At 43.8% G+C, this 144,179-nt stretch overlaps 3 protein-coding genes across 10 annotated transcripts in view; 2 read left to right on the plus strand and 1 right to left on the minus strand.

Annotated features, from left to right (window-relative positions):
- The first annotated feature begins 9,829 nt into the window (after positions 1-9,829).
- samd11 (sterile alpha motif domain containing 11) lies at positions 9,830-91,374 on the plus strand. 4 transcript variants are annotated; one of them, XM_071371749.1, is made up of 13 exons: positions 9,831-11,071; positions 12,262-12,302; positions 25,358-25,533; positions 38,679-38,788; positions 58,491-58,583; positions 63,772-63,927; positions 74,901-75,045; positions 82,254-82,369; positions 83,000-83,078; positions 83,255-84,021; positions 85,553-85,683; positions 86,216-86,326; positions 86,800-91,374. In XM_071371749.1, exons 1-13 carry the CDS (start codon positions 10,618-10,620, stop codon positions 87,055-87,057), a joined length of 2,637 nt encoding a protein of 878 aa, XP_071227850.1. In that variant the 5' UTR covers positions 9,831-10,617; the 3' UTR covers positions 87,058-91,374. The 4 variants fall into 4 exon arrangements, with proteins under 4 accessions (XP_071227851.1, XP_071227850.1, XP_071227848.1 ...); XM_071371747.1 differs by having other exon boundaries at positions 9,832-11,071; positions 12,262-12,353; XM_071371751.1 differs by lacking the exon at positions 9,831-11,071 and adding an exon at positions 11,138-11,333 and having other exon boundaries at positions 12,262-12,353.
- A 6,185-nt stretch (positions 91,375-97,559) lies between these two features.
- Positions 97,560-126,841, minus strand: noc2l (NOC2-like nucleolar associated transcriptional repressor). The gene is made up of 19 exons (XM_071371752.1): positions 126,727-126,841; positions 125,290-125,430; positions 124,976-125,162; positions 124,551-124,667; positions 124,053-124,167; positions 123,855-123,945; positions 123,574-123,652; positions 123,228-123,338; positions 122,630-122,743; positions 122,132-122,320; positions 118,339-118,478; positions 117,703-117,814; positions 113,199-113,312; positions 108,558-108,659; positions 107,687-107,830; positions 104,241-104,354; positions 103,664-103,796; positions 98,661-98,771; positions 97,560-97,952 (listed from the first exon to the last, which is right to left on the minus strand). The coding sequence occupies exons 1-19, from the start codon at positions 126,750-126,752 to the stop codon at positions 97,801-97,803; spliced, it is 2,292 nt and encodes a 763-aa protein (XP_071227853.1). The 5' UTR covers positions 126,753-126,841; the 3' UTR covers positions 97,560-97,800.
- Positions 126,842-132,050: 5,209 nt separating this feature from the next.
- The window catches only part of klhl17 (kelch-like family member 17), a 34,166-nt gene continuing 22,037 nt past the window's right edge, over positions 132,051-144,179 (plus strand). The window contains exons 1-5 of one of the 5 annotated variants that reach the window (XM_071371753.1): positions 132,051-132,498; positions 141,523-141,686; positions 142,427-142,691; positions 143,135-143,203; positions 143,758-143,879. In XM_071371753.1, the coding sequence (XP_071227854.1) occupies positions 141,621-141,686; positions 142,427-142,691; positions 143,135-143,203; positions 143,758-143,879 (522 nt within the window). In that variant the 5' untranslated portion in view covers positions 132,051-132,498; positions 141,523-141,620. The remainder of the gene's footprint in view (positions 132,499-141,522; positions 141,687-142,426; positions 142,692-143,134; positions 143,204-143,757; positions 143,880-144,179) is intronic. The other 4 variants (XM_071371754.1, XM_071371755.1, XM_071371757.1 and 1 more) reach the window with 4 other exon arrangements.

Consider the following 144,179-nt stretch of genomic DNA (forward strand, 5'->3'; position numbering starts at 1 on the left):
AAGAAGCGCAAGGATGTCTATTTCCTTGTTGGTTGGCTATCTTGGCAACCATTCATAGGCTATTTGAAACAAGTGAGACAATGCATGTTTGTTTGTCATAACCTTATTTTGGTTTTATTGGCCGTTGAATAGACCTAAGGACTGACCATTTTAATTAGGGTTATTCCAATATTTGAAAAATAATTTCATTTCAAATCTGTAAATGGATTCTCTTGAAGGCTAGCCTAGTATTATCTGAGGTTGGCTGATGGCGCTGCTACCTTTCAAATATGGTGAATCCTTTGAAAAATGGATTGCCGAAGAGATAAGAAATAATTTATGTTCCTATCACTGCCTCGCACAAATATGGAGGGGAATAACAGGAGGCTACTGAGGGGAGGACGGCTCATAAAAATGTCCGGAAAGAAGCGAAGGGAATGGCATCAAACACATAGTTGTATTTGATACCATTCCACTAATTCCGCTCCAGCCATTACCACGAGCCAGTCCTCCCTAATTAAGGTGCCACCAACCTCCTGTGTGGGGAATATTGTGCCAATAACTCCCACAAACTTAGAGAGGCACGCTATATTTTACTGCACAAATTATTAACAGAGCTTCTACTGAGGTGGAAAGGGAACACATTGTGATTTATACCAATAGGGGCTGGTTGGAGGACACATGAGGCCATGGTAATTTTTGCTTGATAAAGACTGGAAAGGTCAAATTTTCGAATCATAGAACAAACTATTGACATTTTGATCATTGATTAAAATATCTACAAAGATTTCACTTACCTCCTTACATGTTTGTTTTTCTCTAAGCTTCCTTGTTTAATTCTATGGTTGCTTTTCATACGATACATTTGGTGTGTGTTCTTGCAGGCATGCTTGAGTGTGTGTGCTTGCGCAGGGCCAGACTACCGTATTTGGGGCCCCACGGCACCATACTCCAGGGGGCCCCGTCATGGCAAATTGTTTAGAATTGCAGGAAATTAGCTATAAAACTGCAACAACAACAAAATAATTGGGGGGAGGGAAACTGATTTTGCCATGGTGCAAAGAGTAACATGTGCAGTTTTATAATGCTATTTCTTCACATTTTGTCATAAGGCGAAGAGAAACATTTGCACTTTTAGAGCGAATTTCCTGCAATTCTAAACATTTTTGCCATGAGGCTGAGAGAAAATTTTGCAGTTTTAAAGCTAATTTCCTGCAATTCTACACATTTTGCTATCATATGCTATCTGACATTTTCAACCTCTCCCTGACCCAGTCTGTAATACCTACATATTTCAATCAGACCATGGGGGGGCTGGTAGCCTAGTGGTTAGAGCGTTGGGCCAGTAACTGGAAGGTTGCTGGATCGAATCCTTCAAGCTGATAAAGGTAAAAATCTGTCGTTCTGCCCCTGAGCAAGAACTGTTCTGAAAGAGCTGGAAAACCTGGACCCATACAAATCAGCTGGGCTTGACAATCTGGACCCCCTATTTCTGAAACTGTCCGCCGCCATTGTCGCACCCCCTATTACCAGCCTGTTCAACCTCTCCTTCGTATCATCTGAGATCCCCAAGGATTGGAAAGCTGCCGCGGTCATCCCCCTCTTCAAAGGGGGAGACACCCTGGACCCAAACTGTTACAGACCTATATCCATCCTGCCCTGCCTATCTAAGGTCTTCGAAAGCCAAGTCAACAAACAGATCACTGACCATCTCGAATCCCACCGTACCTTCTCCGCTGTGCAATCCGGTTTCCGAGCCGGTCACGGGTGCACCTCAGCCACGCTCAAGGTACTAAACGATATCATAACCGCCATCGATAAAAGACATTACTGTGCAGCCGTCTTCATCGACCTGGCCAAGGCTTTCGACTCTGTCAATCACCATATTCTTATCGGCAGACTCAGTAGCCTCGGTTTTTCTAATGACTGCCTTGCCTGGTTCACCAACTACTTTGCAGACAGAGTTCAGTGTGTCAAATCGGAGGGCATGTTGTCCGGTCCTCTGGCAGTCTCTATGGGGGTACCACAGGGTTCAATTCTCGGGCCGACTCTTTTCTCTGTATACATCAATGATGTTGCTCTTGCTGCGGGCGATTCCCTGATCCACCTCTACGCAGACGACACCATTCTATATACTTCCGGCCCTTCCTTGGACACTGTGCTATCTAACCTCCAAACGAGCTTCAATGCCATACAACACTCCTTCCGTGGCCTCCAACTGCTCTTAAACGCTAGTAAAACCAAATGCATGCTTTTCAACCGTTCGCTGCCTGCACCCGCACGCCCGACTAGCATCACCACCCTGGACGGTTCCGACCTAGAATATGTGGACATCTATAAGTACCTAGGTGTCTGGCTAGACTGCAAACTCTCCTTCCAGACTCATATCAAACATCTCCAATCCAAAATCAAATCAAGAATCGGCTTTCTATTCCGCAACAAAGCCTCCTTCACTCACGCCGCCAAACTTACCCTAGTAAAACTGACTATCCTACCGATCCTCGACTTCGGCGATGTCATCTACAAAATAGCTTCCAACACTCTACTCAGCAAACTGGATGCAGTTTATCACAGTGCCATTCGTTTTGTTACTAAAGCACCTTATACGACCCACCACTGCGACCTGTATGCCCTAGTCGGCTGGCCCTCGCTACATGTTCGTCGTCAGACCCACTGGCTCCAGGTCATCTACAAGGCTATGCTAGGTAAAGTGCCGCCTTATCTCAGTTCACTGGTCACGATGGCTACACCCACCCGCAGCACGCGCTCCAGCAGGTGTATCTCACTGATCATCCCTAAAGCTAAAACCTCACTTGGACGCCTTTCCTTCCAGTTCTCTGCTGCCTGCGACTGGAACGAATTGCAAAAATCTCTGAAGTTGGAGACTTTTATCTCCCTCAACAACTTTAAAAATCTGCTATCCGAGCAGCTAACCGATCGCTGCAGCTGTACATAGTCCATCTGTAAACTACCCACCCAATTTACCTACCTCACCCCCCATACTGCTTTTATTTATTTACTTTTCTGCTCTTTTGCACACCAGTATCTCTTCTTGCACATGATCATCTGATGATTTATCACTCCAGTGTTAATCTGCTAAATTGTAATTATTCGATTTATTGCCTACCTCATGCCTTTTGCACACATTGTATATAGATTCTCTTTTTTTCTACCATGTTATTGACTTGTTTATTGTTTACTCCATGTGTAACTCTGTGTTGTCTGTTCACACTGCTATGCTTTATCTTGGCCAGGTCGCAGTTGCAAATGAGAACTTGTTCTCAACTAGCCTACCTGGTTAAATAAAGGTGAAATAAAAAAATACAAATAAAAAAGAAAGTTAACCCACTGTTACCCGGGCGCCGTGGATGTCGATTAAGGCAGCCCCACCTCTCTGATTCAGAGGGGTTGGGTTAAATGCGGAAAATACATTTCAGTTGGTCAACTGACTAGGTATCCCCCTTTCCGTAGTCCCTGTGCCCAAGAACACCACAGTAACCTGTCTAAATGACTATCGCCCCATAGCACTTACATGAAATGCTTTGAAAGGCTGGTCATAACTCACATCCACACCATCATCCCAGACACCATGGACCAACTCCAATTATACAGATCCACAGATGATGCAATCTCTATTGCACTCAACACTGCCCTTTCCCACCTGGACAAGAGGAACACCTATGTGAGAATGCTGTTCATTGACTACAGCTCAGTGTTCAACACCATAGTACCCTCAAAGTTCATCACTAAGCTAAGGACCCTGGGACTGAACACCTCCCTCTGCAACTGGATCCTGGATTTCCTGAGGGGCCGCCCCCAGGTGGTGAGGGTAGGGAACAACACATCCTCCACCATGACCCTCAACATGGGGGCCCCTCGGGCGTGCGTTATTCGTCCCCTCCTGTTCTCCCTATTCACCCACAACTGCATGGCTGCTCACAACACCATCATTAAGTTTGCTGACGACATGACTGTGGTAGGCCTGGTCACCGACGACAATGAGCCTATAGGGAGGAGGTCAGACAGTATAGTGCAAGGAGGACAACCTCTCAATGTTGGCAGGACAAAGGAGCTGATTGTGGATTACACCCAAGGAGGGCAGAGCACGCCCCCATTAACATCGACAGGGCTGTAGTGGAGCGGGTGGAGAGCTTCAAGTTCCTCGGTGTCCACATCACTGAGGATCTATTATGGTCCACTCCACACACGTCAACACAGTCTTGAAGAGGGCACGACAACGCGTCTTCCCCCTCAGGAGGCTGAAAAGATTTGGCATGGGCCATCAGTTCCTCAAAAAGTTATACAGTTGCGCCATTGAGAGCATCTTGACTGGCTGCATCACCGCTTGGTATGGCAACTGCTTGGCATCCAACCGCAAGGCACTACAGAGGGTAGTGCGTACGGCCCAGTCCATCACTGGGGCTGAGCTCCTTGCCATCCAGAACCTCTATACCAGTCAGAGTCAGAGGAAGGCCCTAAAAATGGTCAAAGATGCCAGCCACCCCAGTCATAGAATGTTTTCTCTGCTACCGCACAGGAAGTGGTACTGATGCACCAAGTCTGGAACCAACAGGATCCTGAACAGCTTCTAACTCCAAGCCATAAGACTGCTAAATAGTTAGTTAAATAGTTACGAAATAGATACCCGGACTATCTACATTGACCCTTTTTGCACTAACTTTTTTTGACTCATCACATACGCTGCTGCTACTGTATATTATCTATCCTGTTGCCTAATCACTTTATTCCTAGTTATATGTACATTTCTTGGTACTGGTACCCCCTCTATATAGCTGAGCTATTTTTACTCATTGTGTATTTATTATTATTTGTATTGTTATGTGCTATTACTTTTCTATTATTTCTCTATTTTCTTTCTCTCTGTGTTGTTGGGAAGGGCTGTAAGTAAGCATTTCACTGTTAGTCTACACCTGCTGTTTATGAAGCATGTGACAATTAAAATTGAATTTGATTTGTGTGTGTGTGTTCTTGCAGGAGGAAGGGGGGTTCCACGGGAAAAAGGTTGGGTGTCCTTACCTCTGTTTGCGTTGACAGCTACAGACGCTGGTCTAAAATGAGTATCCTCCTGGGCTGCTTGCCTGCCTGGCCGTCCAGAAAGGAAATAAATCCATTTGGAAGAGCAGCCGTGTGGGATCACACAGACAGCATCCTGACCCTTTAGATCCTGCGAGAGAGACGAAAGGCGCCGGCACGACAGCAAAAACTCTATGAGCCTCTGCGGGTCCTGTTACAGCGTCCGCTCGCTGTGCTGAAATATTGGAAGTCAAAGAGCTCTCTTGGTGCCACTGTCAGTTTAATCTGAAACCACATTTTGGATGTCTTTGGAAGAGCAAATCAGTGAGCTTTCAGGCAAAGGCGGTAGAAATGTATGTTTTATAAGGACAGCCAGGAAACACACACAGAAAACATTCTACCTATTTTTGTACTAATGGTTTACCTTGTGGGGACACTTATGACCTTGCCTATTTGAACCAGGACAAGAACATATCAAGCTCAAATTGGTGCCAAAGTCTGGGGGACACATTTATTTGGTGGGGGCAATAAGATAAGAGGCTTATAAAATTGTGCAAGCAAGAAATTCAAAACAGTTCTCTAAATAGTTAATTACTGACGCCGTGTCTCAGACAGTGTCTGGCTATCGATTGGGGAGAGAGATGGAGGGAGAGACGCCGCTTTTTCCAATAGGGGTAGGCCTATATTGCAGCTCATGTCTGAAAGGCTGGCTCTAAGCACTAGGGGTGGGCTCTCACTCTGTGATGGTTTTCCAGTGAGTATTTGTCAGGTCAGACTGTGCACCGCCCGGGGGTCTCCGCTCCTCTCCCCGGGTTATTTATTGCCTCTCTCCCCCGCCGGCAGCGCAGCGGCTCTGGGGCCGCTGCCAACAACCGCGCAGAGGCAGGGGCGTCATTAGGGGGGATCTGTATGGCCGACGTGGAGTGAATAAACAAAACGCCATTCACTGAATATTTTATTGAGAAAACACAGAATTTTATTGTCATTTATATTTGAACAAAACTATAATTGAATCCCATTTTTTTCTGTGAAAAAAGATGGTGTCCCAGTAGCACATGCGATCAAAAGTGATGTTTTAATTATGTCCACACATGGATATAGAATGAAAGAGAAAGAACAAGAGGGTGGTGGTGGTCGAACAATTATGAAATCATACGCCCAATAACAGCCAACCCTCTTCAGAGAACTACTGGAGGCCACGATCTTGCCATGTCAGGCGGAGTTTGGGGGAACCCCTCCATGGTGGGTGTCTGGGTGCAGTAATGCAATGGAGCCAATGAGTCACAGGCTGGGAGTGGGTGTGAGGGGGCATGGGTATCCCCGATATGACAGTGATGACAGGGTTCCCCAGGGCTCTCCTAAAGGTCCGCCCCAGCACCCTTATCGAGACCGGAGCCCACATTTCCACAGAGGTGTTTCTGAGGTGACGGGGGCGAAAAGAGAGAATTAAAATAAAACGTTCACCTACTAAGTCGCCTTCCTAGAAACAGTTGTTCATTCTACCTTGAAGGTCCGTTGCTTATGCAAGGTTTTGTTCCTGCCTGTTACTATAATACCCTGGTTGATTAGATGTAGTCTACATTTAGAGACACTGGAGAAATTAGCATACCACACCATTTTGTAATATTGCTATGAACCAAGGCATGATATCTACAGTCTTTACAGATCAGATATTATCATCACCGTCATCTATGGTTCAGATTAGTTAAAAGGCACTTTTGATTTAGGCCGGGATTCAATCCGATCGCGCTTTGACTATTTAGGCCTACTTTTTAAAGGCAATGCTCCCACGTTCGCAGAGACCGCATTCACGGAAAGGCTGCATTTATTTCAAGTTTCAACGTTTATTCACCACATGCACAAAATACGACAGGTGTAAAACAGTACAGTGAAATGAGAGAGCTCTTTCCCAGAAATGCTGTGATTGTGAGTGGGTAGAGACCTGTGGATGGGCATAGAGTCCGTGTGGATAGTCTGTGGGAGAGGGAGAGCAGTAGTTGTTAGCCATTTAACAGTGTTATGACCAGGGGATAGAAGTTGTTTATGAGTCTGTTGGTCTGAGCCTTGATGCACCGGTACCGCCTGTCGGGCTGGAATACGGCGAACAGTCCATGTGGCTTAGGTTGGCTCAAAGATACCTTTAAATGTCAAGAGCGCAATAACGCAGATCTACCGCTGATCAGATTGAATCCCGGCTTTATAACTTGACCCACTAACAGAAGACACACACTACACGACCAAAAGTATGTGGACACCTGCTCGTCAAACATCTCATTCCAAAATCATGGGCATTAATGTAGAGTTGGTCCTCCTTTGCTGCTATAACAGCCTCCACTCTTCTGGGAAGGCTTTCCGCTAGATATTAGAACATTGCTGCGGGGACTTACGCCCATTCAGCCACAAGAGCATTAGTGAGATGGGCGATAAGGCCTTGCCTTATGGGCGTTCCAATTCATCCCAAAGGTGTTTGATGGGGTTGAGGTCATAGCTCTGTGCGGGCCAGTCAAGTTCTTCCACAACAATCGAGACAAACCATTTCTGTGTGGACCTCGCTTTGGCACAGGGGCATTGTCATGCTGAAATAGGAAAGGGCCTTCCCCAAACTGTTGCCAAAAAGTTGGAAGCACAGAATTGTCTAGAATGTCATTGATGGATGTAGCGTTAATATTTCCCTTCACTGGAACTAAGGGGCCTAGCCCGAACCATGAAAAACAGCCCCAGACCATTATTCCTCCTCCACCAAACTTTACAATTGGCACTATGCATTGGGGCAGGTAGCGTTCTCCTGGCATCCGCCAAATCCAGATTCGTCCGTCGACTGCCAGATGGTGAAGCGTAATTCATCACTCCAGAGAAAGCGTTTCCACTGCTCTAGAGTCCAATGACAGCGAGCTTTACACCACTCCAGACAACGCTTGGCATTGCGCATGTTGACATTAGGCTTGTGTGTTGCTGCTCGGCCATGGAAACTCATTTCGTTAAGCTCCTGACGAACAGTTCTTGTGCAGACGTTGCTACCACAGGCAGTTTGGAACTCGCTAGTGAGTGCTGTAACCGAGGACAGACGGTTTTTACGCGCTACGCCCTTCAGCACTCGGCAGTCCTGTTCTGTGAGCTTCCACAGAAATTTGATGAACGGACTTGTTGGAAAGGTGGCATCTTATGACGGTGCCACGTTGGAAGTCACTGAACTCTTCAATAAGGCCAATCTACTGCCAATGTTTGTCTATGCAGATTGCATGGCTGTGTGCTCAATTTTATACACGTGTCAGCAATGGGTGTGGCTGAAATAGCCGAATCCACTCATTTGAAGGAGTGTCCACATACTGTGTGTGTGTGTGTGTGTGTGTGTGTGTGTGTGTGTGTGTGTGTGTGTGTGTGTGTGTGTGTGTGTGTGTGTGTGTGTGTGTGTGTACAGTATATGGGTATGTATGTGTGCATGCATGTTTTTGCTTATAGGTGTATAACCCAAGCAGTAGAGCTATCCAGCAATGCTTTATCTATGGCCCTCTGCGCCCGGGCCCCTTTGCAGTGCATAGCTCCTTCCTGTGCGTGACAGGGGGCATTCGGTGTGATTTATATGCGTCTGACACACAGGACTTTGGGCCCAACCTCTGCTGTGGAATGGCTATTCCATGTGGTGGTGTGGAGAATGGATAAACCTGGGTGGTGATAAGTTGACGGGTCAGGGCCTGGAGTGCTGATCCGGGATCAGTTTTGCCTTTCAGATCATAATGAATAAGAATATATGTATCAATAAGAATATATGTATCAGCGGGACCTGATTCTAGATCAGCTTTGAGTACCGTTCCTACCGTACTCTGATTTTTCTTTAGGTCCATTGGATCATGCCCTTGCCCTCTTCAATGGAAGATATTACCACTATGGGACTATGTGAAGGCAAACAGCACGTACAGGTCTTTCTATCCATTATCTAATTGCACTCACGCCTTTGTTCATTTCACAACAACCTGTGTGGGATTAGATTTGTATGTGATTGGTATTTGTAGGTAATATATGTTTGGTAAGGTCAAACACACAACATTTAGTCTGGTGTGTTTGATTTGAAGCTTCACAAATGCAGGCAGATTCGGAGAAATTGCTGATATTTTGACTTAACAAATGTGATGAATAAAATCTTCTATTCTTTATGATATCCTTTCCAGATATTTCAAATGGCCATAGTTTTCTCAAAGGAGAGTGACCATTACAGTAGTGGGAAGATGATTACAAAGAGTACAAGAAGAATATTGACTTCAAGCACTGAGGGCACAACAGAGAACACCCACCACATTCTGAACCTCAGAGGTTGTGAGGGTAGAACTATGAGCAAAGACCAATTAAAGAGAATGAACATATATGTGTTCAAAGCTGTTGTTGAATTGAATGGGATATAATCTATAGGCCTGTACGTGTTTGCTTGTTGTTGCGAGACAATGGGGCCTACTTCTATGTTAGCATAGCCTATCAAAAAATGTATCCCTACCTTGGTAGGCCTAACCATCAACTGACATTGAATTTTATTGTTTCAATATGTATTGTTGTTGTAGGCTATATGTACCTGCTGATATATGAACATGAATATTATAATCATTTAAGAATAGGGAAATATTATAATCCGTAGGCTACAGTATGTGTCAGGAATATGTGACTGTGTTTAGGCTATATTTTGCGCAATAATGACGTCCGTCGCGCACCCCCCTTCAAGTTTTCGCGCTCGCAAAACCTCGGCTGTTTAAATGGGCCAAGTTTAGAAGCGGCGGAGAGTGCAAATCTTGTTTGGTCTGGGTCTGTGAACTTCACCGTGACTTTAACGATATAGCCTACACAGGGTTAAAAAAACAACTATTTCAAAGGTCCCATCAGTTGAATTTGTTCCACGCAAATACTTTGAAATAATTCGAAAAATAGGGAAGTTTGCAATGTTCAGATAGCCAGAGGCTCTAGTTTTATGGCATATGGAAAGTATGTAGCAAAGGAGCCTATACCTGCATCTTTTTGTACTACTTCTAATACATCAAATAAGACGTTGTATAGCCTAGTATTGTTTATTATTCAGGTAGACACCGTCTTGCGTAATACCAGCATATTGGAAGGCACAATGACTGTAAACTTGTTAATTGCAATAAATAAAGGCCGGTAAAATAAGAGAAACCAACATCATAACAATAGGCTTACTGTTTAGAAAATACTAAACTGAAGAGACATGTGGGGAAGTGTCAATGATCATTGTGGATAACGTGATGTCCATGGCTAAGGTATGACCACTCCAACGTGTCAGGTATTAGTAGCGCAAGTCCGATTAAAAGTGGTAGGCAGAAGCGCGGGTGGTAGGCAGGAGCGCGGCGAGAACCGTCATGCGAGTGGTGAGTGGTGGAGTGTGGCGGCAGAGAGCGCGGCGACTACAGAGAGCTGGAAACTAGTGAATGGCAATCTGTCGGGGAAGTTCAACAGACCGCTGTCACAGAGCGACACCGGAGCCCTGCCTAAAACAAAGTGTCTCGTCTTCAAGTCTGGGGCGGCTGACCAACTCCGAAAAGAGGACACACAAGTTGGTCGGACTAGCTGCTAATCACTTGTTACCGGCGCTTCGCTCCCAGTAACATGCCTGCCATTAAAAAGGAGAGACTGGATGGGGACGTATTGGCATTGGCTGCCTTCAACCAGTCCGAATACCTGGCCCCTTTAAATGACACCGCTATCACTGTGGTGACCCCGCACCCACCGCAGTACGACCATATTTTCGGCCATCACCGCTTGTACTTGGGGCTCCACGACTCCGCACTGCATCACCAGCACCTTCACCATCACCCGGACGACTTAATGCTGGAGAGGTTTTCCTCCATCCCCGACTTTCAGCCGTTTTTTGAGAACGGGGAACCATGCATCGAGGTGGAGTGCGGGGAGAACAAGGCTTTACTATACATTAACAAACTGTGCCAAGGTAGTAAGGGACCCTCAATCAAATACCGGGGCGAGTGGCTCACCCCGAATGAGTTCCAGTTTGTCAGTGGAAGGGAGACCGCCAAAGATTGGAAACGAAGTATAAGGCACAAAGGTAGGCAACATAAAACATTATGTATACCTTTTTTTACGTATGTTCATTTTGAGGAGGATACCCAATTTAAGGTTTTTGTCATTGTTTGGTGAGTGGAAATTCGTTTTCCCTGGTTTGGTTCTGCGTTTCGTAGTTAAAGGGTTACTCAGCAGTACACCAACTACAGCGCGTAAGAAGAGAGATGAGAAAAGCACATACCCTCACTGTATCTTCACAGGCAGCGACCATTCGCAAAACGGGGCGTAAGGAGTCGTGGACTAAGGTGAAAAACGTTAATATTTGGGTACAGAATTGTTTAAACATTATATGGCAGTTGATAGACGTTGCGGGTATCATTCCGTTGAGTGTTGGGTATATCAGAAGGATAAATGGGTGTTGACACCTCAAAAGACCAGAATGATGTTGGAGACAGGGAACGAAATTATTTGACTTGAAGTTGTAGGCTATTCCTTACTCTTTTGGTTATTTTGGGTAGATTATGTTTGCGTTGCAACTATCCAAAATAATGATGTTATTGGCCGGCTACTATTTTGGTTTCAAAAGTTATACATTGGCTCAGACAAAACAAACGTACCAGAAGATGTTTATTAATTGATTTATTATTAGAACAATGAATATTATTGACTAACTTCGGGACTATTTTAATAATTACCCATTATTGCGCTGGCCACGTGCGCACTTATTTTAGAACCTCACCTCACCCCAAGTTCTGTTGGGAGAGGGTGTTGCCCTCAGGCAAAACATGCTAGCCTGATAAAAGATAGTTTCATATCTGAGTTTAGATACAATGACAATAGCCTACTGTCATGTATCTTAACACACGGGGCTCAACTAGAACTCATCGGTGAAACTAGGTCATTTAGTTTGAAAAACTGGCAATTCCAAATTTAATGTTTATGTTTTAGTTTTGGATTCGTGATTATTCAACAATTATCCACATTTTGTGTTGCACAAACTGTTTTATTGATGTTTATGTGTAGACTCTGTTAACATAGTCTTATGTTCGCTAGACAAATATATCGGCCTATATAAGGCTCTTGAAGGTCCTGTCATTTGTAATCACCTCCATGTGTAGGTTATTACATGCCATTGATTTAAAGTTGCTGATATCAATGGGTCCTGTATAAGTATGGTTTATTTTTGTATTATAACTCGTTCTAACTCTCTCTCTCACTCTTTCTCTCTCTCAGGGAAAAGTTTAAAGACCCTTATGTCCAAAGGAATCTTACAGGTACATCCTCCAATCTGTGATTGCCCTGGGTGTCGAATTTCGTCTCCAGTGGTAAGATTATGGTTTCATCAGCATTTCAATTCTTACATCTGTTTTCCTTGCTTTATCATTGGTTTAAAACTGTATGTTGCATTGCTGATTCCAATTGTCTGTGATGACGACTGGGCTAAAAGCTTGCTCTAAACTACATTTTATTTTTATTGAGACACAGAGTAAGCAGCATTGGTCTTAAGCAATCTGCCTTTTGTGACAGAATTTATTCAGAATAATATTGGTCTATAATGCTCAATGCTTGGGTGATTACAACTGTGAGTCTTTCTGGGTAAGTCTCTAAGAGCTTTGTACACCTGGATTGTACAATTTTAACACATTATTATTTTTTTAATTCTTCAAGCTCTGTCAAATTGGTTGTTGATCATTTTCAAGTCTTGCCATAGATTCTCAAGCCAAAAGTCAAAACTGTAACTTGGACACTCAGGAACATTCAATGTCGTCTTAGTTAGTAACTCCAGTGTATATTTGACCTTTTGTTTTAGGTTATTGTCCTGCTTAAAGGGGAATTTGTATCCCAGTATCTGGTGGAAAGCAAACTGAACCAGGTTATCCCCTAGGATTTTGCCTGTGCTTAGCTCTATTCTGTTTCTTTTTATCCTAAAAAACTCCCTAGTCCTTGTCAATGACAAGCATATCCATAACATGATTCAGCCACCACCATGCTTGAAAATATGAAGAGTGGTACTCAGTGATGTGTTGTGTTGGATTCGCCTCAAACATAATACTTTGCATTCAGGACATAAAGTTAATTTCTTTGCCACATTATTAGCAGTTTTAATTTAGTGCCTTATTGCAAACAGGACGCATGTTTTGGAATATTTTTATTCTGTACAGGCTTCTTTTTTTTCACTCTATTTAGGTTAGTATTGTGGAGTAACTACAATGTTGTTGAACTATCCTCAGTAATCTCCTATCACAGCCATTAAACTCGGTAACTGTTTTATTAAAATCACCATTGGTCTAATGGTGAAATCCCTGAGTGGTTTCCTTCCTCTCCGGCAACTGACTTAGGAAGGACACCTGTATCTTTGTATGAATCTGTGTTTGAAATTAACTGCACGATTGAGGGACATTACAGGAAATTGTATGTGTGTGGGGTACAGAGATGAGGTAATCATTCAAAAATCATGTTAAACACTATTATTGCACATATTTAAAGATATTTTGCCAAATTTTCATATTTCAATACAATATTTCAGAAGAATTGTAATACAAAAAATTATTATATGTGTGTTTACGTTCAACTGGTAAAAGTTGATTGCGATATTATTAAGGGGGAAAAACACCATATGAGGGTATGGTACCTGGCCTGAAGTTTTCGTTCTGTTGGTTGAGTATGCACTTCTTTATGTCATTATTCACAGATATATACACAACATTGAAATCAACACTGGCTCAAACCACAACATGAAGCCGAGATTGAATGGCCCAATTCTAGTCCAAGTTAATAAGTACCGTAATATGAATGGGCGACTAGTCAGGCTCCCTTTTGCTAGATTGGTCTCATTCTCATGGCTCTTCTGTCCATTGCTGCGTTTCCTCTCCTAGCTGTTTCACTGGGCTGTGTTCGCCAACCCGTCCCCGTTCAGCTGAGTTAATGGCATTATGCCATGCAGGTTGTGAGGCGTCACAGGTGTGGTGTCTGTGCCAGTGTGCTGGCTTTGAGCGAGCACGTTGCCGACTCACGGTCGCCAAATCTGTTCACACAGGTGCAGTGTGTGTGTGTTTTTTTTATCACTACGGAGTGCATCTGTCATCGCTCCAAAGCTCTAATCTTGAGGGCGTAAGAGGCTTAGCGAGCTACTGAGCGTGGCTACTGCTGATTTTTGTTTGTGAGGCACGCAAGGCAAAAGCGGTTTAGATAAGCTGGAGGTGTTTGAGTGATACAGGTAAACTGGTGACGTTTTCTTCACAGCCAAGAATACAGATACACGCTACTACCACATAGGGTTCATGGAAAACAAAATGACAAATGGAATGCATTGGCTAAAAAGAGAGTTCTGGGAGAATACATAAGTAGATTCGTTTTGGGGGGAATTTAACATCAAATGTTATACTGCAGCTGAACAGTGGCACAATACATTTTGTCGGGTTGTCTGCAAATTGTCTTTCTTTAAAAAAAATGTTTGTCATTTCTACTGACAGTAAATTAACAGTCATAGAGTGACATGACTCAAGTAACTTGCCAGGAGTTGGCTTTCTGAGTCCTGACACAAAAGCCTATTGTAATCGTACTGTTTATAGCAGTGTGCACACCTCTTTGTTGTCAGTGCCTGTTCTTTGCTTAGCCAGAAATGGCAGGCTTTTCCCTACAGATGTGCTTGTCTGATGGCTTGTGATGGTGCCTCATTCTATCTATTGTTTATGAGCAGTGCGGGTTCCTGTGAATTGTTTTCACAAACCAAAGATGGGATTTCAACAGATTTGAAATTACTGCTGAAAAACACATTGTAGGCTTACCTGTATCTCACAAATGAACATCTTATCATCTTATTTATGGCATCCTTGGCACAGCAGAAGGTAATACATTGTAGACAGCCTCTTGTTTGGCAATCAAGTATCTGAAAGTGGCACGGGTTGAAAAGCCATGATAATGTTGGATGACAGTATGGTACTGTTGTGCTGAGTGTGTCCAAACCTATAGTTTTCCCCAGTTTCGCTTTCGCTTTCGCTCGCTCTCTCTCGCTCTCTCGGGAGGTAGAGCTACAGAGGCTACCCTAGTGAATAACAAACGCAAGCGCACAGCACATAGTGTCGGCGGGTTCACGAGAGGTGTGGAGGAGAAGGGAAGGCAGCGGGGCTTGTCTCGCCTGTCTCGGTGTCTTCCTCCCCCGTGCCGCCCTCCGCCGAATGGTACACACTAGCACTCTCTCTGTGATGAGAGTGTGGCAACGACCCAGTCGCCTGGCATAGAAAATGATCTCACACACATGCGGGTATGCGCGCACACACCACACTAATACAGAGCTACTGAACATATTCACACTGTAACAATTGAGCAATTTTGAGCCATTTTCATTGTTTTGTGTTATGCTCTACCATACTAGGCCTATAATACAGTATACTGTTTTGTTAACAGTTACTGTCACCATTGAGATATATACCGTTTTTGCATGGAAACACTGTGTGTACTGTAGATGAGACAAAAGTGTATGTTGATAAAGTGATGATGCCCGAGAAGCCGGTGTTTGGAGGATATATTGGCACGGGTGGTCGAGGTCCGGCAAACCATGTCAATAAATCCTCCAAACACCGGCTTCGAGTGCATTATCACTTTTATACAACGGGTTACCAACATACTCAAATAATGATTGACACATTATCATAAATGTTTTTTATTTTGATGAATTTATTCATACTATTTCATCCTTCCACGAGATATAGTCCCGACACAAATCTGGGGTTGCTACCCAAGCCAGCTGATCGTTCGTTCTATCGGTTTGGTTGCTAGAGACTCGACCTAGTCTTTCAGTCTTTTTGTTCTGTATCTATGGACGTGACCCAGTCGTTCGTTGTAAATGTTCCATTGCCATACTGGCTGGCAACGTTTTTATCCCTTGCTTGCTAGCTAGCCAACTACGGCTAACTTACAGTAATGTCAAACAGTGCAGCCAGAATAACAGCAAAGTAGCTGCACTTGCATTTGTTTAAACTGTTTTCTAGAGACATTTATTTGGATACATCCATAACAATGAGCTAATGAGGTGCGATTTTGCCTGGCATAGAAAATGTGCTCACTCGTCAGGACACTGTTGTTCAGAGGAGCTAGCCAACAACACCGCTAACACAATCACTTCAAACTGACCTTTTTTCAATTGACATTTCTTTGTATATGTCCATAAAAATGATGGCAGTTGATTCATGATTCGGACTGGCTGAGAAACGCTGCCTGTCTGTCTGTCTCATCCCAACACGTTCATTACTATGGGACAGACAAAGATCCAATTTGAATATTGAAACAATGTTGCAAATGTCGTAGAGACAGACAGCAAGGTTTATATAAATCTCCACTGTTGAAAACGAAATGTTAGTCAAAAAAAATGTGAGATAATGTCTTATCAAGTTTATAAATTGCTTGGCTGGACTGATGAGACAGTGGATTGCACAGTCAGATGGAACAGAGTAAATAGGCAGTTTAACGTCATAGATTTAGCCAGCGGTAACTTGTGGAAAAGACACAGGCTGGAATGCGGTTTTAACCAATCAGTATTCAGGATTAGACCCACTCATTGTATAATTGACAAATGCCTGGTTTGTCTGCTTGTATTTCATATACTGAGGTTATAATGTTGAGGTATGACATACATGAATAAAATAGAACATGTTAATAAAGCCATGTTTTGCTTGTAGCTCCCTCGTTTAACTGCTCTGTAGATTTGTGCTCTTCATGTACCCGGTGTGTGTGGTCGCTGTTTGAGAGAGGGTTAAGTGGTATGTGTGTGCGTGTGTGTGCTCCAGGGAGAACCGGGCCTTCTGCGCTCTGTTATTCCAGCGGAACCGGCGGAGGCCAGGAGGAAAGTACACTCTCTACCTCCGGCTCGTAAAGAGCTCCTCCAATCAGGGGCCTCCCCCTCTCCTGCATCCTGACCACAGAGCAAGAAAGAACAAAACACATGCACACATATACGCACATATACGCACGCACATACATACAGTGCTTTCAGAAAGTATTCAAACCCCTTGACTTATTCCACATTTTGTTGTGTTACAGCCTGAATTCAAATTTGATTTAATTGATTGTTGTCTCTCACCCATCTACCCACAATACTCCCTAATGATAAAGTGAAAACTTGTTTTTAGAAATTGTAACAAAGGTATTAAAAATAAAATACAGAAATATCTCATTTACACAAGTATTCACACCCCTGAGTCAACACTTTGTAGAAATACCTTTGGCAGCAATTACAGCTGCGAGTCTTTCTGGGTAAGTCTCTAAGAGCTTTCCACACCTGGATTGTGCAACATATGCCCATTATTATTTTCATAATTCTTCAAGTTGTGTCAAATTGGTTGTTGATCATTGCTAGACAACCATTTTCAGGTCTTGCCATAGATGTTCAAGTAGATTTTTGTCAAAACTGTAACTAGGCCATTCAGGAACATTCACTGTCTTCTTGGTAAGCAACTCCCGTGTAGATTTGGCCTTGTATTTTAGGCTATTGTACTGCTGAAAGGTGAATTCATCTCCCAGTGTCTGGTGGAAAGCAGACTGAACCAGGTTTTCCTGTGCTTAGCTCCATTCGGTTTCTTTTTTATCCAAAAAAATTCCCCAGTCCTTAACCATTACAAGCATACCCATAACATGATGCAGCCTCCACTATGCTTGAAAATATGTAGAGTGGTACTCAGTAATGTGTTGTATTGGATTTGCCACAAACAAAGCACTTCATATTTAGGACCAAAATGTAATCGCTTTGCCATATTCTTTGCACTATTACTTCAGTGCCTTGTTGCAAACATGATGCATGTTTTGGAAATGTTTTATTCTGTACAGGCTTCCTTTTTTCACTCTGTCAATTAGGCTAGTATTGTGGAGTAACTACAATGTTGTTGATCCATCCTCAGTTTTCTCCTATCACAGCCATAAGTCACCATTGGCCTCATGGTGAAATCCCTGAGAGGTTTCCTTCCTCTCCGGCAACTGAGTTAGGATGGACACCTGTATCTTTGTAGTGACTGGGTGTATTAATACACCATCTAAAGTGTAATTTATAACTTCACCATGCTCTAAGGGATAGTCAATGTCTGCTTTTATTTGTATTTTTACACATCTACCAATAGGTGCCCTTCTTTGCGAGTTATTGGAAAACCTCCCTGGTCTTTGTGGTTGAATCTGTGTTTGAAATTCACTGATCGACTGAGGTACCTTACAGATAATTGTATGTGTGGGGTACAGAGATGAGGTAGTCATTCAAAAATAATATTAAATACTATTACTGCACACAGAGTGCTTTCATGCAAATTATTATGTGATTTGTTAAGCAAATGTTTACTCCTGAACTTATTTAGGCTTGCCATAACAAAGGGGTTGACTACTTATTGACTCAAGACATTTCAGCTTTTCATTTTTTATTAACATAATTCCACTTTGACATTCTGGGGTATTGTGTGTAGGCCAGTGACAAATAAATCTAAATGTAATCAATTATAAACTCAGGCTGTAACACAACAAAATGTGGGAAAGTATGTGCACAGATGCATACACAAACGCTAGCACACACACACGCACACGTAAACACACGCACATGTAAACACACACACATCCATGTTAGGGTACTGTGGGGAGATTACTCTTTGTTATTATTATTATACATCCCTGTCTCCAACAACAGTAATTTTAGGGCGGTTGAAACTCAAAGAGCCATAGGTTCCCATTTCAAAATCAGATTTCCTGTGTGAGTTTTGTGTATATTTCAATGTATTGCACATAGTAACCAAATCAAATCAAATGTTATTGGTCACATACACATGGTTAGCAGACGTTATGACGTAGCGAAATGCTTGTAACCCAGTGTGACACTGCCAAGGCGTAGCAGCAGACATTCATTTGATATGTGGACTAGAGTCAGCAGTTATTAGGGAGTGATCCATATTAGTGCCTTTCTTATATATAAGACAGGAAGAACAGGAAGTTACCAGTACAATACCAATATAAGTTGCTGTAGATATTGGTATTTTTACGTTCTCGAACGTTGCAGATAGAAATTCCATGAAGAGAGCCGACATGATTCCTTATTCTACGTCGGAGAGGCATGTTTGTCCTACATAGCATATTTATATTTGAACGTTCCAAAACGTTGCGTCCTGCTGAACGCACCCTTGGTTATTGCTTTGATATGGCCATTTGTTGGGGACTTTCTATTGGCTGAGTGCCACTGTGATGCTGGGGATAAGCAGGGCTGACGCCTCTGTGTCCCTGAACAGCTCACTCCCTGCAGGGGGTTGGAGTGTGTGTGTGTGCGCATGCGTTTGCACAAATGTGTGTATGTATTTGCGTGAGTGTGTTTGTGCTGTATGTGTGCAGTGTGTGTGTGCAGTGTGTGTGGGTCTCTGTGTGTGTCCCACATGGCACTAAGGCTATGCTACCATGGCAACCACAGTATCCATCTTTAGGGAAGGAGCGATGCATGGTTCAGGACTCTAGTGTGTTTCTTAGTCAATTGGCCAAATTAGAGAATAACTGAGTCTCTAATGATTTGCTTATTCACTAGGGGCCTTGCATTCTGGGTAGCCTTAGTGTTAGCAATCAATACTAAAAGTGCAACTTATTGGCAGGCTTACAAGTACTGTAACACACTCCCTCCCTCTGTCTCACACACACAAACACACACACACACACAGGCCTGCACACGCACGCACACATACACTCAACATAGCCACTTTATATATCTATGAATAATTCCGTCTGCAATGATCCATTATGCCAGTGAATTAGCCATTAGCCAGTGAATTAGCCATTAGCCTGTGTTAGCCTGCACTATCAGTAAGAGGCTAGATGACAGGACCAGAGATTGACAGGGAGAGTGAAGTCTCTGGCCTCGATCAGAGCCCCTATATACCTTGCCTTTCTCCTGTCTTGTCTGTGTGTGTGCATGTGTGTGTGTTTTTCGGTGGGACTGATGGAGTTAGCTAAATAAGGTGGACTGCTCGTCTATCAGTTGTTTGCAGCTGATGATGACAAAGCCAGCAGAGATATTTATGGAACTTCTCTCTCCTCCCAGTATGTGTACAGACGTCTGACCTCATATGATAGCATAGTGGTCGAGTGGTCTCTTCCTCTTTCTGTGGGGCCTCTTCACTGACGCCACAATCTTAGAAAAAAGGGTTCCAAAAGGGTTCTTCGGCTGTCCCCATAGGAGAACACTTTTTGGTTCCAGGTAGAACCCATTTTGGTTCCAGGTAGAACTCTCTTGAGTTCCATGTAGAACCGTCCGGGGAAAGGGTTCTACATGGAACCTAATAGGGTTCTACCTGGAACCATAAAGGGTTCATCAAATGTTTCTCTTATGGGGACAGCCGAAGAACCCTTTTAGGTTCTAGATAGCACCTTGTTTTCCAAGAGTGTAGTCACTCAACTCAGTGTTTCACACATGCCACAGTATGCAGAGTAGTGTGATTGAATGAAAGATATATGCTATAATGCTATAAATACAGGTTTGCATAAATTTGTTTTTATACAAAAATACAGACATTGGGGCGGATATGAAGTGTTCTCAGACATACAGTATATTTTCGTTTTATTCTGCAAAACTCAACCTTGCTGCACTCGGCTTTCTCTCTATCTCCCTTAGACAACCCCTCCCTGCCTCTCCCTCTTCCTATGGTTTTGTCTGGGGAAAGAATGGCAGAGTCGTTACCTGTCTAAAGTTCTCGCACGGCTGCCTTGGTCGGGCCTATCCAAACACAAGAGAGAGGCGCTGGCACACCTGGCTGCACCGCCACTAACCTCCCACCACCGCCCCTTCTCCCCCTCGCCGCCTCTCGCCCTCCTAGAACCCCTTCCCTCCCTCCCACTCGTCCCTCGTCCTGCTCCACTGGGCCGCAACCGCCCGTTCAGCTCAGCGTGTGAGGGCCGAGGGGTGGGGGCAGAGAGAGGAAAGGGAGGATGGTGTGTGTGTGATGGAGGGAGGTGACGGGGGGAGGGGGGTGTTTGGTTGCATGCCTGTCCTTCCCACAGTGCTCCCCCCCCCCCAAATATTATTCTGGCCATGAAAAACCAAGTGTTGCCTTGCCACTACGTACCCCCCTCCACAAACACACAGACACACACTTTTATCACACAGTCTTTTCCACTATTAAATATAGTTCGCGGCTAAGCATTTATAGATGCGCCGTATGTACAATATGGTGAAAAGGAGGTTGAATTATTTGTGGGAGAGGTTGTATGATTGAAATCCCTCCCTCATAATGTGTCTCTAATGTAGCTTCTAAAGTCTGTAACGTACCTTCAGAATTGTAGCTTACTTTAGTGAGTGGGTGATTAAGACAGAGTGGAGGTCAACATAAACAGAAAAAGGAGTTAAGTGCACACAAACACGTTTGTTTGGCTCTTTTTTTCACTGGACCTATGTGAGCGTGGCAATGACTGCCCTTTCCTCCTTCCCCTCTTCTCTCTCTCTCTCTCTCTCTCTCTCTCGTTCTCTCTCCCTCAACCCCCTGTCATCTCCTAACTACCCCTCCCCCTCTGCCAGTCCTTGCGCCAAGTCCCCCCTGCCTCTGCACACACACACACACACACACACACACACACACACACACACACACACACACACACACACACACACACACACACACACACACACACACACACACACACACACACACACACACACACACACACAGTGGTAGCCGCCCGCGACATTCCTGCAGCTGCAGCGGTCTCTCTCTCTCGCACGCGCCCCCCCAGCGTTCTCCCTGGGGGATGAATGCCTAATGAGTCACGCGCCTGTCTGCCGTTACCTCTCAGCGTGTGTGTGTGTGTGTGTGTGTGTGTGTGTGTGTGTGTGTGTGTGTGTGTGTGTGTGTGTGTGTGTGTGTGTGTGTGTGTGTGTGTGTGTGTGTGTGTGTGTTTGAGCCAGTGGCAGGGTACAGCACCTTTTAGGAAATAAGGCAGGGAGAGAAAAAAAAAACATGAATAGCCTTTTCCACAGAGGCTTCATTTAAGGTCTGGAATAAGCTTAGTAAAAAAATACAAAATGACTGTTTGCCAGTATTGTTTGGCATTAAATATAGGCTGGGGTTTTGATAAAACAACAACAATAACAACAGGATCTTTCTGTAGTTTTAGAACAGTTATTCTCTCCTTTTATGAATGTACACATCCCATGTTACTAAAGAGACTGGTGTGTGTGTGGTGCGGCGGTGGATAGCCGACGCCAGCATGCAGTTAAACACACACTTTGGTCGGATAAGTGGTTTTAGTGAAATTACAGAAGCTTTTTGGGAAGAATTCCAGCCACAGTTCTTGTATATGATACTTTGTTGAAGCCTAAACCTGTGTGTTTGTGGGTGCTGTCGGTGTGTCGGTGTGCATGCGAATGTGTGTGTTGTTGGTGTGTGATGTGAAATACAGATTTCTTGGCTGGCAGACTTGGACCGTCAGACAGAATGTGTAGGAGGGGATATTCATAGAGGTGCTTTTAGTGTATTGTTTATGAAAGACTTTTTCCATGGCCGACAGAGGGTTGACCACACAGTAAGGCCGCCTTAAGTCTGTGCGTGTACTTAAAATAAATACAAATGTAGGTGTTTCAACTACAAGACAACTTGAGCAAACACAATTTTAAGTTGACTGAATTTTTAAAGTTGGAGCTAAGTTTGGGCCAACACTTTTTTTAGGTAACACTTTGACTGAAAAGTTGAGGAAACAAAAAAAGCTGTGGAACCAGTTACTTAATAATAATAATTACTTGAAACAACTAGCTTTTTTTTTACAGTGTGTTTGTGTGTGTGTGTGTGTTTACATATATGTTTATACATGTGTGTATTCACTACTACTTCTCCTGTTGATGTGTGTGTTTTTGTGTGTGTTTATTATGATTGTGTCTTTTTTTACACTCCTACGTGGACTGCCAGGGGTGTGTTTTGTTTCATGTTTTGTTTTAGAGGGCCCTCCTCCGCGATGCGGAAGTGTTGCCGGAAACAGTGGGAGCCCACCCCCAGTTCTGCGTCAGTGCTACTAAAGAAAGGATAGGGGGTTTCCAGGGCTGGCGGTCTGGGTATGTCAGGGCCATGTGGGTGGTTGTCTACACACGAAGCCACAATCTCTGTGCTTCTTCTTAGGCAGAATATTCCAGTAGACCAGCACACGATGTCCGCTAAGTAAAACCCCTCTTTACATGCAGGAACAGGTGTGGTATGTGTGCCCATGAACAGGTGTGTGTGTGTGTATGTGTGAGAGAGCGTGTGTGAGTTCACAAGACAGGTGTGTGTGTATATGCGTGTGTGCGTATATGACAGGTGTCTGTCTTATAGTGAGAGAAATCCAGAGAGAGAGAGAGCATACTCCATACCTCTAGTCCAAGTAGTTAAGTCAGAGGAAGTGGAGCGGGAATAGAAGAAAACTCCTCCACTGTCCTCACGCAGTTGAGAAGAACTTATACAAAGGTACTGCTCTTCACAGATCTGCCTGTGGAAAGAAGAAAGGAAAAACACTCTTTCGGTAAGACAGAAAAATAGATTTTTTTTTCTTTTCAGAACTATGTGGCCCTGCTCATCCTGAGGGATGTTTTCATCTTTATCCTCCCTTTTCCCCCCTCACTCGTTTTAATGTCTGCCACTTGAGAGCCTCCAGAGGGGCTGCACCTGTTTGCCTCTTGGCTAGGCGCCCCTGCCCCAGCCTGCCACTCATGTCTTCGCCCCTTGTGGGATGGAGGGAGAGAGAGATGGGGGGGTTGCATGTGGTGGAAGGGATAGCTGGAGGGCTCGGAGGCGTCCGGGAGAGTAGACTGGAGATGTAGGCACTGAGAGAGCAAGAGGGAGGGAGAAAAAAAAGAGCGACAGAGAGATGGAGAGAGAGGGTGGGGATAGAGAGAGCTAGAGTGTTTCAAGGCTATGTCCACTCTCTCTGTGTTTATCTGTATTGCCTTTTCTCCTTTTACTCAAATTCAATTATCTCTTTCTTTCCTCCTATTCTGTTTCTCTCCCCCCTTTCCTCCCATTCTGGCTCTCTCTCTTTCTCTTTTTCTCCCCCCCATATTTATCTCTATAGAGCCGTGTTAATCTGCAGTGACCTCTTCAGGTCACATTAAAGGTCACCCAGCTTCACTCCCAGAACCCCTCAGGGCCACACTCCTCCTTTCCTTTCGCTCCGCTCATTAGAGCTTTGTGGCCCAAAAGCTCTGAACACACCAAGCATAATCATTTCCTGTCCTCCCTTTGCATGACCCCCTTATCACTTAGGACTCTGGCTATGGTAAATAATTGTTGTTTAGACAATCCCCCTATTATGATTTCTGTGGTAAACTTGATAAGTATGTCTGTATTGGGGTATAATGTAAGTTGAAACATATTCTGTGTCATTACTCGCATCTATAGTCACAAACAATATCATATAGTAGGCCTAGATATGTGTCAGAGGTGTCTCAGCCAGAACATGAAGCCTATTCTTCAGGAAAAGCATATGATTTTGGAGAGTAGTGTTTCCCTTGTTTCCTGTATGGATTCTATCCTACTTTTAGTCAGTTGAGCACATTTCAGTGGGCTTGTGCACCAGTAATGGCTTGCTTTTTCAAGCACATTGCGAGGACCGTTGATCACACGTGTCAGGTTTCCCATTTCCAATACCAAAAGATAGTTTTGGGGTGGAGTTTTCCTTTAAAATAGTACATTTATCGCTTTTCCCACCCCTTGAAAAGTAAATACTTATTGACACCCATATTAGATAGCAATAAATGACTTTCTTATCCTTTGAAATCATCTTACTTTAATCAGTCTAATCGTGGTGGCTTTTTTAAGGTGTTCATTTTTCTTTGGTAGTTTTGTTTCATGAATAGCCTCCATATTTGTACTTAATAATAATAATGATAATTTTGGAATAAGTTATTGGAATATTCCGGTCATACAAATGACCAATAAAGCTGTTATGTTCAGCTATGGAGCTTGAGCCCATGTGGTACTTTCTACGTTCTTAGTATTGCCTCTGAATAATGCTAAATGCTGTTAAGAAAAATGTATGTATTGTAGAACAAATTAATCTCATATAATGATCATTCCTAGTATAAATGTATGCTATTGCGCCCGTGACAGCAGCAGCATTGATTTCTGTGTATGACTGATGGGGAATATTATGGTGGCCACTGCACACCAAGTCAGATGTTTAGAGTGGAGGAGTGCTTCGAACGCTAGCTACGAGCATGTTAGCACGTGCTTATTGTTAGCATATTAAGCACGTGCTTAGTGTTAGCATGCTAGCATGTGGTTAATGTTAGCATGTTAGCACGTGCATGCTGTTAGCATCAAACTGGAGAACCACATCTCTAAGAGCACCTTTTTTCCTGCAGAACCGCGGGCGTTTGGCAGAGAAGCGCACCATCCCCCTGCCCCCCAACCGTGTGCCCAAGAGGGAGCTCTCCTCCGTCTTTAGCAGTGACGACAGCGAGGGCAGCGACCGCACCAGCGGAGACCATGCCCACATCAAGCAGGAGGATGAGCTACATTACAGTATCATGAGAAAGAGGTAAGGTCTGGATGAACTCCTGTGTCTGAATGATATTGGGATATACAAATAACTAATCACCTATGATCTGTCCATACCCATTCCCAACCTTTCTCAATTCATTGCTTTAAGTGGTGTACAAGTGTACAAGCTCTGTGCTTACAGAAAGTGTTGTGTTGACATGTAAGACATTGGTGTTTTCTTACTTATCCTCCTTGCTCAGTCTACAGTGCAATGTTTGAGTCACTGAAACACTTCCCACCGCTGTGCAGTATTTTGGTATTCATAGAGTTGACTATGCGCAATAACCCTTTATAATACTAATAATGCTCTAAAGTACAGGATAAAGTGAGTGCAATAAAATAACTAACGTTCTCCTATATTTGAGCTGTACCCCCTTTTGCCCTCAGAACAGTCTCAATTCGTCGGGTCATAGACTCAACGTGTGGAAGCGTTCCACAGGTGTTCCTAATGTTTTGTACACTCAGTGCATACAAATAGCCGCATGATAAGCCAAAACCCCAGAAATAACTAAAGAACCAGCCCCTTCTGATGGTGGATGGAGATGGTGTGGTCTTTTACATGACAACGGTTAGGGTAAAGGAGGGCTTGAAGAAAGGAAAATACAGCATTGAGGCAGGAACGAGCTCTGATGCATTAGCTGCTGCTTATGAGAGCATGATGTTGCTTTGCTGCTACTGCTGTTGTCAGTATTGTCCAAATACAGTATGAGAAAAAGACTTATATCAAGCCGTCTCTTCTAACACTTCTTGTCCTGAAAATCTCAAAGACTGAATACCTTTGCCATAAACTGTGTTTCAGATATCAGTACCACAGGAGCTTCAGATAATAGTCAGAAAGTCATCTCAAACAGACGTTATGGGTAGTTTCACCTCAGTGGGGATTTTTCTTTGTGCCAAAGCTGTACATCACTCTCATTTCAACTCATGCCAGGACCGGGTAGAAAATGAGCAGATAATCCAGTCTGTCACAGTACGCCAGTTGTGCTGTTGCACTAGTTTCTCAGCGTTTGGAATAATCTCAATAATCTCATACATAATAGGGAAATAAAAGTCACAGCTATTCTTTTTTTATCCTTTATTTTATGTTTAATCTTATAAAATAGGCGGTAGGGATTAGTAGTAGTATTGTTGTTATTAGTATTGTTTAGTATTGGTTCCAGGTGTCAGTTGGATAATGTTGATGGTTATTGGCATCTGGCTACAATATTTGTGTAATGAAATTGGCATCAGATACCTTGTTTTACAAATGACTGTTTACTGTATACAAGGACATCTTGATGTATTTGCATTAGGTGAAATAAGATTTGAAGAGCTGGGAATGGAAAAAATGATATATTTTTGGATGCAACTGTTTCAATCTCAAAGTGACAGAAGTGACAAAGTGACAATACATTGAAGCACGTTCTTGTGAATGTGGATCAAAGACCAACATTATACTTTTCTAAGCTGAATTGTTCCTTAGATGTGGGTGAGGTAGTAGTTTTGAGCCTAATATTGGGTAATGGCGGATGGTGTTTGGCGGCTAAATTAGATTTGGGTTGTCATCGCACACTGTAGGCCACTCACTCAAATGCACACACATGCACACCCACTCGCTCATCCGAAAAAATACAAAAACAAACACACACACACTCACACAGTCAGGTTCGTGGGGAAGTCACCCCATTAAGATGAACCAAATGACCGTGTAGTGGGGTAATATTATATTATATATTATATACACCTTACCTGCAACTCATAATAAGACTATGCAATTAACGAAGTCCATTCAATTCATTATCTGACTCCATAAAAATGATTTAGCAATATGCAAGAGACTATAGCTGAGCTACAGTAATAGAAAGGACAAACAAGAACTAAGAATTGTCTATATCAATAGCAAATAATTAATTAACATTGTAAAATGAAGGGATTCACATACATTCAAGTCATTTAGCAGATGCTCTTATGCAGAGCAAATAGGGTGAAGTGCCCAAGGGCACATCGATAGATGTTTCACCTAGTCGGCTTGGGGATTCAAACCAGCAACCTTTCGGTTACTGGCCCAACACTCTTAACCGCTAGGCTACCTGCCTCCCTGTACAATACAAAAGCTTAAATTACAAAGCATTACAAGGCATTATTCTAGGCCTGATCAGGCTATGCTCCAAGAGTTCCTAAGGAGGAGAGAGAGAGAAAGAAAGAGACACGGTATATGTGACCGACCGGCTCGATCCGGTCTTATGTAGCAACATTTAAAAATCTTTTATTTTTATTTTTTACATTGGATAAAAGTAGACTCAGAGCTAGAAAAGTGTATGTCATACACTGCAGTTCAGGAACAAGGGGAAAGTAATTCTGCTTTGAAAGTTGATAAACTTGTAACCCCACTTTTGTGAAAATGGCCCTTAAATGTTTTAGTACATCAACTGGGAGAGCTCTTCTTTGTCTACACCCATTCAGATTCATTCACACCCTCTAAAGCCTGAGCCCCACCCATCTCTTTAAGGATTCACATGTGAGGCCATGTGCTAAACAGCGTAAGGTAGTGTAGTAAACAACCAAATATTTCAAGACTAAAAGAGGTGAAAGTAATAGGCCCAGCCACATCTAGCTAAGTGGATGGGTCACTATTGTCTAGACATGTACACATGTTCATGAAATACAATAGATTGTAATCACCCACAGACACATCCGGCTAACATGATGGGTCAGGTAATCATCTGGTATTTTCGACTTATAGCTAGCTAAACAATGAACCTAATGGTGCTTTTAGGACAACTGGGATCTTGGAAAATACGAGGTCAAATCATGACGTCAGTGATCTTCAGGTCGTAATGTCGGGGCTCTAGAAAGAGGTCTGAGTTCCCGAGTTGGAATTCCGAGTTGGAGGACCGTTCAAAACTATTTTTCCCAGTCGGAGCTCGTTTTTTTGAACGCACTGAAGTCGGAGATTTCTGAGTTCCCAGTTCTAAGTTCAGATGTTTTGAATGCGGCAGTAATCCCAACCCATACTACTAACAATACAAACTGATTATCATAGCTAGCCACCATGCATGTTAGCTAGCGAGCCAGCAAACTAATGTTAGCTAGCTAGCTAACAGTATGCTTTCATTTGCAATGAAAATAACTTTCTGACAAAATTTCCCGTATACATGGATGGACGCTTCTCTCTCTCTGTCACGAATGCCATGGTTGCCCTTAGTTTGAAGATGTAATCTGGAGACAGATGTTTTATACAACAACCTTCTGTGTTCTCTTTTCGACTCCCTCTGCATATTTGCAATCAAATGCCAGAATTTTCTCCATCTCCTTAGCTATCATACTCTGCTTCCACCGGGAATTCCACTGATTTCAAATCTCGCTCAGCTTTTTCCGTGATAACAACACTGTTGATCGCCATTTCAGAAGACTACAATTTATGGTTCAATTAAAATATTTGTACCTAAATCAGGGATTTCCTCATCGTCTGATTCATTTTCAGAGTCAGAGAGAATCAGCATGGCACGATCATCCTCCAGAAAGTGACGAACAGTAGCAACACTTTTGCAGTTCTTCATGATATCTTTCAAAAAAGCAGAGGTAGAAAGGATTCCCTACACATACTGAGCAGCTCATGTTATAGACAGAAGCATGCTACATGGCATGCCAATCCGAACTCATCTCTTGGCATGTCCAGCCCATCCATTATCTCAGCTAATAATGGCTAGCGGGAAGCTTCCTGTCTTTTTCCGTGGCTAAACCAACTACGCTCTTAATTTAACAATTTAATTTGTGTTTACAGATGGCATACAAGTTGGTATTAAGGTCCTAAAAAACGCATTTTGAAGAAAAAAAAGAATTACGTTCAAATGCCTTTCCTGTGAAGTAGTGACGTGCAACATATGCCTATTTTCCTGAAAAGGCTCACATATCTCACCAGCACAGGTGAGGTGACATACTCCACGTTTGTGTGTGCTATGCTAGTCAAATAGAATCAAAGTAATTGGGAATAAAAATCTCCCCAGATCCTGTTTTTAACTTTTATCCACGTAAAATTTTTGTGCATGCAAATATGAGGAACAAAAAGAGATTTGTATCGTTTTGTTGTCGGCCAAGCTTGTCAGAAATGTTAATAGTATCTGCTTGTTGACTTCCTGAGTGAAACTAATTTTAACGCTCACTGCATGAGAAGCGACTTGTGCAATCTCATTGAAGGAGAGGATGTTGCTGTTGCTGCCTTCTCGAGACTGGTTGTGACATGGAGGACAGCACAGCAACTGTAAAGCTTTAAATGGATCCACTAACCTCATTAAAGAGGCTTATTTCCCCCCCTGACACATGCGCCGCTCGCGTGTTAAGATGATAATGAATTTAAAGAACACTTATGACTAATATGTCAGGCTTTTACCCTTTAAAAGGCGGCGGACTCGCTGGAGCCACAGCTCCGATCTGTCCCGGGCATCCGTCTCGGCCCTACTTTACTCCAAATGCAATGGGTCTGAGCAAAAGGGATAATGGGATGTCCAATCAAGGAAATCTGATTTATATTGACCACAGACCCAGTAAGTGAGTCGTAGAGGGGTCTTAACAAATTGGATTTGGTCAATGGATGGTGAAAAATACAGGATGCTGTCCATACGTGTGAGTGTGTCTATTCTCTACCTCATCTATTCTCTACCTCACACATCATCAAGATTCTCGCTAACATTGTGTCACATCGCACTTGGGTACATCCTGCAATATATTCAGTTGTGATAATTATACTATGTTATTCTCATCTTGATGCAGAAAAATACCTGATTAAATTGAAAAACATTGTGGTATGGTCTACTTGTACATCAATTTAGGGTTTCATCAGGGGTTTACTGTTTTTGTGACCTCAACTCCCTTGCCAAGTTGCATCATCAAGGTTAAAAGAATATTAAAGTGAAATACCTTTGATCTATAGACCATTTAACGTTCATTCATATTTTCCTTTCAGAATTACAAATATATTTCAAACAATCAGATATTGACCTTGCACGTTTTAAATGGTTTGGATGTTACCACGTGGACGTGCTATAACACAGAGGAATAGGCTCTTGGATCAGGCTAAGGTACTGTGGCTACGTAGTAACAGGATTTCCTAGTTGTCAGAAAGGTCTTCGGAGGTGTTGTCATCCTTGAAGAAGACTTGTCAAGTTCATTAGAGAGCTCTATATCTTTTAACCGGATTAATGTTAATGGCCATCGGCTTTACAGGTGATTAGTTCAGTAGGCCCACCAGAACAGTGCGGAGAACTGCGCATCGTTCCTGCTGAGTAAGCAAAGAGTGCCCGAGACACTTTAGAACCCGGCAAACCCCCTGAGGCTTGATTGAACCAGGACAGAGAATCGGGGGAACCCACTCAATGATTAATGGTCCAACCCGGCGCATCTGGAACAAAAGTTAAATGTCTTCGATGTGTGGGGTATTCCCTCTCTCCCTTAACTCAAACTGCAAAGACACAACCAGTGAATAGGGAGGAGACTAGATCCTGATCAGAAAACAAATACTATAGAAACAGAAGCTTCCAATACAGCGAGACAAAGGTGTTTAATGATTAGTTAGATATTCAATCGTTTTTTTGTTGTTGCATGGAGTGGCTTGCAAGTGTATTGATGCAATCGGTAATCAAATTCGTCACTAAATATTTGACGGTGGTAGCTTAGGTGTCTTATACTCAAGGGAAAACAAAGCCTACCTGAGTATTGTTTGAGTTGGACGTCGTGAAGATAACAAGGTTTTGACTTTTTGAAAATGCTGAGGGAGAGGGTTAAATAAATTCCACCTGCTGACGTTGGGCTTTTAGGTGGCACCCTCTGGAGAAAAAAGCCACACAACACATACGTCTATAGCCCTGGAAATCTCACTAAGTTGTGCGTTTATGTAATGTTTTTCTATTTCATATATACAACGATACAATTATTCCTATTTCAAAAGCAAAATGTTTCCCCATTTCTTATTGAAGGGAAAAGAGCAGTATTATTTTTGTAGTATACATGTCTAAGTAGATTACATGGGAGGAAATGGGAGGAGGGAGGCTGTCATGAGGGTGGTGGTGGCAGGCCCTTCCGCAGGGGGACAAAGAGAGAGAGGTAACTGTACAAAGCTGCCATACCCATTTCCACCAGGCATAGCCTTCCGCGAACTGCCGGATGCTAACATAGCCACCACAACATTGCGCTGTGACACTGTGTAGGTGGAACTAGTTCCTGCAAGGTGTCCAGGCCCTCTCTGGATAGCAGAGCTAACTTTTCATGTGCAAGGTGCTAGAGGTTGAACCCAGGGGGAGGGCCAACTTGCACAACCTCTGCTAGCATAACGATACCTGACAAGGCTGGTATGTACTGAAGTGGAATTTATTCACTGCGTAAATTAGAATTTTGTCTTATGTCATTTTTTAGTATTGTAGAAAGAGAAAATGTAATTGTTGTGAATTTATTTATGTAGATGCAACAATAATGCTCGCTGAGGGATAAACCTCAGCTCCGCAAAGATAAAGTTTGTTGGAGGTAACGTTCCTTAAAACCAGTAGGTAAGACTGAAAGATGTGTGTTTACAGTTGTGTAGTGGAGGAATGGGTAGACATCTATACTCAGTTATAGCATTGTCTTAGATTTGTCCAGACAGTTTTCTTAAGTTAAATTCTTTAGTCCATGAATAAGAGGTTGGCCTGTGTCTGCTCCTCTCCTCATAGACAGCTATTTGCTCCTAAAACAAAAGCTATGAATATTGTAACAGTACGGTATTGTTCATGTATCGCGTATGACATACTTACAGCTAACAAATGCTTAGGGTTAACCTTTCTCTTACTCCTTTGAAGTTTCGAACTTATGGTGTTCTTGGTGAATTGTGTCTGTTAAAGCCAGCAAGGGGACATTATGGCGACAGAAGGATTCCTGAAAAGGGCTTTCACCGAAAGCACTAATTAGTGAACATAAAGTTTTTTCAAGCTTTCTGAAGAAAGGCTGAAGACTTATTCGCTCCTTTCACACCGCTTCTCCATGGCAACAGGGTTCCAACAATCCAATGACAGATTAGGAGGTGTTTGTAGCAAGAACAGAGTTTTCCACACATGGAAGTTGAGTATTTGTCTTCTTACTGCGCTTGCTGTGTGTGGGGGGGGGGGTCAAGCAAAAGATACTCAGGACTCACGGTCTCTCCATTTAAACATATGGAGGGTAGGACCTTAAACAGGGGGCTGTTCAAAAAAGCTGTATGATTATGCACTATAGGAAACCTACCCTCATGCCTTTTCTAGGGTTTATGTCCTAAAGAATCTTGTTCTGTTTTGAAGAATTGTTTAATTGAATCCCAAATGATCATGGTCATTGGACTCATACATTTACTTTGTAAAACGTAATATTGCCTCTGCACAAAGCGACAACTCAGTCTATAGTTAATATTAGATAATAGATAATAATAGATCATAATCGAAACAACATCTGATATCACATAGGACCTTGGGGAGAATATTTGTTTTGATCAATGATTCAACATACATCTACTTCAATAAACATTGAGATTAGATTCAGACACCATTTTCTGGCTCAGTTTAGCCTAAGTAGAAAACCATACCAAGCCTCCACATGGCAGACTCTTTTATTTCATTGTACTTTCCTTTCTCTCTGCAGCCTTATCGACCCCACATCAGCTTCTGTAAGGAACAACAGGGAAAGCCCAAGAGATATCCTGGCCTGTTGTTATTTATTTATGTATCTATTTCTGGATTTATTTATGACTCCCTCTTCTTGCTCTGCCACAGTTGCAGGCTGTCTTTCCATCCAAATGTGAGCGGTATACGAACACAAGTCTTTGTCTGAAAACAAAAGATACAATTTGTCGAAATCCATGTTTTTGCATTAAGCCTAAATTTCTTTCACAATTGTTCGTTTTTTTCTCTCAAGAAAATATCTTATTTACATTCGGAGAATGACGATAATTCAGCAATGGTTATTAAAGCGGTCTCCTTTTGAACTCTCCCTTTGTATTGGCATGAGCCTATATCACATGGTAATATTTAAAAGTGAGTCAGGGCTGGCTTGAGTAAAGGCTGTGGATCACCTGCAGTTGCAGGTTGGAGCTGGCTGTGTGTTCTGTTTGTTGTCTTGAGGTTAGAGGAGGAGGGAGGGCGCTGCAGTAGCAGCATACCTGCAGGCACCAGCTGTTCCAAGCAGGCTGTCTTCTCTCCGGGTGTGTCCCAAATGTCACCCTATTCCCTATAGAGTGCACTACATTTGACTTAAGTGCTCTAGTAGTGCACTACAGTATATAGGGAATAGGGTGCTATTTTGAATGCAAGCTGCCTCGCTCTACACCTGCGTGACAACTCCTCTGCCCCACCATGGCAGCTGCGCGCATTCCCCTTCCACCCCCACCCCCCCAATACCCCTGTCTGTCAATGCGGTCTCAGTCGTGGTGTCAGACATGGCATCGGGGTGCCCAGACTGCCAACCCGTGCCAGCCAGTGCCAGCTCACACTATGCCCTCCAGCTTTGTCACCTCGGCTCCTCTTTGACAATGTCACAGCGTGGCACCGTGGTGGTCACCCTCCGCTATTCTGGTCCCATGCCAGGAGAAGATGCTTTTCATGGCATTAGGAGAGTGTGAGTAGTGTCTCCTGTAGTAATGTCAGAGCAGCAGCTGCCATCTCCCTTTGGAGGAAGTTCCAGTAACTTTCCCATTGAGCCTTTTTTATGGAAGCTATTTTCTGTTTGTGTCCTGCTGTAGTTCATGAGTTTTATAACAGCTTATGAGTTATTATTAATGCTTATGGTCAGTGTTATAACACATTATAAGTTATTATAAAGGATGTTATAGAGCATTATACGTACTAGGTTTCCATCCAACCTTTTTATGCAATTGAATTACATCGGATAAAAAATGTCATGACAGGCCTGATGGAAACAGAACATTTTTAAGTAAACTTTCCAAATGTTGACAAAACTAAATATGCTAGACAAGGTGGGATCTTTTTGTGTTTGGTATAATGATTTGTGCGAGAAAATGTGTGTGGACATTTTTTATGCGCAAATATTGATATAAGGCAACAGATTAAATAAATGATGAACTTCACAGGGTGGTAAAAGTGTAAGGTGATGAGGTTGATGCTCCTTTCCAATAAATATTGGGTGTCTTATTCTGGTGACATAATTGATGCTCGGCTGGCAGTTGACAAATAAAAATAGTCTTACCCTTTTGTCCATAATAATAATCTCATCATGTAGGCTTTTGGTGTGCTCTAGCCAACTGAGCGCAGATAGTGCTGTTGGCTAGAGCACACATGCCAATACCAGAGTGGGCACACTCGCTATATGAAGCAAAAAAAAAAATGAAAATGCAATGAAAACTTTTTTATTCAGTATATGGGAATTTAACCGCAAAATGTATTTTTATGTGCAATACATCATCATGCACATCCTTTTATCCGCAATAAGTTAATTTGATGGAAACACATCTCTGGTAGGAAAATGCGCATATTGTTTTTATGAAGATTTTAGAATATCCGAATGAAAATCTGATGGAAACCTAGCTACTGGCTAAACTCACAACAATGTTCTCTAAAGGTTCTCTAAAAGAATTCATCTTTTGATGAGTAAATTTCGAAGCTCATTGGATTAAATGGATCCAGTTTCTGATTCTCAAACAGTATCAATGAAAATAACCTCCTTTCTATGCTGCTTATGAATACATGTAGTTTCCATAGTAATCCATGTCAAAGTTACCTTGCATTAGGGCCTGGCTATTACAGTAGTAGCATCTGGGTCATGGTGTCTGTCTGTCTGTCGGTCTGTCAGTCTGTCTGTCCTGTGGGCTGGACCAACTGAAGATGATTAGGGGGGTATTGAGCAGTTTAAGGATGAGCCGAGGATGAGATGATTGTCTCCAGTGTGCGGCCTGGGTGATAATACGCAGCTCATGTCCTTCTTAGCTGCACCCCCCCCCCCCCCCCCCCCAAATTCATGAGGGAGAGCTGAGTCAGGAGGCTAGGTCTTAACCCCCCCCCCCCCCTCCGCCCAGCCCCCCTCACAGCCACATCTCCCCATGTTCATCCCCTATAGCCCTAGGCACAGATTATGACCTTGACCTGGCCACTCATGTGGGTGGAGGGAGGGGCTGTCCCTCTTTAGCCATCCACAATGGACAGAGCAGGAAAAGTGTGCTAATTACCAGCGCTAACGATGTCCTTGCTTGTCATAGTTTAGTGCCGCTATTTAGCCACGGGATAATAACATCGTAGCCTCAGTGAGAAGTTCAGTGTGACATTATCACGATCACTTTGTGTGATTGGGAGCAGGTGAGGCTTTAGTTGCTAGCGGTTACGGGATCTCAATTTTGGATGAGTGCGGACCTGAGTTGCATGGCTAATCTGAGTTGGCCAGCAGTCTGACTATGAACCTTATGAAAGTAGACCTCCGAATTCAGTGGAATAAAAACATCAAAAAATGAAATGTTATATTCTTTACAACTTGTAAGTATTTTGATTTAGGACTAGGGCTTAGTCGGACTAGTGTCACCGAAAGTGTGACGTCCCGGCACAACAAAAGCATCCTCGCTTGCTTAGCAACCAGACAGGATGTTATATCTGCGTTTGGTTTTGTTTTGAGTTTGACTCACTGACTCCCGTTAACTGAGAAGCGACTGGTAACCCAACGTGGTCAGAATCAGACAAAATAAATTCCCCCGCATCTGTTCTGTACAATTTGGATAACAGCTCGGAGCACGACAGGCTGGCATTACCGAGCCAGAGCCTATAATCATTGTGCTGTAAAAAAGGCAGAATCCAGCAGCCGCAAACCATGTGGCCTCCTCGGAGTGCTGACCAATCAGAACCATCCCCAGCCACTCTGCCTCGTTACCATGACACCCTCCGCTGTCTCTTCCTGGTTAGCAATAATGTTCCATGGCTCCTGTTTTCATTTTAGACAAAGTTATGCTGTAACTAGAATCTTCACTGAACTTGATTTGGACATATTCAGTTGGACTTGATGCTCCAAATGTAAGGAAACAGGGGGAAACTATTTAATTTAATGAGATGTATCTGTATCTGATTTATCTGTGTTTTGTATTTTCTACAATAAAGTAGACACTTGAGGACGTCACTCTTGAACAACCAAATCAACATTTAGTGAACCAAAATGTTTGCGCATCGCCATAAAGCGACAGAGAAATTTGTCTGAGATATTCCCTCAAATGCTAAGCGCCTATTTTCCATCATTATGCTGTTTAATGCGATCAGAGCGCTAATCAGATTGAGTGGAAGTACCTCCATGACACACTTATGTCCATGGCTGCTGCTGCTGAGTTAGAGGGAGCTGGTGGGGAATTTGGCAGCCCTAACCACTAAAACCCTCCTCTGGTTTGGTCTCGACAAGAGGCTAGGGCAGTGGTGTCACTGTGGGAGAGAGAGGACGTTTAGTTTCCTTTCAAATACTTTCAGCAAAATTCAGTTCAAAATTAGCAAACTGGCACATTTACAGAAATGTTGCTAAATGTGCATCGTCCCTGTAACCTAATAAGGTCAATTTTCACTGAGTTCTGGAGTGCCCGATGGGCAGGTTTTGCACTTTTGGGACTATGTTATTGGTTCCATTGCACCAGGCAAGCTCATTCGAATGCAGCTAAAGTATTTGAAGTAAACAAAATACTATTTGAACTGTCTGGCCTTTAGCGAATCAGACTGACTGAGGCTCAGTATTCCAGTTGGACTACTGCAGTTTACTTGAATGTTTTAAACAATGGGGACATTGTACATAAATACATAAATAAAATCACTGTAGTGTATCTAGACAGAGACTACAAACTGGTCTCTTCTCCCATCTGAATGTTGGGGGAACAATAATCTCATTTTAAGCTCTTAAGCGACTTAGTTGAGTTCTGAATGTGTTGAATAAAGTATCTTACTGTAAGGTTCAAGATGAGTAGGGATGAGACCAAAAAGTGCTTGGTGCTTAGGAGTCTGTCATTGGGGTGTCATACATACAGTGCATTCGGAAAGTATTCAGACCCCTTGACTTTATCCACATTATGTTACGTTACAGCCTTATTCTAAAATGTATTAAATATTTTTTTCCCTCATCAATCTCCACACAATACACCATAATGACAAAGCAAAAACATGTTTTTTAGAAATGTTGCAAAAAATCTAAAAACATTTAAACTAAAATATCACATTTACATATGTATTCAGACCCTTTACTCAGACCTTTTAGATGTTCGATCGGGTTCAAGTCTGGGCTCTGGCTGGGCCATTCAAAGACATTCAGAGACTTGTCCCGAAGCCACTACTGCGTTGTCTTGACTGTGTGCTTAGGGTTGTTGTCCTATTGGAAGGTGAACCTTCGCCCCAGTCTGAGGTCCTGAGCGCTCTGGAGCAGGTTTTCATCAAGGATCTCTGTGCTTTGCTCCGTTCATCTTTCCCTCGATCCTGACTGGTCTCCCAGTTTAAAAAAATCTATTTTAGAATTAAGCTGTAATGTAACAAAATGTGGAAAAAGTCAAGGGGTCTGAATACTTTCTGAATGCACTGTACCTCAAAGCCAAGGGAAGAACAGGTTGATTTGCCACTCATGAAGTCTGTTTGAATTCCAATTGCTTCAGTATACAGAAATACAGTTGGTAGATGAGAGGTTCTTGGTCAGTATAGGTGTGTGTGCTTACATGTGTGTGTGTGTGTGTGTGTGTGTGTGTGTGTGTGTGTGTGTGTGTGTGTGTGTGTGTGTGTGTGTGTGTGCGCGAGCGTGTATATGTGTGCGCACACAGCTGTATGTGGTGATGGGTGGATTTGTGTGTGTGGATATACGCTTGCGTTTGTGTGATCTTTCGTATGCTACACATCAGACTCTCCATTTCCTGCATAACGTTTTGTTATAATTCTGTAGTAGAATTTTCTTCAGAGGATGAAGTTTGTTGTGAGTGACAAGGTAGAATGGAGCTGTTTTGAGTTGTTATGTGACATATTTAATTAACTGTAACTGTAGCTATGTGCTGTTGTGTTGTGCCATGTTATGGTACATTGTGTCTTTCCCTGTTGGAGTTTTGTGGGGGGGGGTTTTGTGTGCTTTTTGCTATGTTGTGTTACTATGTGTGTGTGCCTTGTTGTGTTTTAATGTGTCATGTAAAGCAATGTGTGTTGCTAACCCCCTGACTCTGTGTTTCAGTCGTGACAGTGACCTCTCTACGATCATCTCCAACCTCCACCACACCAGACAGCACGGCATGCCCGAGAGCCAGCCCGCCACCGACCTCAGCACCAACACAGGACACACAGGTAGGATAAATGTGTGTTTGTCTATTTTTCTCTCTCCGTATTCCTTATATTTGTAATGAGGTTACGTATTCTTCTATTAGCATGAGTAATTAATCACTATTATGCATTAGTCCCTTAATTTTCTGTAATTTGTTTGATTGGGGAACTTACTGTAAGCTTATTACTGATTCCTGAAGGTGGCTCTCAAGTCAATTACTAAATGTAATTTTTTTGCCTTTTCTATTGCACTCCAGGTTTTTCCTTAACCCCCTGTTTTAAATGACCACTAAATAAATAGCTTTGTTTGCCATTAATCCAGTTTCATGGGCATAAAGGAACCATGGTGTGTGTTAAGCTAAGAGCCTTCTAACAGCTTACAGCCCCACGGTTAAACACCCCTAACACCAGACACTGTTTCATTAGTTTTAGTTGTTCTGAATCAGACTGTTTAAGTCCGGAGTTAGACTGAATGTTGGATATGTATGCTTTCAGGTAGATACGTGTGTAATATTTCTGGGTAACATGGCAAAAGTTAGACACGATAGAGTTAATTGGTATTTAGATACTCTAGCTGTTGTGTGTTGTATTGTGTCTTTTCTGTTTTTTGTCCTTACATATCATGCTTTGTGCATATGTGTGTTTAGGGTGTGTGTGTGTGTGTTTTCTATTCAGTAGACATACACTACCAATAATAGGGATTAGCCATGTCGGAAGTCCCCAACTGTTTTAGTAGTCAGAGGTGTCTGGAAGGGCCTTGTTTTACTGCAACGACATACTGTACTTTTAAACTGACAATTATATATATTTTTTAACCCAAACTATGTCCCAAATGTTGGTTAGGTGGGGACCTGCTGGTTTGTGGGTTAAAAATAGGCTTAGACCAGCTGAGTTTCCGTTTATACAGTTTGTCACAAGAAAAATCAAAAGGCTGGAGGTGAGTCACAGAATAAAAAGGAAGTGGTAAAACTTTGTTACATTTGTAAAGGGTGGCAGGTAACTTAGTGGTTAAGAGCGTTGGGCCAGTAACCGAGACGCTGCTGGGTTGAATCTCTGAGCCGGCAAGGTGAAACATCTGCTGTTCTGCTCTTGAGCAAGGCAGTTAACCTCCAACAACAACTGCTCCCTGGGTGCCTTGGACGTCGACTAAGGCAGCCCCCCGCACCTCTCTGATTCAGAGGGGTTGGGTTAAATGTGGAAGACACATTTTGGTTAAATGCATTCAGTTGTGCAACTGACTAGGTATCCCCTTTACCTTAGTGTCAAATGTCCTTTATAAAGTTAATCTTAAAAGGGAAGTTCAGGATTCTACAACTTGAGGATTCTACAACTTCCTCACTCTGAAAGTAGTCTATGGGCCAGGAGAAACTGTAACCCATGGTTTGGTTTCCTTTAAAATAGCCAATACAAACTTATCAAGAGTTACCAACAAAGTTGACCAACCACAGATTTAACCCATAAAGAAGTACCCTTACCATGGTCAAGTAGTATAGTATTCAGAGAGCAGATCCTTATCCCCTGTGGACGGTCTGTTCCTCTTCATCCCATTAGTCAGAGGGTCATACATGTAGCATAATCATCCTACAAATCCAACACCTCGTCCTCTACACTGTCTCTCTGAGCTCATCCCTCTAGTAGCTTAATTGCCCATACAGTTTGCTAATAGAAAGGGATGAGGGGTGGAGGTGTGGAGGGACGAGGGCATGGAGGGGTGTCTGCCTATCCTTCCTCATTTGCGTGGGACACGGGGGTGTTATAGTCTCAGACGCCCAGTGTTTTTAGACCCCAGTTTGGGACGGATTTCCCAAAAATACCTGTCTAATCGGCTGCTAAGCTTAATGGGGAAATCAGCTCGTGAATGGTAATCTTAATGGAGAAAGACACAAAGGGATGGGTAGTGGGGATATGAGGGGGGAGGGAGGGAGATTTGAGCGCGGTGTGGCCTGCGCCGGAGGGGGCCTGGGCCTAAAATCTGTCAGTTTGAGCATTACAGGGAGATTTAACAGGGTGGCTAAGCGGCTCGATCTGTGTCTGTAAACAAGTCCAATCCCATCAGCCACTGGCTCACATTCTGTCTGCCGGTGAAATTAGAGAGCGACACACTCACATACACAGTAGTGCATGTTCATACACACACACACACATGGGGATGTGTGCTCATACACACACACACACGAACACACAGACACACACTTCCACAAACAAGTACACACACAAACACCTAAACACACACACAAACGCAAACACTGGGACACATGGAGGTAATAGGACAGAGAATGAACACACCTTATTGGTAAGATCAGTTTTGGAGAGTGTAGATGTATATAGTGAGTTTTGAAAAGTTTTAATACTTGACATAAACTTTTGAATCGTTTTTTGACCATTCTTGTCATGATGGTATAAACCGTTTCAAATGTTATACAGTGCATTCGGAAAGTATACAGACCCTTTGACTTTTTCCACATTATGTTATGTTACAGCCTTCTTCAAAAATGTATTACATGAAATGTTTTCCTCACCAGTCTACACACAATACCCCATAATGACAGAGTGAAAACTGGTTTTAGACATTTTTGCAAATCTATTAAAAATAAAAAACAGAAATAACTTATTTACATAAGTACTCAGACCCTTTGCTATAAGTCTCAAAATTGAGCTCAGGTGCATCCTGTTTCCATTGATCATCCTTGAGATGTTTCTACAACTTGATTGGAGTCCACCTGTGGTAAATTCAATTGATTGGACATGATTTGGAAAGGCACACACCTGTCTATATAAGATCTCACAGTTGACAGTGCATGTCAGAGCTAAAACCAAGCCATGAGGTCAAAAGAATTGTCCGTAGAGCTCCGAGACAGGATTGTGTAGTGACCAAGAACCTGATGGTCACTCTCACAGAGCTCCAGAGTTCCTCTGTGGAGATGGGAGAACCTTCCAGAAGGACAAACATCTCTGCAGCACTCCACCAATCAGGCCTTTATGGTAGAGTGGCCAGATGGAAGCCACTCCTCAGTAAAAGGCACATGACAGCCCGCTAGGAGTTTGCCAAATGGCACCTAAAAGACTCTCAGACCATGAGAAACAAGATTCTCTGGTCTGATGAAACCAAGATTGAACTCTTTGATCGGAATGCCAAGAGTCACGTCTGGAGGAAACATGGCACCATCTCTACGGTGAAGCATGGTGGTGGCAGAATCATACTGTGGGGATGTTTTCAGCGGCAGGGACTGGGAGACCAGTCAGGATTGAGGGAAAGATGAACGGAACAAAGTACGGAGAGCTCCTTGATGAAAACCTGCTCCAGAGCACTAAGGACCTCTGACTGGGGAGAAGGTTTACCTTCCAACAGGACAATGACCCTAAGCACACTGCCAAGACAACGCAGTAGTGGCTCTGGGACAAGTCTCGAAATGTCCTTGAGTGGCCCAGCCAGAGCTCGGACTTGAACCCGATCTAACTTCTGTGGAGAGACCTGAAAATAGCTGTGCAGCAACGCTCCCCATCCAACCCGACAGAGCTTGAGGGGCTCTGCAGAGTAGAATGGGAGAAACTCTCCAAATACAGATGTGCCAAGCTTGTAGTGTTATACCCAAAAAGACTCAAGGCTGTAATTGCTTCCAAATATGCTTCAACAAAGTACTGAGTAAAGGGTCTGAGCACTTATGTGAATGTGATATTTCATTTGATTTATTTTTCATAGATTTGCTCAATACAAAAAAGTGTTTTTCTTTGTTATTATGGGATATTGTGTGTAGATTGATGAGGGGAAAAAACAATTTCATCCATTTTAGAATAAGGCTGTAACGTATCAAAATGTGGAAAAAGTAAAGGGGTCTGAATACTTATCGAATACACTGTAGCTATCATGTCATGGGGTGAACTTTTGTTTCTATATCAACTATTTCAATAGTGACTCTGGCTGTGGTGGGATTGCGACAGTATCAGAGGAGACCCAGACTGGGTCCTGAATGGCACCCTATTCCCTATATGACCAGGGTCTCAAAAGTAGTGCACAATATAGGGAATAGGGTGCCATTTGAGATGCACCCCCAAACAGACATTACTTCTTACTCTAGTGCTGTACCTCTGTAATACTATACTTGAGTACTAACTGCCCTCTGTTCTTTTGTAGCATCAGTTATTTTATTCAGCTCACTCCCCACTCTGTGTCTAACTTCCATAACAGGCCTGTGGTTAGAGAAACAGGCAGAAGTAAAGAGGGACAGAGAGACAGAGAGAAGTAAAGAGGGAGAGAGAAACAGAGGCAGAGAGAACGGGATAGGTTGTGTAGCGGAAGAAAAGTTTGGAGAGGGAGAAAGACAGAGGGAGAAAGAGACAGAGAGAGCGATGAATGAGTGTGGTGCCGGTATCAGGGGAGGGCAGACAGCGGGTGTGGCGGCAGTGTGTGAGTGTGTGTGTGTGTGCGCGTGTCTGTGTGCATGAGTCAAAGGAAAGGGAAGCAGGCTGCTGGGCCGTCTCCGCGCCGGAGTGGGCCGTTAATTAAATCTGAGGGACAGACAGGAGGGTTGACTCCCCCCTCCTCCTTCCTCTCCTCCCTTCCTCCCTCCACCGTCCGCCTCCCAGGCCTCTGGCTACTCTGGGGCTGTGGGAGGGAGGGAGGGAGGGAGGAGGATGGGAGAGAGCAGGGGCGCCGGGCTTAGCGTCTGGCTGCCTGTGGAAACTGTAAACCTTGGCTCTGCGGTCAGACCAGAAAGACTCTAACGGGCGGATAAGGTGTTTTTTTTATCACTTTTTTTCTCTTCATTCAGACTCCCAGACGTAGTTATAGAGGAGATGACGATGTGTGTGTCGGGGAGGGGGGTGGGGGGTCAGGGAGGTTTGTGTTTGTGTGTTTAAAAGGCCAAATTTCTTTTTAACAGGGTATTATTTGCCTCAAAAGGAGTGTTAGTACCATCTTGCTCCATCATACTCCTATTAAACCCCCACACACCTTCTTGATCGTCCATCATAGGTTGATGATGACTATGACACGATTCATTGGGTTGAGTCTGGGGTACGGTGAGTGCGCAGATGGCTGATGTGACCAATCTGAGCCCGTAACACTCTTTGGCACACTGGACATGGTACTTCTGTAGCGTCTCCTGACCGACGGCTCTGTTATTACTGGTCTTGCTCTGTTCTCTCTTCACCATGGCATTTTTGGTCCGGCTGGTTTCAGAGGTGGTAGCGCCATCCTGGATGAGATTCCGCTAGGTGGGACGGTCCTGAGCAAGGCTTTCCCATTAGCTTAGATCGATGTTAAAGCTCTTGAGGGAGGTCTTCAGGGCGTCTTTAAAGCATTTTTTGGGCCCACCTTGTGCTCGCTTCCCATTCTTCATGTCTCCGAAGTAGATCTGCTTAGGGAGACAGGTAGCAGGCACCCTGGTCACATGGCCCACCCGTCTGAGCTGTGCTTTCATAAGCAGTGTGGGAATGCTCGTCATTTCGGCATGGCTGAGGATTTCAGTGTCTGGGATTTTGTCCTGCCACTTGATCCTCAGTAGCGTCCTCAAACAGTTCAGATGAAAGTGATTAAGTGTCCTGGTATGGCATTTGTACTGTAGACTTTCCAGGTTTCGCAGCCATAAATAAAGGTCGGTAATATAACTGCCTGGAAAACCCTCAGTTTTGTTGCCAGTTTGATGCCTGTTCTTTCCTACACCGAATCTCGCAGATGGCCAAAGGCTGCACTAGCCTTGGGGATCCTAATGTTTGTTTCATTGTCTATGTGAACAGCACAGGACATTGTGCTACCAAGGTAGGTGAATTTGTCCACAGTTTTACCCCCTTTTCTCCCCAATTTCGTGATATCTAATTGGTAGTTACAGTCTTGTCCCATCGCTGCAACTCCCGTACGGACTCGGGAGAGGCGAAGGTCGAGAGCCATGCATCCTCTGAAACATGACCCTGCCAAGCCGCACTGCTTCTTGACACACTGCTCGCTTAACCCGGAAGCCAGCCGCACCAATGTGTCGGAGGAAACCGAAGTCAGCTTGCAGGTGTCCTGCCCACCACAAGGAGTTGCTAGAGTGCGATGGGACAAGGAAATCCCGACCGGCCAAACCCTCCCCCAACCCGGACGACGCTGGGCCAATTGTGCGCCGCCTCATGGGTCTCCCAGTCAGGGCCCGGCTGGGACACAGCCTGGGATCGAACCTGGGGCTGTATTGACGCCTCAAGCACTGCGAAGCAGTGCCTTATACCGCTGCGTAGCTGACAGTTTCTGACCTTTCACAGAGCTGGTTGGGTCAACGTAAAGGATTACCAGGGTCAGGTTGGTCCATAACTTCGGTCTTCTTTGTACTGATTGTAAGGCTGATGAAAAGTTGTCCATGAGGATCTGCAGATCAGCCTGTGAGCCAGGAGCTAATGGTCTGCAGACAAGAGGTCGCAGCAGAAGTGGGTAGAGTACTGTTACTTAGATTGTAATTTACTATAGTAAAAGTAGCCCTCTTATGAAACTACTTGAGTAAAAGTAAACAATTATGCGGTCAGAAAATGACTTAAGTGCTAGTTCCAAATTTAGTTAGGAGATTTTTTACACCTTATGGTAAATTGTGACAGCAAACAAAAAGAACAACAACTTGGTGCAATTGATTTGACATGTATTTATTTTTTAAGCCTGCCAGCACCATCTTGCAGATGTCCTCCAGCACAGGTAGTCTCCAATGAAGACTGACAGACTGTACAGTTTCAATTACGGTCGTATTCAAAGTTGATTTAATATTTATCACTAACCACGTTTCCATCCACAGTTTTTATATGAGTAAAGTCACACCGTATATAAAAAATCACGATAGCTGTGATGGAAACAGGAAGTTTCGGTACAATTTCATAAATGCCGGCAGATCATTTGTTCGTTCAACATGGTGGGATCTTTTTGTGTCAGTACAATTAATTATGCGAGAAATGGCGGTGTAAATGCCTTTATGCGCAAATATTGATCTAATAACCATCATATCGAAGTAAACTTGAAGTCACGCGATGACATGGTGTGTGGTCCTCCCACTACGATTCGGGAAACCATTCAGTTAAAATTAGGCTACATATGAAATAAATGATGATGAACTTCAGGGTGGTGGAAGTGGAAGTATGAGCTTGATGCTCCTTTCCAATAAATGTTGAGGTTCTTGTTCTGGTGACATGATGATCGATGCTTGACAGCTGTTTTGACAATTAAAAACATTTTTGCTCTTATCCATAATCTCCTCATGCAGACTAGCCTACCCGCACTGTATCTGTGAGCTGGTGGCCACATTTGCTATTTAAAAAAGTACATTTTGTGTGCTCTACGTCATCACACACTGATTTGTATCTGCAACAAGTCAGTTTGGTGGAAGCACATCACTGGAGGGAAAATGTACATATTTTCGTAATGCGAATTTTATAGTATTTGCATGAAAATCTGTCGCAAATTGGATGGAAACCTAGCTACTGTACTCAATTTCATAAAAAAGTAAACGGTACTTGAGACATTGGAATAATTTCACAATTTCAATAGCATTAATGAAAATGGATTTCACAATATAATTTTAAGTACATGGTGAATGCGTAGCCTACTAAAAAGATTAACACCAAGTGTGATGTTTCACTTTTTACTCAGAATGTATCAAGGAGGATCAGGTAAGTATTACAACAGTCAAACAATCAATATCGACATTTCACTATCAATCTGTCACGTGTGCTCCCTCTCCAGCCTCTAGGTCACCAGGCTGCTCGTTATGGCGCACACCTGTCACCATCGTTACGCGCACCTCCCTGATTGCACCTCCCTTCCCTATATATGTCACTCCCTTTGGTTCCTTCCCCAGGCTTTATTGTTTCTGTTCCTGGGTCATGTCTGTGCTTTGTTTGTGTTACGTGTTGGTTTCATTTATTTATTAAGACACTCACTCCCTGAACTTGCTTCCCGACTCTCAGCACACATCGTTACAGAATAACGCCTCAACTAACCGAAGCATCAGGGAGTCTTTTTTTTGTGTGTCAGTGGGAATGACGTCAGGTCCTGGAGCCGCTACAGGCTCTCATGCCTCAGTCAGATCGAGAGGCTCCCCTGCCTCAGCCGGCTCGTCTGTCTTTCATGCCATCGCAGAATCGCCAGGCTCCCCTGCCTCAGCTGGTCTGTCAGGTTCCCGCGCCCCAGCCGGAGACAGGTTCCTGTGCATTAGCAGGGGAGACAGGTCTGCTCCTGATCCCCGGGATCGTCCCTTTGGTTGGCGTCCTGCAGCTGGAGCCGAACGCGCCAGGGATGGGATACTCTCACGTGTGCTCCCTCTAGGTCACCATGCTCCTGCGTCTCAGTTGGATTGACAGGTTTTCTGCGCCTCAGCAGAGGTGACCGGTCCGCTCCTGATCTCCGAGGATCTAATTTTGGAGGGCGTCCTACAGCTGGAGCCGTGCGCCGGGGAGGGGGTACTGTCACGTGTGATCCCTCCGGCCTCTAGGTCACCAGGCTGCTCGTTATGGCGCACACCTGTCACCATCGTTACGCGCACCTCCCTGATTACCATCCCTATCCATGTCTCTCCCTTTGGTTCCTTCCCAGGCGTTATTGTTTCTGTTCCTGGGTCATGTCTGTGCTTTGTTTGTGTTACGTGTTGGTTTCATTTATTTATTAAGACACTCACTCCCTGAACTTGCTTCCCGACTCTCAGCACACATCGTTACACAATCATGTTACTAGTATGCAAATCAGACACATTTCCAGATGGAATTAAACATCAAGGTAGGTATTCAGGTAAGAATCGTGTAAGTAATAAATAATCAAACAGTGCAGATATCAATTGCCATAGACAACGCAATCATCTTTTTCCTGTCAAGGTAGGATATACCCTCCATCCTCCTCTTCCGAACCTCTCCTTTCCTCTTTGAAGGCTATTTTATTTTCTTGGTTGGCCCATTCTCCTCCCCCTCGGTTGTGCCACTCATTTATTTCTAGTAGCTATATAAGCACATCGCAGTAAGCACAAAAAGCTTACTGAGATGTTTCACTATATGACAGATGTGCTTATGGGGCTAAAAATTGAATTTAGACACACACACACCACACACCACACACCACACACACACATTGAGAGAGCAATGGAGTGCAGCTGATTCAAATAACCAACTCATCATCAAGCTTTGATTATTTCAATCAGCTGTGTAGTGGTCGGGCAAAAACCAAAAGGTGCACCCCCCCCCCCGTTGACTAGAGGCAACCTAATATGATAGCTAGCTAGTTAGCTATTGCCACACACATCTGATTTATCTGTTCACTCTTTATGCAAATGACAAGGTGGTTAGTTAACTTCGCCAACAAGCAGAGGCCATATGGGGAACTAAAAACCAGACAGCAAACATTCTGTCAGATTCTGGGTTAGCCAAAGCAAACTAGCCAGCTAGTTAGCTAGCTACCTTGCCATTTAATTTGCACTCGCCCTCAAAACACAATTTCAACAGCAGAATTATATCAGAGAAATACTCATTTTACTCTAGAAATATATAATATTACAAAGTTAGAAGGTAATTATAGTGCAACTTACCTCTGATCGTGTTTGGCTAAGAACCCACAAACAAAAATGTCCCTAGGAGTGAAGACGTGCACTTCACTTCAAGAGGTGGTGGAGATGCAGAGTTTGACAGACAACTTTGAAAGCCACTGGACTTGAGAGTTTTGATGACAAGATATTTTGAATACATTTCATTGGTCAAGGGGTCGTGAAACGTTCTTACACACTTAAAGGGGAACCAATAGTACCGATTCATGTAAAAAAAAAAATACAAATAACATTTGGAGTGACAAGGTTTTAATCTGACAGCGAAGATATAATAATATAAAGCGATGTACCTGAAGTGATTTGGTCAAATGTAACAGAGTAAAAAGTTAACTACGACCTTCAGAAATTAATTGAGTAAGAGTACAAGTACAGCCCACAGAGAGTAACTAGAAAAGGACTAGTGTAAGTACATCTAACGCGTTACTTGTAGCCCATTACTACCCACCTCTGGGTCGCAGACAGTCACCGCCTCAACCTTTGTGTTGGCATGCGTCCTCCTCAGGTTGAACAGCCCCCCATCAAAGCGGTAGTTGAAGTGGATCCCAGTTGGTGCTAGAACACAGCCTTGCTTCACTCTGTGACTGGAAACTACTCAGAGGACTCTTGGTGATCTTGCATATTAGCCATCATGCTATCATGGAACTCATGCACCACTGTGATACATTTTTCTGGGCATCAAAACTTTGACACACACACACACACCCTGATCACTGATATACAGTGGGTGAACCCAGCCCTCTCCTATAAATTCATGGGTAATTCTAGCTACATTTTTTCCTCTTCAATCATCTCACTCCCTAATCTCTATCCATCTCTCCCTTTGCCCCCCCCCCCCCCCCCATCTATCTCTGCTCCCCTGAGGTTGCGCTGTGGGAGAGAGGAACAGCGTGTGTGTTAATGTGTGTGTGTGGCGCGGCAGTGGCGGTGGTGAACCCTCTCTCAGTATGAACGGAAGATCCTCCCTCCCTCCCCCTACCCCCGTCGGTCCGTAGCCAATCAATGAGGGGCTTTCAGGGCCGGCGGAGGCCCAGCTCACAGAAGGGGGATCAATAAGTCATTAGCACCATTCTGTCAGCTGTAATGTGGAGATTGATCGGGGGCCACGGCTCCAGGCCCCTTCCCCAGCCCCACTCCACTTCCCCCCCAGCCTGATAAAGATGACAGATTAACGGAATAAGAGGGGGAATTAAGGAGTCTGGCTGTCTGAGCTGTCAGCGGGCCCTCCACGGGAAGAAAATATAGAGAAAAAGAGGAGAAAGAAAGAAGGGATGAGGATGAAAGGAAGAGAGGAGAAGAGAGAGAGCGAGACAGAGGATGTCCCTGTGGTTGCTTGACGGCTTCTGTGGTAGATTATGAAGATGCCTAGGCTGGTTCTTCCTCTGTTGAAGGCTGTTTCCCTTTCTTTCCAAATACACCATTCTCATCCCTCATTCTCCTGAAAGGGAGTGGGTTTCCTATACAGTTGGCCAGAGGGCAGAACAGGACAAGGCTCCCTGGAGTTTTGAATGGATGGCTGAGGGGAAACAAGCAGGAGAATTAGCGAAGTAGCAAACTTGGTTATAAGCATTGGTGTTGGGAGTTAAGGAGATAGCATTTGAGCTAACAGAGCTCAGACTGGTTTAAAGCGGGTTTGGTGTTAAATGGAAGCCTCAACATTTTAAACCTCTAAAAGTCTAAGCTGTTGGGGGTGGGTTCTACTAAACTAACATATGGTCATACCGTGGATCATTTATTTATTTGAATTTTAGGATCCCTTTGTTTTAATTCAATATTCAATATTGAATTTGGCCTTTATTACTATAGCCCATAGAAACGCATTGAATAACACATTCATAAATGGAAAACATTTGCCTATTATACTTTTCAAAATTCTTCAAGCTGTCAAAGTGGTTGTTGATCTTGCCTTAGATTTTCAAGTAGATTTCAGTCAAAACTGTAACTCGGCCACACAGGAACATTCACTGTCTTTTGGTAAGCAACTCCAGTGTGGATTTGGTCTTTTGTTTTAGGTTATTGTCCTGCTGAAAGGTGAATTCTTCTCCCAGTGTCTGGTGGAAAGCAGACTGAACCAGGTTTTCCTCTAAGATTTTGCCTGTGCTTAGGGATTACAAGCATACACTTAACATGATGCAGCCACCAACGTGCTTGAAAATATGGAGAGTGATACTCAGTAATGTGTTCTATTGGATTTTCCCCAAACATAACGCTTTGTATTTAGGACAAAATGTCAATTGCTTTGACACATTTTTTGCAGTATTGCTTTAGTGCCTTTTTGCAGGATGCATTTTTTGGAATATTCGTATTCTGTACAGGTTTCCTTCTTTTCACTCTGTCAATTAGATTAGTATTGTGGAGTAACTACAACATCGTTGATCCATCCTCAGTTTTCTCCTATCACATTTACAATAAAAAAAATGGTAGTTTAGCAGATGCTCTAATCCACAGAAATGTAAAATTAGTGCATTCATCTTAAGATAGCTAGGTGAGACAACAACATATCACAATTGTATCAAGTACATTTTCCCTCAACAAAGTATCTAGCAGTAAAGTCTGTGCTAGTGGGAAAAGAGAAGTGGATTTTTTTTTTTTAATTATTTTTATGGAGGCGCCATGAGTTATTTAAGATACTTTCAGACTTTTTCGAAAGATGGGCAGGGACTCGACTGTCCTGGCTTTAGGGGGAAGATTGTTCCACCATTGGGGTGCCAGGACAGAAAACAGCTTTGACTGGGCTGAGTGGGAGATGGGAGGGCCAAGAGACCAGAGACGTAGTGCTCGGGTTGGGATGTAGGGTTTGAGAATAGCCTCAAGGTAAGGAGGTGCAGTTCCCCTTGCTGCTCCGTAGGCAAGCATCAGGGTCTTGAAGATGATGCAAGCTTTGACTGGAAGCCAGGGGAGTGTGTGGAGGAGCGGGGTGACATGGGAGAACTTAGGAAGGTTAAACACAAGGTGGGCTGCGGCATTTTGGATAAGTGGCAGGGTTTTGATGGCACAAGCGGGGAGCCCAGCCAACAGAGAGTTGCAGGATTCTAGATGAGAGATGACAAGTGCCTGGATTAGGACCTGCGCTGCTTCCTGGTCGTACTCTATAGATGTTGTAGAGCATAATCCTGCAGGAGGGAGTCACTGCTTTGATGTTTGCAGAGAACAACAGGGTGTTGTCCAGGGTCACGCCAAGGTTCTTTGCACTCTTGGACGGGGACACCGTGGAATTGTCAACTGTAATGGAGAGGTCTTGTAGCGGGCAGGCCTTTCCTAGAAGGAAGAGCAGCTCAGTTTTGTCGAAGTTGAGCTTGAAGTGGTGGGCCGACATTCAAGCTGGGATGTCTGCCAGGCACGCAGAGACGCGTGTCACCACATGTGGAAGGAGAAGAGTAGTTGAGTGTTATCCGCATAACAATGATCGGAGAGACCATGTGAGGATATGACAGAGCCGAGTGACTTTGAGTAAAGAGAAAAGAGGAGGAGGGCCTAGAACCGAGCCCTGGGGGACACCAGTAGTGAGAGCACTTGGTGCAGACACAGATCCTGGTAGGAGCGACCTGCCAGGTAGGATGCAATCCTATCACAGCTATTAAACTCTGTAACTGTTTTAAGTCACTATTGGCCTCATGGTGAAATCCCTGAGTGGTTTCCTTCCTCTCTGGCAACTGAGTTAGGAAGGGCACCTGTATCTTTGTAGTGACTGGGTGTATTGATACACCATCCAAAGTGTAATTAATAACTTCACCATGCACAAAGGGATATTCAATGCCTGCTTTTCTTTACCCATCTACTAACAGGTGCACTTCTTGCCAGGCATTGGAAAACCTTTGTGGTTGAATCTGTGTTTGTAATTCACTGCTTGACTAAGGAACCTTATAGATAATTGTATGTATGGGGTACAGAGATAAGGTAGTCATTCAAAAATCATGTTAAACACTTTTATTGCACACACATAGTCCATGCAAGTTATTAAGCACTTTTTTACTCCTGAACTTATTTAGGCTTGCCATAAGAAAGGGGTTGAATACTTGTTGACCCTCATTTTAATTCATTTTAAATTCAGGCTGTAACAACAAAATGTGGAAAAAGTCAAAGGGTGTGAATACTTTCTGAAGGCATTGAAATTTGGCTTTAAAAGCTTTCCGCCTTAAAATCTCTGACCCTCAGGCAATGGCTCAGGAGAGACACTGTCTTCTGTGAAGTCGGCCCAAGAGAATTGTGTGTGTGTGTGTGTGTGTGTGTGTGTGTGTGTGTGTGTGTGTGTGTGTGTGTGTGTGTGTGTGTGTGTGTGTGTGTGTGTGTGTGTGTGTGTGTGTGTGTGTGTGTGTGTGTGTGTGTGTGTGTGTGTGTGTGTGTGTGCATGTGCGTGTGTGCCTGTGAATATCAGCCCTGTCTTTCTATAAGCCTATTTCCACGAACAGGGTTTAAATAGTATGGAAGCTTGGCAATCCCAGTATTTTATTTCAGGTCTGATATAGGCTAATGTATTAAATATTTTATCAATCATGGTTAAAATAATCAAGAATATTATACTACTGGTTATGCATTTACACACATTAAAGGCCAATAGTTGGACATGTATTAGAAATGGAGAGAGGAGAAGACAGGAGAAAGAAGGAAAAAGACACTGGAGCTTACTCCTTTCATTCAAGTAGACATTGAGAAAGAGAGAATCTGTATGTGTGTGTTTGCACTTGCAGAGTGCCCCCCCACCCTCCCTCTTTCTCTCTCTCTCTCTCTCTCTCTCTCTCGATCTCTCCGTCTCTGGGGAGGGGTAGGGAGTGGATCTCCAGATGCCCGGAGAGAAAACATCAAACGGGGGGATCATTAGTAAACCTCCTTCCTCCGACACTAGGGCTCCTCTCTTCCACAAACCAAACAAAAGCCTCCAAGACCCCAACTCTGCCACTCCAAACACTATTTCATGCTTTCTTCCATCTCTCTCTCTGTCTCCTTCTCTCTCACCCTTTATTCCTCTCTCTCCTCTGCACTCTCTCTCTTCCTTTTCCTCCCACTCTGTCTCTCTCTTTCTTTGTTGTTAAAGAGAGTAGAAAGGTTAGGGGTCAAGGGTTAAAATGTCTCCGTTCAAGGTTGGCCCCTCGATTCAGGATCTTTCCTTGTTGTCAAGGTAACAATAAAAGGGAATGAACTCAGTTGAAGATATAATATGGATCACCAAAACCATTCTCAAGGATTTATACCAGATCTTGTTTCCTGTCCACTTTGACCCTTTTCAACAATGCAAAATATCAAAACAAAAGCGAGCACTTCACCTGATAGAAAAAAAGCATGGTTTTCTTCTTCCACCCAACCTGTCCATAAAAATATACATGGAGAAGAGAGAGAGAGCGTGAGAGAGAGAGAGAGAGAGAGAGAGATGGATGGAAAGAAGGAAGGAAGGAAGGAAGGAAGGAAGGAAGGAAGGAAGGAAGGAAGGAAGGAAGGAAGGAAGGAAGGAAGGAAGGAAGGAAGGAAGGAAGGAAGGAGTTGCATGCAGCTTGACCATCGTTGTGAGAGGACACCGAGACACAGAGAGAGAGACAATGACAAATGGTTTGATGAAGAATGCAAAAGCCTAAGAGAGAAATTGAGAAACCTACCCAACCAAAAACACAGACATAAAAAAAAAACTGAACTTAACTATAGTGAAACACTAAAACACTACAGAAAAACACTAAGAAAAAAGAAAGAACAGCACGTCAGAAATCAGATCAATGGAATTTCACAAGCCATATAATCTAAACACTTCTGGGAAAATAAGAACACAATAAAGAAACAACAACATGAAAAGCTATCTATCCAAAATGAAGATGTGTGGATAAACCACTTCTCCTATCTTTTTGGCCCTATAACAAAGAATAAACAGCAAAAACGTATACATACATCAATTACAAATCTTAGAATCAGCTATTAAAGACTACCATAACCAACTACAGGACAAAATACAAACCCTCCAACCCAAAAAGGCCTAAAGTGTTGATGGTATCCTAAATGAAATTATCAAATCTACAGACCACAAATTCAAACTGGCTATACTTAAACTATTTAACATCATCCTCAGCTCTGGCATCTTCCCCAATATTTTGAAGCAAGGACTGATCTCCCCAATCCCAATTTTTTTGGACAAATTCAATCCCAATAACTACTGTGGAATATGTGTCAACAGCAACCTCTGGAAAATCCTCTGCATTGTCATTAAAATCAGACTCCTACATTTCCTCAGTGAAAACAATGTCCTGAGCAAATGTCAAAATGGCTTTTTACCAATTTACTGTACGACAAACCATGCATTCACCCTGCACACCGTAATTGACAAACAAATAAATAAAAACAAATGCAACATCTCATGCTTTGATGATAAAAAATAAGCTTTTGACTCAATTTGGCCCCCATGGTCTGCTATATAAATTGATCGAAAGCGGTGTTAGGGGAAAAAAACATACAATATTATGAAATCAATGTACACAAACAACAAGTATGCAGTTAAAATTGGCAAAAACACACAGATTTCTTTCCTCAGGGCCGTGGGGTGAGACAGGGATGCAGCTTGAGCCCCACCCTCTTCAACATGTACACTGATTATACAAAACAGTAAGGACACATGCTCTTTCCATGACATAGACTGACCAAGTGAATCCAGGAGAAAGCTATGATCCCTTATTGATGTCACTTGTTAAATCCACGTCAATCAGTTAAAGAAGTATGTTTAAGCCTTAACACAATTGAGACATGGATTGTGTACGTGTGCCATTCAGCCTCTGAAAGACAAAATATTTAAGCGCCTTTGAACGGGGTAAGTAGCAATTTAATATTAGGATGGTGTTCCTAATGTTTAGTATACTCAGTGTATATCAATGAATTGGCTAGGGCACTAGAACAGTCTGTAGCATCCGGCCTCACCCTACTCAACTCTGAAGTCAAATGTCTATTGTTTACGGATGATCTGGTGCTTCTGTCCCCAACCAAGGAGGGCCTACAGCAGCATCTAGATCCTCTGCACAGGTTCTGTCAGACCTTGGCCTTGACAGTAAATCTCAGTAAGACAACAATAATGGTGTTCCAAAAAAGGTCCAGTTGCCAGGACTACAAATTCCATCTAGACACTGTTGCCTCGGAACACAGAAAAACCTATACTTACCTTGGCCTAAACATCCGCACCTCAGGTAACTTCCACAAAGCTGTGAATGATCTGAGAGACAAGGCAAGAAGAGGCTTCTACGCCATCAAAAGGAACATACAATTTGACATCCCAATTAGGATCTGGCTAAAAATACTTTTAATCAGTCATTGAACCCATGCCCCTCTATGTTGTGAAGTCTGGGGTCCACTCACCAACCAAAAATGTACAAAATGTGACAAATACCTAATTGAGAATTCTGCAAAAACATCCTCTGTGTACAATGTAAAACATCAAATAATGCATGCAGAACAGAACTAGGACGATGCCCGCTAATGATCAAAATCCAGAAAAGAGAGTTAAATTCTACAACCACCTAACAACCAAACTTTATATCACCTATAGAGAGATTAACCTAGAGAGAAGAGCTCCCTATTGGTTCTGGGGCCCCAAAATAGCAACACCATTAGACCCAATCAAATCATGAGAAAACAAAAAGAGAATTACACTGCCATGCTGATCCTCAACACAGGGGCCCTTCAGGGGTGCGTGCTCAGTCCCCTCCTGTACTCCCTGTTCCCCCATGACTTTATGGCCAAGCAAGACTCCAACACCATCATTAAGAGGTCTTGCTGAATTCTCTTGTGAATTCAATGGTTTTTACTAGATTACTTGTAGTTTTTCATGTTGTCTGTCTGTAATTTTTCTAATGACTTGGTGCTGCCTATCTTGGCCAGGAGGCTCTTGAAAAAATAGATTTTAAATCTCAATGAGCCCCTCCTGGTTAAATAAAGGTAAAAAAAAAAAAGAAAGGTTGCCGACGACACAACAGTGGTTGGCCTGATCCCCGACAACGATGAGACAGCCTATAGGGAGGAGGTCAGAGACCTGACAGTGTGGTGCCAGGATAACAACCTCTCCCTCAACGTGATCAAGACAAAGGAGATGATCGTGGACTACAGGAATAGGAGGGCCGAGCACATCCCCATTCTCATCAACTGGGCTGTAGTGGAGCAGGTTGAGAGATTAAAGTTCCTTGGTGTCCACATCACTAACGAACTTTCATGGTCCAAACACACCAAGACAGTCGTGAAGAGGGCACAACAACGCCTATTCCCCCTTAGGAGACTGAAAAGATTTGGCATTGGTCCTCAGATCCTCAAAAAGTTATACGGCTGCACCATCGAGAGCATCCTGACTGGTTACATTTACATTTACATTTAAGTCATTTAGCAGACGCTCTTATCCAGAGCGACTTACAAATTGGGTTACATCAACTGCTCGGCCTCCAGCCACAAGGCACTACAGAGGGTAGTGTGTACGGCCCAGTACATCACTGGGGCCAAGCTTCCTCCCATCCAGGACCTCTATACCAGGCGGTGTAAGAGGAAGGCCCTAAAAATTGTGATTTGATTTGACACATTGGAAATAATGAATCCAAAAACTGGAATGTTATCCGGCCCTAAACAGAGAGTACACAGTGTCAGAATACTTGACCACCGTGACTGACCCAAAATTAAGAAACGCTTTGACTATGTACAGACTCAGTGAGTATAGCCTTGCTGTTCATAGAGGTTGCCATAGATAGTAGACCTGGCTCTCGAGAGAAGACAGGCTATATGCAGACTGTCCACAAAATGAGGTGGAAACTGAACTGCACCTCTCTGCCAAATGTGCAACGATATAAGAGAGACATATTTCCCTCAGATTACACAGACCCACAAATAATTTTCAAGCAATTTAAATGTTGATAAACTCCCATATCTGTTAAAATAAAATACCACAGTGTGGCATCACAGCAGCAAGATTTGTGACCTGTTGCCATGCGAAAAGAGCAAGCATTGGAGCACAAGCACTATTGTAAATACAACCTATATTTACAACCTATCTGTTAACTTATTTTCCCTTTTGTATTTAAACTATGTGCATGTTGTCACAACACTGTACATAGCCAATAATATAACATTTGAAATGACTCTTTTCTTTTGAAACTCTTTCACTTGCTTTGGCAATTTAAACATGTTTCCCATGCCAATAAAGCCCATTTGAATGTAAATGAGAAGGAGAGAGAGGACTAGAGAGAGAGACATAAAGAGAGAGAGAGAGCAATGACAAAAGGCTTCTTCCTTCCTGCTCTCACCGCATGTGTTGCGCTCTGCATCAACACCCACTCTTATTAGGCGGATATTGATTTGAGGTTTGTTTGGGGCCGGGATGGGTGGATTTAGGAGGAGGGGGGAGAGGGGGGAAGAGGGTAGTAGAGGAGGTTGGTGCTGTAATTGTACACTAGATGCTCTCCTCTCTGGCGACAGGGGGGGAGCGGTGTGAGGGAGTGGGTGTTAATGCGAGGCGAGAAAACTCCCCCATACTCCAATGGGAGGAGTGTTCAAACGCACCTACAGGGTTGAGAGAGAGGGAGAGAGAGAGAGAGAGAGAGAGAGAGAGAGAGAGAGAGAGAGAGAGAGCGAGAGGGAGAGGTGAAGCGAGAGGAAGAGTGTGTGTTTGTGTTTCTGTGAAAGAGAGTGGAGAGAGATGGGAAAACGCAGGGCAGAGACATGATGCACTGAACTAAAGAAGAACGAAGGCTACCTAAGATTTGTGATGAAAGGAGGACAGAAGGTTGACTTTCCCTTGACTCTGACTGCTCCTCTTTGACTCTGCGGTTTGGGGCATTCATTCTAATAAGTAATAGCACAACCAAAGGTTTGTGTGATGACTGACGTGAGCAATAGAGAGAGAGAGAGAGAGAGAGAGAGAGAGAGAGAGAGAGAGAGAGAGAGAGAGAGAGAGAGAGAGAGAGAGAGAGAGAGAGAGAGAGAGAGAGAGAGAGAGAGAGAGAGAGAGAGAGAGAGAGAGAGAGAGAGAGAGAGAGAGAGAAAAGAGGGAATACAAGATAGAATGTTAGGAATAGTGTGGAAGAAAAAGTGAAAGAGCAACATAATTCCCTCTCCCCACACGCATACATACACACCTCTCTCAACCATGTACTCAGGTACATAAAGAAAAGAGCAGGAGACAGATAGGTAAACCTCTGTGTACTTGGAGGCCTTAACTGACCACTATGTGTGTGTGTGACTGTTCACAGATAACCTTCTAGGCAAGAGGAGAGCCTACTCCCCCAACAGCAGCAGCAAGTGCCCCTCGGACATCAAGAAGTCGCGCAGCGTTTCCCCCAAAGGTAAGATTGCACTGTGTGTGTGATGTTACTGATGTGTTGAAATACGTCAAATTTTTTTAAAGGAAGGTTGGTGGACAAAGGAACGTGAGAGAAGGATAGAGGAGAGGAGGGACAGAGAGGAGAAGAGGGAAAGGAGGAGTGGAGCTTCATTGATTTACAGAAAGTGTGAGCTGGTGTTGAGTGACAGCATGGGGTCAGTGTTACAGTGAGGTTATCCGCCGTGCGCACACACACACACACACACACACACACACACACACACACACACACACACACACACACACACACACACACAGTAGATGTGCACACACACGTGACACATTCGCAGTTTCCCTATCACACTCAGCCCCTTGCTCTCTCATACAGTCATTGAGCCACACACGCACACGCACGCACACACACACACACACACACACACACACACACACACACACACACACACACACACACACACACACATACACACACACACAGTCTGTGTGTTCACCATAGTCAGTGAGAGTTGGGAATGCCATTAGGAATTGCCACTTCCTTTCCTCTCTTATCCAGCCGCTTCCCTCCCGTTTAATTTCTCCCTTGTGTGGAATGAAACTGGGATCCCTGTGAGGGGCTGGCTTGTCCACCCTGTCTTGTCTCCGGGGTCCTGGGGAAGACTTCCTAAGTCACTGATGCATTGTACAGCAGGCAAAGCCAAGGGCAGCCCACTCCTATCCTGCCCCATCTCTAGGGAGCCACAAATTACATGCATGCACACACACATGAGAAGACAGACAGCACATGCCACGCACACACACTGTGCAAAACGATCTTAGATAGCTATAACTTTAAAATGTAAATGCTTCAAACATAGAAAGGACCTTGTGTCATTGAGTAGATAAAAAATATCATTTTTGACATAGTGTAATATTACATCCTAAATGGCTCCCTGCTCATAGTGCACTACCTTTGATCAGAGCCCTATGGGCCCCGGTCAAAAGGAATGCACTATATAGGGAATTGGATGCCATTTAGGACGTCTATGTGACGTTGAGGTGTGTGTTGAGTAGAGTGGATTTCTGTGCAGTGTTCAGTGACCTTTGCCTTCTGTATGACCTCTGACCTAGCAAAGCCCTGACTGAGGCCACATCAATTAGAGCCTCCACTTACAGACACTACAGCCACTCATGTGCGTGTATGTGAGTATGCGTGTGTGTGTGTGTGTGTGTGTGTGTGTGTGTGTGTGTGTGTGTGTGTGTGTGTGTGCGTGTGCGTGTGCGTGCGTGTGTGTGTTTGACTCTGCAGCAGGAGAGGTGGATTAACTAAGATTTAGAACACTGCTGAGCTAATGTCTCAGCCCTCTCTCAGCCACATCCACACCCAAACACTGACGCCGCACAGGGTCGTGTGTGGGAGGGAGTGTGTGTGAGGGTGTGATTCTATGTGTGTATTTGTGTGTGTGTGTGTGTCTGTGTCTGTGTTTATGTGTGTCTCACCTGAAGGGTGAATATAAGGCATTAATGACCCATGGAAACAGAAAACGGAGAGATAAAGAGAGAGATGGGGGGCTGAGAGAGAGAGTTTTGGTTTGGCACACTGACTATTTTTCTATCTTTGGCGGAGTTGGCACCTGAGCAGAGCTTATAGAGAGAGATATGCAGACGGGCAGAGACAAGTAGTTTGCACACACACACACACACACACACACACACACACACACACACACACACACACACACACACACACACACACACACACACACACACACACACACACACACACACACACACACACTTGCGTCATAAGACACAGTCATACAAGCACTAATAAACTAAGACAATCATGCAAATACCACATTGTGCATAGGTATAAACAAATGTGCTTGCATGCCCTCCCGCCCGCACACACACCTTAGGGTCCCTGGGTGGGTGGATTAGTTGGAACTTGGCAGAGTTATTGGCGGAGTTATTCTCCCCCCCCCCCCCCCCCCCCCTTCCCGCCTGCCTGGGGTCAGGCTCAGGTTTCAATGGGGAGATGGTAAAAATAATGCCTTCCTCGTCACCTTCCCCCTCAAACGCCAACCACCTCCACCGTCCCTCCCCTCTCTCTCCCAAACCTCCTCCCTCCTTTACCTCCTCCTCTTTTCCTCTACTCCCAGTATCATAGAGAGAGAGAGAGAGAGAGAGAGAGAGAGAGAGAGAGAGAGAGAGAGAGAGAGAGAGAGAGAGAGAGAGAGAGAGAGAGGCGGGGAAGGAGGTGGAGGGGGGGAGAGAGAGATGGGGGAGAGAGGAAAGAGAGGAGAAAAAAGAAGCGACAGAGAGAGGATAGCACACATCACACCCGCTTTTTACACCCAAAGTACAGCGATATCACACCACACACACACACACACACACACACACACAAGCACACACACGCACATACATACATTTATACTCAAGAAACAACTATGTATTTATATTGGATCAGAGTGACTTCTACATTACCCTCACCAAGCTCATTATACAGCACACTGTCACAGATTATCGTGAAATAATCTAGTCGAAATTTGTGACAAGCACACACGTTTTTTTTTTTAGGTTAGCTAGGTGGCTAGGCTATGGGTTAAGGATAGGGTTAGGGCTAGGGGTTAGGTTTAGTTAACATGCTAGCTAAGTACTTAAAGGGTTAAGGTTAGGATTAGCTAACATGCTAGCTAAGTAGTTCAAAAGATGTAAGTAGTTGCAAAGTTTTTAGTTCATGGTGAGATAGCGGTGAGTTTTTAGTTCATGGTGAGATAGTGGTGAGTTTTTAGTTCATGGTGAGATAGCGGTGAGTTTTTAGTTCATGGTGAGATAGCAGTGAGTTTTTAGTTCATGGTGAGATAGCGGTGAGTTTTTAGTTCATGGTGAGATAGCGGTGAGTTTTTAGTTCATGGTGAGACTTCCCATTTCCATATTTGAAAACTCATTTAATTTACAGCATCAACATTTATGATCGCCATGTTTGATGTACAGTTACAAGGAATGACGTGTCATATCCTGGGTTGTCCTGAACAGAATGAGCCAATGTTTGTCACATTGTGAAGAAAATTAGCAGCGGAACATGAACTTGAACTTGACGCACTCATGATTCCAGTGGTGGGAAAAGTACACAGGTACCTTAATAGAAAATTACTCAAGTAAAAGTGAAAGTAACCCAGTAAAATATTAATTGAGTAAAAGTTTTTGGTTATAAATATACTTATGTATCAAAAGTAAAAGTAAAAGCACCATTTTCAAAAAGTGCGATCTTTGTCCCCATGTGCAGTTGCAAATCGTAGTCTGGCTTTTTTAAGGCAGTTTTGGAGCAGTGGCTTCTTCCTTGCTGAGCGGCCTTTCAGGTTATGTCGATATAGGACTCATTTTACTGTGGATGTAGATACTTTTGTACCTGTTTCCCACAGCATCTTCACAAGGTCCTTTGCTGTTGTTCTGGGATTGATTTGCACATTTTTGCACATTGAGTTTGAAGGTAGGCCTTGAAATACATTTACAGGTACACCTCCAATTGACTCAAATTATGTCAATTAGCCTATCAGAAGCTTCTAAAGCCATGACATAATTTTCTGGAATTTTCGAAGCTGTTTAAATGCACAGTCAACTTAGTGTTTGTAAACTTCTGAACCAGTGGAATTGTGATACAGTGAATTATAAGTGAAATAATCTGTCTGTTAACAAATGCAGGAAAAATTACTTGTGTCATGCACAACCGACTTGCCAAAACTATAGTTTGTTAACGAGAAAGTTGTGGAGTGGTTGAAAAACAAGTTTTAATGACTCGAACCCAAGTGTATGTAAACTTCCGACTTCAACTGTATGTGAATTCAACCGTTTTCCTGTCCTGCTAGGCATTAAAAATGTAACGAGTACTTTTGGGTGTCAGGGAAAATGTATGTAGTAAAAATAACAATATTTTGGGGGGGAATGTAGTGAAGTAAATAAAAGTTGTAGAGTACAGATACCCCCAAAAAACAACTTAAGTAGTACTTTAAACTATTTTTACTTAGGTACTACACCACTACATGACTCCATTTTATGTGCACCAAAATTACAATCTGTTTGTCTGAAGTGTCTTGTGAAAGCCTAACACTGTAAGATTGTATTTTATAACTTAACTTGTCAGGTTGGCAATAGAATACGCTTTCAAATGATGCCCACCTGACCCAGATTGTGATTAATAATGGAAAGTTTGGGGACTTTCAGTAATTGTGTGATGTGAGGACGCAGGGCTGTGTTCCAAACAAAAAACTACAAACAAATCAAACTTTATTTGTCACATGTGGCGAATACAACAAGTGTAGACCTTACGTTGAAATGCTTACTTACAAGCCCTTAACCAACAGTGCAGTTCAAGAAGAGTTAAGAGAATATTTACCAAATAAACTAAAGTAAAAAATTAAAAAAATTAAAAAGTAACAATAACGTAACAATAACGAGGCTATATACAAGCTGTGTCGGTACCAAGTCAGTGTGCGGGGGTACAGGTTAGTTGAGGTAATTTGTACATGTAGGTAGAGGTAAAGTCACTATGCATAGATAATAAAAAGTGAGTAGCAGCAGTGTACAAAAAATACAAGAAATCATTTTTTCTTATGTTGCACCTACCCCAAAATGGCCATTAATATTCGTATTATGTTACTGAATGTATCCCGTGTATTTTCACATTTTATTATAAACAAATGCGGCGTAAAGTACAGTAAATAAAAAATGCACATAAATTCAACAGTTTAATGTTTGGATTCAGTCTCATGTCAGTTGAACTGTTTTGTCCTCACCTTTGGTCTGATAATTTCCCCATAATCTCCAAACGGTTCCCTTTCAATTTCTACCATGGTTTTGCATATACTTCCTATATTTATTTTGTTAGAAACATTTCAATTTGACCCTGTAAAGGGTGTAAAGGGTCAATGGTAAGATAGTTGTGAGTCAGTGGTGAGTTAGTGGTGAGGTAATGGTGAGATATTGATGAGCGAATGAGATAGTGATGACTTAGTAGTGTGACAGTGGCGAGTTAGTGGCAAGGTAATGAGATTGTGTTGAGTTACTGGTTCGAATCCCTGAGCCGACTAGTTGAAAAATCTGTTGATGTGCCCTTGACCTAGGCACTTAACCCTAGTTGCTCTGGATAATAATGTCTGCTAAATGACTCAAATGTAGATGGTAAGCTAACTCTCTTCCTGACCCCCCTACAGAGAAATCCCACACCCCTGTGCTGGAGGGGGGCGGCCACAGTCACATGACCCCGGAGGAGCACTACAGGCGGATGATGTCAGCGCTGAACGAGCAGGGCGAGGAGCAGCAGCAGCGCCTCTACCAGCTGGCCAACAACATGGGCTTGCCCAGCCATGGTAAGACTCGTGTGTGTTACCTACAGTATATACAGTAGTGCACTTCATTTGACCAAGACCCAGAGTGGGACCTCCCAAAATAACTGTGTGTGTGTGTGTGTGCGTCTGCGGGGGGGTGACATGCTGTCCGACTCAGAGTCTGGTCATCCTCTAAAACAGGGTTTGTTATATCAGCACTTCAGGATTCAGTCAGCGTACTAAACTGCACACCACACACACTTTATCTTGGCCTGACACACACCTAACCCTACTCGACCCCTACCACTAGTAACCCCGGGGTTGTGGCCTTTCCCATGTGGCGTCTGTCTGTGTGTGTGCCACCCTCCCAGTGTAAATCTCCAACATGGACACTGCTGACATTTCTATTTGGTGTGCCAGTCCACCCAATGTCACTCTGGGTGATTTGTGAGCGACGCTGCGTTCCGTTGTAAACAATGCTCCCCACCAGCATGCACGGACGCCGCCGCTATCGATCCGCCACTCACTCATTGGCTGCCAGCCAACCTTGTAAATCTCCATAGGAACCATGCATCTTTTTTCTTTCTTGGTTGAAATGGTTGAAATGTTTGAAATGTATAGAGGCACTAACTTATGGTACAATGAATTCACTGGGTTGGAACTGGAAAGATGGAAGAATCCTCATAAAGAAGAATAATCACCTCAAAAAAGAAAAAAATTCCCCTAATTGTATTTTTTATGTGACGGGGTGTATTTTCATTTCACTGCCCCTTTAAACTTGCGGGGCATCAATTGTTAACCTTTCCTCCATTTTTAAAACAATGTATCATTACCTTTTGACACGTCTCAACACAGGGGTGCATATGCTCAAGCCGGTGTGATTAGAATGCTTATTTAGAATGTCCAGTTTCGATTGACACAACAGTCAGTGTTTGAGCTGGCCACACTGTATTTTCACAGAAACATTTTGCACAAACACAGTCCCTAAAAAGTTATGTCCAGAATGTGACCAGTTTATTTTTGGATGCAATGTTCAAACATTCACAGAAGTAGCGACAGCATTACACAATCATCCAAACCGGAAAATGTAGGCTACATTAGTCCTAGCGCTAACGAGGAAAGATTTACGTAACACAAGCGGTAATATTTAGCTAACTCTCGGCTGACAGTAACCATAATATGAATTGGCTAATAGCAATTACTGATGCTCACCATTGATCAAAATAATTGAGTAAAATACTTTCTAAAAATCGAAGGTAATCCAACGATGGGTAGTTTGTACATGCCACAATATTTGTTTTTTCGCGTCAACCAAAGATAAGAAGAGGAGACAAGATGAGTTTGGTCTGTTTGCAGTATGCATGTTGAAGGGGGTGTGTTGTCTACCATCATTCACTTCCCTTCATTCACTTCTGGAAGTTTACTCGAAAGATGAGTGAACCATCCCTTCACATCATTTTGTAAATAACATCTTTGGTCTGACAGACGTTTACGTGACACCCAGAATGCATTTTATAATGTCAACAAACATGGTGCCACACATAGCTGGCAAATAGCTTAGCATTAGCTCATCATAATCAGTACAACCTTCAAAAAAAGTATTTTACACACATCATATGTATCCATTACAATCTACGCAAGAATCAGAATGCATGATTTGTTACCAGTACTTGAAAACATGTGAATAAAACAGTAAATACATTATGCTCCATACATACATACGGTATGCTACCATAGAAACGACAACATGATATACAGAAAATAAGGCACTTACTTTGATAGGAACGCACACATGTCCAAAGTTATTAGCTATTTGCAAGGAAAACAACAATGAAGGCCATGCGAGCGCCAGCCAGAAAATGTGCCAGGGGCAAAAGGTTTGGGGAAGTGCTTGGGCTCTCTTCGAAGAGAGAAGTTCTCTCAGCTCAGTAAAGCCTCAAACATAAATTGTCCGCAACAGTGAAATGGACTACTTCTATGTGAATTAATGAGGAGCCTCAATTCAAACTGTTGTTAGAAAATAAAACTTGTTAAAAATCATTTGAAAAAGACAAGTTGAAACATAGCCTATAGATAATTAGCAGGCAGCGTGCCTTGGTTTGAGGGCAGTGCGGGTTAACTGTCCTGTTGCGTAACAATCAAATTTTGGAACAGCGAGTGCATCATGCGCATTAAACAACTCACGCTGGAGCGACCGTTAGAGATATTTGGAACTCACATGTGAAAAGGTTAATTGCCGCCAGGTTTTACGACCCCCATCGCAGTAGCATAAATCTAACCAATTTCACATCCCAACCCCAATCATAGTTTGAGCTACTTTTATTTTAATTTGATTAGTAATGATATTTAATTGCAGGTTGCAAATCTAAGGGGTGAAGCCTATAAAGGCTTTAATTGCCTTCCCCTGCATCTGAGAAGAATTAGGGCTGATGTGTAGTGCATTCTGGGGGTTTAATGGCCCAAGGTGCAGTATTCTTCGTTTTTCCTTCCCTGTTTTAAAGGCGGACACTGTGGCGCAATGCAGACGTCTCGTGGGGATGCTCGCGCTCACTCTCTTTCTCTGCTCCTCCTCCTCCCTCTAGTTTCTCTCACTCCTCAGAGTTTGAATCCTTTACTCTCTGCTCACACTCCCTTTTGTCTACAGTCAGACTGAAGTCCTTCCAGGTGTAAAATAAATAAATAGAGAGAGAGAGAAAACAAGATTTTAAGGAGGGAGAGAATGGGGAGAGATGAGTGAAAGAGGTAGACTTGCCTTTCCTTAGCGTAAGACAACAAGTAAAAAACACAGGGTGAATGTTGATGATTCATTAATGATGTGTTTCGCCTTTTGGCAGTAATAACCAGGAAATTATATACATATATGTGTGCCATTTAAAACACACACACACACACACACACACACACACACACACACACACACACACACACACACACACACACACACACACACACACACACACACACACACACACACACACACACAAGCCTCTTTCCCCCTAAGTTAGGCAGAGAAAACAGATTTTTTCTGAGTTGCCAAGTTTATGACCCTACAGCACCTATATCAGTCCATCCCTCCTCTTCTATTTCACTCTGTTATATTAAACTATTCCACCTCTCTCCCCTCCCCCAAGTTCTTTTAATTTAGCAACTCATTGGTTTTCCCTGAGTATAGTCCTACTTTTTTTGTAAAACCCCCCCAAAACTTTCCCTTCGTCGCACAGGGGAGCACGCATCCCGACACTGTACCACCCCTCCCCCTTCCTTTCCTCTTTCTGTCTCTCTCCTCTCCTCTGAAGGGATAGAGTGGAGGTGTGATGGAGGGAGGGATGGAGGGATGGCCCTGTTTGTTCCTGGAGAAGTTGATCTGAATCGCTCCAGTGAGAGCCCCCTTGACATTGACCTGAGCTCCGGTGGGCCCCTGTAACCCTCCTCCCTCCCTCCTTCTCCTGCCCCCCACCCCCTCTCTCACACACCTCCCTCTCCAAGCACACGGGTTGTTTTATATTCTCCCTTCCCCCCCTCGCCTCCTTTTATTTTTTCCTCTCTATGACTTTCTCTTTCGCCTTGGTCCCCGCAGACCATCCTTTCATGTATTTGAAGTGTAGGCCACTGAAAATGAAAGTGTGTGTGTGAAGGGGGCCAGATGGAGCCGAATGGTGTGTGTGTGTGTGTGTGTGTGTGTGTGTGTGTGTGTGTGTGTGTGTGTGTGTGTGTGTGTGTGTGTGTGTGTGTGTGTGTGTGTGTGTGTGTGTGTGTGTGTGTGTGTGTGTGTGTGTGTGTGCGTGCATAAGGTGTTGATTCGGGCGGCTCTCCTTGGACCTGACAGGGTGGAGGGGGGCAGTGAAAGTGGCCAAGGGGGCTCCACCTCCTCCTTTCTCTCTCTCTCTGTTATGATGAATGGACAGATAATAAAGGAAGGAAGATTTGGAGGAGAGAAAGTAGGAGGACGTAGACATGGAAGATGAAAGAGGGCCTCATGTTTTGTTTCTCCTGTACTTCTTTCTGTTTCTCTCCAAGTGGGGCTGCACTGTCTACCATCTAGTCGTTACGATCACGTGGTTGGAACACATCTCCAAATGCCCATAGTCAACAGCCTTGGGGAACTCACTTCCTCTGGCTCTTGTTTTTCCATCACTGCATCTACTTGTTTATCCATTGGCTTAGGAAGCAGGAAGACCCTGATTTGCATTCCAAATGGCACACTATTACCTATATAGTGCTCTTCTTTTGACCAGGGCCCATATGTAGGGAATAGGGTGGCTGTTTAAAAGGAATAACGGGAATAACTCTGCAGTCTCCCATGGAGAACAGCTTAATGGATGGGATTTCTGCCTAAGTTGTGAAAAGATGCAGGGAAACTGGGATGGGACAAAAGAGTGATAAGCGGGATGGGTCCAGAGTGGAACCTTCCAAAAAAGCTATGTGTGTGTGTGTCAGTGCATGTCTGTGTCTGTATGTGTTTGTCATTGAGTGAGTGTGTGTCTCCCTTTCTGTCCGTCTGTTTTCCCATCTCTCTCCCCCTCTCTCTCTCCATTTCTGTACCCCATCCTACCCCTCCTCCCCCCTCCATTGTATAGTTTTGGTTGGCTGGTTCCCCCTTGGAGGGCATATCCCCAGGTGACCCTACTCTGCCCTACATTAAAGAGAATAATGCAGAGAGAGAGAGAGAGAGAGAGAGAGAGAGAGAGAGAGAGAGAGAGAGAGAGAGAGAGAGAGAGAGAGAGAGAGAGAGAGAGAGAGAGAGAGAGAGAGAGAGATTCTGCCCATTGCCACAACAGAAAAAAAGAGAGGGGTGGGATTGGGAGAGCTCCTGGATATGCAGGCCTTTGCTCCAGCCCTGGGCAGGGATTCAATCCGATCAGTAGTAGATCCGCATAGTAGATCCGCATCATAGCACGCTTGACATTTAAAGGTAATTCCAGATTGAGCCGACATATAATAAGATAATTAGGTCAAATCAAATCACATTTTATTGGTCACATACACATGGTTAGCAGATGTTATTGTGAGTGTAGCGAAATGCTTCTGCTTCTAGATCCGACAGAGCAGCAGTCTCTAACAGGTCATATCTAACAATTCCACAACAAAACCTAATATCTAACAAATTCCATAACAAAACCTAATACACACAATCTAGTAAAGGAATGGGATGAGAAGATATAAGTATAAAATATATGGATGAGCAGTGTGGCTAAGATGCAATAGATAGTAAAGAATAGATAGTGAAGGATACAGTATACAGTATATACAGTGGGGCAAAAAAGTATTTAGTCAGCCACCAATTGTGCAAGTTCTCCCACTTAAAAAGATGAGAGAGGCCTGTAATTTTCATCATAGGTACACTTCAACTATGACACACAAAATGAGAAAAAGAAATCCAGAAAATCACATTGTAGGATTTTTAATGAATTTATTTGCAAATTATGGTGGAAAATAAGTATTTGGTCACCTACAAACAAGCAAGATTTCTGGCTCTCACAGACCTGTAACTTCTTCTTTAAGAGGCTCCTCTGTCCTCCACTCGTTACCTGTATTAATGGCACCTGTTTGAACTTGTTATCAGTATAAAAGACACCTGTCCACAACCTCAAACAGTCACACTCCAAACTCCACTATGGCCAAGACCAAAGAGCTGTCAAAGGACACCAGAAACAAAATTGTAGACCTGCACCAGGCTGGGAAGACTGAATCTGCAATAGGTAAGCAGCTTGGTTTGAAGAAATCAATTGTGGGAGCAATTATTAGGAAATGGAAGACATACAAGACCACTGATAATCTCCCTCGATCTGGGGCTCCACGCAAGATCTCACCCCGTGGGGTCAAAATGATCACAAGAACGGTGAGCAAAAATCCCAGAACCACACGGGGGGACCTAGTGAATGACCTGCAGAGAGCTGGGACCAAAGTAACAAAGCCTACCATCAGCAAGGGCATTGAAGATGAAACATGGCTGGGTCTTTCAGCATGACAATGATCCCAAACACACCGCCCGGGCAACGAAGGAATGGCTTCGTAAGAAGCATTGCAAGGGCCTGGAGTGGCCTAGCCAGTCTCCAGATCTCAACCCCATAGAAAATCTTTGGAGGGAGTTGAAAGTCCGTGTTGCCCAGCAACAGCCCCAAAACATCACTGCTCTAGAGGAGATCTGCTTGGAGGAATGGGCTAAAATACCAGCAACAGTGTGTGAAAACCTTGTGAAGACTTACAGAAAACGTTTGACCTCTGTCATTGCCAACAAAGGGTATATAACAAAGTATTGAGATAAACTTTTGTTATTGACCAAATACTTATTTTCCACCATAATTTGCAAATAAATTCATTAAAAATCCTACAATGTGATTTTCTGGATTTTTTTTCTCATTTTATCTGTCATAGTTGAAGTGTACCTATGATGAAAATTACAGGACTCTCTCATACTTTTAAGTGGGAGAACTTGCACAATTGGTGGCTGACTAAATACTTTTTTGCCCCACTGTACATATGAGATGAGTAATGCGAGATACGTAAACATTCTTAAAGTGGCATTATTAAAGTGACTAGTGTTCCATTTATTAAAGTGGCCAATAATATCAAGTCTGTAGGTAGGCAGCCGCCTCTCTGTGCTAGTGGTGGCTGTTTAACAATCTGATGGCCTTGAGATAGAAGCTGTTTTTCAATCTCTCTGTCCCAGTTCTGATGCACCTGTACTGACCTCGCCTTCTGGATGGAAGCGGGGTGAACAGGCAGTGGCTCGGCTAGTTATTGTCTTTGATGATCTTTTTTGCCTTCCTGTGACATCTCCAGGTAGGTGTCCTGGAGGGCAGGTAGTTTGCCCCCGGTGATATATTGTGCAGACCGCACCACCCTCTGGAGAGGCCTGCGGTTGTGGACGGTGCAGTTGCCGTACCAGGCGGTGATACTGTCCGACAGGATGCTCTCAATTGTGCACCTGTAAAAGTTAGCAAGGGTTTTCGGTGACAAGCAGCGTAGGTGGGTCCTATATGTAGTGTTTACTGTGAATAATCGTGCGTCAGGTAGCCTAGTGGTTAGAGCATTGGACTTGGAACCGAAGAATCCCTGAGCTTACAAGGTAAAAATCTGTCGTTCTGCCCCTGAACAAGGCAGTTTACCCACTGTTCTTAGGCCGTCATTGAAAATAAGAATTTGTTCTTAACTTCTCTAGGATATGTGGGACGCTAACGTCCCACTTGGCCAAAAGCCAGTAAAAATGCAGAGCGCCAAATTAAAATATATTACTATAAAAATCAAACTTTCATGAATTCACACATGAAAGACACCAAATTTAAATCTACACTTGTTGTGAATCCAGCCAACATGTCTGATTTCAAAAAGGATTTACGGCGAAAGCAAACGATGCTATTATCTGAGGATAGCACAATAGTAAACAAAGACAGAGAAGCATATTTCAACCCTGCAGGCGCGACACAAAACGCAGAAATAAAAATATAATTCATGCCTTACCTTTGACGAGATTCTGTTGTTGGCACTCCAATATGTCCCATAAACATCACAAATGGTCCTTTTGTTCGATTAATTCCATCGATATATATCCAAAATGTCCATTTATTTGGCGCGTTTGATCCAGAAAAACACCGGTTCCAACTTGCTCAAACATGACTACAAAATATCAAACTACTTTTGTAATACAAATTTAGGTATTTTTTAACGTTAATAATCGATAAAATTGAAGACGGGATGATCTGTGTTCAAAACAGGATTAAAACCAACTATAGCTAGCTTTCTGGTCACGCGCTTCTATCTAACAGGACACTTCAAGTGACTCTTGTTCAAGATGGCCATACTTCTTCATTACACAAAGGAATAACCTCAACCAATTTCTCAAGACTGTTGACATCCAGTGGAAGCGGTAGGAACTGCAAGCAGGTCCCTTAGAAATCTGGTTTCCCAATGAAATCGCATTGAAAAGAGAGTGACCTCAAAACAAAAAAAATCTGAATGGTTTGTCCTCGGGGTTTCGCCTGCTAAATAAGTTCTGTTATACTCACAGACATGATTCAAACAGTTTTAGAAACTTCTGAGTGTTTTCTATCCAAATCTACTAATAATATGCATATCTTATCTTTTGGGGATGAGTAGCTGGCAGTTTAATTTGGGCATGCTTTTCATCTAAAATTCCGAATGCTGCCCCCTACCCTAGAGAAGTTAACTGACTTGCCTAGTTAAATAAAGGTAAAAAAAAAAAAATATATATATATATATATATATATATATATATATGGTCTCTGTGAATGGCGGGAACATTGCCTTTAAAAGGTTCACAGCCAACAAAGCATGTTAAGATTGAATCTCAGCCTAGGTCTCTATGTAACAGTCCAGGCAGTGTAGATAGGGACTGGTAGAGTCCAGACATTTTAGATAGGGACTGGTAGAGTCCAGACAGTGTTGATAGGGACTGGTAGAGTCCAGGCAGTATCGATGGGGTGACCATTGTCAACATGAGGGACCTATATCTAAAGGTGAAGTCTGCCGCCAGTCGAGTCCCCCGCAGCAGCAAGCAGATCGATACTCTTGTGCTGGGCCACATTAATATCTGTCGCTCCACCCCCACCCCTAGCACCCGCTCTACGCCCCAGCACACACACATACACCAGCGGCGGAAATGGCCCCTGGCTTCCACGGGATCTAATTAAAAAAGGGAGGAGAGAGAAAGTGTGAGAGAGGGAGATAGAGAGGGAGATAGATAGAGGGGGGTGAAGATAGAGGGAGAGAGCAGGATGGATTTTCTCTTTAACAGCCTCTCATTAGAGGCCCTGTCTCGTGGTGGGGCCTGGCCTGGCTGATAATGATGGAGAGAGAAAGAGAGTGGGACAGAGAGAGAGAGAGAGAGAGAGAGAGAGAGAGAGAGAGAGAGAGAGAGAGAGAGAGAGAGAGAGAGAGAGAGAGAAATATTGAGATTCTGCCCATTGCCACAACAGAAAAAGTGGGAAAGAGGGGAACGGGGAGAATGTGTGAGATAGAGAGCGGGGAGAGAGGGGGAGGGGGGCAGAGAGAGAAGAGATACATGGTGATAGGGATCCTCTTGGCCATGTGGGAAGTCCCCCTGTCCTAACATGGAACAAAGGCCAAGACTTCCTGGTTCCAGCTGTCTGAGATTCCGGTTTTCCATGATAGTAGAACTCTCTCTATCCATCTCCTTTTCTCTCTTTCTCTCTCTCTATCCATCTCCTTTTCTCTCTTTCTTTCTCTCTCTCTATCCATCTCCTTTTCTCTCTTTCTCTCTCTATCCATCTCCTTTTCTCTCTTTCTCTCTCTATCCATCTCCTTTTCTCTCTTTCTCTCTCTATCCATCTCCTTTTCTCTCTTTCTCTCTCTATCCATCTCCTTTCCTCTCTTTTTCTCTCTCTATCCATCTCCTTTTCTCTCTTTCTCTCTATCCATCTCCTTTTCTCTATTTTTCTCTCTCTATCCATCTCCTTTTCTCTCTTTCTCTCTCTATCCATCTCATTTTCTCTCTTTCTCTCTCTATCCATCTCATTTTCTCTCTTTCTCTCTCTATCCATCTCCTTTTCCCTCTTTTTCTTTCTCTCTCTATCCATCTCCTTTTCTCTATTTCTCTCTATCCATCTCCTTTTCTCTCTTTCTCTCTCTATCCATCTCCTTTTCTCTCTTTCTCTCCATCCATCTCCTTTTCTCTCTTTTTCTCTCTATCCATCTCCTTTTCTCTCTCTCTATCCATTTCCTTTTCTCTCTTTCTCTCTCTCTATCCATCTCCTTTTCTCTCTTTCTCTCTCTCTATCCATCTCCTTTTCTCTCTTTTTCTCTCTCTATCCATCTCCTTTTCTCTCTTTCTCTCTATCCATCTCCTTTTCTCTCTTTCTTTCTCTCTCTATCCATCTCCTTTTCTCTCTTTCTCTCTATCCATCTCCTTTTCTCTCTTTTCTCTCTCTATCCATCTCCTTATCTCTCTTTCTCTCTCTATCCATCTCCTTTTCTCTCTTTCTCTCTCTACCCATCTCCTTTTCTCTCTTTTTCTCTCTCTATCCATCTCCTTTTCTCTTTCTCTCTCTCTAGCCATCTCATTTTCTCTCTCTCTTTCTCTCTCTATCCATCTCCTTTTCTCTCTTTCTTTCTCTCTCTATCCATCTCCTTTTCTCTCTTTCTCTCTATCCATCTCCTTTTCTCTCTTTTCTCTCTCTATCCATCTCCTTATCTCTCTTTCTCTCTCTATCCATCTCCTTTTCTCTCTTTCTCTCTCTACCCATCTCCTTTTCTCTCTTTTTCTCTCTCTATCCATCTCCTTTTCTCTTTCTCTCTCTCTAGCCATCTCATTTTCTCTCTCTCTTTCTCTCTCTATCCATCTCCTTTTCTCTCTTTCTCTCTCTATCCATCTCCTTTTCTCTCTTTCTCTCTCTCCATATAATTTGCTCTCTCTCTATCCAACCAGATATAACTTCATTTTGAATGGCTCAAAAAAATGATGTAAATGTGTGGAAGCAAGAGAGAGAGAGGGGGAAAAGCAAGTTTGTGTGCGTGCGTGTCTCTGTTTTGAGAGTGTTTTCCGATGAGTGTGCCAGTATTTAGGTACTCAGTGTGTCCCTTTATTTTGTGTGTGTGTGCTATTGTTCAGTATGTAGTGTACTTGTGGACCTGTGCTCGCATGTGTGTGTGTGTGTTTCTAGAATGTCAGGTTATGAACTGGAGGTGCCCTGTTGGTGCCATTTTGGGACACAGCCATTCACTCCACATAACTGCAGAACATTATAGAAACCTCCCGTTCATACATATCCTCTACTTATATCACAAAAGGAAGCACATTTCAATTGTACTGCACTACTCCAGTTTCAGCTGAACCTAAAACACTCTCCATGCATTTCAAATGAAATGGGGGGAAAACACACTTTTAGGATGAGATATAAGCTGTAGGAAATGACATTTATAGCTGTGATTTTCTCTTTCCCTTGAGTTGAACATAGAACTGCTTATGCCCAGTTATGCTTAACTTTCTCTCTCTCTCTCTCGCTGTCTTTCCCTCCCTCCCTCCCTCCCCTCTCTAGATCTGTTGCGGGTGCGCCAGGAGGCCCTGGCAGCAGTGAGGAACACAGGGGGTTTGGAGGCCCATCTCCCTTCGGCAGGCAGCTCGTCCAGCCAGAGACGCAAGCAGGGCCTGCCCCAGCACAGAGACGCCCACTACACTGAGAGGTAGGCCTGGCTAACACACAATGGTAGCCTTCAAGTTAGAGCATTGGGGCAGTAACTTAAAGGTTATTGGTTCGATTCCTGGAGCCAACAAGGCGAGGCGCTGGGGGACATTGGTGACACTGGCCACGACCCTACTCCCTGCGGGTTTCTCAGGAGGAGTTAATTAAAATATGCACGAAAAACATTTTGATGACGCACTTGGAACGATGAAAACAAGTGTGTAACAGAACAAATATAAGCACCCCCAAATTAGTATTATTATACACACACACACACACACGGATAGGAACATACACACAGAAGCACACACACACACACACGGATAGGAACATACACACAGAAGCACACACACACACGGATAGGAACATACACACAGAAGCACACACACACGGACAGGAACATACACACAGAAGCACACACACACGGGGGCTCATGCAGTATGTATAGGGGAGGATGTAGGCTTTATTTTTGAATGTGGAATATTCCCGTTATTTGCAGTGGTGGTGCTGCCAGGGAGATAGGGCGGTTGAGCTGTAGTGTGTGTGTTTCTATCTGGGTGTATGTTCCTATCCATGTGTGTGTGCAGGGGCACATCTTTCACTGGGGAGGGGGGTGACATTCTGAAATGGCATTCCTCCCCCAGTTTTATCATTGGAATGTGATACAAAACCAGGCAACGGTGTGCTTTAGGACCATGCGGACGCCTCCAAGCGGTCGGGTAGGCTGTTTGGAGTGTTTATTCCACCGGATTTATATGTATATATATACATATATATATACATATAAATAAAATGGTGACCCCCCACTTCTCAAACCAAAGTTGGGGGTGCTTATATTTGTACTGTTACACACTTGTGTTCATCGTTCCAAGTGTGTCATCAAAATGTTTTTCTTGCATATCTTAACTCCTCCTGAGACACACAACTGAACTCACAACTGAAGAAGAAAAATTGTGGAGGGGAAGAAAAGTGAAGTCAATAGGCTGTGCTAGTTTGCTTTACCACCGTTGCATCCCTTCCCCATGTCTCTCCTTCCCCATGTCTCTCCTTCCCCATGTCTCTCCTTCCCCATGTCTCTCCTTCCCCATATCTCTCCTTCCCCATGTCTCTCCTTCCCCATATCTCTCCTTCCCCATGTCTCTCCTTCCCCATGTCTCTCCATCCTCCTCTCTCTCCTTCCTCCTCTCTCTCCATCCTCCTCTCTCTCCATACTCCTCTCTCTCCATCCCCTCTCTCTCCATACTCCTCTCTCTACATCCCCCTCTCTCTCCCCCTCTCTCTCTACATCCCCCTCTCTCTCCATACTCCTCTCTCTCCATACTCCTCTCTCTACGTCTCCTCTCTCTACGTCTCCTCTCTCTACATACTCCTGTCTATCCCCTTTGCTTGGATCTGATGTTGGTATTTTACTGTACAATATGCTGTGTGTGTGTGTGTGGTGTTTGTGTGCATGCATGTGTGTAGCCTATACGTTTGTGTGTGTGTGTGTGTGTGTGGTTATACACGTGTGTGTATATATGGCTGAACTAGGACCCCACTAAAAATCATTGCTGCAACCCTCTCCCCCCCTCCTCCTCCTCCTCCTCTTCCCCTCCTCCTTCCCCCCTCTTCACCGGCGCTGGCTGCTGTGCCTCCCAAACAAAGCCAGGGGCAGCGGGAGTGGGCGGGTAATTGCTTGTCGATTATTTATGTGGCGCGGGGAGAGGCGGGCGATCGATAATGGGCCGGCGGGGCGGCAGGCAGGGGGGCGCAGGGGAAGTGTGTGTGTGGGGGGGAGTGAATTAAGCAGGAAACGGAGCGGCCCAAGGAAGGGTGTGTGTGTGAGGGAGGTGGTGGTTGTACGGGTTCTATTTCTAAGCCTAGAGTCCTATGTGTGTGTGTGTGTGTTTGTGCAATGTGTATGTGAGTGCATGCGTGCGTGTGTGCGTGCGTGCGTGCGTGCGTGTGTGCGTGCGTGTGTGTGTGTGTGTGGCCCAGCAGTGCAATGTAGCTGTGGTCAGTGAGCCACGGCGGTTCTCCGCCTGCATAGAGAGTAATTAGCCACACAGGACCGGGGGATGTTAACTAGCCCTCTGCACTTCTCTACCTCCCTCCATCCATCCATTTACCCTCCATCAATCCCTCTCTCTCTCTCTCTCTTCCTTCCTTCCTTCCTTCCTTACTCTCTCTTTCTTTCCCTCCATCCATTCCTCGCTCTCCCTCCATCCATCCCACTTCCTTCCTCTCTATCTCTCTCTCCCTCTCTTCATCTTCCATACTCTTCCACTTCTCTTTAAATCTTTCTCTCTCATTACATTCAATAGATAAAGAGGAGAGGAGACCAAAGCCATCCCTCTAGGCATCTCACCTTTCCATCGACCCCCCATCATTGATTATCTGAGGCCCATTAGGGCCCATTGTTAAAAACAAATCATTAGGCGGGTCGATAGACTTAGAGCCTGTCTTTCCCATTTGTCTGGTCTTTGTCCAAAATGGCACCCTATTCTCTATATAGTGCACTACTTTTGACCAGAGCCCCTTTGGGAATAGGGTGCCATTTGGGACACAGATTTAGACTTGCTATCGGCAGAGCAATTCCCAGTGTTTGGCATGGGTGGAGACACTTGAAGGGACAGGGGGAGAGGAGAAGGAGAGGAGAAAGAGATATAGAAAGGGAGAGAGATGGTGGTAAAGAAAGGTAGAGGGGAGGGAGAGAGATGGTGGTATTGAAAGGGAGAGGGAGAGAGATTGTGATATAAAAAGGTAGAGGGAGAGAGATGGAGGAAAATAAGATAGGAGAAAGGCAATAGGATAGAGAGGAGAGACAGGGAAAGAGATAGAAAGAGAGAAGGAGCATTTGAGAGGAAGAGAGAAGGATAAAGAGAAGGAGAGAGAGAGCGTGAGAGAAGCAGCGAGAGAAACAGAGAGATGGAGAAGGAGTGAGAGAGAGGGGAAGCCTCATCCATTTTAATGAGCTTCCTGTGTAAATGTGTTTCCGTGGAGCGAGAGCCGAAGGCGGCCGCGCGGCGCTCCTAATCCCCCCACGCTCCCGTCATTAAGGACAGCCCTGTCACACACACACACACACACACACAGTATGCAGCCATTTACTATTAAACACACTAATATGCACACAGGCACACACACACACACACACTGTCCCGCTGTGGGAAGGGGCCGCTGTCGCCACTCTGACAGGTCGTCACACATGAGTGAATCCCCAGGAGCCCTTGGCCTCTCTGCAGGCGGGAAGAGAGAAAGAGAGAGAAAGAAAGAGAGAGGGTGGGGAGAGAAGGAAAGAGACAGATAAAGCGAGAGAACGAGAGAAAGAGAGAGACAGAGAAGTGAGAGAGCGAGAGAGAAAGAGACAGAGAAAGCAAGAGAGAGAGAGAAACAGAGAAAGCGAGAGAGAGAGAGAGAGAGAGAGAGAGAGAGAGAGAGAGAGAGAGAGAGAGAGAGACAGAGAGAGAGAGAGAGAGAAAGAGAGAGAGAGAGAGAGACAGAGAGAGAGAGAGAAAGAGAAAGAGAAAGCGAGAGAGACTTGGGATGTTACTCGTGCTAGCTAGAGAGACGCACGTTGAAGAGAGAGACATTGCTTAATGTAATATTGTGTTCTGTGACTGTGAAAGTGTGTGCAAAATGCTGTATTGTGTTGTTAAATGTTTGTGAACAAATATATAAACCATTTAAAGTGTTTTGAACAGAAATGCAATGGTTCATTGGCTCAGTCTAAGTTTTAATAAATCCAATGAACCATTGAATTTATGTTAAAAATGTTGCATCAAGACTGCCCAAATGTGCCTAGTTTGTTTGTTAATAACTTTTCATGTTCAAAATTGTGCACTCGCCTCAAACAATAGTATGGTATTATTTCACTGTAATAGCTACTGTAAATTGGACAGTGCAGTTTTATTAACAAGAATTTAAGCTTTCTGCCAATATCAGATACGTCTATGTCCTGGGAGATGTTCTTGTTACTTCCAACCTCATGCTAATCGCATTAGCCTACGTTAGCTCAACCGTCCCGTGGAAGGGACACCGATCCCGAAGAAGTTTTAAATCCACCACCCAAAAGACATCCAACTCAATATTAGGAAGGTGTTCTTAATGTTTTGTGCACTCAGTGTATATATTGTTGATAAAATAAGGAACATATGTTTATGGTTGGTTATATGGGAGTTTGTAACGCACTTAACAGAATGCACAGTAAACTACATAGACAGGCAGAGCAAACTGGTTAATACATTATATATATATAAAAGTATGTAGACACCCCTTCAAATTAACGGATTCGGCTATTTCAGCCACACCCATTGCTGACAGGTGTATAAAATCGAGCACACAGGAATGCAATCTCCATAGACAAACATTGGCAATAGAATGGCCTTACTGAAGAGCTCAGTGACTTTCAACATGGCACCGTCATAGGATGCCTCCTTTCCAACAAGTCAGTTTGTCAAATTTCTGCTGTGCTATAGCTGACCGGTAAACTGTAAGTGCTGTTATTGTGAAGGGGAAATGTCTAGAAGCAACAACGGTTCAGCCGCGAAGTGGCAGGCCACACAAGCTCACAGAACAGGACCGCCGAGTGCTGAAGAGCGTAGCGCATAAAAATCGTCTCTCCTATGTTTGGCGGATGCCAGGAGAATGCTACCTGCCCCAATGCATAGTGCCAACTGTAAAGTTTGGTGGAGGAGGAATAATAATCTGGGGCTGTTTTTCATGATTCGGGCTAGACCCCTTAGTTCCAGTGAAGGGAAATCTCAATGCTACAGCATACAATGACATTCTAGACAATTCTGTGCTTTCAACATTGTGGCAACAGTTTGGGGAAGGCCCTTTCCTATTTCAGCATGACAATGCCCACGTGCACAAAGTGAGGTCCATACAGAATGGTTTGTTGAGGTCGGTGTGGAAGAACTTGACTGGCCTGCACAGAGCCCTGACCTCAACCCCATCGAACACCTTTGGGATGAATTGGAACACCGACTGCGAGCCAGGCCTAATATCCCAACATCAGTGCCCGACCTCACTAATGCTCTTGTGGCTGAATGTTCCAACATTTAGTGGAAAGCCTTCACAGAAGAGTGGAGGCTGTTATAGCAGCAAATGAGGGACCAACTCCATATTAATGACCATGGTTTTGGAATGAGATGTTGGACGAGCAGGTGTCCACATACTTTTGGTCATGTTGTGTAGCCGCCACCTTCCCCCCAAATTGCTTCCTATAAAAGGAGAGAGAACACGTCTGGCGCCCTCTCTCCCCCACCCTTCTCCCTCTGTCTCGCTCCCTCAGTCTCTCCCTTTTCCTTCCCACATTGTGATTAGGCCTAATTATGGTGTAGCGGACGCCTGGTGGCCTCAGTCATGCAGCTTTAATTGACCGTTATTCATCTGTGGGCTAGCGCTAATGCTAGGCTAGGCTAGGAGACACAGGGAGGGGGTGAAATGAATGGAGGTTTGGCATACAGGGGCCCTAGTCTACTGTGGCCGTAGCACAGCGGCGCGGCCCAGGCTAATTGCTAGCCCCGAGGGATTAGGCCAGGTGATTACAAACTGGGCGGTGTAATTACATAAGCAGCGGCGGGGCCCTGGCTAGTGGGCCACAGGGTCACACGGCCCGGCCCTTCCCCAAGATTAATTGGAGCTGCCACCAGAGTGCGAGGCACCGCCGGAGAGAGCGGTTATACGATTTGCATAAACATTTTAGCGACGGGCCGCCGATCAATAAATGGTTCTCACCACCCCCCCACCTCCGTTTCTCTCTCTCCATCTCTCACTCCCTCTCTCGTTCCTTCTCTCTCTCCCTCCCTCCCTCCCTCCCTCCCTCCCTCCCTCCCTCCCTCCCTCCCTCCCTCCCTCCCCTCTTTCTCTCTCTTTTCCTCTCTCTCTCGCTCTCTCTCTCTCTCCCTCTCTCCCTCCCTGTCTCTCTTTCTCCCTCCCCTTCTCTCTCTCTTTCTCTCTGAATTTCTTTCTCTCTCTCTGCTGTATGTGTAAGGACAGAGACATGCAGGCGCTAGTTGATTTTCAACACAAATGTTCCAAACCAATAGCTGTGGTCCCATGCAAATATGGTGTAATTTGGCTGTATTCACCATCATGGTGTCCTTATGTGTGCTGCATATCTCCAAAGCAGCAAACTGATGATATTTAGCCCATTGCACGATTGAGAGAGAGAGAAAGTGTGTGTGTGTGTGTGTGTGTGTGTGTGTGTGTGTGTGTGTGTGTGTGTGTGTGTGTGTGTGTGTGTGTGTGTGTGTGTGTGTGTGTGTGTGTGTGTGTGTGTGTGTGTGTGTGTGTGTGCGTGTGTGTGTATGTGCAGGAAAAGGCCTAAAAGGTTTTGCCAGAAGACGACACATAGACAATCAACAGATCACCACACACCCCCGTACCCAGTGACACTTCCACATGCTCCCTGAAACACACCAAGCTGAAGAACAGATTCTTATGTCTCTTCTCCAACCCTTCACCAACCGCACATTTTTCCTCTTACATCAAATTCTCCTGTCTCCCCTGCCCCTTTGGGACGATTGACAGAGCAGGGAGAGAAAGAGAGAGGAGCTTTTCTTTGCTCAGAACAAGGACAAAAGGAGAAGCACATAATAGAGAGGCCTTTTCATAAATAGGGTTTGCAGGACACGGCCGCCTTTTCAATCGCTCAATACGGCCCGGAGAGGGAGAGAGAGGGAGGGGCGGAAAAAAAAGAGAGAAGAGAGGAGGATTAGTGTTAATTAGAAGGTCCTTCAGCCCGTGGCCCCGGTCGAGACGCAGGGGCCGCCCCAGCTGTCGGAGCCTGACACACTCCCATTGTGTAGTCAGCCCTCATTAAGTGTGTGTGCATGTGTGTGTAAGGGTGAGTATGCATATGTGTGAGTATGCATGTGTGTGTGCGTGGCCAGCCCAGTCACCAAAACACACCACAAACCGGGTCCTCTGTAGTACATACAGGCTTTCACCTCAAACCAGTTTTATACTCAGTGCTTTCTAATATACTGTATAGTACTGTTACGAAACCAACTAGCCAGCCCAGCCTACGAATAAGTCTGCTCTCGTTATTTCTCAGGGTTGACGAACTGTTCCATAATCTGCCTGAATGTGTGCATTTAACGTGAAAGTAATAGCAGAGTATTCCAATGAAAAAAATCTCAGCAATTTGTTTGACGGTTTATAGTTTTTACTGTTAATTTCTGTTGGTTTTAATGTGGTGTGTTTTTGTTTGTGTGTCCGCAGGGAGATGTCCCATCCTCCGCCTCTGCTGTCCACCCAGAACGGCCCTCACATCACATTGGGACCCCACCTGCGGCCCCCCTTCTTGGGCATGCCCTCCGCCCTGTGCCAGTCCCCCGGTAAATCAGATGCTTACACTAGCAGGCTAACTACAGAAATGAATATGGGGCCTACACCTAATGATAAATGAGATGCTAATGCTAGCAGGCTAACTACAGAAATGAATATGGGGCCTACACCTAATGATAAATGAGATGCTAATGCTAGCAGGCTAACTACAGAAATGAATATGGGGCCTACACCTAATGATAAATGAGATGCTAATGCTAGCAGGCTAACTACAGAAATGAATATGGGGCCTACACCTAATGATAAATGAGATGCTAATGCTAGCAGGCTAACCACAGCCTGCACTTATTAATGGCGAGTTAGATGCTAATGCAAACCAGAACCACAATTGGCTTATGGTAGACATTAGTTGTATTCCCACCAAAATTGGGAAATGGGAACGTTTTCCATGGAATGAATGTGTCTATTGACTGTCTTGATTGAGAATCATGAATCAATCCTAACATTTATGTTTTAAATAATGTCATTTTCTTGGTAAAAATCGGATTCTTTGTGAGGCATTGATATTACACAGGGGGTCATTGCATTTGAATACTCCATGTAAACTGTATGTCAGAAATCTCTTAATTGGGGTGTGTGCTTATCGATGTGTGTTTTATGTGTGTGTGTGTTTTCCTCAGGCTATGGTTTCCTCCAGCCTGCCCAAGCTGAAATGTTTGCCCGGCAACAGGAAATGCTTCGGAAGCAGAACTTGGCCAGGTTTGTCATTGTCTTCTAATGTTGTGGTGCATGTGTATGTGTGGCTGTCAGTGCTGTGATGGGGTGTGTGTGTGATGTTAATGCTGTAGTAGTGTGTGTCTGTATCGTAACATTCCGTGTATAGCGTGTGTGTGGTACCACCAGCCCTAACCTCTCTTCTCTATGTCCGGTCCCAGGTTGGAGATGTCAGCAGAGCTGCTCAGACACAAGGAGCTGGAGAGTCTCCACAGGCAGCAGCAGCAGCGTGCATTGGGGGGTTCTGACCACATGGGCCTACCCCATGGCCTCCCTCCGGACCATCCCGCCCTGCGCAGTCTCCACCACCTGCCCGAGGGACACCCCCTCCACGAGGAGCTCAGCCGACGCCAAAACGCCATGCTGATGCTCCGACACACCAGCACCCCCCTACTCTCCCTCAACCACCAGGGGCCCTCGGGGTCCACAACGCCCAAAGATACCCAGGGACAAGGCTCCGGGGCTGGGGCCGGATTGAGTAAGGGGGGCTCCCGGAAAGGCCCCCAGCAACCTAGGGGGGGAGACCACCAAGAGAGGGAGGGCCGAGGGAGGGACGGAGATGCAGATGGCCAGGATGAAGAAATGAAGGACACGGATAGCGAGACGGAGATGGGCGAGGATAGGCATGAGGGATTGTTTGCCAAGGCAACCGACTGGCATGGGCTTCACAGGGACAGAGGGAAAGAGAGCGGCGGGAAGGGGGGGTGTGACGGTGCCAAAGAGGCGGGCGAGGGCTCGGGTCGGCTTAGTGCCCCCTGTAGCTCGGCGGGTGCAGATTCACCACCCAGTCATCACCTCTTCACCCCGGGGCTGGGCAAGAGCGATGTCAAGTACCACTTTCCACCTGGCGCCATGCCTCCTCTGCCAGGGCTCCACGGCCAGTCGCTGCCCTTTGGATTTCCCTACACAAGTCCCTACTTCCACACTGGTGAGTAACACATACACATGCATCATAACATCCTTACCAATCAACTGTATGATACTTAAAAGTCACCCCCAACTGCAACCTGTAAATGCTATTTGGCTAGCCATGCTACCAGCCAATCTCAACAGGCGTTAGCATGCTAACTAACAACTGCTGCATCCGAGAGAAGTGTTATGCAACGATAACAGCCAAATACAATATTAGTGATTGTCCAAACAGCATAAGTGGTCTTGTTGTGGTGCTATGAAGGCAGGGATGTGTTGAGTTTGGTTTGTACTGAACAACATGTTTCCCCAGTCATTTTGTGAGTGGTCCCTTATAATTCTTCAAAGTGAAGGTTGCTTGCTAGATAGCAATTTGGATTGCATACCAGATGAAAAGTAGTGCCACTGTCTGTTTGCAGCCTACCAACTATGAAATCAGAAGAAATACCTTAGATGCGCATGTTCTTGGTCGGGTTTGAGCTGGGGGCCGCTAATACTCAATCAAGCCACAAGCTCATACCCCCCCTCTATCCACCGGTCCGCAAAAAATATTTCAGGTTTACATGCCGGTCCACAGAGAAAAAGAGGTTGGGAACCCCTGGTTAAGGGGACTTCCCTTTTATGTAGTATTGCAGACTGTCACATTTGAACTCACTGTAGCTTAAACTTGCAAATACACACAGAATTGTACCTTGACCTTAGAGCAACTCTTTTTAGGTTAATTAGATACCTCGTTTTAGTTGCCTATGTATAATGACTGTCATTAAAGACATTTGAACGTTTGAAAACACAGACAGAAACTACTTAGGGAACCAGAGGCAAAATGGCCAGGTGGGGGCCAAAACACACACACACACACACACACACACACACACACACACACACACACACACACACACACACACACACACACACACACACACACACACACACACACACACACACACACACACACACTCACACTCACTCTCACGTACACGCACGCACACAGGCACACACTAACACACACTCTCACGGCCCTGGGCAGGCACATGAAAGTAATGAGCGTGGAGACCTCCCTCTGGAAGGGGCCCTGCCACTGACCCTTATACACACGGGGTTATCACCACAACCATATGGAGGGAGAGGGGGAGGGGCACAACAATAAGGAGAAACAGAAAACATGGATGAAGTACACTTTTAAACATGAGATAAAGAATCACATTCTTAAATGCAATTAAATATTACGTCTATTCACACAATTGCCAAACAGCCACCAGGACAAAGAGAGAGTCAGAGCGGGAGAGAAAAAGTGTGTGCGTGAAAGAGAATTAGATATTGAGAAAGAAAGGAGAAGCGCTGTTGGGTATATGTTAGCTGTTTGTCAAGGTCTGTCCTGGGTAGTGTTCAATAGGCACCAAATGGAAGAAAACGGACAGAAACAAGGAGAGAACTACCTGAACTTGTCCAATAGGGAACGCTCATTTTCATTGTCCATTGCAAGTTTTGCTACGGTGTGCCCTTAGAATAAGACTTGATTTACAACCCCTTTCCCCCTCTTCCTCACCCAGGCGGTATGGGAGGTCTGTTAATGGACGGTGAGGACTCTGCGGCGCCCCCGGTGGAGGACATAAGCAAGTGGAGTGTGGAGGAGGTGTGTGGTTTTGTGGGAGGCCTGGCCGGCTGTGCTGAGTACACCCAGGTAAGAACCAGATCAGGATTCTGGTTTATCCACACTTTCAACCAGAGAAAGAGAGCGACAGTGGGAGAGAGGGGTCAGGGCGGGCTGGTGGAAGAGTAGGGTAGAGTATATATTATTGTCACCTCAATCAGAAGTTTTACTACTATTTGATTATATAGCTATAACACCCATGTTATCTCTCACAGCACCACGGCCCACTCAATGTTATACACACTCATACACATACACGTCACTGTTGGAAATGAGAGTGGTGTGAGTGTAGGTGCAAGCTCTGTGAGTGTGTGTGTATGAGTGTGGGTTTGTGTGTGTATGAATTCATGAGTGTGTGTGTGTGTGTGTGTGTGTGTGTGTGTGTGTGTGTGTGTGTGTGTGTGTGTGTGTGTGTGTGTGTGTGTGTGTGTGTGTGTGTGTGTGTGTGTGTGTGTGTGTGTATGTATGTATATGAGTGCTGGTGAGTGTATGAGTGAGCGGGTGATTGCATGTGTGTGTGTCTGTCTGGGCCCTGGCTGAAGTGGCTGTGTCTCTCCTGAAGGTGTTTCGGGAGCAGGCCATTGACGGAGAGACACTCCCGCTGCTCACAGAGGAGCACCTGCTCAACACCATGGGACTGAAGCTGGGCCCTGCGCTCAAGATACGCTCTCAGGTACACACCACTGAATGGCAACACACTGCAGAAGTGTGTGGTGTGTGTGTAGCCCCAAAGTCCAAATGTGCGTGTATGTGTAGACTGTTCTTGTGTGAGTGAACCTCAACTGTGTGTGTGCGTGTGTGTGTGTGTGTGTTGGAAGCTAGTAGTGTATCATAGAGTTAGCCAAAGCAGATAGATAGTGTAGCCCCTAAAAGTGAGTCCATTTGTCAGAACACAGATTGTCAGGCATACCGTACCATAGCCCTTACCCCTCTCCTCTCTCTCAGGCTGGTGGTACAGTAGAACACTAGGCTGCTTCCCAAACGGTACCGTCTTCCCTACATAGTGCACTACTTTTGGGCTTCTACATCCTATGGGCTCTGGTAATAAGTAGGCCACAATATAAGGAATAGGGTGTCATTTGCGACGCGGCCTGTGAGCTGAGCGGCTCTAACTTCGGCATGTGGCATTCGCTCTCTCCCTCTCAGGTGGCGCGGCGCGTTGGCAGACTCTTCTACATGACCAGCTTCCCGCTGGCGCTCCCGGTGCCGCCATCTGCCCTGCGTCCCCCGGACAGGGACCCCCTTCTGTCCGACATCCTTCTGGCGGTCCCACTGCGACCCCCCTCCGTCGCCAGCAGCAGCTCCTCTCCCTACAGCGGCCCTCCGCCCCCGTGTCACTCCTCCCCCAAGCAGGAGAACGGCTCCGCGTCAGGGGTCTACGAGGGGGCCAAGACGCCCTCCTAGGACTCAACTGGCTGCACAGGGAACATGTACTGTAGAGGAGGAGGAGGGGTGTGGAGAGGGTTCAGAGAAACCCCTTGTAACAGACATTGAATTGTCCCCATTTCCTGTAAAATATCAAAAAACTACAACTAAAGAAAATGAACTGAACAGACTTCAACTTCAAGTTCCACTGTGGCTGTAGCCAAGCAGAATCCAAAGACGTGACTGACAGTGGGCTGGAGGGAGAGACATCATGAAGCGACAGAGGGAGAGAGAGAAAGAGAGAACGAGAAAGAGAGGGAGGGAGCAGACAGCTGGTCTCAGTCAGATTGCCAAAAAAAAGAGCGAAGCGCCACAACTACGACATTCTTCTGAGTGAGACAGACAGACGCTAACGGAAACTCTTCCTTCCTGGGCTGAAGGAAGCCCCCCCCTCTCGCTTTCTCTCTCTCTGCTCCCCAACACACCCGGCGGCGCCCAGCACTTAAAAGGAAGACGCCTCTTCCCTCTTTTCTCTCACTCACTTTTCTCCCCACTCCCAGTCTCAGGAGCCCAAACAGCTCAGAGGAACTGAGAATTCTGGAGGCTGGAGTGAAAGGACTCAAAACCCCCCTCATTATTGCAACTATGCATTCCACAGTCCAAAACCAAAGATTACCGGATGTGTGGAATCAGGACGATATTTCATGTTTGTTTCTGGGGTTTTATTTTGTTTTGTTTTTGCTTTGTGGGAAAAAAAGGTTGTCTTAGGGAGGTGTGGTACATTAAGGAGAACAGTGAGCCAGGTACCATATAACTGTCTTTAAGAGACAAGGGGGACTCTTTGATAGGTGACAAAGGTACACAACACAGTGTTGTGCCCATAAGCCAACAGTCTACGCTGAGTTCTTTCTCTGACACGCCCTGATAAAAAGGGCCAAATGTTACTGATATGGGATGGTGACGAAACGGTGGCTTCGGCTCATAGAGCTAATGTCATTGTAAAATCCTGTTAACTACTGTGGGAGATACAAACACGCTGAATTGTACAGAATGATGCTTATGATGGAAATAAGGTTACAGACGTATTTGGGGGGTTCATTAAATGTAGTTGCACGAATAACGTTTTCTTTATGACTGAACAAAATGTGACTCGCTAACTTTTGGTGGTACTTTTCTTACGAACGTTTTTGTTGGCCGTTTTATTTTCTCCAAATTGTATATTATTAAAAGAAAGCCCCAATCTTGAATGCTACTTCAGCAGATAAATATGAGGGAATAATATTTATTAGGACTTTTGATGTACAGTGCCTTCCGAAAGTATTCACACCCCTTGACTTTTTACGTATTTTGTTGTGTTACAGCCTGAATTTAAAATGGATTAAATTTAGATTTTGTGTCACTGATCTACACACAATACCCCATAATGTCAAAGTGGAACTATGTTTACAAATTAATTAAAAATGAAAAGCTGAAATGTCAAGTCAATAAGTATTCAACCCTTTTGTTTTGGCCTAAATAAGTTCAGGGGTAGAAATGTGCTTAAGTCACATAATAAGTTGCATGGACTGTGCAATAATAGTGTTTAACATGATTTTTAAATGACTACCCCCAGGGCCGTAACCAGTTTCTATTTTTTCAATTTAAATTATATTTGGAGAACAGTAATAACAAACAAAAATGACCCCAGCCATTATCACCTTGGTGGCTATAAGTTCAACACATAGCCTATTATCTACACAACTGTAACGTCATACCCCTGAATGGGGAGAAATATGAGAAATGATTTACACAAATTGACACGTAGCAGCAGTGACGAAACAAAAACATATTTAAAACTGTATAGTTTTTTTTGTGCATTTTAATGTAGGCCTATAGGGAATATAGGCCACGTGGAGATGTTCATTGAAACATATATATTTGTTGTTTTGTTTTAGTTCATTCCTAACGTGTTTGATAAGATTAGTACAGATGTTCTCAGGGTACCCCACATGGGGCCCCGACCCCAAGTTTGGAAACCACTGTACTAACCTCTGCTTGCATTCTTTCTCTCTCGGTCTCCTCTGCTTCCTCCTGCATGCATTGCAGCCTGCCTTAGCCTCACCACTGAGCGCTACATCACTGCCTGTCTCAGTAGCCTACTCTCTGTAAAGCAAAGTTATTACGAGAACTTAGTAGTGTATTTTTTACTCCTGCTGAGGTAGGCTCCGTTTAACATTGGCTTCTTATTTCATCCTTCTAGCTGGCTTAGCAATAGTAGCCAGAGCCATTGAACGTTACTTGAATAAAAGTCTCTGCCGGCAGACAACTACCTGACTGACTGACATAATCTATAATCAAGTATTTACCAGATGTGCACTCATTCTCCAAGAGTCAGTTTTTGTTTGTTTGGGGGATGTCTGTAGACATAGCAGGAGTCGAGGGACGGTTTTAAAATGGCCTTTTGTCCAGCATCTCGCAAATACACTGTCAGCAGCATCTCTGACTCTCTAGCTGGCTACTTGAGCCGGCTGCGAGCTGGGGTAGTTCGTTTCAGGTCTCAGGCCCCCTAAAGAGGCAAATCAGGGAGGTAAATCAGGGTGACACAAGAGAACATAACGAACAAACCACTGTTCATGATTCGGCTCATTTCCAAAGAGGCAGTGTGATTAGAATTGTCAGATCAATAATATAAGCGCTCTGAGCTTTGATCAATGCAATAATTCGATTTTGACCCGTAACTGATTTTCTTTATTGTGTACAAAATATATATATTTTTGTTATACATTTTTTCAAATTAGAAAAAATTGAACTATGTGTACATGTGTGCTCATATGTAGTTACGGCCATGACTACCCCATCTCTGTCACAGGAGGTAGGTGGCACCTTAATTGGGGAGAACGGGCTCATGGTAATGACTGGAGCGGAATTAGTGGAATGGTGGAATGGTAACAAATACGTCAAACACATTCCATTTGCGCCGTTACGGCCATTATTATGAGCCGTTCTCCCCTCACCAGCCTCCTGTGATCTCTGTACCCTACACATACAATTACTTGTAAGGTCCCTCAGTCGAGCAGTGAATTTCAAGCACATATTAAACCACAAAAACCATGGAGGTTTTCCAATGGTTCGCAAAGAAGGATACTGATTGGTAGATGGGTAAAAATAAAAGCAGACAAGGTCTAAGCCATTGGGGAGGGGGATACTAAACTAGAATTGGAGCTGGAATTGTTTTAAGATGGTTATACCATGGATAATTTAGCTATTTAATTTTTAATTTTAGGACCTACAATTTAGGTCAACTTTTTTTTTTTTTCATAATTTGATAAAATATTGAATTTAGCCTTTACCACTATAGCCCATAGAAAACGAGTTGAATAACACATTCATAAATGGCAAAAAAGACAGCACAACATTTTATAACAAGGAATAAAGTTTGAAGTGTCTGTCCTATATACAGGAGATATAAGAAAGCTCGGGAAATATATATTGAACAAAAATATAAACGCAACATGTAAAGTTTTGCTCCCATGTTTCATGAGCTGAAATAAAAATCCCGGAAATGTTCCATACGCACAAAAAGCTTATTTCTTTCAAATGTTGTGCTCAAATTTGTTTACATCCCTGTTAGTGAGCATTTCACCTTTGCCAAGATAAGCCATCCAACTGTCAGAAACGCTCAACTACTTTTTTCTCTCCTCACTTGAATACTAGCAGTCAGTGATACAAGTAGTCAGTGAATACTCTTTGTAGTGTTTTCTCTGACTGTTGGATGGTGTGTGTTTGTAGGAGAGTGGACTCCTGGGGGCATGGTTCAGGTCAACACCAGCTGTCAGAGTGTGAGGTTCTGCCGCAGGCCAAGGCCTCCCTGCCTGTGGGGATAAACCTGACCCTTCCACACACACACACACACACACAAAAGAAAAGTGCACACCCGAGCACTCACACCCACCTTTATCCTTCAAAGAAAACAGTTTCCACTGAAGCTGTCAAATTGACATGTATTGGTCACTGCTGGGATTTCTGCTGGGATTTCATTGGCTTGGTCTTCAGCTCTACTCAACTGGTTGCTATTGTATGCAAGTGCTGTATGCAACAGGGTTTCCATTAGCCGGTAGGCCTAACAGCCGGCTTTTGGACAATCATTTATAGTGCTGAGTGACTATTGCTTTTTGAAGTCGGTTCGGTTTCATTTAGATTATTGAAAAATAATCACGGTTTTATTTTTCAGTTTTAATTATTTGGGTTGAATGCTGTAACACAGAATAAAATAATTAATAAAAGTCTCATGATGGTAGTGACTATCCATTACTGCTTATCCCTTATTAGCCATCATATATTCACATTACTTTAATAAAATATTTCAGTTGCTGTGTATATTACATTTGTTTTATTTGATCTTATTATTTCATTCCAAGTCATCAACTCATCTCTATAGAGCTACGACATATATGCGGTCTGACAAAAATAACTATTTTGTAGTTCTTCAAAGTAAATAAGGCATACTTTTATGACTGCTGAATACCAACTATAAATCACTTAGATCATGTATTTTCAGGAAGCGATAACTCGCGAAGCAACAGCTGCTCTCTATATCCCCTCAATATCAGCCATTCTTCGGTCTCTTCCGTAGAAGACGTAACAAAAACAGACCAGACAAGTAGATGTGCAGTGGATTATGGTTACAAACTAGGTTTCCATCCAATTGGCGACAATTGTTAAATTATTTATATATATACAGTACCTGTCAAAAGTTTGGACACACCAACTCATTCAAGGGTTTTTCTTTATTTTTACTATTTTCTACATTGTAGAATAATAGGGAAGATATCAAAACTATGAAATAACACATATGGAATCATGTAGTAACCAAAAAAAGTGTTAAACAAATCAAAATATATTTTATATTTGAGATTCTTCAAAGTAGCCACTCTTTGCCTCGATGACAGCTTTGCATGCTCTTGGCATTTTCTCAACCAGCTTCATGATGTAGTCACCTGGAATGCATTTCAATTAACAGGTGTGCCTTGTTAAAAGTTCATTTGTGCAATTTCTTTCCTTCTTAATGCATTTGAGCCAATCAGTTGTGTTGTGACAACGTAGGGGTGGTATACAGAAGACGGCCCTATTTGGTAAAAGACCAAGTCCATATTATGGCAAGAACAGCTCAAATAAGCAAAGAGAAACGACAGTCCACCATTAAGACATGAAGGTCAGTCAATGCGGAAAATTTCAAGAACTTTGTGCAGTTGCAAGAACCATCAAGCTCTATGAAACTGGCTCTCATGAGGACCGCCACAGGAATGGAAGACCCAGAGTTCCCTCTGCTGCACAGGACAAGTGCATTAGAGTTACCAGCCTCAGAAATCGCCAATTAACTGCACCTGAGATTGCAGCCCCCCAAAAATGCTTCACGGAGTTCTAGTAACAGACACACTTCAACATCAACTGTTCAGAGGAGACAGCGTGAATTAGGCCTTCATGGTCGAATTGCTGCAAAGAAACCACTACTAAAGGACACCAACAAGAAGAAGAGACTTGCTTGGGCAAAGAAACGCGAGCAATGGACATTAGACCAGTGGAAATCTGTCCTTTGGTCTGATGAGTCCAAATTTGAGATTATTGGTTCCAACTGCCGTGTCTTTGTGAGACAGAGTAGGTGAACGGATGATCTCCACATGTGTGGTTCCCATCATGAAGCATGGAGGAGGAGGTGGGATGGTGTGTGGGTGCTTTGCTGGTGACACTCTTAGTGATTTATTTAGAATTTAAGGCACACTTAACCAGCATGGCTACCACAGCATTCTGCAGTGATACGCCATTCCATCTGGTTTGCACTTGTTTTTTTAACAGGACAATGATCCAACACACCTCCAGGCTGTGCAAGGGGTATTTGACCAAGGAGAGTGATGGAGTGCTGCATCAGATGACCTGGCCTCCACAGTCACCCGACCTCAAACCAATTGAGATGGTTTGGGATGAGTTGGTCCGCAGAGTGAAGTAAAAGCAGCCAACAAGCGCTCAGCATATGTGGGAACTCCTTCAAGACTTTTGGAAAAGCATTCCAGGCTAAGCATCATAACTTGTTTAATCTGTAGCCTGCAATGACCACAACATGTCATTGCGTGACTCCAAGTTTTCCAACTACATTTCTCGCATAATTAATTTTACAGACACAAAAATATCCCACCTTATAGCATTTTTTGTTGTTGTCGACATTTGGAAAGTTGACCAACAAATCTTCTGTTTCCATCAGGACTGTCATTATATATTTTATATGTACTTTAGTCGCATAAAAAGGTTGTATGGAATCCTGGTTACTGTGGTTAATTGCCACATGTAGAATATTGGCCTGTTGGAAATTACAACACCCTACTACATCGCACAGTTCAGCTGGATCTGATTTATCTCTAGAGAAACTGTGCAGTGTGTGCATTGAGCTCCCAGTAAAAACCGAACGAACTGGTCAATTCGTTTTTTTTAAACCAAAAAAGAACCATAATTTCGGTTAATCACTCAGACGTCTGAAAAGCTGATTTCACTGACCAATTGTCCCGGAGAAGAAGAAAAATAACTATTGCGAAATAATGCTTTTTTAGCCTATTCTTTGATGGAAATACCAGTCGATGTAAATACATTTGACTTGTCATGCTTATTGGTCTATAGGTTCATTTGCATAATTTTGAGGAATTAAATTGGCACATGTACAGTAGTCGAGATTCGTTATGCATCTTATCACACGTATACAGCACACAGATACAGAGCCTTTGAGCAGAAAATCTGTCAGACAGTACCAGAGCTGTTGCTACAGCATATCAAACAGCAAATGTATAGGCAACGAATGGCAGGCTTAATCAGCGTGTCACACACCACTTTGCAATGAGCTGTAGGCAGTTTGCATTTTGAAAACATGTACTTAATTGTTTGAAAATGGAACGTTTTACTACATATTGAGGCATCTTACCTTGCTTCAAAATAGCCTAGCCAAAATCAGACTATATCCGTGGAGGCAATTATTTTATACTGAACAAAAATATAATTTCAAAAGATTTTACTGAGTTACAGTTCATTTAAGGAAATCAGCCAATTGAAATAAATCCATTAGGCCCTATTCTATGGATTTCATATGACTGGTAATACAGATATATATCTGTTGGTCACAGATACCTTAAAAAAAAAAGTAGGGGCTAGGATCAGAAAACCAGTCAGTATCTAGTGTGACCACCATTCGCCTCATGCAGCGCGACACATCTCTTTCGCATTGAGTTGATCAGGCAGTTGATTCTGGCCTGTGGAATGTTGTCCCACTTCTCTTCAATGGCTGTGTTTGAAGTTACTGGATATTGGCGGGAACTGGAACACGCTGTCGCACAAGTCAATCCAGAGCATCCCAAACGTGCTCAATGGGTGACATGTCTGGTGAGTTTGCAGGCCATGGAAGAACAGGGACATTTTCAGCTTCCAGGAATTGTGTACAGATCCTTGCGACATGAGGCTGTGCATTATCATGCTGAAACATGAGGTGATGGCGGCGGATGAAAGGCACGGCAATGGTACTTAGGACCTCGTCATGGTATCTCTGTGCATTCAAAGTGTCATCGATAAAATGCAATTGCATTCGTTGTCCGTAGCTTACACCTGCCAATACCATTATTACACTGCCACCATGGGGCACTCGATTCACAATGTTGACAACCGCAAATCGCTCGGCCACATGACGCAATACACGTGGTCTGTGGTTGTGAGGCCTGTTGGACGTACTGCCAAATCCTCTGAAACCACGTTGGAGGCAGCTTATGGTAGAGAAATAAACATTTAATTCTCTGGCAACAGCTCTGGTGGACATTCCTGCAGTCAGCATGCCAATTGCACACTTCCTCAAAACTTGAAACATCTGTGGCATTGTGTGACAAAACTGCAGATTTTAGAGTGGCCTTTCATTGTCCCCAGCACAAGGTGCACCTGTGTAATGATCATGCTGTTTAATCAGCTTCTTGACATGCCACACCTGTCAGGTGGATGGATTATCTTGGAAAAGGAGAAATGCTCACTAACACGGATATAAACACATTTGTGCACAACATTTGAGAGATATAAGCTTTTTTGCTTATGGAGAATTTCTGGGACCTTTTATTTCAGCTCATGAAACATGGGACCAACACTTTGCATGTTGCGTTTATATTTTTGTTCAGTAAATATAAACTTTCTTTCATTGTCCAGTAGGCCTAACCAAAGGAACAATCGTCATAATATTAGCAACCCATGCTAGTTGTTGTTCGATCTCCCATCTTGCTAAATTTCTAACAAATATTTTATTCTCTATCACATGAAACCGCTAGCATGTGCGGTGCGCTGTGATAGGCTAATGTTGTTTTCCTATTAATTGCATTATGGAATTTACATTGGCGCGTATCGTACTATCTTGTGCACATTGCTGCGCTTAGGTGAATAAATACTTTATCAACATTTTAAGCTAAACAGTCTGATCTGTTTGGAATAGGCTATTTATTTCACGACAAGCTGACTAATAGAATATATCAACGTTTCTACTATGGGAGATAGTAACGTTAGATTGTAATAGGCTACTGATTTTGCTGTTCGTTACTCATCTAGTTGGCTGAGGAGAAGTAAAATGTCGACAATTCTAACATCTTCAAAGTTCTCATGATAATTTGCTAAGGACCGTTTAAATAAAGTTTAAATTAAATAAAAAATTAAAAAATCGTTCCATCCTCCACTTGCATGTTCTGTTAATATGAATTACCATAATCTAAATGTGATTTGCCATTCTGAGCACCGTGGGTGGACGTCCTAATCATGTTATGCATCCAATGTACATGGGTCCGGTAAATGTTTCAAATTGTCCAGTAAATTAAAATGCTGATCAAATGTCGGGGGCCACATTTTCCTAATGGAAACCCTGGTTATGCACACACCCTTTAAAAATGTCTTATAGATACACTGCAAAATATGATTTATTTATCAAGGAACGGTCTCTTTTGTCTGGTTAAAAAAAGAGAAACCAGGAGTAGAAAATCACGAGACAAATGTCTTGCTGCTAGGCTTTAGGTGGAATTTTAGCCATATTGCTCATACCTATCCAGTCCTTTCAGATCTACACAAGTGCCTAGGGGTTGTTAATGAATGTTCCAACGTTACCTTGATACACTCACTACCAGAAGGAAGGAGAGTGGAAAGAGGGAATGAGTGGAGGGGGAGAGGAGAGGAGTAATGATATAGAGGCAGTCTGAAGAAGCAGAGGAAGGAGGAGTAATGATATAGGCAGTCTGAAGAAGCAGAGGGAGGAGGAGTAATGATATAGAGGCAGTCTGAAGAAGCAGAGGAAGGAGGAGTAATGATATAGGCAGTCTGAAGAAGCAGAGGGAGGAGGAGTAATGATATAGAGGCAGTCTGAAGAAGCAGAGGGAGGAGGAGTAATGATATAGAGGCAGTCTGAAGAAGCAGAGGAGTAATGATATAGAGGCAGTCTGAAGACGCAGAGGAGTAATGATATAGAGGCAGTCTGAAGAAGCAGAGGAGTAATGATATAGAGGCAGTCTGAAGAAGCAGAGGAGTAATGATATAGAGGCAGTCTGAAGAAGCAGAGGAGTAATGATATAGAGGCAGTCTGAAGAAGCAGAGGAGTAATGCTATAGAGGCAGTCTGAAGAAGCAGAGTAATGATATAGAGGCAGTCTGAAGAAGCAGAGGAGTAATGATATAGAGGCAGTCTGAAGAAGCAGAGGAGTAATGATATAGAGGCAGTCTGAAGAAGCAGAGGGAGGAGTAATGATATAGAGGCAGTCTGAAGAAGCAGAGGGAGGAGTAATGATATAGAGGCAGTCTGAAGAAGCAGAGTAATGATATAGAGGCAGTCTGAAGAAGCAGAGGAGTAATGATATAGAGGCAGTCTGAAGAAGCAGAGGAGTAATGATAGAGGCAGTCTGAAGAAGCAGAGGAGTAATGATAGAGGCAGTCTGAAGAAGCAGAGGAGTAATGATATAGAGGCAGTCTGAAGAAGCAGAGGAGTAATGATAGAGGCAGTCTGAAGAAGCAGAGGAGTAATGATATAGAGGCAGTCTGAAGAAGCAGAGGGAGGACGAGGGAAGGAAATGTTGTGATGGTGCAGAAAAGGAGGATTACGTTTGTGTGTGTGTGTGTGTTAGTTGGCAAGGAAACAGACAGTCTGTGTTCCCTCTTCACCACCTGGGCAGAGAAGACTGGCAAGACATCAGACATGGCCGTGCCTGCCTGGCACACTGCTGCCCTGGGGCTGGAACCCCTCCCCCATACCCAGCACAGCCTGGTACAGCCCACCATAGGATAGCACAGCACAGCTACAGTATAGTCAAGCCCTTTCTTCTAACAAATTACCTTTACTAAAGGCAACCCTAGTAAATGCAGAGGAAACCCTAGTTCAAAACACGGTAACAGATGCTCATGTACTCGCACACACGTATTGGCTACAACCCACCACACTTGTTCATTCACAATCCTGTACACTGAAATGAACAATGCATACATACATCAGTAGGGTATCTCACTAAGAAACAAACAAATAGGTCTAGGAATTATTTTTTATTTTGTACAATTACATTAAGAACATGTTTGTACTATACACATTGATGGACCAAACCGAAACAAATTATAGTAGAAAGGAGTCCACAGGGAAAGCAGTAATGATTGAATGTACGGAAAGATGAGCTCCAAGCCAACACTCTTCTCTCCACCCCCAATCGGTGTGTGTGTGTGTGTGTGTGTGTGTGCGTGTCTTAGTGTGTGTATGTGTATGCGTCACGGTGTGTCAGTCCTGGTCGGAAAGCTCCAGGTCTTCCACCAAGTCCTCGTCTCCCTCTGCCAACTCTTTCAGAGCCACGCTAGACAGCTGTTTGGGCGCCGTCGAGGCTTTAGCCCCCTCTTCTTCATCATCATCATCATCACCACCATCATCATCATCTATAGAGACAAGAGAAAGAAGAGCATGAAAGAGGGATTCATTTAAAAAGGGGCAATCTGGGATTCAAACAATGCCAAAGTCAAAAAAATAAGGACCTATGTACCAATCCCTGATTGCCCCTTTTTAGTAGGAGTGATCACTGTCTGGAACACCAAGTTAGAATTATTTTTGTTTTTCATACTGATGTTATACGATAACTTTAAACATGTAGAAAACAAAATCACACCACAAGACAATATCAGGCAGCAATGTATGTAAATTGCTTGGTCTGAAATATGATTGGGATTAGTTCTGCCCAAAATGGGGTTGAGTGGAGAATATGGCAGGTTCCCTTTAGATGGAGTGAACAATATGTTGGAAGCTCCTCTCAGTTCAATTGGAAGGCTAGGTGGAGCCATCACCATTTTGATTACACCCCATCAAACCCCTTACAGATCTGTCAACTCAGAAGTGGTAGGAGGCTGGAGATCAATTCTGGACCAGGCCTGTATGTGTCCTCTAATACTCACACTAGTGTGCAGACCCGAACCAAACCGTACTCCGCTGGCTTGCATGTTCCATTTTCACATTAGCCTTTCCATCACGGTTCCAGAAACTACAGTGGATGCGTAACCAGGCCAGCCCAATACAGCTCGGCTTGGTTCAGCTCAGTAGTATGAAAAGCACATATTTGTCGTGCTCTGTGAGAGAGAAGCCAGTCCACAAACCTGAAGCACCATCATGGTCTTCCCCCACCCCATCATCATCGCTCAGGTCAGACAGCTCTTGAAGAAGATCAGCATCATCGTCATCATCCTCATCAGAGCCTCTCTTTGTGTCTGGCAAGAAGAAAGAGAAATCGAATATGAAGTACCAGTTAATACTCCTCATTAGCTTTGAATTGGTTTTATTCACATCAGGGTTTCCGTAAGGGAAAATGTGACCGTCATTTAATTTACCGGACCAATATGCACTGGGTCCATAACCTGATTAGGGGTTCCACCCACGGTGATCAGAATGACACAAATCACATTTACAATATGGTTATTCATATTAACAGAACATGCAAGTTGAGCATTCAATGATGTGCGGGTCCTTCTTAGCGAATTCGGATGTGCACTTTGAACATGTTAGAATAACTGTCCACATTTACTTTTCCTCATCAACAAGACGAGTAACAAACAGCAAAATCACTAGTCTTTGTCAATCTACTAGAAAAGTTCAGGCTACCTATTCTATTGGTCAGTTTGTCGAGAAATAAATAGCCTGTTCCAAACCGACTCTGGGACAGAGGGACGATAAGAGACAAAATTCATACAACCAGTACATATAAAATAAAAACAGAAAATGCAATGAATTCGATGCAACAGATCAGAACGTTTAGCAATAATTTTTTTAATAAACTATTATTTATTCACATTATAAGTGCAGAAATGCACATAAGGTAGTAGACTACACACAAATGTTCGTTCCATAACGCAATTAGCGGGAAAACACCATTGTCAAAAAGGGCAATGCACAAGCGAGCGGCTTCATGCGACAGATGAAAATATCAGTTTAGAAAGACAGAAGAGCTAATTCATTCATTGACCAATAAATACATTTTGACTGGTCATTCTTATTGGTCATTCTAGGTAACTCACTGTGTATCGGTGTGTGTGTGTGGTCAATATGCTCTTAGTAGTAAGTGTTGGGAGTGTGGCAATTGAAGTGTCTGCCTCTCCTCCTGGCTACCAGCATCTTATCAAACCCTACTTTAAAGCTCAGGGACCACTCTGCAGTGGCCTCTGCTACACACACACACACACACACACACACAGACTCGCCCATTTTACAGAAGGAATTTGTAGCTGTCTGAAGTGAAGCCTGCCTGCTATCTCCATTTTATATATTTAGGCAGCAACTGAGTGTAAGATGTGTGAAATTGGCTGTGGTAAACTGTCATGAGTAATGTATTCTCAGCTCCATCACCATGCAGGTAATAGGCAATTCCAAGGTGGTTAGATGCTACCTACCTGCCTGCATGTGTACACTTCTGGGCCCATATTCATAAAGCATCTCAGAGTACGTGAGCCTGATCTAGGATCATGTTCATGTAAATGTATTAATTATGATCCAAAATGAAAACTGATCACATATCAGGACTCATACTCAGATGCTTAATTAAAAGGATACTTCAGGATTTTGGCAATGAAGCCCTATCTACTTCCGCAGACTAAGTTGAACTCATGGATACAATTTTTTATGTGGTTTGAAGGAAGTTGCTAACTAGCGTTAGTGCAATTTCTAACTGGCGTAAGCACAATGACTGGAAGTCTATGGTAACTGCTAGCATGCTAGTAGATACGATTAACTTCCAGTCATTGTGTCAACACCAGTTAACATTGGCTCGTGAAACTACCTCCCTTTACAAAATAATGCTTTTTAGCCTATTCATTGATGGAAATACCAGTCAATGGAAATGCATTTGACTGGTCATACTTATCGGTTTATTTGCATAATTTAGTTTCATTATGCATCATATTTATCACACCCGTAGAGCAGGGTTCCCCAACTGTCGGATAGTTTTTATTGTTTTACTTGTGACATAATAGACTTGGAACACCGGGAAATCAGCTCCAAGTGATTTTAAGAAGTCTGTTCCCAAGTATTCCCACACATAACAGAGAAACAAGATCGTATACAAATGTAAGCAACGTTTGAAATGATTATGTTTTAGTCAAACATTATACTCTCTGTTTGGGCTTCTTGAGGTCAATTTTCCATCTACAAATGATTTGTAATTATGTTCTGGCCCCCAAACCATCTGCTCAAGAAAAGAAATTGGCCCACGGCTGAATCTAGTTGATGATCCCTGGCGTACCGCATACAGATATTGAGCCTTTGAGTAGAAAATGTGTCAGACAGCACAAGAGCTGCTGCAGCATCTTGTGGTGCTTTCAAGACAACTGGGAAAGAAGACAGAGTTCCCGAATTGGATGACCGTTCAAAACTATTTTTTCTCCAGTCGGAGCAATTTTTTCTTATTTTTTCAGTTGAATGCACTGAAGTCGTAAGTGCCCCTTTCCCCCCCAATTTCTTGATATCCAATTTGTAGTTAGTCTTGTCCCATTGCGGCAACTCCTGTAGGGACTCGGGAAAGGCTAAGGTCGAGAGCCATATGTCCTCCGAAACACGACCCTGCCAAGCCGCACCTATCGCTTAACCCGGAAGCCAGCCGCACCAATGTGTCGGAGGAAACACCGTCCAACTAGCGACTGTGTCTGCGTGCATGCGCCCAGTCCGCCATAGGCGTCGCTAGAGTGCGATGGGACAAGGACACCCCAATCTGCCAAACCTTCCCCTAACCCGGAAGCCGCCTCACGGGTCTCCCGGTCGCGGCCGGCTGCGACACAGCCCGGGATCGAACCTGGATCAGCTGCGCCACCCGGAAGGCCCTCGAGTTCCCAGTTGTTTTGAACACAGCATCAAATGGCAAGGGAAAGCAGGCTTCATCAGCGCGTCACACCACTTTGCAATGAGCTGAGGCAGTATGCATTTTGAAAACATACTTAATTGTTTGAAACCTGAACGTTTTAATACATATTATGAGGCATGTTTTACCTTGCTTCAAAATAGGCAAAAAAACTAAAACATTATTTCGCAAAGGATTTTCTTTCTTCTTCTCCTGGACAATTGGCCGGCGGAAAAAGTATATCGGCTTTCCTGTTTATTTTTTTATCGTCCAAAAGCCAGCCAGCCAGCCAGCCACCCCGACTGGGGTTGATGTCGAAAATATACAGGTTAGGAAAAAGTAATAATTCCACACGGAAGCATTTGAAAATAAACAAAACAAAGCTCATGGGACCTGCGCCGTTGCTGATTCTATAGGATAAGGGTTGAAAATGTGGGAGATGATTGCAGTTATTTTTCCACTTTGATGGCAAACTTTCCGTACTGCTAACATTCACTTCCAGTCATTTTCGCTCGCATTGCTGGTACAATGGTTTAGAATTCTTGGGATATTAGAATCCTCGTCTTAACCTGTATATTTTAGACTGGGGTTGTGAGGGACAGCAGGATCTACATGCCCGTCTGCCCCCAAACGACCTGAAGGACTTGACACCCCACAATAACAACTAGACACATTCATAGAAGCCAGTCTTCTCCTCCCCTCACACTTTCCTCCTCTCCATCTCCACCACTGGGGCATCTCAGCTGACTCCAACCAACCACAGTTTGGTAAGCTGCCCAAAGGTTGGAAGGTTGTCAAGGGCTGGAGGGTGGGTTGGTTTGTGTGTGCGGAGGACATGCGGGGGCAGCCAGTTAAGCCCTGGGAGCTGGAGGGAAGCGGAGGAGGGAGTAGGGGAAGTACTGGGGAGCGGCCACCTCTGGCTGTTCCGGTGGGCTGGTTTGAATTAGGAACCCCCACCGGGATCCAAGCCTGTGCTTCCTGAGAGAGAGAGAGAGAGAGCAAGGGGACGGGCCGCCGGGGCGAGGCGGGCCCGCGGCTCGCCGGCAGCTGCCCGCCCATTTGCGGAGACTCTCCTTACAATGAGGACCAGATGAAAAGAAAATCCCCTACCGCCCCCTCACTCTCTCGTTCCGACCTCTAAGGTTTTTCCGCCTCCCTCGAGCGTGTCCAACTGTAAAGCTGTAAAAGAGGACTCCTGCCCTGCCCTGTGGATGACCCAGAGCAGAGGGCCAGACACACAGGGCTTAAAGGAAGACAGGAGTGACAGCTGCACTCAGCTGAGAGTGAGAAAGGGAGAGAGAAATATAGAAGGATAGAGGAGAGAGAAATATAGGAGAAAGAAAGAAATATAGGAGAGATAAGTAGACTCCAACTAATTGAATAGAGCCTGTCTTGCTGGGAGGGCAGCATGGCAACACTGAGGTCAGTTGTACATTCCCTCAGAATGAGCCATTGATGGGATCAGGATTCACGAACACCGACTTCAATACAGCTTACACTCAGATTAGAGAAGTAACGTATTATCTCAAAAAGAGCGAGGCCAAAAATTCATCCCGGAAAGGGATGAGGAGCTGTATCCTTGCCATATAGGCGTTTAATTGTGTACCACAGTGTGTTAGAGAGTGTGCTTCTGTGCTGTTGGCCAACAGTCTGTAGATCAGGGTTCCCTAACTGGTGGTTTTATGTAGCACCTAAGTTTTCTGAGCGATCAAAAAAAAAAGAGTAAACTTTTTTATTTATTTTTGGACATAAGACTGTCTAAAAACCAGGAAATCAGCTCCAAGATACTTGAATTAAAAAAATCTGTTCCTAAGTATTCCCATGCATGATTGTATACAAATATAATGAAGGTTTGAAATGATTTGGTTTTAAGTCAAATTATATACGTTTGGGCTTATTGCGGTTAATTTGCAGTATAAACATTATTTGTAATTATGTTCCGGCACATGGACCATCCGCTCAATAAAAATAAACATCCCATGGCTGAATCTAGTTGACGATGCTTGCTGTAGATGGACTGTGCAACTCAATGCAGCCTCCTAATGGCCAAGACATGCATAGGACCCTCAAGCATGCGCATCATCAGGTGAGAGACACTACTGGGAGTTTTTACCAGCCAGCTCTAACAGGAAATATAGTGAGACAATTTGGCAACAGGCAACCAAAATGAGTGTTTCTTACTGGACAGGGCCAAGTCATCCCTCTCCGTTTTGAAATGTTATCCTTCCAATTGGTGTGTAATGAACAGGACCCAGCTGTGTATGTAAATGGGGTTACCTTTGACTTTGAGTCCTCCGTCGTCATCGGAGTCGCTGTCGGACTCAAAGAGATCCTTGAACTCCTTCTTGTCCACAGCCTTCTTCTCCTGAATTTTCCTGCGTTTGATCTCAGGGAGGTCCAAGTCTTCCATCTTAAACGAGAGGAAATGTCAATATGCAGCTCCACTTCAAAATGTAGTGTTATGGGAAACGTCTTGTCAAAACAGGTGATTTGGGACCACATGACAATGAGACCATTGCTCAAGATCCAGAAGATGCAGCAAAGTCACTTACAAAACACTTTACAAACATTTTGGCCATATTTATTTCCTAAAAACCACTGGAAACTGGGAACAGCCCCCATTGAAAAATAACAAACGAATAAAAAGGTCAAATTCTTCAAAAATGTTTGCATGCAACCTTGAACATTTCCGCTAATTTCCCACTGACATCAATGCATTATCTTACTCAAACCTTCAAGTTACATGTATCGTTTGTAAAATAGGATGGGGACGTTTGTTGAATTTGGATGAATGTCCTGAAAATACTTTTATCTTAAAACAGTTGGTATGTAGGTGTGTGTGTCTGATAGTTACCCTCTCCTTCCCAGAGATCTCCAGCTGGATCTCCTTCTCCCTTAGCTTCTTCCACTGACTGTAGTACCTGGTGAGGGGCGTCCCCTCCTCCGCAGTCTGCTTCTCCCATTTCGCCTGCACAAACACACACACACACACACACACACACACACACACACACACACACACACACACACACACACACACACACACACACACACACACACACACACACACACACACACACACACACACACACACACACACACACACACACACACACACACACACACTTGTTACATAGCCACTCTGTATTTGTGTGTATTAGGGCTGGGAATTGCCAGGGGCCTCACGATACTTAGATGCCGATGTATTGTGATTCGCACAATTCTATATGTATTGCGATTCGATATTGCGATTTTATTGCAATTTCATGATCCATACATATTGATCACTATATGTCTGCTGCAGAGAGAGCATGAGAAAACACGTTTTGATCAGTCAGGGACATAAGTGCTTAAAACATGTTGACTCCCTATTTAAAAAGATGGCGAACAAGCTATAGGATGAAAAATACAGGCTTTTTGGTGCCGATTAGCTCTAGCCAACACTACCTAGAAGAAACCCCACTCCCCACCCTTTTTTAATCGATACTTGGAGTTCAAGTATCAATATAATAAAGGAAGACGATTTTTGAGCTATTACTGACGAGACGGATCTCAGTCTATTCCTTTCCGAGGCGTATAGACATCTGATTTAATCTAAATGTCTGGGTATTGTGGTGTACTTTCACTTCAATTTATACTCAACAAAAATATAAAACACAACATGTAAAGTGTTGATCCCATGTTTCATGAACTGAAATACAAGATCCCAGAAATGTTCTATATGCACAGAAAACTTATTTCTCAAAATTGTTGGGCACTAATTTGTTTACTTCCCTATTAGTGAGTATTTCTCCATTGCCAAGATAATCCATCAACCTGACAGGTGTGGCATATCAAGAAGCTGATTAAACAGCATGATCATTACACAGGTGCAGTTTGTGCTGGCGACAATAAAAGGCCACAAACGCACAGTTGTGTCACAACACAATGCCACAGCTGTCTCAAGTTTTGAAGGATTGTGCAATTGGCAAGCTGACTACAGGAATGTCCACCAGAACTGATTCCAGAGAATGTAATGTTAATTTCCCATAAGCCGCCTCTCCAACGTCGGTTAGAGAATTTGACAGTACGTTCAACCGGCCTCACAACCACAGACCACATGTAACCACGCCAGCCCAGGACCTTCACATCCGGCTTCTTCACCTGCGAGATCGTCTGAGACCAGCCACCCGGACTGATGACACTGTGGGTTTGCACAATCGAAGAATTTCTGCACAAACTGTCAGAAATTTCCTCAGGGAAGCTCGCCTGCGTGCTCGTCATCCTCACCAGGGTCTTGACCTAATTGCAGTTCGGCAAATGCTCACCTTCGATGGCCACTGGCATGCTGGAGAAGTATTCTCTTCACGGATTAATCCCAGTTTTAACTGTACCGGGCAGATGTCAGACAGCGTATATGGCATTGTGGGGGCGAGCGGTTTGCTGATGTCAACATTGTGAACAGAGTGCCTCATGGTGGTGGTGGGGTTATGGTATGGGCAGGCATAAGCTACGGACAACAAACACAATTGCATTTTATGTATGGAAATTTGAAGGCATAGAGATACCGGGATGAGATCCTGAGGCCCATAGCCATGCCATTCATCCGCCGCCATCACCTCATGTTTCAGCATGATAATGTACAGCCCAACAGCCTGATCAACTCTATGCGAAGGATGTGTCGTGCTGCATGAGGCAAATGGTGGTCAGAGCGACAGAGCGAGAGAGAGAGCGAGAAGAGAAGCTGAAAGAGGAGACTGGAGAATCTACGCCAGCCCTTCCCCTAAAGGTCTTTGCGGATGGTATTGATCAGGCCCAATAGGATTATCTGACCTCCAAATCCAATAGAGCGTATAGACCGCAGCTTCCTTCGTCGGTTAGCTAAACCTATTTACGACAATTTGCAGTGGCGGTTATTAGGCTGGGCCCCAGCACAAAGAGGAGAGGACATGAACAGAAAGATCCAGTGCTTTTGAAAAACACTTCAAACCCAGACAAAAAAATGCTATGGGATTAGGGTTGAGTATTTGGCACAGCTGTTCCCTCACACCTAGCCTACCTACTCTAGAAGATGGCAAAAACCTTTCGCTCAAAACTGTAAAAACAAAAAGCATAGGCCTACCAATAAAAAATATCTTTAGGCTTCAGTTGAGGACCATTGAAATGTGATCTGTGTTTGGGTGTCTGGGGCCCACTGCAGCCGGAACGGGGGCTGGCCTCTACCCTGGCAACATTATTGCCGTGCAGCATGGGGACAGATGCCATGGCGAAAGGCTCCTCTGGGCTGGGAGCCGTGGCGACAGGCGCTGCCTCCGGTGCCACGCTGTCCGCCTCTCAGTCTCTGGCAGCGTGCGCACACAAACACACACTTCTCCCAGGCTAAATTACACACAGCGACATCCCCTCTTTCATTTCACTCTTAAATCTTTAGCACGGGTGCGAGGCACTCAGCCTGGATCGGAGGCGCAATGCAGCCTGGGAAGGGGGTGTGCTTGGTGGAGCGCATACGGTGAGAGGAAAACACACACAGGAAAAGGCATTTCCGCCCCACACACACACCTCCAATAATGTCCCCTCATTAAGGCGTTGAGGCTGGTTCAAACCTATAAAGGAGGGTGTAATGACCACAGCGCTGTCCTTTAACTAGCGCCAGTGTTCACCTAGGGATGTCTCCTCCCGCATCCCTCCCTCTACCTCGGCTTCCTACTCAGGTTTCACTGCAGCAGCCGCTAAGTGTGTGTAGCCAAGGCTCTTATCTCCCCACTGAATGTGTGTGTAAAAGACACAGCCAGAGGAGAGGTCAGGGGGTTAAGGGTCAGGGGGCACATGATGGTTAAACGCTCTAGGCTGGTGGAGACCTTCACAGGCACTTCCTACGGGAGCTCGCCCAGGATGGCGTGTGTATGTGTTTTGGGAAGGGGGTGTACAGCGGGTTAAGAGGAGGTGGGACTGCTCCAGGCAGCTCCCCAGCAGACCGGTGTGTGTGTGTAAAAAACATTAAGTTGGAATCTAACAACCAACGTAACTCAATAATCAACCGTTGATGAACCATCACATAATTGAAGAAGTTCAGCTTGCTGGCTGCTGAAAATCTCAATTTAAATCATGAAACGTTATGTACGTACTGGGTGAATGTCTATATATTTGGGGAAGCAGAGGCACTGATGGGAAAGAGGTGTGTGTGTGTGCGCGCGCCCGCGAGCACATCGAAGAGGTGAAATGAGGGCTCTGGAACACCAGCCCAGAAGACCGGGCACAGACAGGCTCAGTTGCTCACGGGCGGGCGGACACACACACATACACACACACAGCCAAACTCACCACGGCGGTCGCGTCGGCCACTCCAAAGGCGGCCCTCTGTCTACGGGCTGTGATGTGGCCGCTGTTCTCCTGTACCTTCTCCAGCAGCTGGCGGATCTGCTTGCAGTAATTGGCCACTTTGCATTCCTTCAGGAACGCTTTCAGCTGTGGAGCAGCAGAGGAGGTAGAAAGGAGGGGGGGGAGGAAGAGTGAAAAACGGTATATAATCACCTAGTCTGGTGCTTGTCTTTCCCCTCTGGACCGTCACTACTTTATGCCCAGCGCGTGCGTGTGTGTGTGGAGTAGAAGAGGAAAAGTCATGCGTTGTTTGCTTTGTTGAGGGCAGATTATTGCTTTGTTTGTCCTTTGGCTTGTAGAGGAGCTCGCCTCCCACCCACCCACTGCTGGCTGTCTCTGACAGGAAGTGGGCTCAGTGGTTGGTCACAGGGCCGTAAAAACAACGGCAAGCCGGTGGAACCATTAAAGGTCAGCACAGACACACTTTACTCTTCATCCCCCTCTTTTTCCATCTGGCCTACTCACTATAAGACCAAGTCAAGTTTCTTGCCGCCTTGTGTTTGCTGTAGAGAAAGGCTAGCAGTTAAGATTTTATTTTTTTACTTGATAGTCAACAACACCTCAAGATGTTTGAGTTAGTATGTTGAATAGCTGACCATTTACCAAATGTGTAGAATAAAATATCCGCATATTGATGTTCGAAAATTTGAATCAGTCGCTGATCAGGAGAAGAGAATCAAAACTTGTTTTTGCTTCCAGGGCCAGTTGCCTATCCCTGGCTTAGGGTATGGACATTATGCCATTGCATCAATTGGTGAAGTAGTTCTATTAGCTGACTAGGGGTGGAGAGAAGAGGAGAAGGAGCTGGTATTACCTGGATGATGGTGGGCAGGGCCAGCTCTGGGAAGCCGATGGAGCAGGCCTGAGAGTGGAAGTACTCCAGGATCAGATCATACACCTGCTCTATCAGCCCATCCTGAAACAACACAAAAGTATACAAATCAGAAAATAAAAACCGAAGGGACCACACACACCAATGTGATACTCACATTAACATTCAAGAGGCTTGTTGGGAGAAAGGAGGGGAGTTGATCTGTGAGAAGACATGTGCAAACATCGAGCTAGATTACAGGGACACCTCAGCGCACTAACGCCACTCCTCGGGTTAAGTCTGAAACACACACTTTACGGATCGCAGCTATTTATGTGAGTACAGCCGTCAGTACAGACTGGATTTACCTGACGGATCCGATTATCTCTAAGCGGTCACCTGCTGTCTGCCACCTGGTGCTGCCAACGTGTGGCATCCCCCATGGCTCTGTACTAACCCCAGTGGATACTCGACTGGCCACACACCCACACTTAACCCCTGACCCTCAGTTAAGATATCACCACCAGCTCATCCAAAGACATGGTCCTCGGTTCTAAACGATTTGGCATGGGTCCGCCAACACGGCAGCAATAACATGGAATGCTACAGAAGCAAAGCAAAAAAGGATATGAGAGAAAGTTGACCCATTTCAGTTCTATTATAGTAATAACGCTAATTTCTGTACTGTAGGTCACATACAGCCTACTGTAGTCAGACACTCTCTACTTGGTCTAATGGTCAGACAGGTGTTAATTTAGCCATGTCTGGCAGTAGCAATGGTGAGTCACCAGGCACCGACGGCACGGTAGAAACAATTGGTGGAGCCGGTGGCGTTGGTTGCCCCTGCCAACAGCACCGAAAGCCAGTCCTGACCAGCGGAGTGCAAGGGATAATCCCAGAGGGCCGTGTGGCAATCCTCTTGGCTTGGTGAGAGCCCCTTACGTCGGCTTTTACCCACTGCCCTCAATCCCCTTATGCACACACGGTGGGTAACACCGTGTGTCAGGGAGGAGTGTGAAAACACATTAACTAGTAGGGCCTAGACATGGAGTTGATCAGCTGCTCTTGTTGCCACACGTTAGAATGGCATCGTTATTCTATTACACTGACACAGACAACAGGTTGAGTAGTGCGCCGTAATCTAATCTGGCATGTATCCAAATATATTTGTTTTATTTGAGGGCGGGTGGAATTAAGGGGACTTGCATAATGGCCATAATACTAAATCAATTCTTACTGATTAGGCAAGGTAGCCGTCTAGGACTTACAACCAAGACAGCAAAGATGTGAAACTAATGTGCTGATGCAGGACAACAAGACACACTTTCACAGTTCTCCTGCAGATTGATCTTTGAAGGACATGCTACTTTCAACCTGTAGGCCACTCCTACAATAGACATCCTAAGCTACTAGTTAATGTTCTCTAAACACCCTAAAATAGCTAGGGCTAAGAGATATTCATGACCTCTCTGACCTCCAGCAATCCTTGTACTAAAGGTGCCAAGCCACACCATTGTAGGCGCTTCCACAATCTCGGCAACCATTGGAAAACAGGTGCATCACCATTAAGCTTTCCAAAACAAGTCACAGAAATAACCCAGTTAAAGGAGAGGTGCACAGACGATACGCATGCCTAATTAGTGGTAGCCTAATTGAAGTCTTCATTGAGATGATTAAAGTATCAAGACGTAAAGTTGCATGAGAAGATACTATATTGACCACTAGGTGCTTGAGGACAGAACTAGACCTAACCGTTAAAAACTAACAATATCATATGAATCTCGTAATAGAATTCAAAAGGTATTGACCCGATCACTTTCCATACATGTTTGCCCATGGAAGAAGTGGTCAGAAAGGGACTTTTTGGACCTGAATGCCAAAACATTCAGTAGATAAAGGTGTTTAAAGTTGACCTATTTTGCATACCCCACCATACCATGAGACATCCATGTCTTCATCATTGGAAAAGATCAACAGTTGAGTTTGACAATTTAACCATCGGTTGGGACAAAATGCTCGTGCAAACAGGGTGGGTGTAATTTCAATCATAGAAATAAAATGAATAGAAGTGACCCATCCCTTTAGACCAGTGAAATTTTGATGGTAGACCATTTCAATTTAAGTTCAATTAAAATATTTACTACCACCCACCGTTGAATGTCAACCTAAAATGGTCATGGCTGTTCTATTATCTATATTTCAATAGGTTTCCTACGGAGGCTTGACAGTATCATTTAAAACAGATATTCCTATTCAAGCCAACATTCTCTGATGTGTAGACCTTCAACCAACTTTGTGGTTCCACTTGAAAGTTGAAATATAAAATATATTATTCCCATTTTAGTACATTTATCAGCCAAAACATGACACCCACCCTGTATTCAAGAGCACCGATGGCGGGCACAACACAAAAGCCGTAGATGATGTAAAACAGGGTCTAAGCTACAACATACAGTGCACTCAGAAAGTATTCAGACCCCTTGACTTTTTCCACATTTTGTTACGTTACAGCCTTATTCTAAAATGTATTAAATTGTATTGTTCCCCCCTCAATCTACCCCAAAATGAAAACTATTTGTACATTTTTGCTTTTATAAAAAACAGAAATATCACATTTACGTAAGTATTCAGCCCCTTTACTCAGTACTTTGTTGAAGCACCTTTGGCAGTGATTACAGCCTCAAGTCTTCTTGGGTATGACGCTACAAAGGTTGGCACACCTGTATTTCGGGAGTTTCTCCTATTCTTCTCTGCAGATCCTCTCAAGCTCTGTCAGATTGGATGGGGAGCTTCGCTGCAGTTGTTTTCAGGTCTCTGGTGCATGTTTTCATCAAGGATCTCTGTACATTGCTCCGTTCATCTTTCCCTCGATCCTGACTAGTCTCCCAGTCATTGCCTCTGAAAAACATTCCCACAGCAGGACGCTGCCACCACCATGCTTCTCCAAACGTGACGCTTGGCATTCAGGCCAAAGAGTTCAATCTTGGTTAGATCAGAGAATCTTGTTTCTCATGGTCAGATTCCTTTAGGCAAACTCCAAGCGGGCTGTCATGTGCCTTTTACTGAAGAGTGGCTTCCGTCTGGCCACTCTACCATAAAGACCTGATTGGTGACGTGGTGCAGAGATGGTTATCCTTCTGAAAGGTTCTCACATCTCCACAGAGGTACCCTGGAGCTCTGTCAGAGTGACCATATGGTTCTTGGTCACCTCCCTGACCAAGGCCCTTCTTCCCCGATTGCTCAGTTTGGCCGGGTGGCCAGCTCTAGGAAGAGTCTTGATGGTTCCGTCGGGAGTTTCTTCCATTTAAGAATGATGAAGGCCACTGTTCTTGGGGACCTTCAATGCAGCAGAAAAATGTTGGTACCCTTCCCCAGATCTGTGCCTCAACACAAACCTGTCTGGGAGCTCTACGGACAATTCCTTTAACCTCATGGCTTGGTTTTTGCTCTGACATGCACTATCAACTGTGGGACCTTATATAGACAGGTGTATGCCATTCCAAATCATATCCAGTCAATTGAATTTACCAATCAAGTTGTACAAAACATCAAGGATGATCAATGGAAACAGGATGCACCCGAGTTCAATTTCAAGTCTTATAGCAAAGGGTCTGAATACTTATTAAATTAAACAGAAATAGCCTATTTACATAAATGTGCAACACATTTCTAAAAACCAGTTTTTCACTTTGTCATTATGGGGCATTGTGTGTATATTTGAGGAAGAGAAATGTAATCCATTTCAGAATAAGGCTGTAACGTAACAAAATGTGGAAGTCAAGGGGTCTGAATACTTTCCGAAGGCACTGGATTTGAAATGAAGATTTTTTCATTTATATGTTTTTAGGTAATTGACGTTCAAGGTTAAAAAAACACGACTTTTAAAATAATTTCTCCAGAAATTATCAAATAGTTTGCCAACGCTGTTAGTAAGCTTTTAAAATGATATCAATCACACCCGATTATCTTTTCAGTGATAAAGATCATGCATGTTTCATGGTATGGTGGGGTATGTAAAACAGGTTAACTTTTAGCACCTTAATCTCATGAATGTTTGGGCATTCAGGTCCAAAAAGTCACTTTCTGAGCATTTGTACAAATGGGTAAATATGTAAGGTTTTGTTCAAATCAAAAGAAGTGCTGTCAAAAAGTGATAGAATTCAAATGGATTTACCCAGTTCTAAGGCTACTCCTGCCGCAAATAATACATGCTAATAACTAAGCTAGCAGTACTCCCCCAGTCTAAGTCTTCTCCTGTGGCAGACAAGCCTAGTTAGTTGGCATGCTAAACTAGCAGTACTACCCCCAGTCTAAGTCTTCTCCTGTGGCAGACAAGCCTAGTTAGTTGGCATGCTAAGCTAGCAGTACTACCCCCAGTCTAAGTCTTCTCCTGTGGCAGACAAGCCTAGTTAGTTGGCATGCTAAGCTAGCAGTACTACCCCCAGTCTAAGTCTTCTCCTGTGGCAGACAAGCCTAGTTAGTTGGCATGCTAAGCTAGCAGTACTACCCCCAGTCTAAGTCTTCTCCTGTGGCAGACAAGCCTAGTTAGTTGGCATGCTAAGCTAGCAGTACTACCCCCAGTCTAAGTCTTCTCCTGTGGCAGACAAGCCTAGTTAGTTTGCATGCTAAGCTAGCAGTACTCACCCTGTAGGCCTTCTCCTGCATGTTGGTGTTGCTGAGCTTCAGGATAACATCAAATTTGATGGGCTTCACACTCATCCGGCCAGGCTTCTTGTTGAAGTCCACCTGATGGATGATCTAAACAACAAGCAATGAACACAAAATTAGTGCGTTCAGAAATCATGCAACATTTGCAAAGACATGACACAGACTACACAAAGGTGAAAACAGAACAGCGCCCTCAAACACACAAGCCAGACCTCAGCATCATTTGATTATCATTCCATGGCTTGTCTTATGGACAATCATTCAGACTCCTGACAATAGACACCAGTAAATGTTCAATGTAAAGATATAGCCAAAGTAAAGCTTTAAAAAAGCATAGTATGTAAGTGTATATTTGTGTCCTTACCTATATTTTGTACATCTCAGTGTGCGTGTTTAGGTGCGATAGATAGGCCTAGCCCTATCTTGCGTTTTTACGTATCGCTGTGTGTGTGTGAGAGGTCGTTGGTACCAGACGAGTGGAGCGCTCTTGGCCCAGTTTGTCTGTACAAACATCGGATGTGGTGGCGATCTGCGGGGGAGCCAGGGGGGGAAGTGGGAAGGCATGGGTCAGCCCTGATACAGAGGGAGCCACTGGAGCAGGAAGCACCAAATCATATATACCACCCCCCCCCCCTTGGAGAGACGCACACGCACGAGTATGTGTGCATGGACGTGTGTGTGTGTGGTCTGTGTTATTGTATATGGTGTGTGTGCACACGTCTTAGTGAGTGTTGACCTCCTGTAGTAAGCTAGCAGTGAGGAAACAGCAGTGAGGAGCAGTGAGGAGGCAACAGCTTGCCTGTCCTTGGGGGGAGGGGGGGTGTCACCGTGATGGTCTGGAGTGCGTGCATGTGTGTGCAGTCTGACCGGAGCGATAAAGACAAGGCTGTGGTTACGCTTTGCTCCTAACGCGCTCTGCAGATCACATCCTCTCTGCCTATGGCGCAGCCATCCACCCACAGCAGACAAACACGGAGGAGCATAACATGGTTGGTTCTGCTGCTCCAATTAAAACAGTAGCAGCGAGCACCTCCGCCTCGCTTTTCTCTTTAACGAGGGGAACAGTAAAAGAGAAGACAGGAAATGGAGTGTGTCACAAATAAACACTGTGTGCTGCTAGGGGGTCTTGGTGTGTGTGTGTGTGTGTGTGTGTGTGTGTGTGTGTGTGTGTGTGTGTGTGTGTGCTGGGGTGGACGGCTGCGCTATAGGCAGAAAGGATGTGGTCTGCAGAGCGCTTTAGGTGCAGAGCGTAAACCACAGCCTTGTCTTTATCGCTCTGGTCAAACCGTCCACACAACACGGTGACCACTCCCACAAGGCCAAGCGGTCGCTTCCATACTGCCGTTCTCACGCTAGCTTACCACTAGTGGTGCACGAGTATAGGATATTTTGACTCCCAAAACAAGCTGAAACGGATGCGCGCACACACAAACACCACCTCATTATAAAAGACTACATTTGCGTTCTAGAGGATTGACAGGAGCTTGACGCTGCCCATTTGCCTATAAAAAGCCTACTTTGTTTGAATGTAGAAGGTGATGTGTAGGAACTAGAATATTTCGGTGATATTTCTGCTGTGTGCAGCCTTGCCGGATCCCATGGGATGACACGGCGCACTCCACGCTGATAAGCCTATTCCTTTCCATGTTATAGCCCTATTCGGACGGGTATTACTGGAGACGTTGGTTGTGTCATTATTATCCAAGCATGTGTGTTATTCCAGAGGACGATTCACATAGGATTCGTTTTTCTAAAACTGCCTCCTGTAATTCCACATTTTTCCAAATTGAGTCGCCTCTTATGTAGGCGTGAAGATATTTCAATGCCGTGTTTAGACCATAATAGGCCACACTGATAACTCGTGCTTGCCTGCCAAATGTATAGGGCTCCCTATAATATTTACATTGATGAAGTGCGCTCACAATCATTATTTTAGCGATCCATCCATGGTAGACGTCCTTCCTAATAACAACGCCCCACATCCTGCTGGTTTGATCCGCTGAACCGTACTTGCACTCGACTATTTATGGATGAGAAAGTAAACTTGCCATTTTTCTAAAAGTTTAGCGGGGATGCTGCTTTGCGATGTTTTGCCTAGCACAGGGCTCTCCAACCCTGTTCATGGAGAGGTACCAGTCTCTATTTGTTCATTAAATAATTATTGCACATTTAGGCCTAATTAAACTGATGCATTTGGCGATGTTCAACTTCAATTCACTGGCACTATGAAGAATAGCTTAGCCATACTCAGTGATGGCCTAATATATACTTCAGGTGAATTTACGAGGCATTGCTAGATACAGATTACCAAGATATAGCCTATAGCCCGTTTTGACTGTCTCTCTGCCTCCCCCCATCCTCTCCCTCCCTCCCTCCCTCCCCGATACATCTACCAATACTTTTTATTATAGCTGTAATTAAACATTTGTACTTTTTTAAATGGATTGTGCTAAAAAAAAACAGCCCTACAAAAAGATACTCAAAGCCGATTTCATATATTTGAGAAAAGAACATAAATGTAAGGGATAAAATAAAATGTAGAAGCACTGATTCCAGCAAAAAATGTGCCTAGGCTCTGAAGACTGAGCTGGCTGGAAAACAATGACGTAGGACACAATTTCGAAGTTTTCAATGTAGGGCTGTAGCCACTGAATTCTGGTAGTTGTCACTTGAAAGAAAAACCCATCAATCACATGATCCACCGCGCTGCCTCTCGCCCAAAGCGTTCTATCAGTGAACGCTCATTGATATCCGTGATCCTCCCTAACCCATTGAAGTTAAGGTTCGGGTTATGGTTAGGAGTTAAGGTTTAGCGTAGGGTCATCCCAAGGATCCCAGATACCACTAACCCTCAGTGAACGGCATCAAGTACTATGTTTTTTTGTCCCAGAGCTTGAGGAACACCCTTTGCAAAGAGCAAATATAACGCACCAGATTTCACAGGCTTCACTAAAGGGCTGTAACGTTACCAGAGTTTAACCTTTGTAGCACGGCACTTGCTTTACAATTGGCCGTAGCATCTAATGATGGGGGGGGGGGGGATATTTTATTGATAGTTACATATCGGGATATTATTTTTGACTAGGTATCATTTTGAGATATCACGTTATTTTGCACTAGTTGGCTGTATCTGCAACAAAACTCTAGTATTTCTCCTTCATAGCTTGTTCTTCATCTTATTTTTAAATAGGGAGCCAATTTGTTTTCAGTACCTTTACTTCCATGACCGATGAAAGCTTGTTTTCTCATGGCTCTCTCTTGTCCCTCTGCAGCAGACATCTTGTGAGCAATATGTTTTGGACTTCGAATCGCAATAAAATCACAGTATCGAATCGCAATACATATCGGCACCTAAGTACAGTGTTAATATCGTATCGCGAGGCCCCTGGCAATTCCCAGCCCTAATAGCATCCATTGTTTGTCACAACATCCAACTATGACACTTCACTTAACAGTACACTCAGTGGCCAGTTAATTAGGTGCACCACCCCGTTCACAAAAATGGTTCACTCACACAGACAGTGAGTCAAGTGGCCGTGGCTTGCCATATAAAATCAGGCAGAGGCATTTAGTTACAGTTTAATTGAACGTTAAAATGGCCCGAGACAAGCACGTATCACATAGTAAGTCCACTTTCCCTCAATAAAGAAGCTATCTGCAGTCTGCTAGTAGGAAGAGACTAGTGCAGGGGTTAAGGTTGATGTCACAAACCACTCAGATTTACTTCCACCCCCTCATCTTTCAGAACCTACTTCGTGTTTAGCTGTTGAGACCTACAGACTGTTTTCCACTGACACCTTAGAAAATGTTACAACACTCCCACATTGTGTTTCCATTGGGTCTGTCGCCCAATGCTGTCCTCTCGCCGTATTGCTCACATCTATTCAACCTTTTTTGATCTAGGCCACACAAGTGCTTACGGCAGGGGTGGCCAACCCTCGTCCTAGTGAGCTACTGAGAATGCATGCAGAGTTTTGAGCCGACCCTGTTGTAAGTTAACATACCGGACTCAGCTGATCAAGGTCCTGGTTAGCGATGAACTAGTTCAGGCCTCTCCAACCTTGTTCCTGCAGAGCTACCCTCAGGTAGGTTTTCACTCCAACCCCAGGTGTAACTAACCCTGTTCAGATTATCAACCAGCTGATTATTAGAATCAGGTGTGCTAGATTAGGGTTGGAGTGAAAACCTACAGGACAGTAGCTCTCCAGGAACAGGGTTTGAGAGCCCTGAACTAGTTGAGCTACAGTAGGGTGTGGAGCCAAATCCTGCAGGATCCCTATTCACAAAGAGTCAAATAGCAGGAGTGCTGATCTATGATCAGGTCCTGCTGTCGATGTACTCTTATTCATTATCAAGTAAAAAAAGGCCAAACTGATCCTAGATCAGAACACTTACTCTGAGACGCTTTGTAAATATAGGCCCATGAGGGTATTGCTCTGGGAGGAGATGAGCACCTCTGGCAGGGGGTAAGGGGTCTTACCTCCAGTAGGAAGGGCAGAACGGGCACAAAGGTGTGGGTGCTGCCAGAGAGGAGGGTGAGGGCTCGCACACAGTGGATCCTCAAAGGGTAGTAGCGTGAAGTGGGTACCAGCCTGCACAGTAAGACAGATAGATTCACAACAGCGGTCAACACTACCACCTGCTGGTGAAAGTGTGAAGTTAAACTTTTTGGTGCAGTTTCAGACAGATTAAGCCTAGTCGTGGACCAACCCCCCCCCCCTCCCTTCAAAAGAAATTCTCCATTGAGCATGCTTTTTAGTCTAGGCTTAGTCTGTGTCCGTTTTTATGTTATGTGATTGTATTTCAAGTCAAAGACGGATAACCAATAGAAAATCGGCAGAGACCATAGGCTGGTCGTATCATGCTAACTAGACATTCTACCCTAACAGAGGGTATACATACTAAAGCACGTGTTATTGTTGATCTATACAACAACTAGGTGAAAAACAGATGGCGTAGCTTTATATTCATGTTACACTTCCGGAAAAGAGATGCAGTATTCTCCTTCCCCATAGATCTCTGTGTGATATCCTGGTAGTGTGTTCTACAGTAGCAGAGGCCATGAAACAGTATGATCCCAAGTTAAGCCCATAGGTCTGTGTGTGTGTGTACCCACTTGATGGTGCCCACTATGACCTGGCACAGTGGGTAGATGAGGGGCTGCAGGACGTCGCTGGGGTGCAGGGTGCTGAGCACACGACACCACAGGTACAGGCAGTGGACAAACTGCCAGTTATACACCGACTGGTATGTCTCCTGCGGGGATCAAAAACACACACACCTTAAAGTACGTCACATTTAACATCAGCACTGATCTACATGCAATTGCTGGTGGTTTCTAAATTATTACTGGGATACAGTTAGACGAGCAATGGTCTAGACCGGGTATTCCCAAACTGGGGTTCCCCAGGGCTACATTGCTGTCGGGGTTAAATGTGAATCAAATTATTTTCAAATGCATTTTTTTCACATTTTCAAACAGTCCATTTATATTTTCCAATGGAGCAATACATTTAGGTGAGTTTTTTCCCCCTCGCCTGAGTAGCCTCGTTTCACTGCCAAAAATAAAATGAAACCATCTAGTGTTCAGCGAAATAACAACACAAGGTCAAATACAGGTAGCCCAGTCAAATAATTAACATCCAATTACATTAACCGTCACGCTCTCGCGGGAAACCTTCACTCTTGCGCAGACATTTAGAAACGAAACATGACAATTTGAAAAATAAGCCACAGGATTTTAAGCGAGAATAAAGGCGACTTTCGAGTAGTAAGATATGTATAAAAGCAACAGATACCATTAATAAGAAGGGGCTAGAAGAGTTTTATATGGTGAGCTACCGAGTGGCTAGAACAGGCAAGCACCATACTACTGTGGAGGACGTAATTCTTCCTGCTGCCGCAGATATGGCTGGGACAATGCTGGGGGAAAAGGCCCCAAAAAACTATACATACAATGCCTTCTTCAAACAACACTGTTTCACGATGCATCACTGACATGGCAGGAGATGTTTTGAAACAATTACTGCTTCGCATACAAGCCAGTGAATTATATGCATTACAGCTGGATGAGTCAACAGACGTGGTGGTCCTGGCACAGCTCCTGGTATATGGCCGTTATGTTTATGGGGGTCAATTAACCTCTCTTGGGTAGAGTGCAGTATTTTAACGTTTGGATGACAAACGTGCCCAAAGTAAACTGCCTGTTACTCATGCCCAGAAGCTAGGATATGCATGTGCATGGTAGTATTGGACAGAAAACACCCTGAAGTCTCTAAAACTGTTAAAATAATGTCTGTGAGTATAACAGAACTGATATGGCAGGCAAAAACCCGAGGAAAATCCATCCAGGAAGTGGGATTGTTTTGATGCGAGTTGTTTTCCATTGAATGCCTATGTTATGGGTTAGGGCCCAGATTGCAGTTCCTATGGCTTCCACTAGATGTCAACAGTCTCAGACATGTTTTCAGGCTTGTATTTTGAAAAACGAGGAGTAAAAAGACCTTTCTGTCAGAGGACAGGGGAAGAATGCAGAGCTGCTTTGCGCTCGTGACCGATAGCGTTTACAATAGAATGGAAAAACAACAAACGGCGCGTTATTGTTCGGTTGAAATAATATTGATTATTTAGACAATAGACAACCTGAGGATGAATTATAAACATCGTTTCACATGTTTTGACGAACTTTACTGGTACTATTAGGATGTATTCGTCTGCATGTTTGACCATCCTGGAGCCAGTGGATTACTGAACAAAACGCGCCAACAAAACTGAGGTTTTGGGACAGAGGACTTTATTGAACAAAACAAACATTTATTGTGTAACAGGGAGTCTTGCTAGTGCAACCATATGAAGAGCAAAGGTAAGTGATTAATTTTATCGCTATTTCTGACTTTTGTAACTCCTATACTTAGCTGGAAAATGTTTGTATGCTTTTGTAAGCGGGGCGCTGTCCTCAGATAATCGCATGGTATGCTTTCGCCGTAAAGCCTTTTTGAAATCTGACACAGCGGCTGGATTAACAAGAAGTTCATCTTTAAGCCGATGTATAACATTTGTATATTTTATGAATGTTTAATATGAGTATTTCTGTATTTTGAATTTGGTGCGCTGCAATTTCACTGGATAAGAAGTTTTTAAGGAAGACATCCTCTTCTGAAAACCAGGACAACATGAGGATATTTTTAAAGTGGATAGCTTTGTGACATCAAATGGACTTTGGTGGTCAAGATGTGTTGGTATCTGTACTGATGGCGCAAAAGCCATGACAGGGAGACATAGTGGAGTGGTAACGCGCATGCAAGCAGTTGCTCCCAGTACACTGCAACATCCACCGAGAGGCTCTTGCTGCCAAGGGAAGGCATAACAGCTTGAAAGACGTTTTGGACACTACAGTGAAAATGGTTAACTTTGTTAAAGCAAGGCCCCTGAACTCTTGTGTCTTTTCTGCACTATACAATGATATGTAATGCTTTTACAACATACAGAAGTGTGCTGGTTATCAAGGGGCAAAGTATAGACACGTTTTATTTTATTGAGACGAGCTAAAAGTTCTTTAATTTTCACTTGCCTGACCCCTTGCACGATGACGAGTTTCTCACACGACTGGCCTATCTGGGTGATGTTTTTCCTTGCCTAAATGATCTGAATCTAGGATTACAGGGACTCTCCGCAACTATATTCAATGTGTGGGGTGGGACAAATTTGAGGCTATGATTAAAAAGTTGGAGCTCTTTTCTGTCTGCATCAACAAGGACAACACACGGGTCTACCAATCATTGTATAATTTTTTTGTGTGCAAATGAACTCAAGCTTACAGACAATGTCAAATGTGATTTAGCGAAGCACCTGAGTGAGCTGGGTGTGCAATTACGCAGGTATTTCCCCAAAACGGACTACACAAACAACTGGATTCGTTATCCCTTTCATGCCCTGCCTTCAGTTCACTTACCGATATCTGAACAAGAGAGCCTCATCGAAAATTGCAACAAGCGGTTCTGTGAAAATTGAATTTAACCAGAAGCCACTGCCGAATTTCTGGATAGGGCTGCGCTCAGAGTATCCTGCTTTGGCAAATCGCGCTGTTAATTAAGACACTGATGCCCTTTGCAACCACGTACCTATGTGAGAGTGGATTCTCGGCCCTCACTAGCATGAAACTAAATACAGGCACAGACTGTGTGGGAAATGATTTAAGCCAGACTCTCTCCAATACAACCCAACATTGCAGAGTTATGTGCATCCTTTCAAGCACACACTTCTCATTAATCAGTGGTGAGTTATTCACCATTTTTGATGAACAAATAAGGTTTTATATCTAAGATGGTTAAATAAAGAGCAAAATTATTGATTATTATTATTATTTGTGCCCTGGTCCTATAAGAGCTCGTTGTCACTTCTCACGAGCCGGGCTGTGACAAAAACTCACACTCATTCTATTGTTTAATAAAAGTATCATAGTGTGTGTGTGGCAGGCTTACAATGACGGCAAAAAACATTTGAGAGTGCGCTGACCCTGGTACGCAGCTGGAGGTTGAATGTTTGAAGGGGTACGGGACTATAAAAAAAAGTTTGGGAACCACTGAGATAGACCAATATTGAAACGCTTATCTCTGATGTTAGAATATCACAGACCAGTATAAAAACCTTTATAGGTAACATTATTCCTTCTATTATCATCATCAGCTGTACTTCCTGGTGTCCTACAACATAATTGCCTTATCCTTATTTCCAACATCCAGGGCCCGAAATTCACCACGCATCTCAGAGTAGGAGTGCTGATCTAGGATCAGTTTCGCCTTTTAAAACATTATAAAGGGGGCACGTGATGCTAGATCAGCCCTTCTACTTGGAGACACTTTGTGAATTCAGGCCCTAGTGTATGAATGGATGTGCGTCTAACTGCTAACCTTCTTCTTCATGGTCATGGCGTTCCTCAGGTGGATGGCCAGCTGGCGGATGTAGATGAAGCCGTGCTGATAGGAGGCCTGTGTGTCCAGCGAGTACATCTCCGTCAGCGTCCGCTGCATGAAGTTGATCATAGGCAGAACGGTGGGTGACGTGAACTTGCAGTTCTGCACGTACGAGATGTACATTTGCTGAGGAAAAAAACGAGGTTAAAGGGTGTTCGAGTTCGGTTTAAAAATAATTTAAAATAATAATTTTGGGGAGTTCCAACAGTTGTGCAACTTTATGCCTTCCACTTTGTGTTGCTATGTGCAGACACTTGCCACTAACTGGGAAGCGATATTTGCTTAGCACTTTTAATGCAGATGTGGAGACATACACCTTACTTACTAACTCTTGAAGGGTATTAACTCTCGTAGGCCAAATGAATGAAGCATTTTTCACCCACGATGGTCTCACCTCCCCAGAGGATGGAATAGAGAGAGACGTAGAGAACATACCTTGAGGATGAGGTTGAGGTAGGTGTCTTGCTTGTGTCGGCAGATCTTGTTGAGGGCCAGGAAAGCCAGCACGCGGCTCGTCTCCTCCCCGGTGCTCCACTGCTTGATCAGTTGCTAGGGGAAAAAAGGTGAGAGGTGGACTGTGAGAGCAAGCGTCGGGAATGGAGGACCCAGGTCCCAATAGCAAGGCTACCAGTCCAGAGCATAGTGTCGCTGTCGGATGTCTTGCATCGTTAAAAGCTTTTCAGGAAATTACAAAAACAGCCATATTTGACCATTTATGAAAATACAATTATGAAACGTCAGCGCTACTACTTTCAATGAACGTAATAAAAAAACAATACGGGGACAAAATGGAGTTACACGGTTCTGACAGCGGTAATATGCCATTTCCTAGGAAGGGATCCTCCAGTTCTGCACCACGCCGTTTATATACTCAACCGATATTAATGTGGTTTATCTCTGCAGGGTTATCATCCTTTCAACTAAATCATAACAGCTTTACATTACAGAAACATTATTTGCCTAATTCCCCCGATGATCATCATGCAGTTTGGTCAGCCTACATATAGGTGTTGCTGTGGTAACCGGAAATCACCTTGAGCAGGTGGCGACACTGTTTGGGGTTACACAGGTAGTAGGGAACCAGCTGGTTGGCGTGCCGCAGAACTGCACTGATGACGGTGGCCTCTGTGAGACATGACAAGAGCTGTGAACGGAGGAGGAGAGTTAAAGTTCCATTTATTTGCTGTTGTAAAAAGAGGTACATCAATTGAAACGTATCTTCGATAAGAGTAAAAGTGGTAGAAACATTTTAAAAACACTAGGGTACATCCAACACAAATACTGTATGCAAGAAAAGGGAAAGATATCAGTGACAATTCAGACAAGAGGGGGGAAAAAGGCAAAATAGGAGGGAGGATGAAATAAATAGCGGGACAAACCTGAACGATCCCACTGAGATACATCCTGATGTCCACCTGGTTCTTCTGCCACTTAGGACTGGAAGATGGAAGCACTGGCCTGAAGATGAGAAAATGAGAGAGGAAAGCCCGAAATTGATAAATGGATACACATAAAAAAAAATCTTTAAAAAATCGCCGTGCCACAGATAATAAAATACATTGGCTCGTCGGTTAATCGGTTTAGCAATTTCTCTACTCAAAACTAAGTATCGGGGAAATGGTTAAAGCTTATGTAAAGAAGAAAGGTCTCCATTTATTACTTCTTCTGGTCTTTATCTGGCTTTAGGTTGAGCATCCTCTGCAGAGCCACGTACACATCTCGGATACAGAACAGGACCAAGGCGTTGAACACTATTGGAAAACACACACCACAAATTATATCATCGTCCTTGGGGCTAAAGTATGTTGACACTACTAAAGAGGGGATCATACACACTCATGGGGGGTATGATCCCTACCCGAACTGTCGGCCACTTTGTATCGACACGGATCTCCCCCTTCTCCTTTGGTGGTCGCCACGGCAGCCTTGAAGGCCTGTGTGATCTCTCTGAAGAGGCGAGGTGTAGGCTCATCCTGAAGACAAAGGGATGGGAGGCAAGAAAAGACACAAGAATGAAGGGCAAAAGCACTGGTATTGTGGTACAGTAGAAACAAAAGCCTCGACCTCATAATAATATGTTTTTCCTTCCTAATTAATGCTGCCTGGTAAGCATTGTTTTTTAATCACGACACGCATGGGACGGTAGTTAATTAACCCAGAGGTTTGAGAGGTGGAAGATGGGACAAAGCACTATTCTAATGCAGAGAGAAAATATGCGTCAAACTTTGGTTATTGAAAAGTGCCATTATGCAACCTGCATCCCGGTGTCGTCTGTTTACAATGACTACACCTAAAGTCTGGTAGAGGAAAAAGGTTGAGGTCTATGCTCGGTGGATAGTCTGTAGGTAAGTGTTACCTTGATTGCGGCTTGCCACTCGTCAACCATTTTCTCTGTGACTTTGATAGCCTCTGCTGTCTTCTTGGATTTCTTGGTGGACTCTCCTTGTTCCTCATCATCATCAGAACTGGCCTCCTACAGTCACACATAACCTTAAAGTTAACACTCTGAAAAATGTAAAGGGTATTATAGAGACAACAAAGAAAACATGCTAAGGAATATAAATCATGAAAATTAACGAATACACGGTGAGTGTAAAATCAGCATCCCCTCAAATTTGACATTTACAAGTGTAAAATGAGATGTTCCTCTCTAATGCTGTTGGTTTAAGTCAAGCATAGGCTACCATTTAGATCAGAAAACTCACTCTATAGTCAGTCTATACATCATTTGAATTACGTTTTCAGATCATGAAACATTTGTCAAAGTCAAAGCCCGGGTACCTCCAGTTGTTTGGGCAGCGTGTGGTACTTCCTCTCTTCCTCATCCTCGGAGCTGTCGGTGTCGTCAAAGTTGAGCAGGGTCTGGTCGTTCTGCTGCAAGAACTTATAGAACTCTGGATCTTTACTTTTTAGCCTTGACAGAGAGTCTTTGTGCTGAGATGCCGTGCCTTTCTTTTTGTCATCACCCCTGCAAGACAGGAAATACTCATGTATTAAATAACATTCTACCAGGTGACCTGGGAGGACATTTGTATTTTTAGGGTATACTAAAGTATCTGGGGCAGACATTGACTGAAGAAGTGAGAAAGACTTACTTGTCTTGAGCTGCAGATTGCCCTGCTTTCTTCTTCGATTTCTGTCCATTCCGGGTAGGAGTGTCATCCTCAGAATCAGCCTCACCTGCCGAGTCAAAGCCAGATAGCAGGAACTCGTCCACACTGAGGTCCTCCAACTTCCTGCAACACAGAAACAATAAACAACCAATTTAGCAAACATTAAGATATTTAATTACAAAGTCAAAGATCAGTTACTTAGCTACTCACTCACTTTTGTACATCGCCTTGGTCCGTACAATTGACCTTATTTTAGTGCCCCAAAAACGTAATACTCCCAGATCAACTGTAATGTCTACACCATTGTAAAGCACAATTTCTCCCCTTTCCAACAGAATCAATTACATGACCCCCACGCTGCCCGTTTCTGCATAATTCAACAAGGCAATGAGCTCCGTTGGGTCTTTAAAAAAATGGCGGGTGGGGAAGTGAAACTAATGCGTGATAGTGAGAAGGAGAGATGTTGTGTGGGAAAATTGCTTTTTTTCCACTCGATCTGTCCAACTTATCACCTTATCGCCTCTAAAATGTAAATAAAACACTAAAGAATTTATATAATGTGTCATTACATACCTGTTTGAAGGTTTGTGTCGAATTTGAATCTGGTTTTTAGGGCGGTGCTAAAGTAATCTTAGAAGTAAACAGCGGCTTTGAGAATGATGATCGCATGCAATGATGACGCAAAAAATGACTAGGTATCCCCCCTTACCCCTGTCACTGTCCATTTCTAGTTTTTAAACGATGAGAGAAGTGTTGCACCTGGTGGAGAGAAATTGTAAGACAGAAATAGTTGCTTTATGCTTGCTGTACGTTACGACATTACACGTCACGATGTAACGGAGGGTCCGTTTTGTCAACTTTTCTCCAATACTATAGAGCCATTACCATGTCGATCAATGCTTGGATAGAAACGTAGTTCACACCCCCGATTTTGAAGTCAACAGTCCCATTAGTTTTCTTTGTAGCCTCATATGAATGTTGCGTTTGCGCACATTTGTACGGAATGGGGTGAGTTTACGTTAGCGAGTTTTATCAGACACGTTACAATAGTCTCTCTGCAGTGACTATGATGGCAAGTAAAGTTAGTTGGCTAATTTAGCTAGCTAGTTTGATCCGTTTAACATTACATTTCAATAAGCCATGCCAAAACAAACTTAAACTGAACAGGGGGAGTAACATGTTGATCACTCACTCAACTAACTTGGTTAGCGAGCATGCCAACCATTTCTAACCAAGCAAACTAGCTAACTATTAGCTAAGGCTAACGATTATTTCAAGTGCACTATCAACTCCACTTTTAACATTCCAAGGCAAATAAAGAACGACACTTGACATGTACAATACACTGAGAAACTAGCTACATTGTTATTTCATAGAACAAATGTGTTCAGTACCCATATTTCACTGTGAGCAACTTACCTTTTGCTTTTCTGTTTTCCTGCCATGCTGGATCAAAAACGTGACTACCAATTCGGTTCCCACAATGCAATGGTGTTAGTATGTAGGGGCGTTCCAGCTCGTCTTTTTTTTTTATGTCGATCGCTACACCAGCGTCAAAGTTGCTGTAGACAGATGGTTTGATGACCATGCTCGCATGAGTAATTTACCTGTGACCTGAAGAGTTTGTGAAAAGAAAGACCGTTCTGGTGGGCAGGAGACGCTGGTGCAAACACTGATCGTCACAGCGGAGCTGTGTGTGACTCCGATGAGTCTCTCGCACACAAGTACAGGTGGCAAGGTGGACACGCTCCTGTTGAAAAGACAATGGCGCAATATGTAATTTTGGGATACAACATATCTGTGTGGTCTACCCTGAGTACAAGATCAAATGGTAACAGAGGTGGTTTGGTGACCACACTTGGGTTATTATTATACCTTGCATCAGTTGCCTGCTTTGACCTGGAGAGTTGTATTGACTGCTCCCCTAGTCGATACATTTATATTTCTTCAAAGTGGGACGATTTAAGTACTGTCCCTTGTATGTGAATTTGAGTTTGGAGCCCCGTAGGTGAAATTTGGGCATGCCACGGTGACCATTATTTGGGCCGATGGTGTGGAGGCTGTGCTTTGGCAAAGTGGGTGGGGTTATATCCTTCCTGTTTGGCCCTGTCCGGGGGTATCATCGGATGGGGCCACAGTGTCTCCTGACCCCTCCTGTCTCAGCCTCCAGTATTTATGCTGCAGTAGCTTATGTGTCGGGGGGCTAGGGTCAGTTTGTTATATCTGGAGTAGTTCTCCTGTCTTATCCGGTGTCCTGTGTGAATTTAAGTATGCTCTCTCTAATTCTCTCTTTCTCTCGGAGGACCTGAGCCCTAGGACCATGCCTCAGGACTACCTGGCATGATGACTCCTTGCTGTCCCCAGTCCACCTGGCCGTGCTGCTGCTCCAGTTTCAACTGTTCTGCCTGCGCCTATGGAACCCTGACCTGTTCACCGGACGTGCTACCTGTCCCAGACCTGCTGTTTTCAACTCTCTAGAGACAGCAGGAGCGGTAGAGATACTCTTAATGATCGGCTATGTAAAGCCAACTGACATTTACTCCTGAGGTGCTGACTTGCTGCACCCTCGACAACTACTGTGATTATTATTATTTGACCATGCTGCTCATTTATGAACATTTGAACATCTTGGCCATGTTCTGTTATAATCTCCACCCGGCACAGCCAAAAGAGGATTGGCCACCCCTCATAGCCTGGTTCCTCTCTAGGTTTCTTCCTAGGTTTTGGCCTTTCTAGGGAGTTTTTCCTAGCCACCGTGCTTCTACACCTGCATTGCTTGCTGTTTGGGGTTTTAGGCTGGGTTTCTGTACAGCACTTTGATATCAGCTGATGTAAGGTTACACATGGTGTCAGGAGGCTCGGATGTATTAATTTTCAGCTATGGTTTAGCAGGTTTATGCACTCCTCTGGCATGAAATCCGGGTTTGCAACCCACTGGTCGTTCACATTGTTTGTATCGTATGAATGTGGTTCTTGAGGCATGAAATGATTCCCCAGTCATTGTGAGACTGATAATCTGCGCAGCGTGACAACAAAACAAAACGACCTCGAACGCCACCAATCTGACGCATGTTATGTGACCTTACAATTAAAATGTTTTAGCAAATCCAGTAGATTTTGCAGAGGTTGTTTAATCAAAATCTATTTTGTATTCAGTTTCTCAATCGTTATCATGAGCAATAGCAGAACATGTATCAGTTTACTTTCTGTGTTTTTGCCAGATATAAGAACGTTTTTAAAATGCACATAGCTAACGTTAGCTAGTTTCCCCTTTCAGGCTAAGTAACGTTACTTTTCGGTGTCAATTGTGTGTGCAGCGGTATACTGTAACCTTATAGATAAAACGCATTGCTTTGATGCGACATGGGATGTTGAAGTGATAATTAACAATTCAAGACTGATAAATTGAATCTCTTACATGCTGCACTTTTTGGACTACACCATATTGTTGGGTTAGCGAGTAACTGGAAAAGGTTACAAATAGAAATACATTTGTGCGGTCCTTGCGACACAGACGACAGCTGGTGAGTCTTGATTGCAAGCTAACTAGCTGAATCCCAACATCGCCATGTAATTTGTCAAGGCGGCCGGTGTCTCGCTAGTTTGGTATGAAGATAGCTATTGCAGCAATATCAATGCTAGTTATGCTTTAGCCACAGATGAAAGGAGAAACCTTTAGCTAGCCATCTGGAAGACTTGTCTAGTTTCTTTAATGTTAATCTCGTGGGAACCAGACTCGTTTCTGTTGGAACGTGATCTTGACAAATCGGCTAAATAGGATCGGACTTCCTGATTGCGTCACTGGTCTATCGAAGTTCTTGTCTGACTAGACCGGTGGTGTTCAAAGTTGGGGTCGCGTCGCGGGGGAAGTGCAGTGGGGTCAGCAAAACAAAACAGTACAGCTTATTTTATGGGACAATATACAAACGTTTTTGAGAAAGATTAATTCGAAAAATAAAATGTTATTGAGTAATTTGTTTTCTTTTCATTTTGTTAAGAGAAAAGTGTAATGAATTGAATCAAGTCATATAAAATCAAATGGTATTTGTCACGCGCGCTGAATACAACAGGTATTACAGGTAATACAACAGTGAAATGCTTACTTACAAGCTCTAACGAATAGTTCAAAAAAGGTATTTGGTGAACAATAGGTAAGTAAAGAAATAAAACAGTAAAAAGACAGTTGAAAATAACAGTAGCGAGGCTATATACAGACACCGGTTAGTCAGGCTGATTGAGGTAGTATGTGCATGTAGATATGGTTAAAGTAACTATGCATATATGATGAACAGAGAGTAGCAGTAGCGTAAAAGAGGGGTTGGTGGCTGGCGGGACACTGCAAATAGCCCGGTTAGCCAATGTGTGGGAGCACTGGTTGGTCGGGCCAATTGAGGTAGTATGTACATGAATGTATAGTTAAAGTGACTATACATATATGATAAACAGAGAGTAGCAGCAGCGTAAAAGAGGGGTTGGGGGGCCACACATTGCAAATAGTCGGGGCAGCCATTTGATTACCTGTTCAGGAGTCTTATGACTGTTGAGAAGTCTTTTTGTCCTAGACTTGGCACTCCGGTACCGCTTGCCATGCTGTAGTAGAGAGAACAGTCTATGACTGGGGTGGCTGGGGTCTTTGACAATTTGTAGGGCCTTCCTCTGACACCGCCTGGTGTAGAGGTCCTGGATGGCAGGCAGCTAAGCCCCAGTGATGTACTGGGCCGTATGCACTACCCTCTGTAGTGCCTTGCGGTCGGAGGCCGAGCAATTGCCGTACCAGGCAGTGATGCAACTGGTCAGGATGCTCTCGATGTTGCAACTGTATAACCTTTTGAGGATCTCAGGACCCATGCCAAATCTTTTTAGTTTCCTGAGGGGGAATAGGCTTTGTCGTGCCCTCTTCGCGACTGTCTTGGTGTGTTTGGTCCATTCTAGTTTGTTGTTGATGTGGACACCAAGGAACTTGAAGCTCTCAACCTGCTCAACTACAGCCCCATCGATGAGAATGGGGGCGTGCTTGGTCCTCCTTTTCCTGTAGTCCACAATCATCTCCTTTGTCTTGGTTATGTTGAGGGATAGGTTGTTATTCTGGCACCACCCGGCCAGGTCTCTGACCTCCTCCCTATAGGCTGTCTCGTCGTTGTCGGTGATCAGGCGGTGATCTACCACTGTTGTGTCATCTGCAAACTTAATAATGGTGTTGGAGTCGTGCCTGGCCATGCAGTCGTGGGTGAACAGGGAGTACAGGAGGGGACTGAGCACGCAGATAAAATATATGTTTATGTACCAATTTTACCAAATTCTTGCGGAACAAATGGTGTATACAGAAATTCTTCCGGAAAAGACTGGGTCCCCACTGAAAAAGTTTCATTACCACTGGACTTGATAGAGGATGATCATTTGCTGGAGGTTATGTTTTGTGATAATGTTATGGGCCTTCTTGAGTGGCCAGAAGGTCCAGAGTAGCCTCCCAGTGAGCAAAATGATATTAAAAAGACGTCTAAAAGATACACATGGTGTACACCAACCAACAAATTGCTTACTTGCAGGTTCCTTCTCAACAATGCAACAACAATTATAAATAATAAAAGATAAGAATACGGACATAAAATTGCTCAATAGAATAAACATTTTAGTATAATACAGGAAGGCACAATTTATAGTCCAATATTTACATGTGTTTTGGGGATACGTATTTTCCAGATGTTGAAAATGTGTTTTCCAGACATTGAAAATATGTATTTTACGGACGTTGAAAATTCGTATTTTACAGATGTTGAAAATTCATATTTTGTTGGTCATTGTTTCTATGGCCAAATTTCAACCGTACATACATTCACTTATCTCTACATGTCAATGAGGAAAGCATTATCTCACATTATCTCACATTAAAACAATTCCAATAAATAGGAAAATGCAGCAAACTGAAGATTGCAGTATGTAATATTTATTATTGCTCCTATGCACTTGTGTTTAAAAAAAAAAAAAAAAAAAAGTTTTAGAACTGGCAGTGACCATGTTCAAAGTTCAGACCAACAGGGGGAAAAAATAGTTTTATAACATTCTCAGTAACTGTTACAGAAACGTTTTTCTTGCTATGACTGTGATCTGTGGTTGTTTATCTACCTTAGTTGAATACACTGACTGTAATTCTCTCTGGATGAGAGCATCTACCGTAAATGTAAATTAACTATTGCAAAGCATGCTGGATATTATTCTAATGAGCTCCATCCCCAAACAAGACCACATTTGGTTGGACCGAACCAAATCTGAACCAATCATAGAAGTCTATTTCACAAGTTTGGACTGCACAGTAGAGTTTAGTTCAGAAGTTTATTTTGGTAGAGTACAGTACAGTAGGGTATTGTACAATATAGTATATTGCACTTTACTCATACTGTACTCTTCTGTATTGAACTATACTTTTCTCTACTGTACTGTACTCTGCTGTGCTCTACTGTAGGGTTTCCTAAACATTTAGTTTTTTGCCCTAGCACTACACAGCTGATTCAATTATCCAACTCATCATCAAGCTTTGATTATTTGAATAACTGTGTAGTGCTAGGGCAAAAAAAACTGCTCCACTGTCCTGTGCTGTCCAAACTTCCAAAACATAGACGTTTATGTTTGGGCCAAATCCGAGTTCAGACCGGACCAAATCGTAACCAATCATAGACATCTATGTTTGGGCCAAATCGAGGCTGGAAAAAAACCCGACGTCTGTAGACGTTGAAATCAAGGCAAGGGTGGACGGACCAAATCGCAAAGTCCATGGACGTTGGCGTCGGACGGTGCTCACTGGGCTGCAGCCGCACTGCCGATTTAAGGTGGTCTAGATAGCATCTTGGACATACGGGTAGTTATAATTTATGAACTTCACAAACGCCTTTTACAATTACACAGCCAACAAACATTTCCTGCCTAGGTTTCGTTTTTTCCACGCGGCAAGATAGTATCAAAGCATCACTGCTTCTGGTCCACCTTAACGTTTGATGTCACTCATTGCTCATGCAGTTTGCATTTACGTACGTCAACAACATGATTGAATAGAGGCTTTCTTCATGTCGTTTGCTTTACTCAAATATGGACGGAGACAGGCAGTAGAGTTTATCAATTTGGATGCATCGCGTGTTGTTTTCACGTTCCCCATCATTTCAGTGAAGAGGGGCGACGAAACCGCAACGTTTATCACCGGTAATTGGCATTTATTTTGCATTTTCTTGCAGATACTGTTATTCGAAGTAGATGGTGTGGGAGTTGGGGTGCAGTACCACATCTTTTAGGAATATACATTAATAGAAACAAGCTCAAGTAGGAAGGCATGATGACAGCATGCATGTTGTTAAAATAACAAAGATGGTGACGGTCACAACGGGGAAATGGCCTGTATAAATTGAAGCCGTATGTCTAGCAGCCATCCAGAATGCTGAATGAGTCAGAAAAAGGAAATGTGTATGTGGAATAGCTTTGTGTGGCATGGCCGCGGATAATGCAGTCGGTGTGTCTTTTACTGCAGTGACAAAATGCATTCTCATGGGTGGTGGCAAACTTGTATGCGTTAAAAATACAATGCTCTTGAATGCAGTGGCGGACGAGTTTTTCAATATTTTTTTTATAAACAGCTTTAATTATATTACACCATATTCACCCAGCTCAATGAAACATCGATAGGTTTAGGTGGATTTTCCCTATGCCCATCATGAAGTTGCTACAACCTAGCCTATGAATGAAAGTTTACAACGTACGCAAGGTTCATAGGTCGAGAGAAATTTGAGTAATCAAGGTGGCAGACATTGACACATTCGATAACGCCCTGCACACTATTGACTGCATCTAACTGATATAGGGTGTAATCATTAGTCCAACAGTCGGGTATGTTAAGCCCGTTCCGTTTAATAAACGTCTAACAGAATCGGCGGAATGAATACATCCCTGATCACACGCAAACAGTTCACTTCATAGCGGCCACAAACAGTGCTTTCGGAAAGTATTCAGACCCCTCGACTTTGTTAAGTTACAGCCTTATTCTAAAATTGATTGAATAGTTTTTTTACTCAATCTACACACAATACCCCATAATGACAAAGCAAAAACAGGTTTTTAGATTTTTTAAAAATGCATAAAAAGAAAAATTGAAATATTACATTTACATAAGTATTCAGACCCTTTACTCAGTACTTTTGAAGCACTTTTGGCAACAATTACAATCTCGTGTCAGATTGGGTGCTACGCTGCAAGCTTGGCACACCTGTATTTGGGGAGTTTCTCTCATTCTCTGCAGATCCCCTCGAGCGCTGTCAGGTTGGATGGGGAGCGTCACTGCACAGCTACTTTCAGGTCTCTCCAGAGCTGTTAGATTGGGTTCAAGTCCGGGCTTTGGCTGGGCCACTCAAGGACATTGACTTGTCCCCGAAGCCACTCCTGCGTTGTCTTGGCTGTGTGTTTAGGATCATTGTCCTGTTGGAAGGTGAACCTTCGCCCCAGACTGAGGTCCTGAGCATTCTGGAGCAGGATTTCATCAAGGATCTCTCCGTACTTTGCTCCTTTCATCTTTCACTCGATCCTGACTAGTCTCGCAGTCCCTGCAGCTTAAAAACACCCCCACCGCATGATGCTGCCACTACCATGCTTCACCATAGGGATGGTGCCAGGCTTCCTCCATACGTGATGCTTGGCATTCAGGCCAAAGACTTCAATCTTGCTTTGATCAGACCAGAGGTGCCTCTTGGCAAACTCCAAGCAGGCTGTCATGTGCCTTTTACTGAGTAGTGGCTTCCCACTGGCCGCTCTACCATAAAGGCCTGATTGGTGGAGTGCTGCAGAGATGGTTGTCCTTCTGGAAGTTTCTCCCATTTCCACAGAGGAGCTATGTCAGAATGACCATCGGGTTCTTGGTCACCTCCCTGACCAAGGCCCTTCTTCCCCGATTGCTCTGTTTGGCTGGGCGGCCAGCTCTAAGGGTGAGTCTGGAATTAGTTTGGAACCGCCATTTAAGTATGATGGAGGCCACTGTGTTCTTGGACCTTCAGTGCTGCAGAAAGATTTTGGTACACTTCCCCAGACCTGTGTCAACATGATCCTGTCTGAGCTCTATGGACAATCCCTTTGACTTCATGGCTTGGTTTTTGTTCTGACATGCACTATCAACTGTGAGACCTTTATATAGACAGGTGTGTGCCTTTCCAAATCATGTCCAATCAATTGAATTTACCACTGGTGGACACCAATCAATTTGTAGAAACATCGAGGATCAATGGAAACAGGATGCACCTGAGCTCAATTTCGAGTCTCATAGCAAAGGGTCTGAATACTTATATAATGATACCTTATTTACATATACATTAGCAAGAATCTCTGAACCTGTTTTCACGTTGTCATTATGGGGTATTGTGTGTAGATTGAGGACATTTTTATCTAATACATTTTAGATTAAGGCTGTAATGTAACAAAATGTGGAAATTGGGAAGGGGTCTGAATACTGTGGCGGTTTCAGCGCCATGATCTTTGCAAGGCAGGGTTTACACATACAAACACATACCACCAGTCCACGTGCAGGGTTAACACGGTTTATTTTTTATCAGGTACCGGCAGAGTTTGTGATATACAAAACTCAAACAAGCAAAGTAAATACATCGTCACCAGTGGAAGGTCCTCCAATCTTGGTCTTTGGGGGTTCACTCCGTGTTGAAATCATCAGTTCCTTTATTCCGGTAAACCACCTTCTCCACCGTATGCTCAGTCTCTCCAATAGCCTCCTGTTCCTTCACCCGCTGGGTTAAAAAAAAAAGGCAAGAAAGCAAACCCAGGGCGTGTTTAAGTAGAGGCCCTGATTGGTTTCACCTGTCTGCAGTTTAGTCTGTCTTTAAATACAACTGGAGACAGGTGTGGCTGTTCTGCTGCAGTCCGGAAGTTTCTCCTGAGCTGTCCATGGTCCTGCCTCTGGGGAATGCTTCCCATTGCTGTCTATGGTCCTGGCAGCCAGAAAACACAGAAACCTCGCAGGCACATACCGTCCATCCACAACACAACCCCTGAAACCGCTACAATAGTCTCCAAATGCGCTACAGGATGATCTCTTTGATTGTTGTATAATTTCTTCTCGTCTCTACGCGCTCTTCTCCCTCACCTTTTCCCTTCGCTTGTGGAGTTCAGTGCACAACACATCAGCAATCTGTGACCATGTGAAAAAACTTTTCCAAGCCAAACCTTCATATCATAACTGCTAACCGCTACACACAGCTTACATCGTTGTCACCATATTATAACGCCATAGTCAACATAGCTACTAGATCTAACGTGTTAGTAAACCTGCTACAATCATGCAGTACTGTGTACAGTCAGCAAATAGTTTAGCAGTTGCACTGGCAGGCTTCGGTGGCAATAAATTAATAAAACAAAAATCTTGCCTTGACTTGGAAGACTTCAAGTGTTGAGTAGCTATAGGCAGCTAGCTAACATTGCATCCCTCTCTGTTTGAGCCAGGTGTTTGAGTATGCTAAACTAGCTAGCTGCATTCACTAGCTAAGTAAGTGAAAGTGAAAAAAACATGAAATATAACTAGTTCTCTCTCTCTTGCTACCACATTTTATGCAGTGCTAGCTAGCTATAGCTTATGCTTTCAGTACTATATTAATTTTAGAATCCTTTAATTGGAGGGGGAGACATGTCAGTTCATGCTGCAAGAGCTCAAGATGGGGAGGACGTTGTCATAATTACTGTGTAAGTCTATGGAAGGGGGTGAGAACTACAAGCCTTCTAGGATTTGTGCTGAATTCAATGCACCCAGAACAGGATGGAAACTAGCTGTCCTTCGGCTACACCATGGTGCTACCCTACAGACTGATGCTACTGTAGACCTTCATTGCAAAACAATGTGTTTTAATCAATTATTTGGTGACATGAATATATTTAGTCTAGTGTTATCTAAAAAGGAACTTAAAAAATATATCTGAAATTCTTCAGAGGGGGATAGTCCTCCTCCAAGGAGCCTCCGCTGCTTAAATGTAATTTTAACATTTGCAAAGTATCAATGTGCAAAATAGCCTGATGCCAGCTCTCTCTCTCTTCTCTCTTCTTCTCTCTTCTCTCTTCTTCTCTCTCTTCTCTCTCTTCTTCTCTCCTCTCTTCTCTCTTCTCTCTTTTCTCTCTTCTCTCTCTTCTCTCTCTTCTCTCTTTTCTGTCTTCTCTCTCACACACTGTGTGTGTGACAGAAGCCCTATGCAGCAGTGGTGACATTTGACATACTTCTCCGTGTATGGTTAAACAATGAATTTGTTAAAGGATATTTTTGTGCACTGCACAGTTAAAACTAATGCATCCTACACTGATATATTTAGTACAAAGTCTCCATAGAGTCTATGGAATCTATAGCACACATAGACTGTGGATTCTTAAAGTGTAGGCCCTAGGTTATCAGGCGTGAAGATCCAAAGCAAGATAGTGTTACTGTTATCTAGTTTGTTTTTAAATCAATCCCCGATTGTGCACCCCAATACATTTTATTTTTATTTATTTCACCTTTATTTAACCAGGTAGGCTAGTTGAGAACAAGTTCTCATTTGCAACTGCGACCTGGCCAAGATAAAGCATAGCAGTGTGAACAGACAACACAGAGTTACACATGGAGTAAACAATAAACAAGTCAATAACATGGTAGAAAAAAGAGAATCTATATACAATGTGTGCAAAAGGCATGAGGTAGGCAATAAATCGAATAATTACAATTTAGCAGATTAACACTGGAGTGATAAATCATCAGATAATCATGTGCAAGAAGAGATATTGGTACTGGTGTGCAAAAGAGCAGAAAAGTAAATAAATAAAAGCAGTATGGGGGGTGAGGTAGGTAAATTGGGTGGGTAGTTTACAGATGGACTATGTACAGCTGCAGCGATCGGTTAGCTGCTCGGATAGCAGATTTTTAAAGTTGTTGAGGGAGATAAAAGTCTCCATATCAGACATGCTGTTGAGTTGTGTGCCCAGTAAGTCCCTCAGGTTCTCTGGCATTGGCCTTTTAACTATCCCAAAGCCTAGGACCAAGAGGCATGGAGAGTCAGCCTTTAGGTACTGTGGCCCCAGCCTCTGGAATAGCCTGCCAGAGAATCTGAGGGGGGCCTAAACTGTGGACATATTTCAAAGAGATCTTAAAACACAGCTTTTTAGCTTTGCTTTTCCTTAGGGTGTTTTTTTGAGTCTTTCATTTTTTATTGTTATTCGTTTGTTTTTATCCTCTTATGTTTGTTCTGTAGTAAATACACTACTTGGTCAAAAGTATGTGGACCCCCCCCCCCCCTTCAAATTTGTGGATTCTGCTATTTCAGTCACACCAGTTGCTGACAGGTGTATATAATCAAGCACACAACCATGCAATCTTCATAGACATACACTACCGTTCAAAAGTTTGGGATCACATAGAAATGTCCTTGTTTTTTAAACAAAAGCACATTTTATGTCCATTAAAATAACATAAAATTGATCAGAGGTACAGTGTAGACATTGTTAATGTTGTAAAGGACTATTGTAGAGGGAAACAGCAGATTTTCTTATTGAATATCTACATAGGCGTACAGAGGCCCATTATCAGCAACCATCACTCCTGTGTTCCAATGGAACGTTGTGTTAGCTAATCCAAGTTTATAATTTTAAAAGGCCAATTGATCATTAGAAAACCCTTTTGCAGTTATGTTAGCACAGCTGAAAACGTGCCTTCTTTAGACTAGTTGAGTATCTGGAGCATCAGCATTTGTGGGTTCGATTACAGGCTCAAAATGGCCAGAAACAAATCGTTTCTTCTGAAACTCATCAGTCTATTCTTGTTCTGAGAAATGAAGGCTATTCCATGCGAGATATTGCCAAGAAACTGAAGATCTCATACAACGCTGTGTACTACTCCCTTCACAGAACAGTGCAAACTGACTTTAACCTGAATATAAAGAGGAGTGGGAGGCCCAGGTGCACAACTGAACAAGAGGACAAGTACATTAGTGTCTAGTTGGAGAAACAGACGCCTCACAAGTCCTCAACTGGCAGCATCATTAAATAGTACCAGTAAAACATCAGTCTCAACGTCAACAGTGAAGAGGCGACTCCGGGATGCTGGCCTTCTAGGCAGAGTTGCAAAGAAAAAAACATATCTCAGACTGGCCAATAAAAAGAAAAGATTTAGATGTGCAAAATAACCCAGACACTGGACAGAGGAAGATTGGAAAGAAGTGTTATGGACAGATGAATTTTGAGTGGTTCGGATCACAAAGAACATTCGTGAGACGCAGAACAATTAAAAGATGCTGGAGGAGTGCTTGACACCATCTGTCCTGCATGGTGGAGGCAATGTGATGGTCTGGGGGTGCTTTGGTGGTGGTAAAGTGAAAGATTTGTACAGGGTAAAAGGGATCTTGAAGAAGGAAGGCTATCACTCCATTTTTTTAATGCCATGCCGTGGACGGCGCTTAATTGGAGCCAATTTCCTCCTACAACAGGACAATGACCCAAAGCACAGCTCCAAACTATGCCATAACTATTTAGGGAAGAAGCAGTCAGCTGGTATTCTGTCTATAATGGAGTGGCCAGCACAGTTACTGGATATCAACCCTATTGAGCTGTTGTGGGAGCAGTTTGACCGTATGATACGTAAGAAGTGCTCATCAAGCCAATCCAACTTGTGGGAGGTGCTTCAGGAAGCATGGGGTGAAATCTCTTCAGATTATCTCAACAAATTGACAACTAGAATGCCAAAAGTCTGCAAGGCTGTAATTTCTGCAAATGGAGGATTCTTTGACGAAAGCAAAGTTTGATTATTTATAACCTTGTCAACGTCTTGACTATATTTCCTATTCATTTTGCAACTCATTTCATGTATGTTTTCATGGAAAACAAGGACATTTCTAAGTGACCCCAAACTTTTGAACGGTAGTGTACATTGGCAGTAGAATGGCCTGTACTGAAGAGCTCAGTGACTTTCAATGTGCCACCGTCATAGGATGCCACCTTTCCAACCAGTCAGTTCATCAAATTCCTGCCCTGCTAGAGCTGCCCCGGTCAACTGTAAGTGCTGTTATTTTGAAGTGGAAACGTTTAGGAACAACAACAGCTCTGCCCTGAAGTGGTAGGCCACACGAGCTCACAGAACGGGACCGCCGTGCGCTGAAGCGTGTAGCACGTAGAAATCGTTGGTTGCAACACTCATTACCGAATTCCAAACTGCCTCTGGAAGCAACGACCAATAACTGTTCATCGAGAGCTTCATGAAATGGGTTTCCATGGCCGAGCAGCCACACACAAGCCGAAGATCACAATGCGCAATGCCATGCGTTGGCTGGAGGGTGTAAAGCTTGCCGCCATTGGACTCTGGAGCTGTGGAAACTCGTTCTCTGGAGTGATGAATCACGCTTCACTATCTAACAGTACAACGGACAAATCTGGGTTTAGCAGATGCCAGGAGTACACTACCTCCCCGATTTGCATAGTACCAACTGTAAAGTTTGGTGCTGGAGGAATAATGGTCTGGGGCTGTTTTTCATGGCTCAAGCTAGGCCCCTTAGTTTCATCTTAACGCTACAGCATACAATTCTACACAATTCTGACTTCACGGCAACAGTTTGGGGAAGGCCCTTTCCTGATTCAACATGACAATGCCCCTGTGCACAAAGCGAGGTCCATACAGGAATGGTTTGTCGAGATCGGTGTGGAAGAACTTGACTGGCCTGCACAGAGCCCTGACTTCAACCCCACTGAACACCTTTGGGATGAATTGGAATGCCGATTGCAAGCCAGGCCTAATCGTCCAACATCAGTGCCCGACCTCATTAATGCTCTTGTGGTCTAGTGAAAAACCTTCCCAGAAGAGCAGAGGCTGTTATGGCAGCAAAGGGGGATCAGCTCCATATTAATGTCTATGATTATACTTCCAGTGTATTTATATATATTTAATTGTAACCTTTATTTAACTAGGCAAGTCAGTTAATTACAATGACGGCCTACAACGGCCAAACCCGGACGATGCTGGGCCAATTGTGCGCCTCCCTATGAGACTCCCCAATCATGGGCAGTTTTGATACAGCCTGGATTCGAACCAGGGTGTCTGTAGTGACGCCTCAAGCACTGAAATGCAGTGCCTTAGACCGCTGCGCCACTCGGGAGCCCTATAAATAAAGCTTGATTTGATTTACTTCCAGTATGGTCCCAAAAAATAATAGTTAGTCGCTCCCGAGTGGCGCAGCTGTCTAAGGCACTGCATCTCAGTGCTAGAGGCATCACTACAGACCCTGGTTCGATTCCAGACTCTATCACAACCGGCCGTGATTGGGGAGTCTCATAGGGTGAGCATTTTATTGTTTGCTTATGGCCCTATACAGCTCGTTGAGTGTGGTCTTAGTGCCAGCATCGGATTGTGGTGGTAAATGGACAGCTACGAAAAATATAGATAAACTCTCTTGGTAAATAGTATGGTCTACAGCAGGGTTTTCCAACTGGTGGCCCGTGGACGGAATTTGGCCTGCGGATGGTTTTATTTGCCACCCCATGTTTTCTGAGTCAAAAAACAAACCAATATATATATATATATATGTATAATTTTTTTTTGCATTTTCATTGTTGGACATACATTTACTTAATTTTTTTAAACACCTGGAAATCGGCTCCAAGTGATTTTAATTTGGGACATCTGTTCCCAATTATTTCCACGCATAATAGAGAGAGACACGTGCTTATATTGGTATATGATCATGGTTTGAAATGATTATGTTTTAGTCAAATATTATCTCTGTTTGGGCTTCTTGCAGTCAATTTGCAGTCTGCAAATTATTTGTAATTATGTTCCGGCCCCCCGACCATCCACTCAAAAAAAAATCTTAGTCTAGTTGATGATCCCTGGTCTACGGTTTATCATGAGGTATTCTAACTTGGGTGAGCAGTACTTCAAGACTTAATATGAGAGATTGCGCACCAGCTGTTGTTAACAAAAACACACCTCCCCCTTGAGTTTACCCCAGGCAGCCGTTCTGTCCTGCTGATGCATAGAAAACCAAGTAGATGTATATTATTCATGTCCTTGTTCAGCCACGACTCTGAGAAACATAGGATAATACAGTTTTCCAGTGATTCGTTTTTTTGCCAATAGAATGGAGGGAAAAGGAGGTTTATTTACTCGCCAACGTAGTTTTGTCAGGGTGCCTGCAAGTTGGTCTCTCTAACACAGTATCTTCCTTTTCCGAGTCTCAGGGATTAGGGCCTTTTCTGGGGTGAGCAGTTTATCCTGCACTGCCGACTTGTTGAAGTAGAAATCTTCATCCAAATCGAGGTTAGTGATCGCTGTTCTGATGTCCAGAAGCTCTTTTCGGTCAGAAGAAAAGATGGCGGAAACATCATGTACAAAAAAAGTTCAGGTCAGCGCAAAAATACTCACAAAATAGCAGAATTGATCAGGAGCCTGTAAAACGGCAGCTTTCCATTGCAGCGCCATTCTCATCTAGAGAGATTTACCATACAAATAAATGATTACCATTATGTTGTTAGATTGGTAAAAACAAAGTTAAATTGATTGTATAATTGATTCATTAATGCATATATGGCTGTCTCTGAAGAATTTTGACTTGAAGGAAATGTAATATAATGATACTGAAGATGCCAAACGATTGAACATAGCAGTAGCTGAGTTTATCTGTCTGTATCAAGTGCCATTCTGTGACTTTGGCTAATATGCCTTTTTTGTTTATGCCGCCGTGGTATCGTTTTGGTATAGAGTATTGTGATACTAAACCTGGTACTGGTACCCCACCTCTTTAAGGAATACCTAGGATAGGATAAAGTAATCCTTCTAACCCCCCCCCCCCCTTAAAAGAGTTAGATGCACTATTGTAAAGTGGTTGTTCCACTGGATATCATAAGGTGAATGCACCAATTTGTAAGTCGCTCTGGATAAGAGCGTCTGCTAAATGACTTAAATGTAATGTAAATGTATCGAAGTCAAAATTCTGGTATCTTGACAACACTAACACAATCTGCTGATCTATGACACAATCAGTAGCCTATTAGATAAAATAATAATAATTCAGCCAGTGGGTAATTGTATCAAATTGGGGTCAATTTGTATGGAATAAACCAAAATGGCTCTTGTGTGTTGCAGTCGCCCAGAGTGAGGCCCAGGCAGGTGCCGTCTGCTGCTGACCACGGCACCATGATGGAGGGGGGCATGCAGCTGCTGAACCGCGACGGCCACAGCATCTCGCACAACTCCAAGCGCCACTACCACGACTCGTTCGTGTCCATGAACAGGATGCGCCAGCGTGGCCTGCTCTGCGACATCGTGCTGCACGTCTCCAACAAGGAGATCAAGGCGCACAAGGTGGTGCTGGCCTCCTGCAGTCCCTACTTCCATGCCATGTTTACAAGTAAGTATCCCTCCGCGGAGTTCGCTCTCTCTGCTACTGAGACTGCTCTTCCGTTCCTCCACGCCTTCACAAGTGTTCACCACTAGTGTTAGTCACCCCCTTTTAGCCACCGTCTTACTCTCTTTACCCTACCTGTCTCTCTTCCACGCCTCATTACACTATTGAAGCATGCACGATTCTCCATTGCTACGGAATATAAACAAATTGGATGTGTTTAAATTATTAGAACCATGAACAAAGTGGTGTGTGACATGTTTTTGGTGATTCTTGGTTGATGCTTAAATGAATTGTGCTTTGAACTGTGCTACATTTCGCTCAATGTGTGAGTGGCATCTCACCTTGTGAGCAACACCTCATTTGTTTGCTCTTACTTCCTCACCAGTGACCACTTCCTTCCTCCTCCCTGTTGTCTGTGTGCGTTCTCTTTCCTGTTGGGGTCATAGGTCACCAGGTGAGGTGTGTGTCCCAGTTTTCCTCCTCCGTCCTGCAGCTCAGACTAGAGCTTTGTGAGGGTATGTCCCTGGAGAGAGAGGCGTTAAGACTTCCCACTAGGCTTCTTTTCAACTGACCATGCTTTAAACCTAGGCCTATACAAATCTGCTGATATAGCCGACAAATCTAATCAATATAACCAAAACGCTGGTGTGCCTGTGCGCGTGTGATGGCTCTTTTGATCTGTTGGCACAATTGAACTCCCTTCCATGCTGCTGTAATCATGCTTCTTCACCAGCGTTTGGCTTAGTGCAAGCGCTGCATAGATCCAGGGATCAGAATTACACAAATATTGTCTGACAGTCAAAACAATTGATCACACAGACTGCTACAAATGAGTGCTATGCAGTGACTGCCCTATAAGAATGTGTGTCTTATGGGAGATAGAAGTGCTCTATGTGAGATATACTGTATGTGACAATTAGAGTATACCATGTTAAACAGACACACACTCTTTTCTTTTCAGTTAAATGTACGTAGAGATGAGTGTTGTATTGGAATGTCCGCACAGACACAGGCACATGTATTGCAGACTTTATTAAGTGGAAAACTCTGTCTGCCTCTGGTCATGCAGATGAGATGTCGGAGAGTCGTCAGACCCACGTGACCCTGCATGACATTGACCCCCAGGCGTTGGAACAGCTGGTTCAGTATGCCTACACGGCAGAAATCGTGGTGGGGGAGGGCAACGTGCAGGTAGGGAGAAAAGTGTCTAAATAACACCCTGTTCCCTATAGAGTGCACTACATAGTACTGTGGTGAAAGGTAGTATGTAGGGAACACCGCCATTTGTGACGCAGCCCTAATGTACCGTCATTATTCTAAATGGTAGTCTTGAACACTTTCTTGAAGCGGATCTTTTTCTCTGACCACTGGTACCTAGTGAAGGGTTAGCATGAGAGTTACTCAGACGTTTGTGGAAGGCACAAAATCTGTCAGGGTTTAAGATGTATTTGACTCTTGTCGTAATATCTTCTTAGCTCTGAAGTCATTTGG

The sequence above is a fragment of the Salvelinus alpinus genome, chromosome 28 (assembly GCF_045679555.1).
Source record: "Salvelinus alpinus chromosome 28, SLU_Salpinus.1, whole genome shotgun sequence".
In the NCBI taxonomy this organism is placed as follows: Eukaryota; Metazoa; Chordata; class Actinopteri; order Salmoniformes; family Salmonidae; genus Salvelinus; species Salvelinus alpinus.

What these genes read in the sequence shown, in the direction of transcription:
- samd11 (XM_071371747.1), top strand. Translation starts at nt 10,618, where the DNA reads ATGCCTGCCATTAAAAAGGAGAGACTGGATGGGGACGTATTGGCATTG. An exon ending in GACGCCCACTACACTGAGAG is followed by an intron (nt 75,046 to 82,253) that starts GTAGGCCTGGCT and finishes GTGTGTCCGCAG; the next exon opens with GGAGATGTCCCATCCTCCGC. An exon ending in GCTGTGCTGAGTACACCCAG is followed by an intron (nt 85,684 to 86,215) that starts GTAAGAACCAGA and finishes TCTCTCCTGAAG; the next exon opens with GTGTTTCGGGAGCAGGCCAT.
- noc2l (XM_071371752.1), bottom strand. Translation starts at nt 126,752, where the DNA reads ATGGCAGGAAAACAGAAAAGCAAAAG. An exon ending in TGGCCGACGCGACCGCCGTG is followed by an intron (nt 104,355 to 107,686) that starts GTGAGTTTGGCT and finishes GTGTTTGTGCAG; the next exon opens with GCGAAATGGGAGAAGCAGAC. An exon ending in AGACCATGATGGTGCTTCAG is followed by an intron (nt 97,953 to 98,660) that starts GTTTGTGGACTG and finishes TTGTCTCTATAG; the next exon opens with ATGATGATGATGGTGGTGAT.